We start from the raw sequence: 144,179 nt of genomic DNA, 5'->3' as shown, positions 1-144,179 counted from the left end.
CCCCAATCCCCCCCCCATTTTTCTATTTCTGTGCCTGGATTCTGCTAATTACACCTTTTCCTCCCAATTCCTCCCCTTCCCCTCATTTTTCCATTTCTGTGCCTGGATTCTGCTTCTGCAAGAGAAGGCTCCGATGTTAACTTGGGTGGTGGAGGGAAACTCAAAGCATTGGGGGCTTCAGAAGGGCAGAATGTGCTTCAAAATGTGCAGTTCCTGGCTCTGACTGATGTCAAGATGGCCACACCCACCCGGTCACATGACCACCAGCCCATCAAGCCATACCCACAGAACCAGTAGCAAACATTTTTACATTTCACCCCTGGCCAGGCTGGGTGTGGCCAGCTCGACATCACTAATGTCGGGAGCGCCTTTGGTGGCCCAAGCACTCTGCCACCAAAAATGGAGCTAGGGAGGGCCATTCTTCTGAACTCTGTTTTTACTGGCAGAGGGTTGCAGGAGGCCATCGCAGCTGAAAACGGAGCTCAGGAGAGCTCTGTTTTCGCTGACAGAGGCACGGAGAACAGTGGCCTTGAATTTGACACCCCTGTTCTAAAGTTCTAAGGTTTATTGAATGACTTTTGGCCAGTCATTCTCTCTCAGCCTAATCCACTTCATAGGATTGTTGTTGTGGGGAAAATAGGAGGAGGAAAATGTGCTGCCTATGTTTGCTGCGTTGAGTTATTTGCAAAAACAATAAAGACAGGATATTAATAAAAAGAAAAATGTCTGCAAACATAGTTCAATTAAATTTTGAAGCAATCACAATTAACAGAAAAGAATCAAATAAATGGATATTTACTTCTGACATCTACAATATATTATTAGTCAATTAAAATTTTTCACAGTTGATCATATTACATTATACTCAAGAGAATTCTAAGAGGAATTCCCAATTAAGGTGGTTCTATCTGGTTCAGGCGAACCAGTAGTGACGGCTGTGGGAGGCACCGCCCACCCACCCGGACGTCATCACGCCCTGTTTTTGATGCTCTGCACATGCGTAAAGGTGTCGCACGTGCGTGCGAAGAGAGTGAGCACACTCACATTTGCGAACCAGTAGCGAAGGTAAGTAAATACCACCCCTGATTGAGACATCATTGCAAGGCAGATTGTGCCCCTTCTTTATAAGAATACATGTACAAAAGGGGCACAGCTTTGTATTCTTAATATCCCAAACTCAGTTTTACAACAGCTTGCCAATCAAGATCAAAAACCATCTAAGTAAAACTATATTGCAATAAATTCCAGAGCAAAAGGGAAATGCTATTCACAAATGCATTATGGAAGGAAATAAAGCTGACATATAATTAGAAACAGAAATGTAAAAGGCGCTAAGAAATCTAGAGAAATATAAACTCATCAGCTAAAAGATTTGCCTCAAATTGTTTTGCAGACAATTGTTTTGCTTTATGGGATGATCGCCTGGAGTGCTATGAAAAGAAGGGACACTGCATGCAAACTTTTAAACTGCATTTGGCCATTTTCATTAGAAAAACATGAATGTTCTGTCTTAAATACAAATTTTATTTATTTAATTTGTATACTAACTCCCAACAGTTCTGGTGTCCCAAGTAAAATGCCACTCCGCACTCAAAACAAACACAATAGGAAAAACAAGAACAAAACATTGATTTTTCTGAGCAATTTTCTTCCCGTAGGCTGTAGCAAATTGTGCATTTGTGTGATAGGCTGAAAACTGATGAATATTTCTGGAGTAGTTGGGATTGTATGGAGGTGCAGCAGCAAGACACACACAAACAGAGAAACCAACCATCATTGTTATTCTGATTGATCCCACTTTCAAAACAGAACACAAAGTGGATACAGAGAAGCCCTAAAATTGGACTCTTTCACTATTCAAGGAAGTAAAGCTGTGGAGATGTACCTGTAACACAGTGGTGGCAGACTGATCCCATCCATTAGGAGAATATACATATCATCTATGTTATAGTTGATGAAGATTTTATCTTCAGAAAAAATAAAAGAACTACGGTACTTCAATACCAGTATCATTCAGAGTAACTTAAGGTTGCCTTAGGCATGAATTAAGGGGCAGATGAAGGCAACATCATGACAATATGGTAGAGAAAAGAGATCGCCACATAATGGTAGCTAGTGAAGTTTTACATTGATACATTTACATTTAGTTTGAGGGATTTTTTTTACAACAAACATTATTTGTGTGTGGGGGGGGAGGGGATTTGAATATTTTTTACAGTCACTCTTGAGAAGCCCTTTATGATTCAAAAAGTAATGAATATACATAATTTAGTAACAAGCTGATACCCTCTTAACCTCACTGCCCAACTGATCTAATTCATTTTTGCAATCGTGATTCATGAAATCTTAAAGTAGTTTTAATACTCAGAAATGTATACAAATGTTACTTTTTACCAAACTGAATTAAAGACAAATTTGAATCTACAGAGCCAGACCTTGTTCTACCTAGAAACAGCAAATCAAAAGTAGGAGGGAAATAATTTAATCTTTACAACAGTGCCTCCTCTGGGCCAAAAATGTCAGCTAATCTCTGTGTGGGCCCAGTTCATTCAGAACACCTGCAGGAAAGGTCAAATTAGCAATCATGATCAAAGCATCACTGCTTCGCTAGCTGCGCAGAAACATATAAAAAGAGGCCTTGGCTTCACATTGTAATCTTTCTTGCAGGCACACCTGGTCTCACAGCGGCTAGTTAGTTAACAAATAAGTGGTGTAGGAAATCTTGGAAACAGCTTTGAAATGATCAGGCTGTCAGAATCCGGAGACGCTTTTGTTATATCTGATGATGAAGGCAAGTATTACAGGCTAAGATTAGTTTAAGAAGAGGGAACTAAAAATATGGAAAACGTGGCAGACTTGCAGTGTTGTTACTATACAGTTGCCTATTTCAATACAATATATTGCTACTCATCCCATGGAGTCAGCTTCCTGGTTTGGTTTACCTTGCAGGTCTGACAAGTTGTAATTAAGCCAAGAGGTTCGCCCCATCCTACATTATTAACTAACATGGTTTATTTTTAGCTGAACATTTCTCTTGGTAGTCAAATGCCAACTGCAGTGCTTCCAGGGATCTTTTCTATTTAACTGGGATCAAGGCCCATCTCATTTTCTCCCAAAGGTTGTTTACCAAACTGGACTATGTTGGCTTGTTCTTTGAAAATGTTTCTCATTCAAGAAGTTTCTTCAGTTCAGAACTGAAGAAGCTTCTTGGATGAGAAGTGATGGGTTTTCAAGGAAAAAACCAATAAAGTTCAGTTGCCTGGAAAAGCACCTTTGGGACAACCATAACTTGGATGACTGAGAACCTCCATAGGTATCTCGGTTTCTTGGTACTATACAGAGAAGAGCAGAAGGCTTTCTGCCAATACTTGCAGGAAATCCTAATATAGGTTTAACCAGACATTGAGAAGCTGGAATTAACTTGAGTCTTGGAAATATAATTTTGTTGTTAGTTGCGAAGTCGTGTCCGACCCATCGTGACCCCGTGGAAAACGTTCCTCCAGTCCTTCCTGTCCTCTACCATCCCCTGGAGTCCATTTAATTTCATGCCGGCTGCTTCAGGGGTCCCGATGGGTCGAGGACACGACTTCGCGATTAACAACAACAAACTGGAATTGGAAATGATGAAAAGATTGTAGATCGCAGAAAACCTGGGTTTGAAACAAAAAGTAATTGCAATCAGAATATTGAGGTTTGTTTCACACTGGGGAAGATTTCTTTATTTCACACGCTGACTTTATCGACCGGAATAAATATTTTGTAAAAGGGGAAGAAATGCGATGTGCTTAACAGTGCTGTTAGAAACGGGGGTAAAAACAGAATGGTGACCGCGGTCCATTTTATCCAAGCTTGTTTGTTACCGGCGAAGCGGCAGCCTACTTCAAAGGGAGAATCTGAGCATGCTCCCTATTATCTATAACTGAACCTGTTTCTCATCGTTACAGCTTTGTCGCTCACGCTTCACATTACCTTGCAACTTTTCTCTCCCCAAGCATAAACCATGTTTTGATGTAAAATAGTAAATGGCACAACCCAGGACCATCTCGGCCCTTCTTGTTTTACTGTATTTACATTTGTTTCACATCCGTCTGCAAGAAAAAAGGACCCCAAGTAAGGGCAAAAAAAAGGTGTAGGGCTTCAAAATCTGCCACCGCGCATGCTCGCTCCTATCTGCCTGGTGAAACTTGATGGGGAGCTGTTTGTGAGCCCCGAGCTCAGGAAACCTGCGGAGCGAAAATAGTAATAATAATAACCTTGGGCGCTTGGAAATACGGTGGAAGCGTGTTGCTTTGACGCGCTGCTGGTAAGGTCTTATTTTGCTGTGGCGACGTGTTGCTCAGGGCGGAATCACGAGCCTGGTTTGCGATAGTGGGGGTGGGGGTGGGAATTGGATGCCAGCGCACAGGCGCGCGCGCCATGGTGGCGATTGGGGGAAAAGCTGCGCGACATCGGGAGAGAACCTAGTTTAGGTACGTGCGGAGAGAAACCGCGGTCCAGGTGAACGTGGTTTGCTGGACAAGGGTGAAAGCAGCCCGTTTGGCACATAATACAAATAAAATGGCTGTGCGCTGGGGTGGGAAGTCTTAAAAACACCTTGGCGATTTGAGCTTGCGTGCCCCAAGCACCTTGGGGAATAATCCTCTGTGAATGCAACAAGAGTGGCTTCTGAGTCATCGCGCAAAAAAGCATCGGAGGAGACATCTGCTGCCATTTTCCTCCTATGGTGATTTAATTCTGGAGGCGATGGCTTGGCTTTGAGAAAGGGCCCTTGTTGTTTGATTCCCCGGCTCCTGTTCCTTGAATTCCCTCTCCCAGCAGTCCATCTTAATATTGTTTACTTGTAATGCGAGTTTCTTGCTCGACTTTAGGGCTGAAAGAAGCTCTGTCATCCGAAGAAGTTTTTTTGTAGCAAAGAAACGATTTACTCCGGGGAAGGGGGGGCGGGTTTAAGACTGAGGTTTATATAGTTCTAATTTTAGTTTATTTAGAAATCTGCTGATCTTAGTAGACTGGGTTATGAAATCATGGTTCCTGTAGTCTTCCTTCTCTCTTTTACTGGGTATAATTCCCCAAACCTAAAATTATTTCATAAAGATTATAAACCACAAGGGAGTTCTGGGTTTGCGAAGTGGACTCATAGTGATTATAGCATTATTGCTTTCCATTAGTTAAAATGCATAGTTAAGAAGATAATTCTGTCAGAATTTATCTACTTCAATGGGACAAAGAGAGGGAAGTCATTTTTAGGTTTCCTCAGTTACTTGGAGGCCTTGTATGTTTCAGATATGATCTTGATTTTATGGCTTTTGTTAACTTTTTATATTTTTATAGCTAAGGCATACTTTGAAATGACCTTTGGTTCAGAAATGATCACTGCACTGCCTCTTCCTTTGCTTCTTTAAATCAGAGTTAGTGCTTTCCCCTCAGAACATAAAAGTAGAAGGAAAAAAATCCTCACAATTGCAAGACATCAGGAGATAATGTTTTTCTGCTTACTTAGTTCTGAATCTACTTTAGCTACACATTTACTTCATACATCAATGTGGACAATATCATTATCTCCTAGTAATTGATGGCTGGAAAGAGAGGAAAGGAAGGGACAAGAAGAAAAACTCTTTTGCTGCTAGAGTGCAAACCTACCTCCCCAGTTATGAAAGATGGATTGGTTATATAATGAGTGGATAGTGCATATGGTCTCCTCCCCTTTTCAAGAAGAATACCATTTCCCAATGCTTAGATAATGTAGGTTATCTGAACCCGGTAGTCTATGTGGGTATTGGGAATTAGGATCTTTCCATACCTTAATCTGCATTTGAAGGTGATATTATAAGGCTGAGCTTCCACAGGTGGCAGCATGATAACCTTATTTTATTTTAGCAGTTAGGAGGCCACCCAATTCTGATGACTCCTGGTGGTCACAATTTAAAAATTGAGAACAGTATTAAAAAGAAAAAAATTATAAGCAGTCTTAAGGCAGACATATAAAGAAAATAGCTCAACATACAAGATTGTTGGGGTGTGTGTGTGAAGAAATAGGAAGAAGTATTAGGCATGTTCACTACGTTGAGTTAATTATAAACATAATAAAGATACGATATAAAATAACAATAAAAGCTGGAAAGGTTGGGGACCGCTGTCCTCCAGCGTAGAAAATATGCTTATCTTCAGTACATGGGTTTTAACTGTATCAACTGTAACATTGTTGCTTTCACTTCGATTAGCATGCAGCAGGGATCTAGCAGTTCTTTGGGTCATACTTTTGTGTTACAACACAAAGCAATTTGTTTGGTTTCTGTTGACAATGTTGTGTGAATCCAATTATAGTGATTTATTAAACATGGTTTGTGGCAAATGATGACAGTTTATTTAGTAAAATATATTAAAGGAAATTATGGCATAGCCCTTCCTTTTATAGGGTTATTGAGTGTTTTCTATGAACTACCACTGGATAGCATATATGCTGTTAAAATAAATCCATAGAATGTAAAGTACAGTCCTTAGGATATTTATTCAGAAGAAAGTTTCATCAAATTTAGTATATGCGTGGGATTTTAAACTAGTTTTTTGAAACTAAACTTGTATTAGTGGTAATTGATACCAGTATAAATAGACCAGGTAAAAGTATAGGAGAGTAGCATCAATAACAATTTACCACAATAGATAGGGATATTTGTTTTCTCTACCAACTGCATATTTTACATGCACTTATTCTCAGAGGACATAGTTTTGAGTGACTAATGCCTAGGACTGTGCTGTCTAATCTTATAGCATTACTCTGTGAAATTGTGATCCTATGAGGGAAGGTAAACCAATTTCATATTGCAGCTGAAGCGGTATAAAGCAAACTTCTATCTAGAATTATCAATCTTTGGAACAAGCCAACTCTGTGGCTTCCATAGCCAAATCTTTGATGCCAATAAATATCTTTAATATAGTACTTGTATATTAGTGTTCTTGAATACCTAAATATAGTATAAGCGTAATATAAATTACTCATACGATATATACACTTCATAAATAAATAAAACCGGCTGCTTCAGACTTGTGCAAAGTCTTTAGTAATTTTTTTTCTTTGTCTTTATTAGGTGAATCTGGGGGAGACTCCAGCCCAAGCAGGCTCTTGAGATCAGTAGCGATAGGTGAGAAATTCTGGGTAAAAAGGGAACAAAGAAATAAATGCAGGGTATAAATGAAAATTTGAAGCTTATAATTTTGTGGGCTAACATCCGTGTAATGCCATAAATGTATTGTTCATTTCCTTTAATGCCACTAGATTGTCTTGTAGGAAAAACACGCTGAGAAAAGTACAAAACATCAGGTTATTATAAGTAATAAATACTAGGTTTGTCATGTCATAATTTTTTCCTGTTCTTTCTTGAGTGCTATTTCAGAGCAGACTATATCATTTTTCATACCATACAAATAACTTTGAAGGAGCTTTTCCAAGTCAAACAGGTAACTTGTATTTAGGCCCTTATGAAATCTCTTAATGCTCATATTTATACTCAGACTATTAAAGATGTCTGCCTACTTCTATAGGGGATTTGGGAATTGTGTAACCTTGAAATTTACTGCACTACTAGTGAAGAATTCAGGGAAGTATGCCAGTTAATGTTTCTGTGAAAGATTGCCAAATAGTGATAATCACTTTTTAATTTGAAGTATTTTCCAAATATAAACTATTTTTCTCAGTAGAGCTACAGGAAACAATCCCAGTTGTCTAAAAATGCATGCTTGACACTATTGTGAACCACGGTTGATTCACAATATTTTCTGGAACTTGAGAATGGAGAATTCATTATGGGAAAATTGTGATTAATTTATTTGAGACATAACTCCAGAAACATAGCTAGACCATAGTACAGAATTGTATTTTAATTGTGGTGGCTTCTACATTTTGCTATGTTCTATTTTTAAATACTAATGAGAGATACTGTAGAGGTGCACCTGAAACTTAAAGAGTTCTCATTTGGAAATCCACCATAAATTAATACTGTTTTTTTCAACTGTGTACTTAAAATTTCAGACTTTGTTGCAGCTTATAACCACATAATTAGTTATTTGTTGTTGCTGTTAAATGTATTTAAAACACAAGTTTGAAAATATAGAAGCAAACATAACCCAAGTTGAGCAAATGATTTTTGATAATGTTGTGTTCTTTACAAGGGAATAGTTTTGCAATCCCAGGAATATTTCAAATAAATAGATTTTATGAGGTCTGTCATAATATTGAACCTAATCAGCTGTAAGTCATAGGCTACCTGTGTAGAAAACTTGTGTTTTTTGTTTGTTTGTTTGTATTGTTTTATGAACAATACTTAATACAGCCTACAATAGTGAAAAAAATTATATCATAGAAAATAGCAATAGCACTTAGACTTATATATTGCTTCACAATGTTTTACAGTCCTCTCTAAGCGGTTTTCAGAGTCAGCATATTGCCCACAACAATTTGGGTCCTCATTTTACCCACCTCGGAAGGAGGGAAGGCTGAGCCTGGTGAGATTTGTATTGCCAAATTGCAGGCAGCTGGCAGTCAGCAGAAGTAGCCTGTAGTACTGCATTCTAACCACTGCGCCACTGCAATTCATGGTATTATTTATAAATTTGCTTGGTCACAACCTGTTGCTATTTCACAAACGAGTCTGAATTTTTTAATTTGTTTTTGACTTGGTGGAAATTCTCTTTCTGCAAGAGTTGTCAAAAATTCTATCAATATTTCTCAAAATAAATCCTGCTGCAATAAATGGATTTAGAGTCTAGGGTTTGCTTTTATTAACTTTTTTCTGTCAACAGACATGGGGAAATCTCTTTCCATGCCTTTATCTGGTTTGAAAGATGATGGCGCTTCAACCTCTGATAACATGAAAAGTGGATTAATGCACTCAGACTCTCATAGTGAAGATGGAAAAAATGGAGATGTATCACAGTTTCCATATGTTGAATTTACAGGACGAGATAGTGTCACATGTCCCACTTGTCAGGGCACTGGGAGAATACCACGTGGTACGTGTAAAGTTGGAAGCAATTTCTGTGATGGCTACAGTTGTAAATACATCTTGCTTTCATTTGCAAATCTTTATATTGTTTTCTTAAGATAGCTTATCCTTGTATATAATAATATTAGTATAAAATTTACTAGATTTGCTTTTGCTTTTTTTATTTTGTATTCTATGATACAAACAATATAAAATCACAAGTTATACAATCACATTCATTATAAAATTTCCAGATAATATAACTATTTTAGAAAATTAAAATATTCCAGAAGATTCAATTTTAGTATTAGTTTTTACTGAGCACAAACTTGATTGACTTTAGAACCTGAATTTGGCTTATTTCTATGTACATAATGTTCTTAGTCAGCTATACTAGAACAAGAAGCAGAAAAAAAATAGAAATTATATTGTACATTAAGGGTTGCTTTAAACATATTCTCTGCTTAATCTGTACTCTTATTGTTTTGTGGCAATAATGAAATCAGCAACTGAAGTGTTAAGCAACATATTGGTTAAGTAAGACATGTGATTGCTACTTGCAATATTATGCTAGCTTCTCCATTGACTCTGCTTGTCGGAAGCCAGCTGTGAAATGCCCAAATGGCGATCACATGATCATGGAATACTATAATGATCATAAAGATACTTTTTCAGCACCATCATAACATCTAATGTTACTAAACATTAAGTGAAGTCTACCTATACTAATGTGTACTAACCTCCATATAATATGCATTGATTAACAAGAACTTTCAGCAATTATCAAAATTACAGTATTTTAGTGGTGCTGAAAGAGGATGTAGCTGTTGAGCAAACCTTTGAAAGGCAGTGATTTAGAAGATGTAGTTTCATAGCTTGTTATAAAAAAAACTGTTTCTCCTAAAATATTTTATGTGACAGTTTCTTTTAAAATACCTGCCTTTCGATTATATTGTTTTTGAAAAACATTGTTTTTTTAATTTAGTCTGTGGTAGATGTGTATGTTATGCAGACCTTTGTTACAGAAATTTCAGCTTCATCAGCATATCATGTGGCATGTTTTACTGGCTTTATAACAGCAGCAATTGGGTGTAGAAATGACAGGATGCTGGATTATATTCCAGGACAGGAAAATCAGCTTGTTGCCCTGATTCCCTATAGTGATCAGAGACTGAGGCCAAGAAGAACGTAAGTTACAATAGTAATGACTGTATGTGATATTGGTAAATTCCTTTAAAGCTAAGCTTTGACTAAACAAATCTACTATCAGAAGGTTTAAATTAATACTTTTATGCTTGCCTCTTAGCTTTGGAAAATATTGCTCTATACTAATAATCAAAATGCTTTGTGTTAACATAGCCTACAAAACGGGTTGGGCTGCATTGCTTGAGCTGCTGATGCTTGTTATTAGCAGAAATTCCTATTAGGTTTGGAGCTTTGCCATGTTGCACTGATTTGGTTTGAGGTGGGAGGGTTACCATGGGTTACAGCATTCTAGAATTCCACCTTTTCTATCTTTGTTAATCCATACTCATGCCTTCATTCTCCAAATATTAAAAACCAAGAGATTGCTGGGAAAATCGTAGATGCTGTAGGGAAAGAATGCACTATGTTAATATTGATTGTGCCTGCTTATTGCTTTTTGCCTTGGCAACTTTGCTTTGTTCTTATTAATTCCCTGGAGATTAAGCAGAATGAGGAATGCATGCATGCCCATGTACATGTGTCTGCAGGCAGATTTCAAAAAATTGCAATTAATCTTAGAATGGGCACTGGAAATACATATTGATTGGAGCATGTCCAATAACTAAAAATTTATGCAATGGAAAGGAAAGGTATAAAGATAACACTGAAACTTTAAAAGAGCCTCCCTTTTTTCTGCAGAAAACTTTATGTGACTGCTTCTGTAATTGGATGCTTACTACTTTCTGGGCTGGCAGTATTTTTCTTATTTCCTCGATCTGTCGATGTACAATATGCTGGAGTCAAATCAGTATATGTCGATTATGAAGCACAGAGACGCATAATATACTTAAATATTACGGTAAGATCTTAGCTGAAAACCTTTCACTTCCTTCAATGGTTGATAATTTATATTGATGTTTAAGATTGTGTTAAAGCATCATTTAATCTAGAGTCCTGGATTATTTCTTTTGCAGAATACATTGAACATAACCAATAACAATTATTATTCTGTTGAAGTTGATAACATTACTGCCCAAGTACAGTTTGCAAAGACGGTGATTGGAAAGGCACGAGTGAACAATAATACCCACATTGGACCACTGGATATGAAACAGGTAAGAATTACTGGGAATCATATAGCATATCACAATTATAGGTAGTTTACAGATAGTAAACTACAACAATTAGGATTCAGAATTTCCATTGCTAAGCAACATGATAGTAAAGTGCGATGCCATGCATTGCTTAATGCCAGCAATTCCAGCACTTTCCAGTTACCATCATTAAACAAGGTCATTAAGCAAGGACATCACATGATTGTCATTTGTAGAAATACTGCTAGCTTTCCCATTGACTTTGTAGGAAGTCAGCAAATAAGGGGGCAAATGATGATTGGGGCATTGCAATAACTTAATCGTGATCCAAGCATCCAGATTGTAGTTGTGACTGTGTGAATGCTGCTCCCCTCAGAAATCTGAAGACAGGTCATATATGCCATTAGTTCAATGCCATCGTGAGTTTGAATGGTTGCTGAATGAATGGTTATTAAGCAAGGATCACATATATTTGATAGCAGTTTTCTAGATATTTATGTTCTGACTGTTTCTGCTCTTGTTTTTCCTTTCAGATTGATTATATGGTACCCACTGTAATACAAGATGAAATGAGTTACATGTAGTAAGTATCCTGTGCTTTCAGTTTCAATGTATGTTTTAATATTGTAAACTATCCAGAGTTATCTTGCAGTAAGATGAGCAGCCAATAAATTTAATATATAAAATATGGGTACAAGATGAGAATATCACATCAAACATCTCTTTTTTGAATAAAAGGATTACAGTAGCCTGGAACACAGTTTTTTCTAAATGCTACTTTCTTATCTTTCTTGGTTCTGTGTGCCCCTAAAGGATTCAAGTTCTGGCTAGTAGAACTGCATTGACATACTGTATTGATATTTGAAAGATTGGGATTGATATAGCACAGAGAATTTTTTTAAAAAATGTTTCTCACTTTTTTCTTTTGGGGGTGGGGAGGAAGGGCATAGGTAGAACCCTAAACTTTGGTTAATGAATGTCTGTTTTCCCTCTTTAAGGCACCTGCAAGGAACATGTTTTGTGTTTTGGGTTTTTTGTAATAATAAATGCAGGTTAGGATTGTGTCTTAATCTGGACAATGTAATTTAGACTACAGTATTAGATATGGATTATTGAAACAGATCAACTTTCAAACTGTTGCAGTTGGGTTTGTTTATTTATTTATTTATTGGTTCGATTTCTATGCCACCCTTTTCCGGAGACTCAGGACGGCTTACAATGCGTTAAGCAATAGCCTTCATACTTTTGTTTATACCTGCTTAGTAGGGCTTTCCCCCCCCCACAAGTGGTGTTCTTTTTTATACAAAGTCAGGTTAAATACCCCCACAAACCGGGTCCTCATTTTACCTACCTCGAAAGAATGGAAGGCTGAATCAACCTTGAGCCTGGTGAGATTTGAACTTGCAGTAATTGCAGGCAGCTGGTGTTACTTAACAGTGCTTTAGTCTGCTGTGCCACCAAGGCTCATTGCTTCGCTAAACGGTTAAGTTAATCACCTTGGCCTTTTGGGTAAGATCAAGTGTGTGTATATGTATAAATTTAAGGAAGTTCATTTGAAATTGATTTCAGGAAAGCTTTCATACATGTAATTACTATACTGTACACTAATATGTTTTTCTTACAGCGATTTCTGTACTTTAATCTCTATCAAAGTGCATAATATAGTTGTCATGATGCAGTAAGTATGTATAATATTTTCATTTATGGGAAAAGTTAACTTCCAAAACACTTGTATTACTACAGAATATTTTTAACAGTCTAGCAGTTAAGATTCTTTTCTTATTCTGTTTTCATGAAGAGAAATAAGATCTATGCATGAGTATTTTCATAGTTCCTTTGAACTAGTAACAAGAAGCAAGTTAAATGACTATAATGAAATCCTTTTTAAATTTTCAGTATGATTTCTTAACCTGTCATATAACAACAAATGTGCTGAATGAAATTGAGGACAAGCCAAAGACAGCTACATCAAATTGAAGAAACTGTTTTTCTCACTTAATGAAATTAATGGTAACTCAGTGGTAACAACAACAAAAAAGACCCATGTGTTACACATGTGTCTTTTGGGGTTTAGCACTTATAAAATAGTAAAAAAAAAAAAAAAGATGCTTCACAGCATCTAATAATGGGAATGAAGCATCTGTCTCTCTTTAAATCATTAAGCCACATATATTAAAGGTTCATGCAGCCATTGAACTCTTCCTGTTTCTCTGTACTCTAGTATTGTATTATACATGAAACAATTGGGAACTAGGTTAATCTGAAGGATTAATGGCAGGCTGAATGTAATTCAGAAGTTCTGAATTAGCCACTAACATTGCAAATCCTCTGAATTAACAGTTATTCTAAGTTATATTATTCATCTATTCATCTCATAATTTTTTCTTTCTTCTGAGCAGAAAGTTTTAGAGATGACATAAATATGGCATTTTGGAGCACCAGAATTGAGAAAATAATCTTTTATTTCTTAATCTTTCTTATCTGCTAATATTCCTAAACTTTTGTTTACAATTCAGTTTCTCCCCATATCATTAAACAAACACAAAAGTCTTGCTCTGTTCAATAGAGCAAGATCTGTTTCACTATACTGAGGTTATAAAAGAGAGTTAATGTCAGCTTTTGTATATTTGTGGTATTAACTATTATTTTTGTATGAGTAAATATTTAAAGTTAGCAATTGTGGACTTTTACTTTTAAAAATATACATGTTCTTCTAAAATCTTTCCTGATGTATAATATATGTACATATCTCTCCCTTTCTATTTTGTTATAAAGAGTGACTGTGACCACTTCCTACTTTGGCCATTCGGAACAAATATCTCAGGAACGATACCAATATGTAGACTGTGGTGGAAATACAACTTATCAACTGGGACAGACTGAATATCTAAATGTTCTTCAGCCTTTTCAGTAAAAGGACCAGAAATTGAATGTGCAGAAAGAAAAAAAACCCACGACTATTGTTTTTTTCATTTCTCATCCAAGTTGAAATTTTAACTATACATGATACTGCTTAGAGGTTGATGTACATAAAGTAGCAGGTTGGAAGGTTTCCTTATTTTTTGTGATGTAAACAAAAAAAAAAGGACAAACTGTATATATCCATACTTAATAACTTGCACCTTTCTACTCTAACTGTGAAAGTACTGTGTCAATCCATTAAACCGAGGGTAGCAGGAAAGATAGAGAACAACATCTTATATCCATTAATTTTTGCCTATATGCAAACAAGGATATGTTACTCTCCCAGCACATGTTTTTGTATTTCTTAGACTAATGATAAAGTAATTTCAGAACTTGATTGTTTTAACTGAAGTCTAATCTGAATATTCATTGTATAGAAATAATTTGCGCCCCATTGTAGCATCAGATGACACATGCTTGTGTAATAACCTTAGGACAGATCAATGTTTACATTGTTGGCATTTTGTTTGTTGAAAATTGTTTTTCAGGTGAAAGGTTTTTCATTTTTCACAAGGTCCAACAATTTGCTTGAAAACTTGGATGGAATTGGAGAAATAGCACTTGACTTAGACACATTTGGTGTGTGCTGCTGAATAAAAAGAAAAAAAATTAAAAATGTCTTTTAAAAACACAAAAAAAGCTATTAAAAACTATTGAAAATGCACATGTCTCAAAGACTGACTCTATGAAAATATTTTAATGTTTTTGGTTACCTTTAAACACTTAACATAGATCTATCCTTTTTTTGGCTTACATCATAGGTACCTCTCACTGAAACATATAAAAAGTCCCTGAAAATACAAAGTAGCCAAGCATATGTTTTAGATAGGAATAATAATTGATAAGAGCTATGCTGGAAAGAATCTCACATGGGTTTAATCTGATTTTTTATTATTATGCATTTTTCCTAAAAGGTATGTCACCTGTGTTTGATGTGATATTGAGTGGCATAATTTTGAATCCCATTTAGCAATTGTTAATGGGAAATGTCACAATAATAGCTATATTTTTTGCAATTCATTCATTAACTAGCTTTCGCTGGTATGAGATAAATACAAGCTAATGGTTTGAACTTTAAAATTAACTTCACTAATCAGTGCTGTTATAGTTACAGAATATTGACTCCTCTAATGGAAAAAGTTATTAAACTTAAGTTTGAAGGAAAACCTTACTAATAACGAACATATTTTCCATTTGTTTGATTCTTGAATTTTCATCACCATTACTACCATTTTTAAATTAACACAGAAAATAGCATTCTGTTAATTACACAAATAAGTATAAAATGTAGTCAGAAAATAAACAGGTAACTTCAAGACTTACACATCACTATGTTAACTAAAGGTTTCATTGGATTTATGTTCTACTTCGCAAGCCACAAATGTTTAGGAGGGAAGATGAGGGTAGATGGATAGCAGTAAATGGTTTTTATCATTTTAATGGAGCAGAGTAATTATTTTGGATTATTTGGATTAAAAGGACTGGTGCAGAAATTCTTCCAATTGTGGATTTTTACAAATCTTCAATTTGGTTAGAATGTTTGATAGCATTACCTGGAAACGGTTTCACAATTTTAATACATCACATTTTGGTAGAATGGAAAATGAACTAAAATAAAATATCCACTGAATTGATTAATTGTATCAAAATCCAATTCCATTATTTGAAATTGTCTAGTACACATTCTAAAATTGAGACACAGTATTTAAGTAACATCTGTTTTTCTAAAATAACAGTCCAAGAACTGTCTTGTGATTACATTTAAATGTATGCCTGGACTTAAAACATTAATTTTATTGATACAAATTGGGGCAAAATTAATATATCACAGCCAGAAAACAAGTGACTGAAATATAGTAGTGTTTGCACTTCTTAATGGTGCATATTAGCTAGAGGCTTATTTCAGAAAATAACATTTTATGAATGAATTTTTATATTACTTACATCATGACACTTCTGCATTTTTAAACTTCTATGATTTATGTGAAATACACATTGCTATATTATCCTGTAATTGTACATTATTCAAGCAAATATGTTTGATTAAATCCATGCACTCGAAACAAAGAACAGCTTTTTATTTTTTACATACAAGGATGTGGCAAAGTTTAGGATTTGCATATGCCTATTCCATAAAAATAAGCCATTCGTTCTAGCCCAGTATTCTCTATTTTTGTGGTCTTCAATTCCCAGAATTTTCAGCAATGGTCATCCTGGCCATGTTAGGAAAAGTTCATAACTTGCAGTCCCAAAGGTGCTTTTTCAGGAGGCAACTGGACTTTCTTGTTTTTTCTTTGAAGATGTTTCACTTCTTATCCAAGAAGCTTCTTCAGCTCTGATGGGAAGTTGACTGAAGAAGCTTCTTGGATGAGAAGCAAAACATCTTCAAAGAAAAAACAAGAAAGCCCAGTTGCCTCCTGAAAAAGAAACTTTTGGACAACTATGACCTGGATGACTGAGAATCTCTATAGACTTCATAACTGGCAGGTCCTCAATTGAATGAAGTTACATTGAGCCATAATTTAGCTTCATATTTGATACAGAAAATTTTCAGACTCTTCAGAAATGAAATTGAGAGTGTGAATAATATACTTGGAGAAAACAAGTAATTATGAAGGTTATACAACTAGCATTAATCCCTTGCTGAAGAAAAAAGTTATTTATTGTAATCTTATTTGTATCTTGAATGTCTTGGTTCTAAAGTTATATTTAGATTCGAAATGTTACCATAACCCACCCTAACTCCTATGGAAAAGAAATGCATTTACAAAATTATAATTACAATATTTTTTAGCATTACAACTTGTTTCAAAGAAATAACTGTGGCAATTACTGTTTTATCATCTGCTTAGTTGATAAAAATTAGGACAGTCTTATAATTTTTATTAGAACAAATTAACTTATTGAATTGACTTCATTTTTAAAATCCTCACTAATTAACCACTAGTGCTCGTTGTATAAAATGTATATAATTAATGTCTAGAAATGCTAAAAGGTGGTAACTATTTTTGTAATGATGAGAATTGTTCTTGGTTCTGTAACTGTGGCAGAGTGTGAAGTATTTGGCAGCATGAAAAATAAAATATCTATATGCTATTGTCAGTTTTGGACCTAACTTTAGAGACTCCAGAATGGCTAAACTAGTATCATTTAAAAGCTGTATTGTATAATTGTCTTAGAACTGAATCAATTAAATCAGAAATAAACATTTTTAAGGATATATATCTTATTAGACTGCTTTCTATCTGGAGCATAAAGGAATATATTTTATACACTCTTTAATTATAGGAATTATATTCGCCTATATTCTCTTGGTCCCATTAGAACCATTCTAAAAATCTTCCGCTGATGGATTGATTGTGTTAGTAAGCCATCAGAGGTGACTGTTTTAGACATTGCAGAGGAATAAATTTTATAGATCAGAGAGTGTACAATGTCTCAATTTCAGAGAAAAGATTGCCTTAAATTGAAGAGGCAATCCAAGAGTTTAAGAGAGGGTACTTGGAATTTCTTCCAGCTTCTCCTTGCAAACAAAAATCTGAAATAAGTTGGGCTGAAAGATAACTGGCCCAAAGTCACTCCGTGATCTTTCATATCTGAAAGCAAATTTGATCCTGCATATTCCCATTTCTAACTCAGCAATTATAATACGGTTGGTTCTTAAGAATTGTTTTGTAGTGTGTGCAGGGTGAGAACAGGAGAAAGGTATGTGATACAATGTAGAAAAGAAGTTGGAAAAGAAGTCACAGGCAATTTCATTTGTCAAAATATATTATGCCTTATTCTAATTGAATTCTCTACCAGTTTTCAAAGGTGGCTGGGTAACTGAGCCAGTCACACAAACACAACACAACTCATTTCACAATCTGGTTGTTGGGAACAAAAGGAGCAGGAAATATTAGATATATTAGGTGTCTTGTGTTATTTATAGAAATGATAGTGTAACATTTAAAGAAAATCAGCCTCTTTTAGATTGCCAAAACAAAGATGAATCCTCACATGAAACTCTGTGGCTCTGGCTTTAGATTCCCCTCTTCAATTGCCCTACTAGCTGATGTTTGTGGAAGTTACAGTCCTAAACATCTAAAGAACCTCAATTTCCTTACCTCATTATATAGCACGACTACCATATTCCAGTGTTTATATAGTATTTATGTATTATACAGGCTGATTTTTACAGTAGCTGCTTGGATATGCTGTTTGTTTTGGCAAAAATATTCAGTAGCATATTGGTTCTCAACTACTTTGAAACTCATCACATTTTGATGTGAAAACTATGTCCTGGTACTCATTGTTTGTTTGGTACTCAATGCACAAGCTAGAACTTGTTGATGTCGGCTGCCTTGTGTTTCACTACATTATTCCTTATGGAGAAAATTTGTTCAGTAGTCATCATTTTTGGTATTCATTGTGCCTCCCGGAACCAATTAATGATGAGTACCAAGGCACTAGTGTATTTATCTTAAGAAGCAGTATTATATTTTGGCAAAGATTTCGCCCCCACTCCCCAAAAGGCTTTAAGCATTTTAATAAGAGTTTTTTTTAAATCTTAAATTGTGGCATTATTTTAGGATAAGCTTCATAACTGAATACTAATATTTAACATATAAAAATGTTGCACTCCTCTTAAATATATTTAAAGGAATTAATTTCAATGGTTTTATTTAAATCATATATCCTAAAACACATTAAAGAACATTATAACTGGTGCAGGTTCCCTAGTGCTCTTTCTAAAAGCAGATGCTGTGTGATGAATTTTTATATATACAGTAAAATTACTCTTAAATAATGTGTATTTTTGATCATCCAAAAGGTGTCTTATTGTACATAATAGTGATGTGCACCTTACTGAAAACCTGCAAAGACAGAATTTAATTTATTAATTTATTACTATAAATTTATTTATTTATTTAATGTTTAGTGCTACAAAAATAAATGTATTTATTTCTGAAACCATTAGAACAAATAAAGGAGTATAATGTAAAAAATGGAGAACTTTCTGGCAAAACTCTTGTATTTTTAAAATTGTGACTAAATTAAGGCATATTATATGTAATAGCATATTTTGAACTATGTATTTGCACAATTTTTATAAAACCATTCCTTGCCAAATCCTAATTACAGCAAGTGGTGGCATCTATCTGATCTTTGCAGATGTTTAAAAAAATTAAGCTGAGTTTGATTTGGTTAATACTTGGATGGAAAATCACAAGGAAATTCTGAGACTAGAAAAAATGTAGAAGTAAACAAGACAAAATCCCAACGCATCCCAAAAGAAGAAAATGGCAAAGCACTTCTGCAACAATGTTGAAAAAATTGCATGACTGTCTCTCAGTAGTCATTGGGAACTAAACCCACTCACAGAAGATTTTAAAGACTTATTTTAGAACTGACAGTAGAATGCTATTTTATTCCATGTCTATGCTGTGTTTGGGTTTAAGTTCATCATACCATTACTACTATGCCTCTTTTCAACTGATTAATCAATTAAATGTCATCTAGTTATTGCCAACTCTTAGCAACCACATAAATGTTCCTCATGTTGATTTGTCTTAACCTAGTCCTAGCAATTCCAATGGTTTACTTACTGCTACTGCAACAGAATCTATCCATCTGGCTGCAGGTGATCCTCTTCTATTTCTTCCTGTACTTCCCAGCATTAGAACCATCTTCAGAGTTCCTTTCTTCAAAATAAAGTCTATTTAGCTGGTGTACAACAAATTATATATTCGATCTGCTAGAAAAAATGGCCAGAATCAAAAAGTCGGAGAGATACATATTTATGGACCTACGCAAATTAAACAGCTTATCCAATTCCATCATATCAAATTGACCTCCCATTCCATCCCCAACACAGCTGCCCTTGGGGAGGATCCCTTTAAAAAAAGCGAGGAAGGAATCCTGGAAACCTACTCATGCTGGGTTTACCTCACAATTAAACTCCCATCTTTGCCAGGAAACCATATTCATATCTGCTCTGGACAACTGCTTGTGAAATTTAGGAGCCTATCCTATCCCATGATCAAATGTGTATTGTACTGGTAAATTGAAAACATTAAAGGAAGTGTGTGTTGGGGGGGGTGTATGCCATGAGACTTTGACTGTATACAGGAGGCACACTAGGCAATTGAACCACTTCCACAAGACCTGCCTCCACAGACTTCTGAGGATCCGATAGCAGGACATGGTGCCAGACACAGAAGTCCTCTCCAGAGCAGGCCTGCCATCAGTTCGCACCCTGCTGATGAAAGCCCAGACAAGCTGGGAAGGCCATGTTGCAAGGATTCCAGACCATTGCATCCCTAAACAGCTCCTTTGTGGTGAGCTGTCTCAAGGAAAGAGATCGCACAGGGGACAAAGGAAGCAATACAAAGACACATTGAAAGCCTGCTTCAAGTCTCTGGCTATTGACACCATCCCCTGGGAAACCCTGGTACAAGATGGATCGACATGGCACATGCTAATCCACCAAGACTACCAGACATTTGAAGACAGAAGAAATACCATAGCACAAAAGAAGCAAACACTCCTCAAAGCCAGAGCTGCAAATGCTGCAACAATGGTGACCACACATGTCTGCCCGACATGTGGCAGAACATTCTGTGTGATACAGACATACCCTGGACAGCCCATAGGCTGTTAAATGTCAAGATCCTCTTCAAACACGATGGACGAACATCATCATCGTCATGTGTGGTGTTTAGTGTGTATGTATAGTGACTAATGTAGAGAAACTAACATTGCTCAAGAAATGAAAATTGCAATGTGATAAATAGGCTCTAGAATACATTATGTAAACTTTATTTCCATCAAAAACAAAAGATCCTTGCTAGATCAGCTTATAAAACAACAACAAAAAACATATAGTGACATTGCACTATAATAGCCATCTTGACTTCTTCCTTTTTACCACAATCTTCAGATCTCCCTGAATTTACTCCAATGTCTTCTTCCCAAGTTAGTGGGAAGGAACAAATGGACAACTGCAGTTTTCTGTGTCCCCCAATACTAACTTAAGTTCTTTACCTAACTATGAGATTCAAGCATTTCCAGATGTAGTTAAAGATGCTGGCTATTACCTATAAAGTACTACATGGCACAGGGACAAGATAATTGAGAGAATCATCTTTAGGGAACATAGGGAATTATCTTATAGGACAGAAAGAAGAAAACCAATATCAAAACCACCATGAGCCATGGTGGCGCAGTGGTTAGATTGCAGTACTGCACCTAATTCTGCTGACTGCCAGCTGCCAGCTGTTTGGCAGTCCGAGTCTCACCGGCTCAAGGTTGACTCAGCTTTCCATCCTACCAAGGTCAGTAAAATGAGGACCCAGATTGTTACAGAGAGCAATATGCTGACTCTGTAAACCGCATAGAGAAGGCTGTAAAGCACTGTGAAGCACTATATACTGTAAATCTAGGTGCTATTGCTATCAAGGCAAGAGTTGGGTAAGTGGGCTTGAGCTTGTGCCAAGAGTCTAATTTTTTTAAAAAAATCTCAGACAATCCCTTCCCTAGTTCACATAAAGATAATATTAGGCAAGGAGGAAGCACATTCAGATTTGCAAGGTTTTACTACTATAGCTGTTACAATAAAACGAAGCTGATATATACACGGTATTGATTTCTTAATCTACTTTATAGGTCTGACATTGCCTATTCCCATTCTTTCTACCTATCCCATTGGATTGTGGTGGTGCAGAGGTTAGAGTGCAGTACTGCAGGCTACTTCTGCTGACTGCTGGCTGCCAGCAGTTTGGCAGTTCGATTCTCACCAGCTCAAAGTTGACCCAGCCGTCCATTCTTCCGAGGTCAGTAAAATGAGGATCCAGATTGTTGTGGGCAATATGCTAATCGGGTGAGTTCTACTTACCTTTACTACCAGTTCTCAGAAGCTTCTACGCATGTGCAGAAGCGTTTTGATGACGTTGGGGTTGGTGGTCGGAGCCTCCCACTTGTTTTACTACCGGTTCTATAGAACCAGTGTGAACCGGGGGCAACCCACCACTGATGCTACTTCTGTAAACTGCTTTGAGAGGGCTATAAACCACTGTGAAGTGGTATATAAGTCTAAATGCTATTGCTATTGTGGAGAAGGGGTATGCTCTAGGTACCAACTATTAACGATTGTCATCTAGCAAACCCATAAGGCTTTTCCATAGCTGTATCTGCCTTCTGGAACACCATAAACTTATGTTTATCTGGACCCAGTTCTGCTTACCTTTCAGAAGGCCTTGAAGACTATTTATTTTCACAGGCATTGGGTCAGGAGAACAATCAAAGCCACACTATTGGTTAGTGGTATTTTTGGGAGTCACTTTCTATTAGTTTACTGGATTGTATTTATAGTGGGGTTTTTAAAATTCTTGTTAGTTGCCCGGAGTTGCAACTATCTAATATACTCCAAATTTTAAGTATATGCTGCATTCATTTTCAATAAAGTCAGGCCTATTTTTAGAAGAGACCCTTTGAATTAACCCATAAATATGATCCAATCAAGATACAGCCTTATAATACTTATAAAGACAAGGATATTCTGTATGCATTTTTAATATCTAGGTTAGAATAACCACTTTATTTTACAGATTATGGATTCTTTCTTTCTCCCTCCTGCCCCAAATATGAAAAAAGACTGTGTGTAAGTTTTTCTTGCTAATGAAATCTTTGGTCTTTCTTTACCAATTTAATAATTTATTAAAATTATGTGATCAATCATTTTGCAAAATTGAAGGCCTTCATAATGAAATCTAATGTGTGTTCTGAATAAGATATATAGTCACTAAAAGCAAGAGGGAAGATAAAAGTAAGATAATTTTAATAGAATTTTAAATAATTGAACTTAAAGACATGTTTATGAAAAGAATGATTTATACTGGCAACAGATTATAACTTTATTCTCCTTGGAAAATAGAGAAATTAGTTTTCTGAAATACATATTAGAAGAGACATACACTTTCCTCATTTCAGTGAAAAAAATTATGTTTCAAGACAAATTGAAATGAATACAAAATATTTATTTTTGCTTTAAATCTTGCAGATTATATCAATATTTTATATAAATTGTGCTAGGGAAAGTGGATGTTAATGAATGGTTTACTCAGAAACAGTAGAATAAAGGTTTGCAAAGTAGACCAAAATTGATCTGAAAAGCTCTCCCTTACTCTATAACAAGCCTCCAACTTTTGAGAATAGGGGTGGTATGGAAAGGAATAAATCACTTAATATATTAAGTTGTTTTGTAAATCAAAGCATGTATGTAAAGAAATTTTAACAGTGTTTTTAAAAAGATAATAAATGTGCCTTTGAATTGAATATGAATATTTTTTCAGTCTCTGTGTAATGTGAAAATCATTCATCATGTATCATCAATACAAAAATCCAGTGATCTAAATTAAAAAAAAAAAGCAAACAAAAATTTAATATTCCTTTAGATTCTCGAGTATCTTTTACTAGCTGACAGCTTTCTTAGCCCATGGAAGATTTATATCTGATTGACTCTGATTTGTCCTTAGGCAGAGAGGTCATTCATCTGTGCAAACTCATGAACACCAGTTTACACAGACTTAAAATGTGTTTTTGATCCATTTGTGGGAGTTGAGAGCCAAACTTTTTCATTTGTCAGCAACTAACAGCTCCACAGTCAAAACCATTCATAATTATGACAAAAAGGAAGATACAACCACAGGTCAAAGATCTGCATTTACCTTGTACACACATATATAAGGTGGGACTTTGATCCACACCTGTTCCCACTATTTTGCTCCATTTGCCTCCCTACACCTTACAGACACAACTATGCCCACTTTCAAGGATGAAAATGTGAAGGAAAAAAATTCATGCAATCACATGATGATGTGGTTGAGAAGAGGAAAAAAGCTCTAGAATTGTTGTAGTGATTAAAATCACCAGGTGAGACACTGGAATGCTATGAATACTTAGGCACAAAGCCATTTGTGTAACTTTGAACTAGTCACCCTCTCTCAGTAGGTAAAGGCAAACCACTTCCAAAAATGTTGCCAAAAGAACTGTAGGAACTAGTCCAGATAATTGCCAGGAGTTAAGATGATTCAAAGGTGTCTGCATAGACATACACACAAAAATGAATAAAAATTGACTGCATCTTCATATTAGGTGACTTTGGCCAGTCACTCTTTCTCAGCCCAATCCATGTCATAGAAGGGTTTTTTTTAAAAATAAACAATATGTAGTGTAGCACAGTGTAGCAACCCATGACACACTTGAGAGTTTTCATCTGAATATAAATCTAAAAGTTTGAAGGTATCTGGGAACTACTCTTTAATTCTGTCAATAAGCCTGGCACCACTACATTTTGTACATTACTATCTGATTAAGTACCATCAAGTTGTTTTCAACTCATTCAAGATTTTCTCCATTTCTATCTATCCCTAACCTGTTCATTTAAGTCTCCCATTGGAACACTGATCATCACCATAACTGGTTTATATATTGTCTTCCTTCCATTACTGAATTCAGTTTTTCCAGGGAAATTGCATGATACATGTTCAAATTTTGGAGGCAGCTGGAAAAATGAATAGACAGTAGACAGCAAGGTCACATAATTTTTCTGTATCATAGGACCTATTGTGACTTTTTCTTGATAAAAAGAAAGCTGCTGTAAGTGTTAACATTTTAATTGTCTGTGTTCAATCATTTAACCAGAACTGAAAAATTGCTTAATTGCTAGTTTCTTACATTGTACAATATTGAAGTATTCATTTCTTGATAAATTCATGCATAACTTGCAAGAAGGAAATTATATTTAAAAATTACTATGGTCTTCTGTGGTTTATTTTTTTCTTTGCAGCATCTTATACTATATAGCTCTCAGTCCCAAGATTATGCAGTATGATTTTTCTGTTTACTTTTTTATTTGAAATGTGGAGCATTTTTCCCCCCCGTGTCCAGTAGAAAAATGGTATGTCCCATATTTCCTGTATTAAGTTCTGGTATTTAAATTATTTGGACATAGAAGAAGAGGAATACTTTAGTGAAAACATGCAATATTGATACTTTGCTGTCCACTGATACAAACCTGCCATCAAAATTTAGTTGACGACAAGCACTTCCATAACCATTAGTTCTAATTTAGCATTTTTCCAGTATAATTGTTTTCTATTTGCAATAGTGCTTGGAGCTTTCACCTCATGAGATAATTTCATTTTGTGAAATTCTATTTTCCAGGCTCAATGAAAACCAGATAAGTGAATTATTTAGAAGCAGCAAAGCTCTGTGTCTGCATTTTTGCTGCTGAATTCTCTCCTTGTTAGTGTAGTTCAACTCTATTGAGTTGAAGTATATCATAATCAGCATCATAATTTTCTTGATCACATAGCATAAAGGATCTAAGATGTAGCAAACAGCAATGAGTTTAATTTATTTTATTTTTGCTTCTATCTAGAGAAAGTTAATTATTACTTTCCAAATTTATATAGCATCTGGTTTAATGTGCACCTAAACTATGTTATAGTTGTATTTTTGCAAGTCAGGCTTTTTATCCATCTAAATGAAATACCCAGATCCGATTGCTAAGATCTATGATAAATCATAGTGTCACTAAATCAGTGTCAGACAGAGAATACTAAAATTAATCCTTAAAGACTAACTCATAAGCCTCTACGGATTGCTTCCAGTTTCACCTTCTCCCTGCCAGTTTAATTTCTACAGAACATATGGTGTCCCTGTTTGCTTAATTTAGACTCAATTGAGACTTGCACTTCACATTAACCATTTCCTTCAGTGGTAAGAGATTGCAGTAACAAGATGTTTTGGATTGTCTTCCTCTGAAAATGTTTTTTTGAAAACACACACACACAAACACACAACTTTTGCTTTAATTTTAATATAAAAGCTTTTTTAATAAAAAAGCAACGGCCAATCACTTTCCTTACTACATATTGTAATAGTAAGGAAAGTGATTGGCCGTTGCTTTTTTGTGACAGAAAGTTGGGCAGCTACAACAGCAAAAAATAAAGTCCGATGGAAGGGTATTGTAGCTTACAACACAGACCAACGTTTTCAAGATATTGCTAAACTGTTTTTGTAAGACTTTGATGAGCCCAAGATGTAGGAAGATTACAAGTACACTACAGTGTGGATCAGCTCAGGGTGTGAGCAATAGCAATAGCACTTAAACCAGGGGTGAATGCTCCCGATCCGGTAGCGATGGTGGGTCATGGTTTGGAGATACGGTAGCAAAAATCCCTGCACCCCCCACCATGCCCAGCTGAGCCGCACGATCATCAGAGGCTTTTTTAAAAAAACCTTTAAAAGCATTTTTTCTACACCCTCTTCCGACGAAAAAATGTTTTTAAAAGTAAAAAAAAAAAAGCCTCTGATGATCGCTCGGCTCAACTGGGATTGTCAAAGGCTTTTCAAAGCATTTTTTCTGTAACCTCTTGGCTGAAAAAGTGGTAAAAAAATGCTTTGAAAACTCTCTGACGATCCCAGGTGAGTTGCCTGATCGGCAGAGAGGTATTTTTTAAAAAGCCTCTCTGATGATCCCAGCTGAGTTGCCTGATTGTCAGAGAGGCATTTTTTAAAAAGCCTCTCTGACGATCCCAGCTGAGTTGCCTGATTGGCAGAGGCTTTTCAAAGCATTAGAAAAAATACTTTGAAAAGTTTTTTTTTAAAAAAAGTTGGCCACACCCACCCAGTCACATCCCCCCCCCACCAAGCCACGGCCAGAGAACCGGTAGTAACAAATTTTACATTTCACCCCGACTTAAACTTATATACCGCTTCACAGTGCTTTTACAGTCCTCTCTAGCCAGTTTACAGAGTGAGCATATTGCCCCCAACAATCTGGGTCCTCATTTTACTGGCCTCAGAAGGATGGAAGGCTGAGTCAACCTTGAGCCTGGTGACATTTGATCTGCAAATTGCAGTCAGACAGCAGTCAGCAGAAGTAGCCTGCAGTACTGCATTCTAACCACTGTGCCACCACAGCTCTGAGAATAGGAGGGTTAACCTTTTTCCCCTAGTTATTGTCTCTAGCACAGAACAGTCAGAATGTCTCCCCTACCCATCTGAGAACATTTATTCTGAGCCTAAGTGCTGCTTGGGAGGTAGGACTAAGGACCGGATGCTGTAGAATTTTCATCTTCTGCGTTGGAAGATATGTTTGTCCCAGTCCCATTCTCTGCAGAAATTAATACTGTAATCTTCACAGTTTCCTATCCCATTATATTTCCATCAAGCTTCTTATTTTGTCATGAAATTCAAGCTGAGATATTGCCTGGTTCTTCCTGAAACAGCTGCACTACTGCTGTAAAACAGGACCTGGGTAAAATCATTTAGGCTTGTTTCTCCACCAATTTGTGAGGGTCTCTTGGAGAGAAAGGCGCTGTGATGTTGCAACAATGACAATGAGTGTATTATCTTGCTAACTTTCCAATGTAATGCACTCCAGTGTCTATTACTACTTCATGTTGATGTGCTGCATGAAGGCTGATGGAATTTCATAGCTCTCTTTATTCCTTTCTGTATCTGACTCCTCTTATCCTCTGCTGTCCTTCTTCTTTAGATAAAGTCAAAAACACACTTGCACTTATTTTGCAAGACAGCAATTTTTGCCCACTCCTTACCAACTCAGCTGGGATCATCAGAGAGGCTTTTAAAAAAATGCCTCTCTGCTATCAGGCAACTCAGCTGGGATTGTCAGAGACTTTTCAAAGCATTTTCTTTACCATCTCTTCGGCCAAGAGGTTGCAGAAAAAAATGCTTTGAAAAGCCTCTGACGTGAGTAATCATCAGAGGCTTTTGTTTTTTTACTTTTAAAAGCATTTTTTCGTCAGAAGAGGGTGTAGAAAAAATGCTTTTAAAAGTAAAAAAAAAAAGCCTCTGATGATCGTACGGCTCAGCTGGGCATGGTGAGGAGGGGCTGCAGGGTTCTCCAAACTACCCGTCGCCATCGCTACCGGATCGGGTGATCCGGTCCGAACCGGGAGCATTTCACCCCTGGTTTAAGTGCTATTGCTATTGCTCAGACCCTGAGCTGATCCACACTGTAGTGTACTTGTAATCTTCCTACATCTTGGGCTCATCAAAGTCTTACAAAAACAGTTTAGCAACATCTTGAAAATGTTGGTCTGTGTTGTAAGCTACAATACCCTTCCATCGGACTTTATTTTTTGCTGTTGTAGCTGCCCAACTTTCTGTCACAAAAAAGTAACGGCCAATCACTTTCCTTACTATTTCAATATGTTTTATATTAAAATTAAAGATAATAGCTAAGAGTACATGACTGAGTCCCTGAACCTACAGGATGGAAGGGTTAATAGCAAGGTGTATAAAAAGGGGCAGGGACTCAGTCATGTACTCATAGCTATTATCTTGCCTTTTTTGACTGCCCATAGGGACTTGAATATTTTTTTTTCCTGTCAAGGGCTGTATTTCTGTAGGTAAATGATTAAAGGCTGCCTGATAATCATGAATACCTCAGCAACAGGCATAACACAGAACCAGAAGATAAGAGTTAGGGTTTTTTCTCTGTTATTTTCACTTTTGGCTCTTGTTTTTCTTGCTCCAATTAAACTGATTTCTGGCAAAGGGGATGGAAATTAAGCTGATAACTTGCCTGCCAAGACTGCTTGTTGCTTTATCAAAACTAAAGAAAAGGGTTTTCTTAAAAAAAAAAAAAAACATGGAAACCAGTGTTGGTTTGCTTCCAGTTTGGTCTGGTTCTTGAGAACTGGTAGCAATGGTGGCGGGAGGCTCTGCCCACTCACCCTATTGTCATCACTGACAATCTGTGCATGCGCAGAGGCCATTGCAAACTGGTAGTAAAGGTAAGTGGAACCCACCCCTGATGGAAACTTTTTTTAACTGATCAATATGAAAGAGCTTATTCCCCCACCATAATATGATAAGTTCAGCATAATATGTTAAGTTCAGATAAATTCAGTACTTCTTGTTTGACTATGTCTCTGAATTTAAATTTCTCAGTCTTATCTTAAACTGATATTTGAAAAAAACTTGAAGCGGTCTAGCTATCTCAGGTATGGATTAGCTAATTTAAATTTACCTCCATGGAAATTATTTCAAACCGATAAAATTCACATTAAGTCTTGTTTATCCATACTGACTTATCTCTGTTTAAGGTTTAAAAATAAATATAAAATAAGTGTGTATAGACTGGGAAATGCATCAAATGGCACCTTTTGGGAAGTCTTAGTGGTTGCTTAACGTGCTATGCAATATATCCATTTGTCTTCAACACATTCTAAAGTTATTCCATCCTTAGAGCTGTTAATCTAAAAAGTAAATTAAACTATTTATACCTGCTATCAGGAATGAACAAAATATACTGTAGACAGATTCATCATAGTGGTATTCATATGATTTTACTGCTTTTGCCCATGTGTATAAAGTTGTGGCATGCACAGAAAAGGGACAGGGCCTGCATTGCAACATCACAATACTGCTTTCATCAACCTAGCTCTCCTACAAGCATTCATATAGACACAGAGGCCATTCATCCTTCATTTTCATCGAGAGACGAAAATGTGCAGAGTACTGAATTCAGTCAAAGGTTCCTTAGAAATGTGCCCATTTAAAGAATGCCAAGAATCAAGCAAGAATGATTTGCATGATTGATTCATTTCTGAAACAAGAATTAAATATTCTCCTTTTGTTTCAGGCTGGCTCAGTCCCTTAGCTGAAATTTAATTAGGAATTTATTCCAAGTAGCTTTCTAATTTATCATAAGCTCAAAAGTCTATTGTCCACATTGCTTCTCCATTGGTTTTCTATAAAGCTCTGTAAGTAATTACTAGTCTTAATGGATAGTCACTTTATGCTGAGAGAGAAGAGATTAAGAATTATTTATAAAAGATACAGTGGCTACGAAAACACTGACTGGTTTGTAGCCTTGATATTCCATGACATCATCAAAAAAATTACCCTATTTCCCCAAAAATAAGACCTCCCTGGATAATAAGCCCAATCAGGCTTTTGAGCGCATGTGCTAAAATAAGCTCTTCCCCTAAAATAAGCCCTCCCCGAAAATATCTAAACGCATGCGCAGCTGGACCCCACCATCTCCTCTGGTTGCTTGCCACGCAAACACACAAAGTGAGGAGGCGAGGCCAGAGGGGGGAGACGGGAACATGCCCCACACACCCCACATGCCCTTACCTAGGCCACTCCTGCAACCCTAGCCACTGCACCCCTTCTGTCACACTAATGGTCACTGCAAAAGCCATTAGCAAAGAACAGGGAGGCGATGGTGGCAATAGGACATCCAGTCGCAGCAGTATGGCCGGGGTTAAGGCATGGTGCAGAGTCCTGTGAAGCATGGCTGGAAGCGTGTGCACAGCCTCAGGAGTGAACAGCTGATGAGTGGCTGTGTCAGCAGCAGCTATGAGGTGACCATGTTCATCGCCTTCTGCATCTCAAAAATAATAAGACCTCCCCGAAAATAAGGCCAAGTGCTTATTTTGGGGGTCAAAAGAAAACAAGATCCTGCCTTATTTTCAGGGAAACATGGTACAAAAGTATGTCAATCAGGAAAGATTCTGAAAAATGGCCACAGAAAGTATAAATCTAGGTTTGTGGGTTGTAACAGTCTCCAAACTAATTATATCTATTGAGATTTTCTATAAATCTGCTTCTGATTCATCTACTTCACATGTCAATTTATTGCTTATGTATAAATCTTCAACCTCCAGATAAATATGGGCATTTTCAAAAATAAAGGAGAAGAATAGAAGAATAGAAGAAGCTTTCAATCTGTAATTTGGTTGGAGGTGATATTTTCAGGGAAGTCTATGAACTGCTTGGGTAACTACTACCATCATGTGTTTGTATGGGAAGACTGAAAGCACATATTATGTTTATTTTGTGCACTTATACAAATACTGTTTATATGTAAATTAAATCATATGGCTTATGTATAAAATTTAGTGTGGAATCCTATCAACATTATCTAAACGTGGGGGATGGGCAGTTCTTGAAGGAATCAGGCTGACAAAAATACAGGATCAAGGTTCTAGTTCTCTCCATTTCTACATGAACTGTGATGTCATAGACATGCCCCCCCCCAAAGTAAAGCTCACAGCATGATACTGCTCTTGTCAATATAATAACAACAATATCCCACCGATACTTCTGGTATCTACGTATATTTACTCCTGCCTGCTTTTGTACCTGTTATAATTTAAATTGTTTGCTTGATAGGTTTATATACTGGAGGATAAAGGAAACTTGGAAGTCTTGGGGAAAGGAAGATAAATCTTTTTTTCCCCAGGCCTTTTCCTCTTCATTGTACTTGTACAGTTATTGTTCTTCTTAGCATTTGTCCCATATGTTTGCATGGTCAGCTTGTTGATAGTAAAACCAACATTGCATATAATAAGGCAAGAGGTTTTGTTCATCCTCCAGGTTATCCCACAACCTTATGGTGATTAGAGAATCACTGGTCAAAGACAACCAGGAGGCAAAAGGTACCAGAATCCAGATCTAACATCTTAAGCACTACAGTATGCTAGTGTTTCCAGCACCATGTTCACAAATATACATGTGAAATTTCCCAGACTAGATTGCAAGCAATTTATTATCTGATTCCTCTTGCCCCCCAAGTTGTATTGAACTGCAAGGCAATGTGAGATATTTCTTCTGAAAGAATCTTATATAGCATTGCTTTTCCTTTTCTGTTGAATGTTGTCCCTCTCACCTATGGAACGATATACCCTTTTCCATATATTGCACCATCCAGCAATATACTGACCATAGTGATTAAGGTTTTCAGGCATTACCAGTGTTTCTCTATTCATGCTGCCTGAGGAATCCTAGCAGTTGAAGTGCACACAATTGTGAAGGGTTAAGAAACACTGCATTATAGAGCAATATTACATTGTGTGAAAAGAGATGGGAACTTTTCAGAAACACGTACACGGTCTTTTCTAAAGTGCTGGTGTTTATTGTTAGAGTATTTTCAAGTAAATTAGTTGTACTATTTCTAGTATATATATTAGCTTTAGCGTAACAAACTTTACATACATGTCTGTACTGTGCTTTTGACAGTTTCTTCATTGTCTCATTTCTACCTCCTTCATTCACACAGGTGTTTCTTATCACAGCTCTGATATGCTCACTTTCATCAAGACTTTCTGTATTTCACAGCCTTGATTTTTTAGCCTAAAGAAGAAAAAGGAAAGAAGATAAACAAGCAAGCAAACGAACAAACAATGAACCTGTTGGAATTCCAGCACCAGAGATGTCTACATATTAAATATGGTGACCAGGATAGTGCCATAGAAGCTTTACCCATAAAAAATATAGACAGAGCTTCAGCTGTACCATTGGGACGATGATCCTGACTTTTTTTTTTTACTACAACCTTGCTGACATCTGATCTGCCCTTCTAATCAATTGAGCAATCAGTTTGCTCTGCAGATCTTTTTCTGATCCTGCTGGGTCCATGGCTGAAAATTCTTCTACTGCTGCCTATATTCATATAGCATGTCCACTCCACAAAGCACAGATACCACACTAACCATATCTAATTGTTATTATCCTCTGATGCCTAAGAGATTTTCCCTGTACATATTTTGACCAAAAGGAAGACTTACCTGCTTGTACTAGTTTTTATTTGGCAAGAAACTTCTGGTGTCCAAATGATGTTTTGCATGGTTTTGACAAATAGGGGGGGGGGGGGGAGCCTTTAATTCTGAGACCATTTTTAGCTGTGTCCCAATAAAGGGATTTCAGCTTGCCATACAGTCCAAAACATCTAGAAAGCACCAAGTTTCTTGAGTTTCAAGAACTTTGGCCTAATTTTTTCTAATTAAAAATGCTTTGGTTTTCTTTCATATCTTCATTGATGGGTTTGCAACAACAATAACAAAAAGTTGTTTTAATTATTATCATAATTTCTTACTGGCTCTGAATGTGAAAGAATTGATATAGACATTGCTTGCTAAACATATTTGCAGCTCTTCTGTAGGACATGCCTTTGATTTTAGATGATATCCCTGTTTTATGCATATGCATAAAACATATGTATATACTGTATACATATGTATGTATACTGTATACTGTATGTATTCTGAAAATAGAAGAGAACGATATGCATAATTCAATGAGACTATTATGCTAGCTTTTATTATTTCATTCATTCCTCTCTCATAGCAAAAGAGACATTACTAAGGCCTTGAGGTTGGTAAAAGCATTTCTTCTCTTCCTATATGATGTGCTTTTCAAACATGTTGTGGTAATAAATTAAAATTTATTTTGAACATGCTTTATATGTTGTTATCTTGAAATGGAATATTCTGAAAGTAGTAATAAAATATATGAAGAGAAATATTCCACATGTTCAAAGTAAAATGTATGTACATGTATGTATGTACAACTTCTGGGAATTAATCAAAGAAAAGTCACTGATAAAAATCTAATTTGCATCACATCAACAATATATTTTGGACTATAATTCTATCCTCAGCCTATTTATTACCCAAGTAACTTATTAAACTAAAATTGCACTTATTACAATGAAGAGTGAGGTTTCAGAACCTATTGGTAAACATGAGCATTTTTGCAGTTTAACACCTTCTATAATATACATCTGTCATACTGATCTGCTGTTAAACCTTTATTTTAGGTTTGGTGGGATAGGAACCTGAAGTTCATGAGATTTCATTTGCTTTTTTCATTTGCTATAGTTATTAATTTCCCTTTGAAATGTGCTAATGAGTTTCTGACCTAGATACTGCCAATACATATTAGCAAAATATGTAGTGTGTATGAGAAACCAATATAATATCAAAATAGTTCCTTCAGATGGGCCAAAGAAATTACTTATAGATCTGACAATGAACTACATTATATAAAATGTTTTGATATTAAAATGCCGCCTAAATCCCTATCGATATTCCCCAATATTCAGATACAAGAGTAAATACATCACCAGTATTTACAACCAATTGGGCTTTGCCAACAAATACTACAAAATAGATCTTTTGGATACCATATATAAACAGCTTTAATTTCTTTGAAAGATGAGCTGAGTATGAATATTAAATAGTGCTGTGCAAAATAAATCTATTAAATATCAGCTTTTCCACTTTCTACCCTTATCCATAATTCTAAGATTAACCTAATATGAAGGAAGTCAAGTTTAATTAAGTGGTAAAATTAATACTAGAAATACAGGAAGCCACTGCTAACAGATAAATGCACAAAAGCATAATATATGATATCAGATCTCTAGACATGGGGGAGGGAGGCATTTGAGACATAGGAAATGAGTACCTGTGTTAATACCCTTTGTTTTATGGATTCTTGTATTGAGCAAAGACAGCACAGCAATGAGAGCACAGCTGTAAATCAAGTAATATTAACCATGCCAATGAATAAGTACTGCAGAATTCAGTGGTTTTCAGATTAAGCATAATAGTTGCTTTCATATTTTGATATAGTGAATATTTTCAGATTTGGAAAATGTGAATTACAGTGCTCAGACTATATAGAATATCTTTTTAAAGAAAACTATAGCAGAAATGTAAGCTTTAGTCCTGGTATACTTTGATATGTGGAAAAGCATACCATATACCATGTTTCCCCCAAAATAAGACAGGGTCTTATATTTTTTTGACCGCTGAAATATGGCCTTGGCCTTATTATTAGGGGGTCTTATCCCTAAATCTCGGCCCCGAAGTGCCAATCAGCTGCTTCACTGGTGCCACTCAGGCCGCTGTCTCCAGCAATCGTGGCAGCTTTTTCATTGCTTCCCATGCAAACAGCACGAGACGAGGAGGCGAGGTGAAGAGGAAAGGGGGAAACGTGCCCCATACTCACCTGCCATCCACGCAGATGTTCTTCTTCTCCTGGTCGGTGGCAGTGCATTCAGCTCCCCAAATCTGACTTACCAATCTCGGCTGGCAAAGGGGAGTGGCAGGTGGGGAGGGGTGGGGAAGGAAGGAAATGGAATGGTCTGTTTTGGCACTCCTCTTTCCACCTACAGTCCGACGAAGTATGCGAGCAGGTTAGTGCGTCTTCAGGAGGATTCTACTTTTTTTCTTTTTTCTTTTCATATAAAGCATACTGTGAACAGAACATGGTCAGACTGCTCTCCCCATCTTAACTTTGGCTGCCTCTGCCATTGGCAGAGGAACATGTCGAATTTGTCTTCTCACTGAAAGACCCAGACTTTTCTTTGTGCAAAGGGAACTCTGTTCTTGCAAAGATGCCATGACTTTAACTCTTGAAGCCCCTCGCCGGAAATGTTTTCTTGGATTGCATGAGCCCCTGTCTCTGCAGCAGGCTTTCACTGTGGCCCTTGGACCTGCAACTCTGATTGGGAGCACCTGGCCCATCTCTCTCTCACATTGCCTTTCCAGGAAACGGGCCTCCATCCTGGACCACCATGCCTTCCAAGTGGGCCCTTCGTCCTCGTGCAGGCTGCGAGCTGCTGGGGGGCTGTATGGAGACATGTGAATGGGGGTTCAGACTGCTCTCCCCTGTCTTAACTTTGGCTGCCTCTGCCATGCACAGGCCCAATTTCAAGGACCTGGCGTCTTTATTTCAGGATCATCTGGAACCTCAACCAATTCCCATCAGCCCAATGGAAGGGGAAGGGAGCAACGCTTCAATGGGGTGAGGAAAATTGGCACGCTCCTGAGCAGAAACCTCCGAGTGGGATGCCCATCCCAATGGCTGGTCCACGAAGTGTGGCTCCATGAGAAAAGAAGAGCCCCCCACTCATGCATCTCCACACAGCCCCCCAGCAACTCGCAGCCTGCATGGGGACAAAGGGCCCACTTGGCAGGCATGGCGGTCCGGGATGGAGGCCCATTTAGGTCTGAGATCAGCAAGCCAGATCTTTTCTCCCAAGTGGCAGCAGTGCATCCGGCTCACCGTAAAGGCTGTTCTGCATAGATGGCAGGTGTGTGTGGGGCATGTAGGGCATGTTCCCCCCCTTTCCCCCCCTCACCTCTTCACATCGTGTTGTTTGTGCAGCAGCTGTGCATGCATCTAAATATTGGGGGGAGGTATTTTTGAGGGGGGGCTTATTTTACCGAATGCGCTTGAAAGCCTAATTGGGCTTATTATTCGGAAATATCTTAGTTTCGGGGAAACATGGTAGAATATAGATTATGGAAAATTCTAGGAATGATAAGGGTGGGGAAGAAAATGAAAGTTGGACTAGGTACGGTAGGACACCAAATCAGAACTTCAAAACATGACAGTTTGGGAACAATGAAAGTTTACAATGAGAGGCATGGAGGGTCCAGGCTATTCAAGACTGAAAATGTCAAAAGAAAGAAAAATTTGAAATTGTGTTGTAGCAGTGAATACTAAAGAACTAAGCCCATAAATGAATAATTTAGATTGTTTTAGCAGTGTGTTCTTGTTTGAATTCTAGCAATACTAAATATAGCTTTTCATACCCTTTAAGAGCTTGCAATTCTCTTTCTCTTGCCCTAAGCCGATTTAAACTGCTGAACAGTATTTACAGTTCTTCCTAAGAAAGGGCAACATTTATGCTGAGTGCAGCTACTCTTCTGTGCTTTATACACTGAATATGATTACCTGTTTGGAGAGTTGCTAAATCATCCTCCATTCCCCAGATAATCCTTTTAATGCAAATCCCATTTATTTATTTCTCTACACCTTACCATAACTGGAAAAATACAACTGCACAGAATCTTCCATAAATATATGTATATACTAGCCACCATGACACGTCAAGCATATAATGCAGAAGTTACCAATAGCTATTGTTATTGAGAGCTATCAGATCTGGCCTATAAAAATTGGGAAGACTTCAATGTAGAAGACTAGTTTTTGCTGATAAGGAGCAATCCCGGGGATTTACAGCTCAAATTTGGTTGCATTTCCTGTTTTATAATCTTATTTTCTGAGCAGTCGGATTAGACATTTGGCCTTTCAAAATCCTCATTTCTCTTCTACCTGCGAGGAGAAAATAGTTAAAAAGGTAGCAACAACCATGACCTGGGTTTGGATCCTGGTTATAAAACAGGCATAGCCATACAGTTTTTATTAAAATAATATAGGAGTTAGTTGCTTTCTTCCAGGACATTTTTCCACTTTCCATTTTAACCATTTAACCAGTCCTGAGATTTTTTGGCAGTTTCCATCCAGGTGTGACCCATACTGGAACCTCTTTAGCATTTCTTCTTTAATTAGTGAAAGCCACCTGCTATGACAAACATATAAATACTTCACTATCTTCTGAGAAAAACAGATCATCCAGTACATATGTTCTCTTCCTATCTGTTTGAGCTAATCAAAAGCATAAAGAGCAGCAATTAGGTTATATTTACAGTGTACACACATACAAATACACAGGCAAACACATACACACTTATTATTACAATACTCTGTTTCTCCCCTGATAATAAGCTCAATCGGGCTTTTGAGCACATGGCAATAAGGCGAAGCACTTATTTCAGGATTCAAAAATAAATAAAAAAACAAGACAGGGTCTTATTTTCAGGGAAACACAGTATAGATGACTGTTATTACTATTCTAAATCAAGCAACTATAGGATGAAGTCACCTTCATTGAAAGTTTTGGCTCATAATTCCTCAAGATGATCCTGTACAGATTAGTAGATACAAGTAGTCCTCGAGTTACAACAATTCACTTAGTGATCATTCAAAGTTACAGCAGCACTAAAAAAAGTGACTTATGACCATTTTTCACACTTATGATCCTTGTAGCATTTCCAGGGTCATGTGATCAAAATTCAGATGCTTGCCAACTGACTCATATTTATGATGGTTGCAGTGTCTTGGGGTCATGTGATCACCTATTGTGACCTAACAAGCAAAGTCAATGGAGAAGTCAAATCCACTTAACAACTGGAAGCCAGATACACTTAACAACTTAACGACTGCAATGCTTCACGTAACAGCTGTGGCAAGATAAGCTGCAAACTGGGGCAAAATTCATTTAACAAATGTCTCACTTAGCAACAGAAATCCTGGGTTAAATTGTGGTCATAAATTGAGGACTACCTATAGATATTCTTCTGCTTCCAGGTTGAGAGTGAGTGACTAGCCCAAAGTCACTCAACCAACCTCTGTGCCTAAAGGACATGAACCTACTGTATACCATTGTATCTCTCTCCCTCCTTCTCCCTCTCCCTTCTCTAGCAGAGAGTCAGTAGTGATGGAGGGCTTATCATTTAGCCGAAGTTTATTGTCAGATTTTTCAAGGCCAAAGAGAAAAGTTTTTAAAACAGTGTAAGATTTAAAATTTGTAGGATATAGCAAGAAAGTCAAGATGGCAATAACACTGCCATTGAAGTTCTATCCCCAACAAACATAAAAAAGAACCAGGCAGAAATTCAACAGCATTGTTATGACTATTATGTTGACTTTTAACTATACACTGCAGATACTTCTGAATATTTGACTGCAAGCATTAAACATAAAGGTTTCCTTTTTAAGTGTGACTAGAATTGTTTCTGAAGAAGAAAATTTTGCAAGGACTTCTCTACAGGAATTAGCAAAGAATTCTTCAGAAAATGTGCTATTATTTTTAAATGTTTTTACCTTGCCTTTCTAATTGTCACTTGTCCTCAACTTTTACTATTTTATAAATCCTTATCTTTTTTTTCAAATTTTTTTTATTTTAAAACAAAAACAAAACATAAAACCATCATCATTCATACAATTACAGACAGTGTGTCGATCAGTAAACATTCTTTTGTGCTTAAACTCATTTCCAATGTACCAATTTATAACAAAAGCTTATTTCTCATAAGAAAGAGCTTCACATATTTTATCTTTACATCAACCTCATCTTTCATCTTTCATCTCTATGTTTTATTATCTATCCATTGATAAAACAAATCCTACATCAAGTAATATTGTTTATCTTCCTGTTCTCTAATTTCAAATGTCAATTTACTCATTTCAGCACATTCCATAATTTTCTTAATAACTTCATCATCAGTAAGTAACTTCTCTCCTTTCCAATTTTTTGCAAATACTAGCGACTGTTAAGACATTTACAATTAAATATTGCAAATCTCTGTTGTTTATTTCTGGTAAAATCCCTAATAAAAATATTTCTGGTTTAAAGTCAATATGTTTCTTTATCATTTTTTCCAGCCATGTGTGTAACTTAGTCCAATATCTCTTAGCTTCTTCACATGTCCACCACATATTGTAGTATGATCCTGGAGTTTGATGACATTTCCAGCATTTCTCCGATTTATTCTTGAACATTCTGGCTATCCTCGTCGGGGGTAAATGTCACCTGTAAAACATCTTATACAAATTCTCCTTATATGCTGTAGACATTGTCATTTTATAATTTTATGACCACAATTTTTGCCATTTCTCTTAAGTCAATACCGTAGCCAAAGTTTTTCCCCCATGTTATCATTGATTCTTTAACTTGTTCTTCTTCCAGTTTTACCTCTAACAGATATCCATATAATTTTTTAATTACATAGTCATCAGAACCCATTAAAATCTTAGCTAAATTAGTCATAACATTATAAAAAACCTTCTTGTTTTAAATCTTCATATCTAGAATGTATTTGCCAATATGAAAACCAATCCATCTTGAAACCCTGTTCTTCTAATTCTTGCTTCAATTTAAGTTCACCCTTTTCATTCATTGATTCAATATATCTAATAATTTGTTCTCTTCTGAATACTACTGAATATGAAAAGGTTTCAATCGTTGATACCCAGACTGGGATTTTCAAATAATGTTATTTTTTAGACTTCTCCCAATTCAATAACAAAGCCTCACGTATATGATGTCTCCTAAAGTACCCCTGTATTTTTGTTCCTTTGTACCATAGAAAAGCATGCCACCCCATCAACAAATCATGTCCTTCTAAATTCAATAATCTGATATTTCTTAAAGTTATCCACTCTTTAATCACATCAAACTTGTTGCTTGATAATAAAGTTCCCATTTTAGCTTCTTGTAACAATTTAAATTTCATCCTCGCCTTCTTTCCCTACCAAATATATTTCAATACCATTTTATTCAAATCTTCAAAAAATTCTTTCCCCAGTCTAATTGGAATTGTCTGAAATAAGTACAAAATTCTAGGCAAAATATTCATTTTGATAGTTGATATCCTACCAATCAGAGAAAGCTGCAAATTTCCCCATTTCACCAAGTCTGGCCCTATCTGTTGTTTAAGCTTATTATAATTATTTTCTTTAAGTGAGCTACACCTTGCTGTTAAGTATATCCCCAAATATTTTACCTTATTCATGACCTACATTTTTGATATCTCCATCCATTCTTCTTTTTGTTTTAACATATTTTTAGTCAAAATCTTAGTTTTGTCTTTATTAATTTTCAAGCCAGCCACATTCCCAAACTCTCCAATATTCTCTATCAGTTTATTTATTGATGTTAAAGGTTCCTCAATGATAAAGATCAGATCATCAGCAAATGCTTGCAACTTATATTCTTCTTTTTGAATTTTCATGCCTTTTATATCTTTTTCTTCTCTGATATTTCTATTTAAGACTTTAAACAACAATGGGGACAGTGGGCATCCTTGTCTCATACTTTTTCTAACTCTATCGGTTCAGTCAATTCTCCATTTATCATTACTTTCTCCGTTTATTTATCATATATAGCTTCTATTGCCTGAATAAATTTTCTACCAAAGTCCATCTGTTCCATTTGAATCAACATAAATTGCCAATTTATGTTATCAAATGCTTTTTGTGTGTCTAAGAATATCAAGGCCATCTACTTTTCAGGGTGCGCTTCATAATATTCTAAAGTATCCAAAATTATTCTAGTATTGTCTCTAATCTGTCTCTTTGGAAGAAATCCATTTTGATCTGGATGGATAAAGTATCTCTTAAGTCTTTCTGCCAATATTGAAGCAATACTGTTTTGGGGTATATTAACAGAATTGTTAATGTAAGTTTCTCTCTTTTTCATGTTATATTAAACAAACTCAAGTTGAGTTTCTTTCCTTTTCTGGATTATGTAATTTCTTCTCTAAGCCAATCTTTAATGGCTTGCTCAAACCTGCTCACGATCAGTTCTAAATTTCTTTATAAGAACTTGGAAATATTATCTATGCTTTTTTTAATTGTCCAAAGTCCACATTTTCAATTGATTTATTTAGAAAGAATGCATCTAGAAGGACTTTTGAGGAGTTTGATATTTGACTTGGTAATTTAATACTTGAGGGGTCCTTGGTGCTGTTTTAATTTAATTCTTATTAGGATTTTCTTTCATGTGCATTCTTGGTAGACAAATTATGTACCATCTTTCTTTTCTCTTAGCAATTACATAGATAGATTTTTTTCCATGTCAACCTAACATGTTTTTTCAAGTCTCCCAATGATACTCTCATTGTCACTGTAATGGAGTATATCCATCTTGCTGCTGGTTGTCCTCTTCTTTTCTTTTCTTATACTTTCCCAGCACATCATAGCGAGTTAATATCTTTTCCAAGGTCTTCATGGTTGTTCTACTAAATGCTTAGTGTGCAACATATTTTTTTTAGAATTTACATTTTTTCATATGCCTTCTTCCATTTATAAAATGATGAAATTTCTAGCAATGTGTAAGCTTTTATACTATATATCATTGATCTGATTAATTGGATCACTTTTTTGGACTCCTTTGGCTACTAGTTAATTTCTCTTATTTTTATACATCTGAATGCAATACACAATTATATTTCAAGTGCTTTAATCTTTTTCAAAGCATATTTCCTCCACAAAATCATTTCAGCGATGGAAATAGCTGTGCCAGAGATACATCTTGCAAGATCTTAAACAAGGCTACTTGCTCCCTTTCTTATGATTTTTGCTTTTCTATTATCTTTATTTGTCTTGCTTGAAATAAATTGCTCTAGAAATTGTAATCCAAAATATTTAAACTTGACTTTAAAAAAGGCTGTTCCTTATATGTTTGATGTATATTCTGTCCTATAAGCTGTCAAGATCCATCCTTTAGAAATATACAAAACTTCCAGTAATGGTTTAGACTAATTTATACTTAATAATGTTTATTTTAATGACTTTCATGTGATAATGCTACTTTTAATTATGTGTCTGTTTTAACAATGATTAGTTCCCTATCCAGTAATGAACAGTTTTTGCTTTAGATTTTAAGCATTTTAGTTTAATGTTACCAAATGTTTCTGAAAGATAAGAGCAAAATAAAATTTATAGCATGAATGTTGAATCCCTTGACTTCGATTTAATGTCTGCACTAATCTTTTTATAATCAAAGTAAATCAATAGGTCAATGCAACTGCAATTTTTTTTTCATTTGCAAAAATGTTCCAGCAGTCATGAAATTTTGCCCTTAAAAGGCAAAGTAATCTGAAAAGCCACAAAAATTGTTCTCTCCTATTCTTCATAACTTCTTGGCAAAATTTAATTATGAACATGAATAGAGATAATACCAGATTCTGGATCTGAGTAACCACCAGATTTTATTTTACCATGTACAGCAAGATCCACCTAAACATCCTCACGTTTTTTGATTAATGGTATTGCATTTTTCCATTTCTTTTGCTTGATATTTAGGATGGAAAATGATAGAACAATGACTGTTTTTATTGTATTAATTCCTTGATTTTGCTTTTCTTGATAACATATTATAAATGATTTGACCGATTTTAACAAATTTTTTTGTGTTTAATTTACTGTAGGTGCGTTGTTGGAGACTACAATTTTCATTCTTTTAGAATTTTTTTTTTAAGTTATGTAATTTCTGTCTGTTGAAGCAATATGTTTTTATTTAGCAAATACACATGTACACACACACACACAGAGAGACACACACACAGAATGCATGGAAGTTAATCATATGGTTTAACAAACATGACAGAGTTCTACTTCTGAAGGTAAGCATGAGAATGAGAAAGAAGCTGGATGGTAGTAGATGTAAATTTTACTTATTGCATAATGCAAATTCTGCTCTTGTTCAATATAATTATTTTTGTTCTATTTCAACAAACACCTGTTTTCTTTCTGTAACAAATAACCTCTCTGTAACAATTAACCTCCCCACCCCACTCCCAGAATTAGCACTTTTGTTCAGCTTTTTCTTAGAAGCTCGAACATATAGACTGCTCCCATTCATGCCTTCAAAAGCTTGACCTTGTAGACTGCTCTCAGTTGTGACCTTTTACTGTGGTACTCAAATACAAATACAGTATTATGAAAGAGATTTAGCTAGTCTTGGGTAAATGACAATAATAAAAGGTTTGAGCCAAATGAAAGCATTAAATGTACTTTAATGTATACTTTCTTAATATTTATATCTGGTTAAATGTTTGGTTGATAAAAGAGATTTTACTGAAGAATCAGTATGCAATTAATTGCTTCCAGGTGTTATTTGAATTGTAGTTATCACTTGTAAATCCTTCACAGAATAAAGTCTGGTTATCTGAGCCATAACCAGACATTTTCCATAATGTCCACATACTGTATAAATAGTCAGCATGACTTGAAATATACTGGATCCTTTCAAAAGACTAGAATTAGTACCCAGCCCTTTGTAAGATGATTAGGCGGGTATTGTTGTTTTTCTTTTAGGTTATGTATGCTGTTGTTTCATCTTATTTCCATCACAGGATTATGATGCAGTAGGTTGGCTTTTAAATCAAATGAATAAATAAACAATTTAATAATAGTTGGATTTTATTTAAAACAGCTACTTTTGAGACCTGGATTATGAATTGGTTGTAGATTGATGCAGCAAGCTATACAATACCTTTAAAGTTTATGTATTTAATTAATTGTATTTGTATGTTGCATGCTCAGCGTCTGAGCCTGCACAGCAAGTTAAAAACAGGAAAGCATCAATCAAAACTGAAACACGTCACACTTATGGCAGCACATCTCCACATCTTTATGGATTCAACTGGCTTTCTGGATGTCCTTTTTTAGTACCTTATTAAAAGTAATCAGGATCAGAAATTTGGGGGTATTCACTTCCACATGGAATTTCAGTGTGTGTGTGTGTGTATACAAACATACACATATGTGCATGTATATGCTGAAGAACCTTTGAGATTTTGTTGGATTCCAACACTTATCAGCAATAGCCAGAATGCCCAGAGGTTAGAGATAATAGGGGTTGTAGTTCAATAACATCTGAAGGACTTCAATGGAGTGTAAAGGACTTTACACTCTTTTAAAACATATGAAGGCATAAAAAGGTGCAGATTCTAGGTTCCATCAGATGAAATTGTTTAATCAAAAGTATGCCTGTCCTGCTGGGTCTCAAGGGAAACAGGAGGTCCTGCAAATAACCCTGTCTGAGCCATAAATCTATATTGGCTATATTGGCATCAAAACACAAACAAAAAAAAACAACTGATTTTCTATATGTTGTAGAAAATGGCCAGATGTGTGTTTAAACATGCATTCATAATATGTTACCATTTAGGCGCTTTCAAGAAAGAATGACAACAGTAGTTGCCCAATATATTTCAAGCCATATTGTGCAAATGGATTACAAGATAGATCAGTTGTCCTGTGTGAACTGAAGTCAGCTGCTGCCCTAAACTGTCATTATCTCCAAACTATGATATATGTTTAGGCTAAGGAAAAAGTGGCTTGATCAATGCTGGTAATCTATGGTGTCATTTTTCATAGACTTGTATAATAAATCCTTAACAGGATGACGATCAAGTGGTATGCTGCTAACCATTCAATAAGACCTTGCATGACAAAGAGTCTCATTGCTTTTTTAAAGAATCTGCTAGAATTGCATCGAAATTATGCTCTAGCATCTCGGTGCAGTCCAATTGGCAGTTTGCTGACATGATGAAGACTAGCTTTTGTGTGTTGTAGTTAAGAGGTGCAAAGCTCCGAGCCCTTCAGATGTTATTGAACTAGAGTTCCTATTATCTCTAACCTCTGGGCATGCTGGCCAGAGCTGATAAGAGCTGGAATCCAACAGCATTAGAAGAATCAGATGGTCTCCATTCCTATTTACTACATATTTGCTGAAATGGAGTGAAAATGAGTGAAATAACCTTCAACCCTGGCATAATAGGAAACAATCAACTATTGCATGGCTTTGCTTTTTTCTGTAGAGACAGCCAGGAGTTTGCCCTATTAGAGGAAATGTACAAAACTACTCCTATAACCTTTCTATCCTTGAGCAATATTTTAGGCTAATACTACCAGAGACAGAGTGACAATGTTTGGCCTGACAATCAATTACCACTTGTGAGGGAACACATTGTTCTGCCTAGTGTTTGCATGATGTTTTGATATTTTGTTTTGTTTTGTTCTGAAGATGCCCTCAAGTCATGCTTAGCTCCTAATGATTGTTTGTATGCATTTTTCTTAGCAATATTACACAAATCATGATCGTTACCTGCTTCTGGGATTATTCTTTTAAACTTCCTAATAGTAAACCACACCATGTTTTCTGCTGGGATAAATAAAGTCAAAATAATGGCCACAATCGTGTAATCAAAGCCCTGCTCATATAAAAAAGAGATGAGGCTCAGTCACAGGATGCGGCTGCCATCTTGACTTTTGGCCTCTCTTCAGATACTCTTGCACATTTTCTGTTCAGCAACCAGCAAATTTAATTTTAATGTTTGGAATTCAGTAATAACCATTTTCTTGCAATGTTTAGTTTGCCAGCTAAATATCTCCACTCTGTACCTTTTTTATTACATTTCTAATAATATTGCTAAAGGATAAAATACCTATTGAAGCCACAAATATTTCTTTGGTAAATGAAGCACAAATTGCTTGACATGTTGTTTAAAAATGCTTATTACCAGACTGTTAAACCTAAAATGAATTTAGGCACACAAAAAGGTAGGATAACCCTAATCCCTACTATTGGAAATAATGTTTATACAAATGTAATAGGAAGACAGCTGAACAAGCTAATTTAATTTGCCCCTGAATCAAATTAGCTCTATTAATTGGCCAGTTACTATATATTAAACACTAATTCTTTCTTCCTCTTTATTTTAATCTTTCTAGAGTATTAAATCAAGTGTAAATGAAAATATATATTTTTGAAAAAAGATCATTAATTAATTTTTGGATATCTGCTTATGGATGATATGAAGTAGATCCTAACTTATTAAAGTGTGGATATTATGTCAATTCTAGGAGAAGGAAGGTGGGTTGGACATGTTCACTGCTTGATTTATTTGTAAAAATAATAAAGGCGGGATATAAATAAACAAATAAAAATAAAAACAAAATAAAAATAAAATAATACAATGTCTCTGGGTGACTTACAATGTAATAAAAAGCTAAAAAGTATTAGAAACCCATTAAAATTAGAATAAAAAGATTAAAAAGTAAAAAACACTTTTTTGGGGGAGTGGATTTGTCTAAATGTAATCCTTGACTAAAGAGCGTAATTGAGGCTGGTTTATGGTTGCAAATCGTGGTTGTTTTTAAACAAGCCACCATGTGACCATGCCCAATTTTACAACTTTTTTGTGGTAGTCATTAAGCGAACACCATGTTGTTAAGCAAATGCTGCAGTTGTTAAATTGTTATATGAACCTATTTTCACCAATCATGTGGTTGTAGGATACTGCAAACAGCCATAAATGAAAGCCAAGTGCCAAAAAATGCAATTATGTGACTGCTGTGTGTGTGTTTGCAGCTGACTCAAAAATAGGTTGCTATCAGCCCTGGGAAGACCTGTTATAACTTTGAATGGTTGCTAATTGACCTGCCTGAACGAAACTACCTGTACTCATTTGCAAATCTATTTCTATCTATCTGTAAACAAATAGACAGACAAAAGCTCTCAACAGTATATAATTTCAATGAGAATTTTGAACAGAACTACATTATAAATGTTTTAAAGAAGAATCTAGTTGAAAACAGTTTTTAAAAAATGTTAGCATAATAATGTATATATGGTAGAAGTGTGTTACATAGCCACCAATATTTATAAGTAACATTCATTTCATCAGTTGAATTGTCATCAGATTCTTTTTTTAAAAAAATGTCATGATCCTTTATTCAAATGAATCTTGTTTCCACATGAGCTTTTGAAGGGTGATTGTTCTTCATGTGATAGAGACTGGTGTTTGACATTCACTATTTTTATGCAATGCACTCATCGTTCTACCTTAAAATATTTCATTTGTGAATTCAGGGAGCAGAATTATCACTGTGCATTGAAGAGTGCAGCCAGTGAAATTGTGATCACCTGCTTCTCGGGATAATCCATAACATTGTTGGATAATAAATCCAACCCTCCAACTGAAAATTGTCTGAAGATAGCAAACACATGGAACTCAGGACTGGTTAATGAAATATGCATGAGCAAACAACCAGCTAAACCTGTCAGATAATTTGTGCAAAATCATCTTAGCAACTGTACTTCAAAATGGGCCGTTTTTCAGCTATTTCTTTGCTAGATGGGCACATCATTTAACTGTCAGTCACAAAAGAATCTTAAAAAATAGTGTTCTCAGCATATTTTCACTATAGCTCATGTTTAGTATGCGTGAAAATTACTGTTTGTTCAAGTAAAAGCTGGAGACTGAACTTCATTTGCCCCTAGATGGTTTTCATAAAAGGAATAATGATAGAAAAGTGTTGACTGAGAATGTAATTTGATTCCTTGTATAAAATGTTGCAGTTCCAGCATATAAAATCCTAAAATCTCAGACTATTATGTAAATTATAGTACCGTATTTTCCGGCGTATAAGACCACTGGGCGTACAAGACGACCCCCGAATTTTCCTGTTAAAATATAGGGTTTGGGCTATACTCACCGTATAAGACTTCCAACACACACCAAATAAAAATTAAAAAAACATCAACTGGCTCACCCACAATGTAAAAGCAGCTGTGCTAGACCCAAAATGACCCCTGAAACAAGCAGGAACCTCACACAGCCACAAAAAGCCCAAAAACCCAACTTTCACACTTTACACACACAAAATTCCACATACAGCTTTGTGAGATTTTGTGTGTTTGTGTAGTTAGAGTGAAACACTACAAAAACACACTAAATCTCAGAAAACTGCACAAATATTATTTTATTTTATTTTTATTTTTATATGAAAGCTAAATTTTAAACTTCCTAAACTTTAAATGGCTAGATCTAAAAAAGAACAACTAAAAAAAAATCCCAATTAACTATTTTTTTTAAACATCCCAAAGGGGAAAAAAACTTACCCAATAGAACAGGGGTCTCCAACCTTGGCAACTTTAAGACTTGTAGACTTCAACTCCCAGAATTCCTCAGCCAGCTTTGTTTTGCTGGCTGAGGAATTCTGGGAGTTGAAGTCCACAACTCCCTGCCTGCTTGATTGCAGGCAGGGAGTTGCTTGCTGATGGAATAGATTCAGGCAAGCGAAGCAAGGCAAGCGAAGCAAGGCAAGCAGCTAAGGCAGTGGTTCTCAACCTTCCTAATGCCGCGACCCTTTAATACAGTTCCTCATGTTGTGATGACCCCCAACGATAAAGTTATTCCTAAAACCATCAAAAATATGTGTTTTCCGATGGTCTTTGTCAGATGTAAATGCCTTATTCTCCAATGTGTAAATAATGTATATATGGAACATCAGAGGTTAACTTATTCTTTGGACTTTAATGTATTCATAACTTACCACTCCCATTCCTAGCTCCACCCCTTGTATATATAAGGAGCCACCCTCACCATTCTCGTTGCTTCTACCTTGAATATTCAGTGAATATAGAATGCCTATCATAATTAAAAAGAAATATATTTAAAGCTTTAACTTCTATTATCTTTATTGAGTCTGATCCTGGAAATATTGCAACAAGCTGGTAGCAGAGGATGGTTAATTGACTCAATAAGTAATTAAAAATGTCCAAGAAAGATAGGCCCAACACCAGGGCCTACAGCAAAGAAATAGAAACTGATCAAGAGATGATCAACGAATCCACCAATGCGATTTCGAGAGAATCCGAAGAATACACCACTGAAGAAGAAGAACTAATGAGTGAAAATAATGACCAGAAAGAAATCGAAATAGAAAATAACGAACTCAGGTCAGAGATATTAAAGATACTAAAAAGCCAAAAGAATGATGAAAGTCTCATCGCGGACCTCCAGGAGATGCTGAAGAACAGCGGAGCAGCGAGAGAGAAAAACGTCATTAAAGAAAAACCCAAAGATCAAAAAATCGTAAGTGAGATGACTACTGAGAAAATAGTTGTTAAAAAGAAAAGAAGTGATCCCGCGCGAAATTTTGAATGGCAGCCATCTTGGTTTCAACGAACTTCAAAAGAGAATGGAGCAGAGCCAATCAAAACGCTCAGTTCAAAATTTCTGGCGCGAAAAACACTATCAGACGAAGAAAGTGAGAAAGAAGTCTCAAACTCTTCAGATGATCCAAAATCAGAAAGTGAAGACGATTTAACAAAATCTCAAGTAAAATCAGCAATGAAAACGCTTTTTGCTGCTTTTGGGCCAAGACTGAAAATTACCAAGACATCTACGAAGAAGCAAGAAATCAAACCGGCGACTCAAGACCTGCACGCTCCCATCCTGACTTCGAAAGTGACGACGCCCGAGCCCAGAGAGCCATGCCGATTTCGCCCTACACCACAGACAAAATCGAATACCAACGCACACAAAAAGAAGAAAAGAACCGTCACCACCACCAGAACCCCAAAAACCGAGCCAGAGACCGACTCATCTGAGGAGGAGCGGATCGAGAGAGCTGAAAGGGAGAGAACCTTCCACGACGCCACCAAAGAAGAAATGAACAACGCGCATGTGCGAAACTACGTAGACGACCCAGAAGGACTTGAACTGGCCAGAGAACCGCGCAGACTCATTGCAAGCATCCCAATGCCGTTCTGTAATTTCCTGCACTTGAGAGATCACGGACTGCCCCAGGTTGTAAGTAATGGACAGAATAATGTAGGTAACTTACCCAGTGACTTCCCAAAACTTAGAATTGATGGCATTAATTTACAAGAGTGGTATCAACAGCTTCAGGTTATTTTCATGAAAGAAAATTTACTATTCTTTATAACTAGCCCTCCAAGAAGACCTTGGACTTTAAAAATAGATTGTTTACATCATAGAGCATTTTTCATAATAATATCTAGCGTGTCTCCTGCAATGTATCATAGCATCAAACCAAACCTAACTGTATCAGAAATAATTCAATGCATGTTTAATCTATTTCACAGCGATAGCGTAGCTACAACCACAAGAATGTCTAAGGATTTCTTTTCCTCTAGAGTAAAACCAGGGGTTTCTATAAGTGAGCATTTGATAAATCTAAACAAAATAAGAGCTGAGCTACAATTGAGGGGGGAAGTGATTTCAGATCAAACAATGAAAAGTGTTATTATCAATTCACTTGATCCATCATGGGATAGCTTTATGTCACACTTAGATACCATTAATTTGGGATATTTATCCATAGAAAGTCTATCTAACAAATTGATAGCAGAAGACAATTCAAGAAAAAATCGATCCAGTAACCAAACAGACCACAAACCTTTTAGGAAAGTAGTCTTTCAAGATAAACATAATGAGGCCTTTAGATGCTACAATTGTGGATCCAGGGAACATAGTAGAAGAGACTGCCCCAAAGTCTCAAGAGAGAGACATAGACCAGAATATAGGAGCAAATATAATTACAGACAATCTTCCACAGATAGACACAAATATAGAAGCCCACCAAATTACAAAGAAGGTAGAGGGGGTAGAGAAAATTCAAAAGAGAGGAAATCTGGGTCACTGAATGGGCTAAATAAACAAGACAGCACCAGAACACAGCAGGATGAGAATAACAATTGGCTTATTGATTCTGGTGCAACAAATCACACCACCAACAACAAAAGTATATTATCTTCATTTATAGAAGATAAGTTTGTGATAAAGGTAGCTAATCAAGAAAAGGTTCAAGTACTAGGCAAAGGAAATGTGACCTTGCCTGGTCTAGGGAAAATAGAGGGGGTATTATTAATCCCAGAAATACCTCACAACATACTAAGTGCCATAAAATTAAGCAGAGAATCTGATATCAATATAGTTTTCTCAAAGGGGAAAGCAACTATAGAAAAGAACAAAACAAATGTAGGTACTGTAATGATAAAAGGAGGTCTACCCTATCTGATAACTAAAGAAAGATGTTTACATAACATTGATTCAAATATGGAAGATTGTATTGAAGCAGATGATGAAAATGTCAGTAACAGTGACAATGATGAGTGTAGAATAACTCATGATCACAAAAACACATACAAGGAAAAGAAACCAAAAATAGGTAAACCAATTCATGATGAGTGTGCTCACATCTTACACAGGAAGTTAGGACATGCAAGCTTTCCTGTAGTACAAAAAATGACTGAACACGCAGAAGGTGTCAAAATAAAAAATTGTGAAAATTATTTGGAATGCTCAGTATGTAAGTCCACCAAACTAAAAACCAGTCCCAGACCAAAAAAATCTAACAGATCAACTAACAATATTTTTGATTTGGTACATATGGACTTAGTTGGTCCATTAAGTCCCTCAATTACCTATAGAAAACGTTACTTCCTAACAATAGTGGATGACTACAGCCGATATGGTTTTGTTTACACATTAAAGCACAAGGATGAAACATTTCAGAAATTTAAGGAATTCTACAAACGTATAGAAACACAACATAATATCAGAATAAAGCAAATTATGACAGATAGGGGATGTGAGTTCATGTCTAAAGAATTCTCCCAATGGTTAAAGGATAGAGGAATGTTACATTTCACGTCCAATCCTTTTTCTGCATTTCAAAATGGAGTTGCAGAGAGGAAAAATTCCACACTACAAACCATGATTAGGTGCACATTAGAGGATGCTGGTTTAGGCAAACAATTTTGGTCAGAGGCATTACATTATTCGAATTACACTCAAAATAGAACCTGGTCCAGTATTGTGAATAAGACACCATATGAGGTGATGTACAATAGAAAACCCAAATTATCACACATGCACATATTTGGAGTCACTGCAGACGTACACATACCTAAACAATTGAGGAGAAAGGGAGAAAACGTATCCAGGAGATTAAGATTCATGGGATACGAAACTGGAACCAAAGGGTACAGATTTATTGATAGTAATAACAAATTTATAGTATCCAGAACAGCTGTGTTCCATGAACAGGCCAATTGGTCAAAATTGCACCTTAATGAAATATTTCCTAATAAATGTAAAGATAAGATATCTTGCGAGGAAGGAACAACAGAAAATCAAAATATTAACAAAAGTAAGAACAAAACCAAAACTTGGACTAATAGTCAGCATAAAATAAAGACAGACACATTAACAAAAAAGGAAGCTAGATATTTGCATGATAACCATAGCAAGCCTGAAAGAACTATTAGAAACAATAGAAACCAAATACCAAATAAATACAAAGATTACATAATGCATATGAATGGAGAACAAATAACACCTAATACATATGAAGAAGTATTGAAACTTCCACATGAAGAAAGAGAAAAATGGGAACTAGCTATGGAAAAAGAGATGGAAAGTTTACAAGGATTAAATGTATTCACACCTGCGATCGCACCTAAGGATAAAACAATTATAGGTACCAGGTGGATTTATAAAATTAAGAACTTAGAAGGAGGCAATACCTTATACAAGGCTAGACTAGTTGCACAAGGCTATGCACAAAAATATCCAGAAGACTATACTGATACATATTCACCCACAGTGAGAACAGAGAGTATCAAAACAGCCCTTGTAGTAGCATCTGCACTCAATCTGGACGTATTCCAATATGACATACAGACCGCATACTTACATGCAAAATTAGATAAGGAAATATATGTAAGAGCACCACACAGTCAATACACTAATAAGAACGAAATTTGGTTATTAAATAAGAGTCTGTACGGATTAAAGCAATCCGGCAAAAGATGGTACGATTGCTTGGTAAAAGTACTTAAGACCATGGATTTCAACGCCACCACTGCTGATAACTGTTTCTTTGTAAAAAAGAGTAATGATCATATTGAATTTGTATTAATTTACGTGGACGATATTTTATACATTGGAAAGCATAAAGAGAGCAGGGAAATCTTTGTAAATAAGTTAAATGAACACTTCTCACTGAAATCTCTGGGTAAAGTGAATAAATACCTTGGTGTGCAAATTAACAAAACTAAAAGGGGATTCAAACTTACACAGAAAGATAAAATCATCGAACTCCTAAACAAATGTAACTTAAATAATGCTAAAACCTGTGACACCCCTATGCAAACTGATTTTCTTAGAAACACTGATGAATCTTCCCCTGAGTTTAAAGACAACACATTTTACAGATCAGTTATAGGTTCACTCCTTTATATATCTAATTGGACTAGGCCAGATATTGCATTACCTCTCAATCTATTGTCAAGATATGTTAGTAAACCAACCTTGTATCATTGGGAAGCTGTCAAAAGAATTCTAAGATATCTGAAGGGTACATTAGATTTTTGTTTAATGTTGGAACCCAATAATGACAGAGAACCAAAAATTACTTGTTATGCTGATGCAGATTGGGCTGGTGATACATCATGCAGAAAGAGTACTTCTGGTTATGTTTTTCTATTGAATGAATGTCCAGTTTACTGGTATACTGGTAAACAAGAACTAGTAGCCACTTCTACTACAGAAGCGGAATATGTTTGTTTGTCCAAAGCTGCAAATAACCTTGTATGGTTCAATGATCTGATCACTGATGTTTGGAAGAAACCCACCTTACCATTTATTATGCATGAAGACAATAAAGCGGCCATTGAAATATCCAGATCCGATGCAATTGGACAAAGGTCCAGGCATATTGATATAAAGTTTAAGCATGTGAGACAACTGTCTCAAGACGGATTCATTAAAGCAATACATTGCGATACTTCTGAACAATTAGCTGACATATTAACAAAACCCTTACCTTCTAAACAACACAAATATTTAACTTCTAAATTATATGTATTATATTGTCCTGAATCAGAATGTAATTGGTGTTGTGTAACGAACCGGCATTTAGAGGGGGATTTGTCAGATGTAAATGCCTTATTCTCCAATGTGTAAATAATGTATATATGGAACATCAGAGGTTAACTTATTCTTTGGACTTTAATGTATTCATAACTTACCACTCCCATTCCTAGCTCCACCCCTTGTATATATAAGGAGCCACCCTCACCATTCTCGTTGCTTCTACCTTGAATATTCAGTGAATATAGAATGCCTATCATAATTAAAAAGAAATATATTTAAAGCTTTAACTTCTATTATCTTTATTGAGTCTGATCCTGGAAATATTGCAACAGTCTTAGGCCAGGGATCCCCAACCTTTTGGACCTCAGGGACCACCAACTTCATAATTTTAAATTTCGCAGACCACTAATACGAATCCAGTGCACCGCTTGCTGAAGCACCTGGACTCCCAGTACGGGATGGGGTCCTTCAGGCATTCTCCTTCCTCTCTGTCTCTCTCTCTCTCTCTCTCTCTCTCTCTCTCTCTCTCTCTGTCTCATTCTCTCTTTCTTTCTCTCTCATTTTCGCTCTCTCTCTCTCTCTCCCTCTCTTTCTTTCTCTCCCACTCTTTCTCATTCTCTCTTTCTCTCTCCCCCCTCTCTCTCTCCCCCATTCTCTCATTCTCTCTTTCTCTCTCTCCCACTCTTTCTCTCATTCTTTCTCCACCTTCTTTCTCTCTCTCTTTCTCTCACTCTCTCTTTCTCTCTTTCTCTCTCCCCTTCTCTCTCCCCCACTCTCTCATTTTCTCTTTCTCTCTGTCCCCCTTTCTCTCTCCCCCATACTTTCTCTCTCTCATTCTGATTCTCTTTCATTTTGTCTCTCTCTCTCTCATTCTCTCTCTGATTCTCTTTCATTCTCTGTCTCTTTCTTTGTCTCTCATTCTCTCTCTCACATACTCTCTCTCTGATTCTCTCTGTCTCTTTCTCTCATTCTTTTTCATTCTGTCTTTCTCTCTCTTTCATTCTTTGTCTCTTTCTCTCTCTGTCTCATTCTGATTCTCTCTCTTTCTCTCTCATTCTCTCTCTCTCTTATCTCATGGGACAGCCAGTGTCTTGGGGCTGAGAGGAAGTCAAGCATCTCCCTGAGAGACTGAGGGCCGGAAGAAGTGTGGGAGCGAAGCACTACTTGAACTTGTGCGGCATGAGCATTCACCTTGGTATATTTGCGCCAGCCGATGGTCAAGGCAGTCCTCATCTCTCTGCTGAAAGTGCAGCATCAGGATTCTGCCTTGGTATATTTGCGGCGCAAGGCAGCCTTCATTTCCTGCTGCTTGGGACTCAGAGCAGTAAATGGTGACTGGTCCAGGGAGTAGCTGGATTTTGCTCTCCATTGTGGACGCCAGATCAGCCCCCTGCAAGATCTCATCTTTCAAGGAACGCTCCCTGAAGTGGCACTGGAAACTTTGGTCGGGCTCCTCCAGAGACAAGAGCTTGCAGGGGGCCGATCTGGTGTCTGCAATGGAAAGCAAAATCCAGCTTCTTCTCTCTGCTGTGAAGCTCTGCGCAGCAACCAGCTGGGTCCAGCATTGAGCAGCATGCAGCCTTGACGAGATTGGCATAGCTTCCCGAATCTGAGTTGCTGGCGCTGACTGATGATGCTACGGGCGCGCCGACAACATTGACAGGAAGCTGTGCCGATCTTGTCAAGGCTGCATGCTGCTCAATGCTGGAACCAGCTGGTTGCTGCGCGGAGCTTCACCCAGTCCCAGCTGGGGCTCGCCATCACTGGGGGTCATCTGGGGAAGTCGGAGCGTCGGTAATATCCCCCTGGATGCCTGGGTGAAGCTCCGTGCAGCAACCATCTGGTTCCAGCATTGAGCAGCATGCAGCCTTGACGAGATCAGCACAGCTTCCTGTCAATGTTATCGGCGCTCCCATAGCGTCATCAGTCAGCGCCAGCAACTCAGATTCTGGAAGCTGTGCCGATCTCATCAAGGCTGCATGCCGCTCAATGCTGGAACCAGCTGGTTGCTGCGCAGAGCTTCACCCAGGCATCCAGGGTGATATTACCGATGCTCCGACTTCCTCAGACATGTGGGGTTCGCCATCACTGGGGGTCAGCTGGGGAAGTTGGAGCATCGGTAATATCCCCCTGGATGCCTGGGACAGCAGGGGAAGCTCCATGTAGCAACCAGCTGGGTCCAGCATTAAGCGGCATGCAGCCTTGACAAGATCGGCACAGCTTCCCCTCAATATTGTCGGCATTCCCGTAGCGTCATCGGTCAGTGCCAGCAACTCAGATTCGGGTACCCGGCGTATAAGACGATCCCCGACTTTTGAGATGATATTCCTGTGTTAAAAAGTCGTCTTATTCGCCGGAAAATACGGTAGTTGTCAAATTATTCTTTATAAACAAGCTATCTGGAAAAATAGGGATACAACAAATGACTATACTTACTGTATAGTATCAGGAACATTCTTTCCCATTCTAGATGCTATCCAGAAGTGTGAACTTTTACTATCAGAATTATTATTAATGGCCAAACTAGATAGAGAATTCTGGAAATTAAAGTCCATACATCTGGACAACATCCCAAACTCTTATTATTTTATCTTTTTAAAAATCTTTTTTGGTTTCAACTAAAAATATTAAACATGTTTTTGCAAGGCAGTTTTGCATTTTAAATGAGAAAATACTTGTAAAAGAAAATGTGCCACTAGCAGCAGCTTTCATAAACTAAATTATTAATGATCACCAAATGATAAATTGCCAATTCAGGCTGGGAAAAAATGATTTTCAAGCAAAAGAAGAAGGGGGAAAGAGGATAAGGGGGAAAAGTCAATTTTCATTGGATAAAGTACTTTATTCTATCACATATATTCCATATCAAGTGCTTCAAATTGCCTGTTTCATAGCCTGGCTCCTATCTGTATTCTCTGAACAAGTGAGATAGAAATAATGTATTAAAGCATTTCGATGTCCATATTCTTTGCCATAATGTTGCATTTGTGAAGCTAGATCTTGATGAATAGAGTGAAATGAGACAGTCTGAAGCTTCTCCACCTTCCACAAATCTCCTTTTTTAATCACATTTGAAGAACCACAAATTACTGTATACTCCTTGTTTAATTCTGGCTTCGTGGCTCCTTGCTGATATTTTCCTATTCAAGAATTACTTCACTGACTTATTTCACTGTTTAATTCAAAAATCCTAGATAGTTAAAACAATTATTGGAGCAGTTTATATATTGCAGCTAAACTTTTTTACTCCACTTGATAGCTTTGTATTTGAAGGCAATCTTCATAATCACCACTTCCAAAAACAAATTAGCAAACACTTTTTGCCACTACTGAAGGTACATCATGAATCATATAATTGAAACCCAATTCCGGATGAAAAGGCAAATATATAATTGCACTGATAGGCTATTCAAAGACCACAACTTTTAAAATATATTCATCCTGTACATCCTTTGCCCCTCTTTTTTGCTATACAAAGTATATAAAAAAGGGAAGTGTCTTCAACCTGGAAAATGCAGGTGTTAGTGTAGGTAAGGAGAAAGATATTATCATAACAATTTATTAACTTTACATAATTTATAAATTGGTGAAGAAATTATGGAGGACTAGGACTGAAGCATAATAGAAAATGTTACTCTTTATGGATTATGGCTCGTGTTTTTAAACCATTCACTACTTGTACTCTAAGTGCATCTTCTGTTTGGCTCATTGTAATGTGCTTACTTTTTAAAATTTGTACCATTCTTTTCAGATGGAAAGACATAGAGACTAGCTTCCACACAATAATAAAAGTAGGTGTTTTGAGGACTGCAGGATTGATTTTTCCCAGTTTGGTGCCTTTTATAGTTGGAATAGACAATTGTGAATTACATGAGCAAACAGACTGATGGGACCAAAGGATTTCTTATGTTCAATAGGACAGCTCTATAAAGTTAAATGTGAATCCTATAAAGGTAACTGTGGTGTGCATGATTTTCTTAGGCCCAAGAAACACATCAACATGTGAGGCTGACTATTTAATTGCAATTCTGCATATACAGGATTTATGTACACATTTTCCCAGATTACTTGCCCTTTCTTGATAACAGATAGATAAGGTTCTATGGAGCTTAAGAGAGGGTGGGATCAGTCCTGGATTTCTTGCGGTTGTGCAGTGATTCAAGGCTAACTCCCCACTTGATTCCTCCTCCTTGCCTAGCTGGATTATTTCTTAATAGATTTTAATGTTTTACAAGCATTTACTTGTAAAACTACAAACTGTTGCAGACTCATTGTGGAAGAATCTTATTTAACCATTTGTTCTTGAAATGTAATAGATATCCAATAGCAAAAAGATCTTACATGATATACATAAAAACACAACTATCACTCAAATAAAATAATAACAAATGAAAGAGGCAATTAAAGAGCATTGCTTTGTGACAATAATTATTTTCCTCTTCTGAGGTCAAAGAAATCTAATCCCCATAAGAAAGTTTTTTGAATTCTACCTTCCACTGCAGTGGTGGGTTGGTACTGGTTCGCCCCAGATCCGGTGAACCAGTAGCGGTGATGGTGGGTGGCTCCGCCGACCCGCCTGGATGCTTCTGCGCATGCAAAGCATCACGTGCGCGTGCTGATGAACAAACTGGTAGTGATGGGTTTTGAAACCCGCTTCTGTTCCACTGCCCTCAAAACTGATCTCTTTCTGATACAGGAACAATACAAATGCAGGTATTTAAAGTATTCCAAGTCATCAATCTTTTGTCATAAGTATGCCACAGGGCTTGATGCCACAGGCTGGCCGATATAAAGCATTTTTGGTGTATTACTTGCAATTAATGGAAAATAAAATTATAGATCTGGAAAAATTAGAGAAAGATAGGGAGGTCTGTTTTGCTGAATTGAAGTTAGCAGGATAGTATATGCATCTGTTTAGTGCATGGGCCCCCAACCCCTGGGCCACAGACCAGTACTGATCCAGGGCCTATTAAGAACTGCAAATTACAAATGGGTGAATGAAACTGAAACCATCCCCTAGATGCCAAACAGTCTGTGGAAAAATTGTCTTCCATGAAACCAGTACCTGGTTCCAGAAGGTTTGGGGCAGTAGTGAAATCCAATTTTTTTTACTACTGGTTCTGTGGGTGTGGCTTGGTGGGCATGCTGTGGCTTGGTGGCGTGGCTTGGTGGCATGGCAGGGGAAGGATACTGCAAAATCTTCATTCCCACCCCACTCTGGGGCTAGCCAGAGGTGGTATTTGCCAATTCTCTGAACTGCTCAAAATTTCCGCTACCAGTTCTCCAGAACCTGTCAGAACCTGCTGGATTTCACCCCTGAGTTGGGGCCTATTGGTTTAGTGTATCTTTAAAAATTTTTTTGAAAAGAATATTATCCAGTTATGCATAGCATATGTAGATAATTAATTGCTTCTCGGTTTTACAAAATACTGTTTGGGGATGTGTTTGACAGTTAGATATTGAAAGAGATAAATGTTTGGAATAATTCATCATTCTACATTGCTGCTCTGAAGAAGCTTTGCCTTCATTATTTTTGTCCAGTGAGCTCTGAGGGAGGATGTCATAATGATGGGAAATGCATCTTCATCATTGGAATGAGGTCTTTGTACTTCAGGTACACAGCTTTGGGATGTCAAGAGGATAATTATCTTGAATCCCATTTTTAAAGGAGTTGAACATATCAGTCATAATGCTCAATAATAACACTGCTTCTATCATTTAGCATTATTTCTAGCTGTGTCAGACAGAAATGTTTGCTTGTTAATAGAGATTTTGAACCTAGAGAATCCATTCCAAATTCATCATTATGCACTGTTTTGGGTATTGGAAAATAGCTTTACCTCTTCCAATTTGTTGGCCACTGTGTTATTTTCCAGATTTGTTGGCATAGTTTGGTTACAATATTTACTGATTTTTATGTTGCCTACTATATTTCTGTGGATATCCCATCAGTTCCTGAAGTCTTCCAATTTGGTAAAGACCAGAATACAAGAGCATAAGAATTTATTTTAAGGTATCTTGGATGTTGACATCTCTACAATACATATTTCATTATATTCCTTCTGTTTTGTTTGATCTCAGTTACTGTCTGTCCATTGGCACTTTTAATTGATCAGTTCAGTTCTTTCTTCGCAGTTCAGAGATCTTTGCTGTCTAGAGGTGTAATACAGCTTTTTGTCTCTTCTAACAGTTTTCTGAAGCAATTTTTAAAGTTCCATCCTGATATTTTTTCTTTCTTTCTTTCTCAGCTTTGACTTTTCTTCCCTTTTTGGCAATTTTCAAATTTCCATTTGTCCTGACACCCAGGTTGCTTTCTTCTGCTCCTTTACCTCTGACAGTGTCTCTTCACATTCATCTTCAATCCCTTTTCATTCCACAATAACTGTGGTTCCTTATTAGCGAGGTTCAGACATTTAAAGTGATACTTGACATTCACTTTGAAAATTGTGGGGGTATGATCAGATATCACAGTGTGGAAACTGGCTGGGTTTTTTTCTCCTTTAGCTTAACTTGGAACTGGTCCATGACAGTTCATGATCTGTTGTGCAATCAGCACCTGACTATGTCTTTGATGCTGTAATTGATCTTTTCCACCTCCTTTTAGCAATAATTTGATTTCTATATATTCCATCTAACAATGGAGCACAATTGGTATATAAGATGAACCTGATCAAAGAACCTCCTAGTCATAGCTATAACCTTATCTTTAAACAGAAACTGTGAATCTAGATAGACATTCAAATTGCCAGAATTACCAATTCTGATTGGGATAGTAGTCTCCCATACAGAGTTAAAGATAGACAATTATCAAATCTACAGGGCCCCAAAACCCACACTTAAGCCAAAACCTGTTCTCCCCATAGAAATCTCTACAGGGCAAGAACCTTAGCAGCAGCATCTGGTCAACCCAAGTCCTTCTCATACCTGAAAAGAAATGAAGTTTCCTTTAGTGTTACTATAGTGTTACATCCAATATCTGCCAGGTCTAAAGATTTTTTGAGATGCTATCTCAATTCTATATTATTATTATTTAGTGCATGGCATATCACACATGGACTAACAATATATATTAGCATTTCATCTAGATTAGTGAACACAATAAAATATAAATGTTAAAAAAATCTATGTTCAAATACCCATGTCTAGACCATCTAACTATTGAAGCACAGCATTGTTTATATTTAAAAAAACCCAGATATTGGACCGGTAAATGTTCTCAGCTTACAGTTGATAACTACAGTTTGATCTGGGGTAAAATGCTACTGGTTCGCCCTGGTTAGAGTGAACCAGTAGTAATAAAAGCTACTGGTTCAGGTGAACCAGTAGTAAAAAAATGCTACCGGTTCGTCTGAACCGGTGTTTCTGACGATCAGCTCTGCTGCATGATTTATATTCCTGATTTCTAGCGAATCTAAATCATGCGGCACAGCTGTTCCTCCCCTCACTGTTCTATTTACCTCCTTTTTCCATGTGAAGTGCATGTGTTGTGGCCCGCCAGGGGCCTGCACGGATCGTGGCTGATCCCGACGATGAGGAGGCTAGTGTGGTGTCATGCCAGCCTGCACAGACGGTGCTCGTGTCGGACAGCGAGGAGGCTGAAGAGGATGTGGTGCCAGAGACAGAGACTCAGCCAGGGCCTTCAGAACCTCCAGAGGCTCCTTCAAGTGGAGAGAGCAAAGTGAAGGAGCCTCTCCTCAATGCTCGAGCACGCAGGGCTACCAAAAGGCAGGAGTGGCTACTCAGGAGGAGGAGGTCTCCTCGAGAGTAAGGCTTAAGGATAATTGGCCACTCCCTTAGCCTATTTAAGTCACACGCCGTTAGTAAGTTTCTTGCAGGAAACAACTTGTAATTATCATCAGAGCATTTTTGGAAAAGTCTTATCGTATCTTGTTTTCTGGGCTGGCCAACCTTTGCTGGACTTTGGTTTATTCTTGCTACTTAATAAATTCAATAAGGACCATTAGTGTGTGTCAATATCCTTGGGAATCCGGAGCTGGGGCAGAACAGCATGTTTGGTGCGCACTGCGCATATGCACACAGCGTGCTTTTGGCATGCACTGCACATGCGCGGGCAGCGAACTGGTGGCAACCCACAGAAGATTTCACCACTGGTTTGATCTGGGACCCTGCAGTCACATTGGGGGGGGGATACTATGTCCCCTTTATACAGAGAGTCCTGGCAGATGCCCTGCGAGATGTGACTCCTATTCAGGATTGTCCATTGCTGATGTGGTAGTTCAAAGCCTGGCACCTTTTTTGTCATTTATATGTCTTCCTATGTATGGACATTCAGCAACCCATTTGGCTTTCCATTGGAAATTGCTGTTAACGTTGTTGGGCAGATGTTGTGTAAGTGCCAATGGGAGTTTCCTGGATTTGAGTCTTCCAGCTGATAAATGAGGTTGACATGCACTGGTAAGAGTAAATTGTTCATAATTTTTCTGTATTGTCTCACTAGTGCATCTTGCCTTCATAAACCTGTTGGTGCTATATGGCTTATATAGGAAGCTAGCAAGTCAGAATGGTTTCAGTACATCCACTTATAAACTTCATGGTGTCCTTGAGTCTGATATCTAACTTATTAGTGTAGTAGATGTTAATAATAAAGGGGCAAGTATTTTGCTGCAGAGTAGACCAACCTACTGCTGAAGATCTGAGGAAGGCAGTTGAAGCTCCCCATTTAGTTTCACATAATTTTTGGAGTATGTTGTTCCTAGTATTGATTTTTGCAGCCATATTCTCTAGATCTATTTTGTAGAGAGAGTTCATTCCAATGTTACTCCAAGGTACTTTGGATGGGGATCATAGGAAAGTAAGTAGCTATTTAAGTAGACTTCGGGAGTTTCACATGCTCGTTTGCTGTTAAGGTGGAAGCCCATAGTTACTGTTTTGCTGGTGCTATGCAGTAAGCCTCTAGTAAGTGAAGAATTTCCCTGAGATTTTAAGATCTTTGGACCGGAGGCTGTCAGCTATCTGTGTGTGGGGGGTGGGGGGGTGGTTGAATTGCTATGGCCAATCATCCGCATATATATAATCAGCTCCAAACTCGATTGCAGAAAATATGACTTCAGTAACAGAGTGGTCAATGCCTGGAATGCATTACCTGACTCTGGGGTTTCTTCTCCAAACTCCCAAAACTTTAACCTTAAAACTATCTACTATTGACCTCACCCCATTCCTAAGAAGTCTGTAAGGGGCGTGCATAAGTGCACCAGTGTGCCTACCGTCCCTGTCCTAATATTCCTTTTTACTCTTACTCTTTTCATGTATTCAAATTATGTTTATACTTTTACCTGTTATCTTATATATGCTTGACAAATAAATAAATAAAATATAGGAATTTGCATCCCTTTGTCAGTGGCGTTTCTGATATATATAAGTTGAATAGTGTAGATGCTTTTACAGAGCTTTGAGGGAGGATGTTGTTTAATCTTATTATATCAAAGATTTATCCCCCAGCATGTTATTAATTACTAAATAGAGATTTTTGCAGGCACAGTTTGTATAATAACCCATTCTTCCAAATTATGTCATATCTCACAGTTAGGTCTGTGAACATGGCTGTGGTTTTGAGGCCTCATTGGAATCCTGCTTCAAAACAGCCTGTTAGACTTAGCACCTAGTCTACACAGCTCTGTATATGATTCACTTTTGTAGAAAGGGTTGAAAAGGACCTTGGCAATATTCTAGTCCACCCACCCCCACCCTGCTCAGGGCAGAAACCCTCAGACCAATCAAATGCCTGTCAGACTTTTACTTTAAAACCTCAAATCCCCCCTAAAGTCACCCCAAACACCAAGATCGGTGTTATGTAAATTTAATAAATAAATAAATAAAAGGAAAGGGACTCACAAAGCACTAGGGGATAGGTTGTTCTGTTGTTTAATAGCTGTCACAGTTAGGAAATTCTTCCACCAAGAAGATAATAATTCTTCTTATTATCTCCTTCTGTAAATCTTCCACCATGGAGGATAAATCTACTTGTACTCTCTTGCCAGTGACAGTCCCTCAAGTACTGGCAGTCATGTCTCGCCTCGCTCATAACCTCTTGAGGCTAAATATGCCCTGTTTCTACAACTGATCTTCATAGAATTTACTTCCAAGAACCTTGCTATCTTCATCATTCTTCTCTTCATTTTTATTTCTTGTTCTTGCTGTCAGAAATCATGTAGCTGTATCCTTTATCTGAGAAAGGGTTCCTCAAACAATGTTGCATTCAGTTGCAGCATTGGGCATTATGGTAATTAGGGTTGCCAGGTGTCCACTATTTGAGCGGACAGTCCACTTTTTTCACATTATGTTCACTATTTTTTTTCACAAAATAGTGGACATTTTTTTAATTCAAAAGCTTTATGATGAAATGGTACGTAATCTAAAGCTGTACAGTCCAAGAGAATAAGAATAGGAGAATCGCGTTTTGTCTTTTTTTTTTCATAAGTTAGAATGAGTCAAAGATAGAATGCTCATTGCAATAATCACATTTTACACAACAGCACAAAAAATGCATTAAAGCAGTTATCTTTTGATACTGAAAATGTAGCGCTGAAGGTTTTTGCCAAATTTTCGAATTCTGCGAAGAAACGAGAAGAGTTGAAATCATTTTTTGAGTTTTGCGAGTCAGAATTCCATGAAGTTTTGCACCATGTTCCAACACATTGGTTAAGTTTGTTTAAAGTGGGCGAAAGACTTCTTTTAAACTGGATACCTCTAAAATCGTATTTTATTTCTCTTGGATCTGATGAGTGCCATAAGGTTATTTGGAAGCTTATTTCGGATCAGGAAAATGAACTCGTAAAGGATGATGAACCAACAATTTCAGAATTGTATTTATATTTCATGCACTTCTTCATGTCAATAATGCAAGACACCCGACAGAAGCTGGAAAGCAAGAAAATTCTTGCATGTGATCTTCACATTATCATGTGTAAGCTGCGTGATTCTTTGCAAAAAAAATACGATGAGCAGTTTTTTGGAATGAAAGTTTTATTTGCCTTACGTAAAAAACATTTGCCTGAGAATGCCGTGCAAAAGTTCAAGAAAGAAGCCATCAATGTGTATCAAAGAGCCATTGCATACCTAGAAAAGTGGTATAATTTCACCGATTCAGTATATGAGACTCTAAGTTGTTTCAATCTAATTGATCGCAATAATCCTCCAACTTTAGAAGAAATGATGAACATCTGGTTATTATCACCATGGCGAGAAGAACTTCACCCAACACTCTCTTCGATGAAATTTCTGCCTTAGAAGAAGTTTATGTTCATCTGCAGGGCAATTCATCCCTTGATAAGTGGACGTACTTTTTCAAGAAAGAGCCAGCTCCGAGTTTACTGAAACTGTTCCAGTATTGTGCATCAATTCTGGTATCAAATGCAAATGTTGAACGAATTTTCAGCATCATGGGAAATTTGTGGACTGACGAATGTAACCGACTGCTTGTATCAGTTCGAAGTGAACTTTGTATATTTTTTAATATTTCTCAACGTTGTACTGAAATTAAAGAATTATTCCTTAAACACAAAGAATTGATCAAAGCTGCGCAGTCAAATAAAAAATACACATGACAGCAAAGTAAAATGTAATTTAATATTTTACATATTATTATAATATATTTGATGTTTTGAATTTTAAGTAAAGTTTTGAAGTGATTATTTTAATACGTGTTAAAATGTTTGTAAGAAAATATATAATTTAATTGTAAATTTTTTTTAATTTTTTTACTACTTAACACCCCCCCCCCTTGTCCGCTATTTTTTGGAAGCAGACCTGGCAACCTATCCTTCTTGGACAGAAAATCTCATGCATATGCTGTGTTTATTTTAAATTTTGTTTAATCTTTAAAAATCATCTCTGCAGAATCAAGGTGACTCACACATGAACAATATACAGCTGATTGCTTATTAGAATTCCAAGTACTGGACTGTTTATGTTCTATTCTTTAATATAATTCTGATTTACAATATACAAAGGTTGCTTTCCCTCAATGCGGCTGTCTTAAATTTTCTTGGTGAATCTTATATTCAGTATGTTTTTATAATACAGACCAATTACCAATAATTTTGGAATTGCAAAGCCTAAACTTCTATTAGCAATATTTAGAATTAGCCTCACAGTTGAAGCTGCAACTGCCAATCTGTTCATTTTATACAAAGGCACTTTTAATAGTCCACTATTTTGTAGCGTTCATTTGGAAAAAGCTATCTTTTTTGTTTCAGCTTACTTTCTTTAAAAAAGCACTTTATAGAATCACGATAATATAGAGAGAACCAGGCAGTTTAGTTGTTTTATTGTCCTGATGCCGCAGTTGACATGTCCTTAGGGATACTAGAATATAGTAGTTCCAGTGAATCCTGGAATCTGATACTGTGCAGTGGATGGGTTTATGGGCTCTGTCATTTCAATGATTTTTTGGGGGGGGGGGTATGCATGTATAGGTATATTCATATGCAGATAACCACGATGGTTCGTTAAAAAAAGAGACACCCAACTATGAATCTTAGAATTTTTTTTAAAATACAAACTTTCTTCCTAAACATAACATGGTACACATCACCAAGCTGTGGTTTATTTAAAAATAATTTACTGAAGGGCTGGATTTCCACAACTCATAAAGTTAAATATTATTAGTATAAAGTATGTGAGCAATTGGGTGCTTTCAGACAAAGTATACAATTGTTCTGCCTGGTGGCATTTTTTAGTAGTATGAGTTTTGAGATGTTCCCATCCAGTGTTTTTGCACTGCTTCTACTGCTTTTCTACGGCTTTCAGTCCAACAGAATGTTGGAATTAATTATGTAAAAGATCTCAATATTTTATCTGTCCATCTGAAGGACAGCTCTAGTAAACTAGAATAGAATTGGACCAAATTTGGTGAGGCAGGAGAAACCAGCAGAAATCCGAACAAATCAAAACAAAAAAGCTGAGTTTGAAAATGCACAAGATCTAGGTAAATATTGCAAAACAGCATACCACAAATCTTTCCCAACACATCCCTTAAATTGGAGACAATTGGGCAGTGACTTAGTGACCTCTTCCTCCTCCCATTCACTTGAACCAGAGCAGAGTGTATACAGCCAGCACCGTGCTTTTCGTATACATACATGTGGATGTCACATGAAAGAAAATCATAATCACATTCAGACACATTACACATACACAAGGCAGTTCCTGGGAAGAAAGGGCATATATGTAACATATTATTTCAATAATCTGAAGAAAATCTAGGCACCTCCAATGGCAACTGTTGGTAAAGAGATTGGAAAGAATTCAAGTAGTCATATTCTGCAGGGCTTTCCTCATCATATTTTTTGTCCCCAAAATGCCTCTAGGGAAGAAAGGAAGAGTTTTACAATGTCTTTGTGCTAGAAGCCTTGTGCACAGGTTTCATGATTTTCAATGTCTCCCCAGTTACAAAAAGAAGTATTTCTAAGTGAAATAACAGAAGCAACTAACCCCTTTCATAATTAACTGGCATATCTTATGTATGTACTGATCACTATTGCTCTAACTGCTTAAACTTACATGGTTGGCAATGTATTAATTGTACATGATCATTACAGAAGTGGCTTCTACAAAAAGATCAGTGGGAATTAATGACAAGAGTGGGGCAGCGGCATGCAGCTGACTTGCTTATTTATACCCTGAGGCTGTAGGAAATGAATTTTGAGGTGACCTTGGAAAAAATATGTAGTAACATTGAGTGTCTTGAAGAAAGGATTACACAGCTAAGAGACTGAAGCAAGCATGAGAAAGAAATCCAAAAATATCTTCCCTATCACTCACGTGATTGTATTTAGTATAAGATGTGACAGGAAGAAACTGGGACAGAGTCTTCAAGATTCTGGACAGGCTCTCTAATAATAAAGCAGTATTCCTCAGATCCCTGCAGTGTCTGTTGAATAGGTTTTTAAAACTGCCCACCCCCCAGTTCCTTGGAGGCAACCACAAATAGGGTCTTTGTAACCCCACCCCCAAGAGCATTTTGTAGAGTCAAAACATTTGATGATAGGAATCAAATAGATGGGTCATCAGATGAGTAGTAAATGCCAGAGATAGAGAAGCTTAAATGAGAAAGAGTATTTAATAATTTATAGTAACTTATAGGGAGGCAGTGTGAGCTTGAGGACTCTAATCCTCTTATACTGATTTTTCCTCTAGCTCTCAAATAGGCCAGTGAGCTTTATTGGGTCATTGTCTTATTGTACTACCCAGCTACTTGCAATACTGAATGCTTTAGAACAGTGTTTTTCATATTTGGCAACTTTAAGATATGTGGACTTCAACTCCCAGCATTTCCTGACAAAGATTGCGTTAGAACAATCTAAGTGCCTTGCTTTTTAGATTGTGCTTAAACTACATATCCTGTGAAAAAGTACCATCCTAAATCTCATTTTTTAAAACTGAATTGACATTTTTAAAAAATTAATTGATTTCATGAGGTTATTGTTTTGGTTGAACTGGTAATTCATTAATCACAATGTACCAAATGAACACTGGTTTCTCGGATTTCCAATTAAAAACATGGTTTGTTAATTGCAACTGAATATTAGAATCTGTCACGATTCTATAGATTTTTGTCCTTTACTTTGGCAGAAAACAAAAAAACAAAAACAAAAAACCTGTATGGATCCAGCGCCATCTGCTGGCTGTTAAAGATTTTGCCTTTGCCACAAACAATTTCATCTATCCTTTTGTTCTTCCTGCTGAACTTTAATTCTCTTATGTCCAGTCAATGACATAAGTTCTGAAATGTTTCTCAGATTAATGCTGTAGTGTATTAAGAATAAAATATTTTGTTAGACTCAAATTAAAATAATGTGTGTGTGTGTGTGTAAAAATGGATTCTGCGTTTATGTAGCTGAATAGATGTGCACACTTCATTTTGTAGAGTACCAACATTTCTGCCAAATTTGTCATTAATATATACATGTTGCCTTATAGTGCCAGAACTGAGAAAAAACAGCTCAAAGCTGGTTACAAACTGTGTAATGACCTATGTAGACAAGCATCAGCAATCCTCCTGTAAGCCATGAGCTAATTCAATCCTGACCCCCCTACATATCCTGAAAAGCTCAATTTTTATCAGGACTATATCAGCAGAAGACAACAATCTGTTTGTCCATGACAGAAAAACTGTAAATGGAGGAATAGCAGAAGGATTATGGGGTTTGCCAACTATGAACCTCTGGTCTTTAGAAGCATAAGTCTCTGAAGGACATAAGCATGACTGATTGATTTCTCCTTTCTGTGAACCTTGCTTTTTTTTAACCTCAGTATTGACTTATCAGGGAAAGTTAAACTTTCATCTGTTTGTAGGAATAATGGAGGTTTATGGAGGTCACGAGAAGAAATTCACAATGCATCATGCAAAATCTTAATCTTCAAACACTCATAAAGACTTAGACTGAAATTGATTTAGGGGCTTGCAGGTCTATTGCAAGAAGATAGGCAGATACTTAAGGCCATAGGTAACAGTGAAGGCATACCCTGCTCAATTCTTAAAACTGAACAATCGGTGATTATTGATATTAATTGGTTTGTGAACATGAGCCCAAAGCAGTGATAGGCAAGATATTTCTGCAGATCCATTCCCTGTGCTTGCTTGCTTTCTGTTCTCTGGAATATCTTTCCAGATCAATATTTGATAGCTTCTGTCCATTGTCATTAAGAAGATCTATAGCCTCCAGAGTCCTATCAAAGTTGAGGGTTCCATTTTCCATCCCACAAACCATAAGATCAGACTAAGAAGGATCAAAAGGATATGTAAATCTTCAGTCTGGGGAGGATAGAGCTGAAGGACTATGCTTTACATTTGAAGTCTCCAACAATTCAAAACTTGTTTAGTTCATGCAATATCACATTATTCATCTCTACTGCAAGCAGTATATATTCCAAATTTTAATCAATTTTACTGGCACTATTTCAAAGAAAGAGAATAGAGAGGAAGCCCAGTTTTAATTATCCTTTTATTGTTTTTAAATTATAACAAAATTACATTTTTTTTTAGTAAGCACCAAAAATCTCACTTGGATAATGACAAGTATTTGGCTTAATACAAAATGCCCATGAGATATGGTAGGTTGCTTATTGCTACACAAGATGTTAAGTGGAAATATATTCAATCAAGAGTCATGATTTCATTTTGCTTCATGCAATGCTCTTTTAAACTCAGTGCTATAACAGCAGAATAATTGAAGTATAATTTACTTTCAATTATTATTTGGAATTATTTGACACAACAAATGAAAATAAGCTATGTCCCTTTGCAAAATTTGCTCCTTTAAATATGTGTCACTTAGCAATCCCTTAGTACCTAGAATTGGAAGTATGATTAACATACAAACAGCTTTCTTGTCTAGAACCAAATACATGACTAATTTTTTTTTTTTAAATTGATTTATATGCCACCCTTCTCCGGAGACTCAGGGTGGCTTACAATGCGTTAAGCAATAGCCTTCATACTTTTGTATATTTATACAAAGTCAGCTTATTGCCCCCACAAACTGGGTCCTCAATTTACCTACCTTAGAAAGGATGGAAGGCTGAGTCAACCTTGAGCCTGGTGAGATTCGAACTTACAGTAATTGCAGACAGTTGTTGTTAATCACAATGTTATCAGTCTGCTGAGCCACCAGGCATTCTTGGAGGTACTATATCTAAATTGAATTTAAAATTGGGTGAGGCTAAAAAAAACACATTGATAAGGCAATTATAGTTTATCTGGGGTTCATAGATGTGGTAAAACATTTGCTTCATAATTTCAAGGTAAAAGTAATTTGACCTTGAAGTCAATCATACAAATGATTTAAGAAAATGATGTCATGCCTTATGAAAATATAAGGTGACTTCCTTCACCTTATGTGATTTATTTTTGAATTCTTATACTTCAGAGTTGATGAATTAAAATATAACCATTTGAGATTTAAAAATTGTTGACCTTGTCTCTCCAGAATGTATAGTACCTGTACTATATCTGATCCATAGCAATTATCTGCACTGGCAAACACCTGGACTTATATAATTGATGCTTCCTGTAGCAAAAAAAAAAAAAAGGAAAAACTATTAAATATTAATAGGGAAAAGAGGATTAATAAGTGTGTCTCAGATGGTGCTGCCACACATATCAATTTTTTTATCAGAGCCAACATATAATAAAACTGCTATAATATTTTATAGAAATGTTTTATAATTGTACTACTACAACTCTTACAGAAAGAGAATTTCCACCAAGTCGAAAACAAATTAAAAAGTTTAGACTCGTTTGTGAAATTGCAATAGGTTGTGACCCGGAAATCTAACCAAGCAAATCTATAACTAAGACCTTGAGCTGCAGTGGCGCAGTGGTTAGAGTGCAGTACTACAGGCTATTTCTGCTGACTGCCAGCTGCCTGCAATTTGGCAGTTCGAATCTCACCAGGCTCAAGGTTGACTCAGCCTTTCCTCCTTCCAAGTGGGTAAAATGAGGACCCAGATTGTTGGGGGCAATAGCTGACTCTGTAAACTGCTTAGAGAGAGGGCTATAAAGCACTGCAAAGCAGTATATAAGTCTAAGTGCTACTGCTATTGCTACATATGTATTCTTTTTCAGCTGTAACCTAAAGATATTTGTTTGAAATTAGAACTACATCAACAATAATAACAGGTAACAGATTAGTCTATTTTTTGGGTTTAAAAAGGTTGAAAATAATGTTTCCTAGATCCTAAAACACAAAAGTTTTTCAGTTTTCTATAGGTACATCAACCAGTATCCTTCACTGATTTTATTTACAGGGACTTAATTATTTACTTGTTTCATATCATGAACTCACAAACCCATATGGACAACTACAAATGTTTTTAATCAGATATATCCCATTTATCCATTGGCCATGTGGGTCAATTTGATACTGCAAACCAAAAATATTGTCAGGAAGTTAGCTTGGAAGAACTAATTAAAATAAGACAATTAGATTTGGCCGGGAGAATAAACATTCAGACTACAAAAAAAGTGAGATATCTAGGAATTCAAATGACGGCAAGATGTGTTACACTCAAAGAAGACAACTATGATAAATTAATTGATCAAATTAAAGTAGAGCTAGATAGGAGGAAAAATTTGCAACTGTCCTTTATGGGAAGAATTGCAACAATAAAGATGAATGTACTACCTAAATTACTTTTTTTATTTCAATGTATACCGATCAGAAAAGGACTTTTTTGGAAATTTAAACAAAATTATATCAAAATTTATTTGGCAAGGTAGAAAACTAAGAATTAAACTAAAACGTTTACAGGATTCTAAGGAAAGAGGGGGATTTGGCCTTCCAGACTGGGAAAAATACTATCCAGCAGCAATACTTGCATGGGTGAGAGATTGGATATATCTAAAAAATAGGAGGCTGTTAATGCTGGAAGGCCATGACATGCAGATAGGGTGGCATGCTATCCTCTGGGATGAGAAATATAAGGCTCACCAGTACTTCCAGAAGCATTTTATCAGACAGGCGCTTTTAGATGTTTGGGTTAAAACTAAGCAACATAACTATGGAAATTCGAAATTGGCTATCAACATTGGAGATGTTCACACACCCAAATTTTATTAAATTAGGAAGAGTAATTACATAAAGATATATTAAATGAAAGAGGAGAATTGACAACTAGGAAAAACCTGCACAAGGAAGGAATAGAACTTGAATGGTGGGCATATCTCCAAATCCAATCAAAATACATGAGAGACAAAAAGGAATGGGGCATAAAAACAGAATGAACAGATTCAGATAAAATTTTATTAGTAACAGAGGAGAAGGTGATTAGAAAATTATACCAATATTTACTGGAACAAGCTATGTTTGAAGAACAAGTGAAAGAAACCATGTTAATTTGAAGTAAAAACTGTGGTTATAGCATCGATTTAGACAATTGGCAGGATTTATGGGAAAGAAAAAGAAAATTTACTTTAGCTACCACGTATAAAGAAAATCTATACAAGATGTTCTATAGGTGGCATCTCCCACCTTGGAAAGCAGATCAAATTTCTCAAAAGAAGACTCTATTTTCTTCATAACTGTCTAACGGATTTAAAAATTTGTCACTACTTTTTCCTCATCAATCTTTCTTTGTTAGCAACGGTCCACTGATCATTTATGCTTACCAGGTTTTGTTTCTCTGTGGTTTTCTTAGGAAAGAAAGTGTTAATCCTAACAGACCTACCTAATGCAGAGTTTGCTGTTAAATCTTTCCCTGCGGTGTCAGAATTAATGTTTACAATAGTGATTCCTAATACAGAATTCGGATATCCACGATTAACAGGCTTGGCAAAAGCTATTTTATGTGAAATTCATGCATCTGAAGATAAAGGTGGTTGAGCTGCAGAAATTAATGAAGTGCTCTTGGCTGGGTGAGTGACATTTTGGGAAACATCTGTAAGATTAAAAAGAAAGAGTGATATCTTTGGAATCCTAGCAGTTTATTGCTACAAAGAGTGAGAAAGAAGAAACATCAGCATTATTGTAAGACTTATATTTAAAAGGTTATATTCCTAGAGACTTACCAAAATAATTCATTTAATATTTGCTATAAAATATTTAGCACTATGAATATACATAAAACAAAATTCTACAGGCTATGTTCCTGAGTTATTTCAATAAATGAGAAAAAAAATAGAAAAAAATTAATAAAATAAGAAAAATCCAAGTCTTAAATATTTTTAGAATTTACAATCAAATGCAAAATGGAGTACAAGTCCTTTCCACTCCAGTACCGAATCAAGACTTCAGATCTGAAAATAATCTTAATGTTCACTTTTCTCTCCTTAAGTGATGGAAGAATAGCATCACGAGTGTGCATGTGGATATACATAGACCAAAATGAAATAATATAACTTTGAAATACCTATTATTCTGAAAATATCCTGACTCAATGCACTTACCTCTGAGAAGACATGCATATGACTATCTTCAACTTGCTTTTTTTCTCATTATTTTGCATTCATAAGCTTAAAGCCAAACTCTGACATCTTTGACCTCTGGCTTATTGCTCAGAGGATATGAAAATTTAATTCAGAAAGCAATTGTCATAAATATTTGTTCTACCTAATTATATATGACAGTAGCTGAACCCTGAAGTTATGCAAATAATTGAGTTATTGCTACATAAATTCAAAGTAAGCGACAATCACCTAGCAGCCAGGTATACATCCAAAGTGGAAGCTATTTATTCCATGAAGACATCTACAAAGACTATAGGGGCCAGATGCACAGTCATCAAGGTTCACTTGACAAAGGTCACCTTCAGATCTGGACAAGCAAACACACAGGTATTTCCTGTTCCCAGGGGGGAAATTGGCATTTGTCACACATTTAAACAATCATGAGGTTTCACATTGACCTACAAAAGACATCAGTAAACAGAAGGTTATTCTTCTCAAAGTAAACCTTCTATTTATAATGGTCTTTCCTGTCACAGAAGTGACAAATAATGTTGAGTATTTGTTCCTTGGAGCATTATCTCCACTACTTTTTTGATTCTTTCAGTACCATAGCCATCCGTCATGGGAAAGGAAAGGTTGTGAACATTTTTATGAACACTTTTTACATTAGGATTCCGGGAAGAGAATGCTTGGAATCTGGAGGGTCAGAAATCAACAAAAAAGCAACAGGATTTATTGCTGTGAAGTGATACAAAAAATTCTTCCCCAAAATGCCAGTAGCCTTTCTTGTATACTTTGAAAAATAGGAGACTATCTGAAATGAAGAATTGTGATGCAAGAAAAGTAAAAGATGTCTGCAAACAGGAAAATTATTGAATTGTTCCTTGTTGCTGATTCTTTCTAGGTTCTTGCAGTTCACCAGTAGTGATATGTCCAAATACATATCTAATATAGCTTTTTTGTTGACAGTGAAATAAAATTACAACCTTATTTGTGGCATGTATTGTAATTTCCCATACTAAATGTTCCGCTCACTACTTGTACTATCAAACCTTACAATGATGGTCTTTTCCTAACAAAGGAACACAAACCTTTATTGTTCAGCCTTCCTGCCTAAATAAGAGAACTTCAATATTCAGAATTTTCCAGAAAGAACAACCCTTATCCAAAACTTCCTGGAATCCTGATATGGAAATTGTTCTTTAAAAAGCACACAACCTTACCTTGTTGTGGTGGATGACTGTGGTACTGAAACCACAGTAATGGAGATAATGTCTTGAAATCCATAAACTAAAGGTTGCCAAATTTCACCCCAAGGCATTCCTTTCTGATAAACATGTTAACATTCAGAACAGAAAAAAGAAGAAGAAAATAGAACAAAAAGAGATACCGATATATGTTCCTCTACACATTCATAGATTCACTTAACTGAGCATTTATATGTTGCTTACTATATACCTATATATATTTCCAATCCTCTGGAAATGCACCTATCTTTCACATACTTTGATATTTACACTGAAAGTAGGAAACAATGTTTGTACTATATCTTCTGAAAATATAATCTTACGTTGGGTTTCAATGTTTGAATACTAGAGTAGTATTCAAATTAGAATTTCATAAATATATGAATGTATGTTATAGGTATTACATTTCCCCCATCCCATTTAAATTTAACACATATCACAAATAATTGCAAAAAGCAAAGTCTCAAGTGCAAAATTTGCTAAAAAATAAAATGCATAAAACCAGGCCAAAGAATAGCTACATTAACTTTCTTAATATAGCATTTTTAAAAATATCTAATGGCAACTTCCCTAATTGTCTGGGAATTATGGGGCTTGTGGTGTTAATATCAGGACTGAATTGGGGCCTTGTAGCTAAGTCTGGCATTGTAATGCTCATTCCAGCTGATACTCAGGAAAATCCTTTAGATATACATAATGTGATTTGAAGTACTTTTTATGAAACACCAATTTTGTTATTCCAGTTTTTGCTCTTGTAGAAGCTCCATAAAAGCAGCCAAAATCTACGTGAATAGTGTAATAAAGCATTACAATAAACATTGCTCTATGGTGGATTGTGAATTTAAAATGCAATTCCTGGTACATTTACACAGGAACAATCAGCTGAGTGCGATTAGTTTTCGGTTATATAAGGACATTCTCATCAATTTTAAAAAAATACTACTGATGAATTTGTCTAAATTTAAAAACAGCGCCAGTTATTTAAAAAGTCAATAGATATAATATAAATATAGTATATAACATTTCTTAAGAAATTACTATTCTATTTTTATTCAACTATGTTGACCGAAATATATATACGTATAGGCATTTGCTCATAGAAAATATTTCTAGCTCAAAAAATGTATGTCAATATATATAGGTTAGTAATTGTTTTTGTTAATTGTTATTGCTCAAGATGCCTGAAAACAGTTACCTATGATATACAAATTTAAGATAATAGACAAATCAACTGTTTACTCCATAAAATAAACTTGAGATTTATTTAATAAATTGACAACTGTTCCACATTTATTTTCTTGTCTCAGGTTGTAAACATTTCAAGGAAAAGAAAAATATTTAACATATGCAGCATAGTATCTGAATGTGAATCACATACTGTACCAAACACTAACAAATTAAAGTTACAATTTCTATGAGTAGCACAAAACTCCCTTCAAGTATATTTCAGAAAGTTATCAGGAATTAATCAGAAAGATAATCAATTGATAGCACCATATTCCATTAAAATAGGGTGAGGGATCCAAACTCTGTTGCATACTATCACACAGGTAATCCTTAGTTGACATTCAGAAGTTTAATAAATGTTCAAAGTTATAATGGCCTCAGAAAATATTTTGTGGCTTATAAAGCATTTCCAGCTGTAATGAAACACTATACCCTTTCTCCCACAATTAGATGACTGCATTTTAGATGCTTGGCAACTAGCTGGAATTTATGAATGGTTGCAGAGACCTGCAGTCACGTGACCATGATTTGTGAAGTATTTTTGCCAGTTTCCAGCACTTTTTCTGATTTCCTTCAAAAAACATCCATTTGGGAGAGTGGATTTGGATTTAGGATTGTATGATTCACTTAACAATCATGTTATTCACATAACCAATGCCATAAAAAAAGGTGAAAATTCAGGTCCCATTACATGGTTCCTCAACTTATAACCACAATGACTTACAACCAAAATTGCAGTACTAATTGCAGTCATAGGTCAAGGACTGTCCTTATACTGTATAAAAAAATAGGGAGCAAATCCCACACTCAGTAGCATTGATTTTGTTACTTATTTGGATAATGAAACATCTGCAAACAAACAAACAAGCTGCAAGAGCACTAAGGACTCCACAGATTCTAAACAAACAAAACTTATTTTGGCTAAAATTGTATTAGGGAAAAGCCCCCCCTTTTTTTGAGAAAAGGGGCTGAAACATAACACTAATGACTGTATAATAAATTTATTACATGACATGATGCAACTCTAAAAGCAGAAGCCTTCAAAACAAAAACAGCCTCTTTCAAAATAATACTCTCTTGCTATAGTGCTAACAGCACATCTACAATTAAATCTTCCTTTTCTTTTTTGCTGTGATTGAATTTTTCCAAATCTACTCTAACATTCATTTTCTAAAAAGCCAAGGTTGATTTTGCCCAGCTGATGTCATCCTTCAGTTATAAATCCCTCAGCCATACTTTTACTGAATGCCTGTGGAGATTCTCAGTCATTTAGGGGTGGGTTCTACTTACCTTTTCTACCGGTTTGCAACGGGGCCACATGCACGTGTGAGCAAAGCGAGCACACGCACACGCTCTTATGCGCATGTACAGAAGCATTCTGATAATGTCGGGGTTGGTGAGCGGAGCCTCCGGCCGGTTTTACTACCGGTTCTATAGAACCGGAGCGAACCAGGGCCAACCCACCACTGATCCAGTTGTCTCAAAGGTGCTTTTCTTCAAAAGGCAACTGCATTGTTTTTTTCTTTGAGGGAAAAGAAGGAAACGTTTCACTTCTCATCCAAGAAGCTTCATCGGTTCTGATCGAGGGTGGGTGGTTGGGTGGTTGTAGGGGGATGATGGCCACACAGGAAAATGGTAGGGTCTTATTTAATCCATTAACCACCTCCAGAATGACCCACCCACATTGGGGCCCTAGGTCAGTTGGCAGAGCTAGGTCTTTAGGCCCTTTTAAGAAGGCCAAAAAGGTGGGTGCAGATCTGACTTTGGGAAGCACAATATTCCATAGGGCAGAAGCCATGGCAGAAAAGGCCTTTGTGTAGGACCTTGACAGCATGGCATTCCTTGTCTGACGGTATCTGTAGCATATCCCTTCTGCCAGCACAGATGGCATTGGGAAATCTCTTTGGGATAAGACAGTTCCTCAGATAAGACTTCATTCCAGATTCTAAATTAAGCTGAAAAGATACAGTTATCATTAACAATTGTTAAAGCATTTTACCATTTTTATTTGTTCTACACAATATGCTCTAGGTGATTTTGGCTGAAAATCATCTTATCCAAAGAAAAAAGATTGAAGTACACATGGCTAGGAATATACTGTACATTGAGAAACCTATATCCAAATTCAGTCATCTTCCCAGTGTGCTACAATTACCATTTTCAATAAATAATAACTTATTACGGATCCCCTGGCATATAAGAGGAATTTAAATTCAAACATTATCCATAGCATCCTTTTTAATAAATAATGACTAATCTTTAGGAAAGAAAATAACCTTGATTGGCCTCATAAAATTATGATTGCCTCCATTCACTAATGAAAGACAGAAGGCCTTTAATTCCCTCTGTGAATTTAGTTCCCATTCATATGATATCATATCATGACAATCATTCTTTGCAATGCCATCAAGTATTCCACAATGTCCCAGTGTGTATTTATAATCTGAATTGGAAGCTCTGAGTGTTGGATTCATTTCTTATTCACTCACATCAGCAAAAATGAATGCTCAGGAAGTAAACAAAATCTATAAATAAAATGCTATCACAAGGGTATCACAAAAACCTTTTTGGAAAAAATTGACTCCAGACAAATTTAAAGTTGAATTAATTCTTCAGTTTAATGCTCTTCAGATGTTGGATTAAAATCCCCAGTTGTTCCTAATTGGCATTATCATTGTCATGTAGGAATATAGCTAGATGTAGCTCAGAAAATTGGAAAGCATCAGGGTGAAGATGACTGAATTACTTACTGAACTATTCCATTTTATTCCTCATTAGTTCTAGATATATATTCAAAAGTCACATTGAGGAAAACTATCTTTGTCAATAATTCCACTTATTATACTACTGATGGCTGTTTTACTCAGATACAAGGAGCTAGAAGATTATGATCAAACAATCACAAAGGTTATCTACAAATACTACTAAGTTTTATTGATGCAGTGGACAGAAGGAGGTATGTTTCTCCTTCGTCTTTACATCCCTTTTAAATTCCTGGATTATAAATTCTCCTACCATTTTCAGTCCAAATGAATTGTACAGAGCGTAACTATAGTTCAAGGATATACAATCTCGAACATGAAGGGCTGCATTTCACATTTGGAGAAAAAATACTATATTGAGTAGATCCATGTATATGGTTCCTTTGGTATCTCAGAAGAATGTGTATATTTCATTTATTTTCAAACTGTATTATGCCTTCAAATTCCTTATTTTATATTGAACTCTTTTTGGGTGTTTGTGTCTAAAATGGCATTAAACTCTGCCACCAATTTCCAACACTTCTAATGAACAGAAGGAGTTGCAAACAAGAGTTATGTGCCCACATCTTCTCACTGATCACTGCTTTTGAAGACAATACCATTTGAATAATTTTTAAAGTTGTAAAATGATACATGAGTCAGATTTTGTTACTGCTGCCAAAAGTAATGAAGATGAGAATGTAACCATATTCAGATGCAGCTGTGGTTTATAGTTAGGGAAACAAACCTAAGGCTAATGCACTCCCTCTTGATGTACTGGCTCGGTTACAAGGAGATTGACAGTTTTTGAGCTTCTGTTTTTAAAGTATATTATCACATTTTACTGTTGTGTCTGACCTTTACTTTGATTAATGTTAGATAGGTTTTAGTGTTGAGGTTTTAAAACTGTTATTCAGAGCCATAACTCTCCTAATCCATCACCAATGACAGTGTTAACTGGAATTTATGAAATCCTAAACATCTGGAAGCTACACTGAGTTTACTACAGAAAATCAAAATCAACATTGAACAGAAGCAATCAGTTTAAAAAGGTAATGAGGACTTTTGCAATGCCAACAGAAGAAAACATATATAATTCAGGGTTGAACTATAGAATCCTAAATAGTCTTCATATAGATAGAAGCCTGAAGCAACCACAACTGGGACCAGCAACTTGGTTGTTAAGTGAAAGGATTGGTAAGTGAAACTGATTCTACTTATTTATTTTTTTAAATTTGATTTATATGCCGCCCTTCTCTGGAGACTCAGGGCGGCTTACAATGCGTTAAGCAATAGCCTTCATACTTTTGTATATTTATACAAAGCCAGCTTATTGCCCCCACAAACTGGGTCCTCATTTCACCTACCTTAGAAAGAATGGAAGGCTGAGTCAACTTTGAGCCTGGCAAGATTTGAACTTTATTTATTTATTTATTTATTTATTTATGTATTTATTTATTTATTTATTTATTTATTCATCCATCCATTCATTCATTCATTCATTCATTCATTCATTCATTCAATTTCTATACCGCCCTTCTCCTGAAGGACTCAGGGCGGTGAACAGTTAAAATAACATACATATAAAATGTGAATATAAGATGATTAAGCCAATTTGGTTCATCGGTTAAGAATTTTCAGCATAAAGATTTAGAAAAATTAGAATAGATTTATGCCAGCCCGGCTTGGTGAAATAGAAAGATCTTAAGTAATTTAACTTTAATTGCAGACAGCTGGTGTTAAATTACAGTGCTTAGTCTGCAGAGCTATCCAGGCTCCTATGATCTCAATCCAGCTTTCCTTTGCTTTACAGACTGGCAAATATCATAAATGTGAGGATTGTCACGTATATTTTTGTCACCATCATAACTATAAATGGTTGCTGTCCAAGGCAGTTATTAAACAATGACTACATGTACTACCAAAAGTCTACTCTAACTTCAAAAACTTGTAAAATTGAAATGTAGACTTTATAAAGAAGAAACAAAGCATTCTCCCATAGAAGGGTTCAAACATTCTTTCCAATACAAGCAACCTTGCAGTAAACACATAACAAAGTAATCAGGTATACTTGTAGGAAATATAAGATTTAATAATATATAATGAAGTATAGTAAAATATTATAAGCTAAAATGAGAGTTTAAGTCATAAGATTTCTTTCATTCGACTATGAATAATTTTCCTAATGGGTGCCTTATATTTTCACCAGATGTGAAGGAATGATTCTAGTTGCTAACTACATTACCAGAAATTTTTAGAAAACAATCCATTTTAGCAATCAAAACTCAGAATTAGTAACTTGTCATTTTAGTAGTCAACAATAACATCTTATACAAAGTTTATCTAATATAACATTAGGTCTGAATTTAATATTGTTTATCCACTTAAATTCCCACTGTTGCATATAATAGGACCAGAAATCCTATTACCTTTAAAAAATAGAAATTGAAATTGGATTCTACTCTCTTACTTTCCAGCCAGTTTCCATGGTTGGAGTATCCCACCCTTGGACTCTCTAAAAAGACATCATGTACTCTAAGCAAGGTAAGAAAGATTCAACATTTTGAAAGATTCAAAATTTCAAAATTTACTTTTTCCCAGTGGTGGAATTCAATTTTTTTTTACTAACCAGTTCTGTGGACATCGTGTGGCTTGGTGGGCATGGCTTGATAGGCGTGGCAGGGGAAGGATACTGCAAAATTCCCATTCCCTCCCCACTCCTGGGGGAAGGATATTACAAAATCTCTGCAGAACCTGTCAGAACCTGCTGAAATTCACCCCTGCTTTTTCCCAATTGTGCCATGCCAACTCAGAGAGAAATTTAGAATATGTACCTTTATTCTTTCACATTTTAAAATTGGCAGTGCATTTAGGAATTAGAGAGACCCAGTTTGGTTTAGTTAAGGCACTGGGCTAAAAAGCAAGAGACCATGAGTTCAAGAGCTGCCTTGGCCATGAAAGTCAGCTGACCTTGGGCCAGCACTTTTTCTCAGTCCAACTGACATCACAGGGTTGTTGTTGTAGGGAAAATAGGAGGAGGAAGATATGTTGGATGTGTTCGCCACCTTGAGTTATTTTTAAAGTAATAAAGATGGGATACAAACAAATAAACAAATAAATGTGTGTTGTAAGGCTAGAATGCTCTGACCAACAAAAATTGACATGCTTTGCTTACTTTCAAGCTTCTATCTATTTACTAGATTGCAGTGAATGAATTAAGACACTGTACCTGAATACCAATGAATACTATATTGCTTCTTCTACTGAATGAGCCAGCAGTGTTTACTTGCAGATATGTATAAAATTGTACCCTACGTGGAATTCTACATGGCGTGTTGCTAATTACAAAGTTCCATATGGGCAATTAAATAATTCATGATTTGCATCACCACAGCAACTGACAGGACATCCACTGGATTCTTCCTTCCCTTTCTAATAGATGGACACAGTTACTCTGCAATCTATAAGAGCAATTAATTTTTAAATGTGCTTTAGGCTGACTTGGGAATAGTGTAGTAGATTACAAAGTTTCAATAATGTATGATCACCATGTGGTATGATGTCACTCAAATTGACATTTTGTAGAACCTCCTGGGGATTTTTTTAAATATTTGAATTGGTCCTCAGAGAAGTCTGAATAAAAAAGAAAAAGAAAAGGGAAATCGTTTTTTTTTTTAGAATTGGTTTCAGTATGCCAATGGCATAATGATGTACAATTAACTTTTACATCTCTGATGACATTAAATGCAATATGATTATAAGCAGTGATATACATATTTATTATAAAACTTATAATAATATTTGTAATAATTACACTGAATCATTAAGTGTAATTATTACATACATTAAAAGATTGTTGAGATTCCTATCAGCTTCCAGGTGCAAAAGCTCATTTTGTCTTGCATGTTTTCTGGACAAAAACATTGCCCATTCTTATTGCATATGTAGGCCAAACCTAAGAATTTATTTATTTATTCAATTACTCATTCACCTTTTAATACATATATTCCACCATTCTTCCAGAAGCTTCAAAAAAGGTTTTTTTTGGTGAAGTTGAGGAAAAAAATAGACATAACATTTATTTATTTATTTATTTAATATAATTTGTATGCCGCCCTATCTCCGTAGGACTCAGGGTGGCTCAAACATTGAGGTAGCAATGCATATTTGTTCATTTTCAGATTTTTTTTTTTATTGAAAACTTTTACAGAAAAAAAGATTTCCCCCCCCATATTCCCCCCACCCTTTTCCCCTCTCCCCCACCACCCCACACCCCTTCCCCGCATCCCCCCTCCCCCCAGACTTCCCAGAACAAAATACAGGGTATTTCAGTTAACAATCATAAACTAAATTAACCTATCTATCCTTAGACAAAATCCCCCCCTGAAAACTTAACTCCACTATAAATAACGTAATACTTCTAAAACTTAACATTCATTCATAAGCTATTTGATATTTTCTTGTCTGATACTTATTTTGAATATAATCAATCCATCTTCTCCATTCCGATACATATCTTTCTTGTGTATAATCCTTCAAATACGCTGAAATTTTCGCCATTTCTGCTAAGTTCGTTACTTTCAGTGTCCACTCTTCAATAGTAGGCAAAAAGTCCTTCTTCCAATATTGCGCTACCAACAGCCTAGCTGCTATTAAATTTAAAATCAGTTTAGTGATGCTGTGCAATTCGTAATTATACCCAATAAAAACAACTGCGGAGTAAATTTCAACCTTTTTTTCAAGATGTTCTGCATCACCCACCAAATTTTTATCCAAAATGCTTTGATTTTCTTACAAGTCCACCATATATGATAATAAGTTGCATCGTCACATTCACATCTCCAACATTTAGCTTGCAAGTTTGGATACATACATGATAATTTTTTAGGATCTAAATGCCATCTGTAAAACATTTTACAAAAATTTTCTCTTAGGTTTTGTGCTTGCGTAAATTTAACATTTCTAATTTTGATGCAGTTTCAATGCAATTTAACATTTTCAGAATTTTGATGCAGTTTCAACAAAATAATAAGGAAATCTCTCAGCTGCAACAAAACCCCAATAATAGACAATACCGTATAATACTAGCTTATACTAATAACACAGAACATACTTATAATACAGATAACCTCAGAAAGGAGGTGGCATGTAACACCATTGTCTCAGGGTTCAAAATTACCCAATGGCAATGCTTACAATACTTACTTACAACCAGTGGTGAAATGTAAAATTTGTTACTACCGGTTCTGTGGGCATGGCTTGGTGGGGTGGTGGTGGTGGTGGTGGTAATGTGACCGAGTGGGCGTGGCCAATTTTTTTTAAAAAAAATTTTTAAAACCATTTTTTCTACAATCTCTTCGGCTGAAGGGGTTTTAAAAATAATGCTTTTAAAAGCCTCTGATGATCAGGCAACTCAGCTGGGATCATCAGAGACTTTTAAAAGCATTGTTTCTACAACCTCTTCAGCTGAAGAGGTTGTAGAAACAATGCCATGACATACAGTCACGTGATGGGACAGCCATTGGGACTTAGGAACTGGGCCATAAGTGCCCCCAGGGAGCTCTGTTATAACTTCAAATAGTCTCTAAGCAACTGGTTGTGAGCCGAGGACAACCTCTACTCTGTTGCATAGCCTAAAGATGAGAGAATTCAAGCAAAATGGCTCAAAAAGCATTGAATAAATATTGTTAGACCACAGGATCAAAACCATTTACCTTTAAGATCTCAGTCAGTCATGAAGCTCTGAGTAACCTGAAGAGTACTCATTATCTCGACTGTGTTAGAACAACATGGTAACAGCCATGTATATTTATGTTAAAAAGAATAGTTAGGGACAACTGTGGTACAGAACTGGAAATATTGAAAGGAAATGCCTTCTGCTGGGCAATTTTGGGGATAATGAAAGAGCAACATATATATTGGTATTACTGCATTTTTACTTCAGGAAGGGATTTGTAACTTTTATTTTGTTTTAAGCAAAAAAAAAAAAAGGCAATCTAAATGAAATAACTTTGTTGTTTTGCCCTTTCATTTGATTAATGAAAGGGAGAAGTGACATTTGTTGTAATTATTGTTTTTGTTTTAATATTAATATCCCACAGATCATGGTCCTCAATTATTGTCAATCAACCTAAAATTAGACTAAACTAAATTTCAGTGAATGATTTTATTTTCTTGGTCACCAAAGGGCATTTTCTCCCCCAACCTTTTCAGGACACATTTTTAATACCTTGGATCTCTAATAGAGAAGATGGTATATTAGTAAGATCTCCACATGAAAGAGGAGTTTATATTTCAAATATAACCGTTTTCTCAGTGGTAGTCATCATTAGTCGTTCTTACAATTGATTAAGTATTAGCAATACTGGTGATTGAAGTACTACTTTTATTATTGAACTCTTGTCAGTCTTATTTCCCCTCCCAGCCTCAAAGTGATTTACAATGGGCCTCAGACTTGTTCAAAAAATAAAACTTTTTCTTAGAAACTCATTAGACAAAACAATCACCCAGCCTCAGCCTCCAGTCTCTTCCCTTCCCTAGACCTCTTTCTTCCTCTTACCTCGTTGGCGGTACGTGGCCTCAACGCCCATTACTGCCACCCAAAGAGAGACCAGAGGAAGCAGCGGGCATCCAGAGAGCTGTAAAACGAGGTGGAGCAGGCAAACCCACACACGGCGGGATGGGAAAGTAGACTGGCTTTCGATTCATCCCATTCGAACTTCTCCCGCGCTGTTTCCTTTCGGACAGAAGGAAGCTTGGCTAAAAGGGTCTTCTGGCGCGCCGTGTCCCTGCAGGCCAGTTACCCTGGAAAGAAAGGGAAAACGGCGACAGAGCAGAAAGAATAAAAGCAGCAGCAATAGCAGCAGCAGAATTAGGAGGGAGCAGCAGGTTAGCCGCAGCGGAGCCTCTTTACGTGCCCCCCTAACTCCATCTGTCCAAGTTGGCAGAACCTGATGGAAAAATCTCTAGCGAGCGGGCGGGATCAGCAACTCGTGGAAGCGCAGAGCCCTTTGGGTTAACTCGAAGTGCTGCTGCTTGATTCCATGGCATACATTTGCCAAGTCTTCTCCAGGATGCCTTCATTTCCAGCACAGGGGTGCTAGAAGCGACCATCCATGAAAAATGAGTAGAAATGAAGTGTTTCCCAGACCGGCTAGGAGGAGAATCGTGGTAACTACAATACTAGAAGTGAGTTGGATGTTCTATTAGGACTAGGGACATAAACATGATTCATTTCCCTTTCTACTAAGAAAGCTATGGGATGTGCAGTTTGGGATCCTGGTGTGCTTCCATGCCAAACCTCATCTCCCAAGACTATTGCTCTGGACATAACAGAGAAAGTCCCAGGATATCTGCAACCCCTAGAAAGAAAAGGAGGAAGTAACCAAATTAATATCAGTTATACAAAATAAACTTTCTCCCAGGATTAATTGTTTTCCCCAACTATCCTCCAGATCCACCCAACTTCTCTGTCCCCCAGTATCTGTCCTGGATCAGCCTCTCCTTCAGAAAGTCATGCAGCCTTTAACCTAGTGGTGGGATTCAGCCAGTTCGCACCACTTTGGGAAAACCGGTTGTTAACTTTCTGAGCAGTTTGGCAAACTGGTTGTTGGAAGAAATCATTAGGGCAGAAAACTGGTTGTTAAATTACTTGAATCCCACCACTGCTTTAACCCCATTTAAAAAGCCCTAAATGTGGTGATTAGGCAAACCTAATGGGATGTTTTGAGTTCCTTGGGTGTTTTATTGTAATAATTATTTTCAAATTAAGATGAACTAAGAATAAAACAGCATTCCTCTTGGCTAAGTAAAATACTGATTGCTGTTTCAGAGTAACTTGCCAGCAAGCACTGAGATATAGTTTTCTTCTAAATAACTTTGGCATTAGTCTATATATTCAGCATTCCTAATACTTAAGTAATTCTCTCCTTCCTTTTTTCAGAAGGAAGACAGATTGGATGGATAGGAACAATGAAGTTTTATTTGCATACAAAGGTAACATTTAGCATATTTTTATTCTTTTACGCTGAGCCTCATTTCACCAGCTGTGAAACATTCTGTTTTGTAAGAAACTATAAACAACATATGTGAGCTATTGTATGCATGTTTATCCAGAGACAAGCACAACAATGTTGTTTTGATTCTTCAAGATAAATATATATAAATATGTAAGTTAATATTCCCTCAGGCATGTTGATGTACAGGTAGCTCTTGTTATAAAGCACTGAAAAAAGGATCTTACAACTGTTGCAATGTCCCTGTGCACACTTGATTGTAATTTGGGAATTTGGCAACCAGCACATATTTATGATAGTTATAGTATCCGAGGATCATCCCAGGTTCATGTGATTTCCATTTCAGATCTCCCCAACTGACTTCCGAGAAGTAAAGTCAAGTTAAATGAAGTTGAATTAATTTAAGAACTGCATGATTCACTTAACGACCAACTTTACTTTAAAATCATGAAAAGTAGAATTTGTCTCCAAATTGCCCACCTTTGCTTTTCAGTTAGTCTCATTCTGAATATTTAAAACCTGGAATCACGATTAGTAGGAGCTGCAAGGTGTTTTGCTATTTCATCAGATTGTCCTGCAAAGCATTGCTCAGCTGTTAGGATCTTTCTGAACCATTAACTTAAAACATGTGTGCAAAATCTGTGGCAAATATAGAATTTTCAAATCCCCCTCCCTAACCTCGGTCAATGGTAAGGAGAAAAATGCAACTGTTGGGGGGGGGGAAGGAAAAAGAAAGGATCCCATTTTGAAAACAGTCATGTTTTTTATTAGATAAGGCACATGCAAGTCTTCAGATAATAACCCTTTTTTGGGGGGGGGGAAATTAATCTTCAAAGTAATCAGTTCCTATATACACATCTCTTAGTAATCTGTCAATCATTGTTACATTTTTGCAAAAAAAAAAGTTTTTTATTTATTAGATTTGTATTGCTGGCCAGCTTAAATAACTCTGAGCAGCTCACAACCCAGAATTAGTTCTTAATTTGGTCCCTTAGAAGGTCATGGTGCACTCCCACCTCAAGAGCCAACATTGGACCCTGTGGTAGATAATGTTAATCTAGTCTCAAGTGATATGCTTTGATCCTAAGCTGACCAGGTGGTAAAGATTTTGTGCCAGTGCATGGAAATTGTGCAAGTTTTGTATCACAGCGTCAGCAAAGAAAAACCTGCTAGACAAAATATGGGCATGATGATGCTGGGTAGGGGAACAGGAAAGATTCCTTGGTCAAAATGAAGAAACAATGGGAAGTACAGGAGAAGGTGGGTACAGGATGGTTGGTGCATAGCAATTGAAGCAGAGCTTTACAACTCTGCTTATAAGGTACTATGAAAGTTGTCTGGAGAAATGGCAGCAGATAGGAGGCAGGGGAAGCAAAAAAACAGCGGGGAAGATGGAGGAAGAACATGTATGTGCACAGTAGCAGACTAAAGGCTGACATAATCTGATTCAGACTTCTGTAATCAGAAACCCTTAATGTGTGAAAAAGCACTGAGGGAAGAGCTCTAGACTTTGTCAGGAATGTGCTAAGGTCAAAAACATAGCCAGAGTCAAGAGCAAAAATACACAAAGTCATTTGCCAAGGTTGCTTCCAACAATGGAAGGCAGTTTTTGCACAGTTTAAATCTTCTTCCCAAGGATACATAGCTGAGACTTACTTGAGTCATTAGCCTTACTTTCAGAGACAGCATCATGCTGTTTGCTTATGAGGTGCTTACTTTTAGCAGGGTGCAGGATTCATGGGCTAAAGGAATTTTGCCCTGCTTCGTGGCAACCATGTTGGCTAAAGAAGAATCAATACTGGCTGAGGAGAGATGTGAGTGTTTGTGATTGTGAACACCATTTGTTCAGTGCTGTTGTAAATTCAACTGGGGGCTGAACAAGTGGTTGTTAAGTAAGGGTTACTTGCATTCTTTCATCTTGTGCTGTTTTTTTTGGGGGGGGGTTGTATTATCCTTTGTTTTAACAATTGACAACCATCCAGAATTGTTAGGTGGCATATACTGTATATTTAACAAAAAAATAATAAATTATTATTATACAGTTAGGTTGAGAAATCAGTACAATGGATATTATTTAACACTGTAAAATTCAGAGTTCATCTTTTAGTTCAGTAAGCACTCATTGCATCCTAGGTATTATTCCTAAGTACTCTTAGTTTTTAGAGAAAATTCAGTCTTTTTTTTTTATGCCCATGAAAGACATAACAGGATATGATCCTGGTAAATTATATAGCAATTTATGGATCAGTTTTATGGTAAAAAAAAATAGAAAACATGGTAAAAATCTGAGAAAATTTGAAAACTTTCTGATAATAGGTTAAAATTTTATTCCTAGAAGTTTTACAATGAAATTGAAAAGTCCCTGTTGGAAACTATTAGATAAACTAATCTAATGCCAGGAATTTTGACTGTACTTCTTGCTCATTGAAAACTGAGGAGGTTTTTTTTTTATCATTTTTATCTTAACATTAAATGCTGTTAGACTTCTGTATATGAATTGTGAGAATTTAAAGAAGTCCCCTGGGCAATTATGAAACCCCCTCCTCCTTTTCTTCATTACAGTTAAGTGATGGAATCTGAATACTTTATTTTTTACTGACAGCAAAGTAGTCATACAATGTAATATACATCAGTGCTATACTATCAGGCATAATAATTTATTGCTAAATAGTCTTCTCAGAGGATCTACAGCTCTGCAGTTTTTGCACAAGGGAACAATTTGGTATCTTCCCCTAATGGACATATATAGTATAAGGAAGCTATAGAATATACTTTTTATTTTGTCTGCTTTTATGTTTGTTTGAGATTAACTGTTAAAATCTCAAAATAGTTTCTTTGCAACCTGGCAGGTTACTCATAGCTTTTATAGAGAAGAGAATGAACCTTTTTAAGACAACTGAGTTGCTTCTTATTTTTGGTGGATTGTTAGATGAAAAAATAATCTCCAAAGAGAAAACTACTCAAAAATCTAGAGAAGTAAAGAATTAATGGGTTTTCTAAATCTATGGATAAAAGATGAATACTTCAGGAATTCTATTAGGGACTCTAAGAGATTGTGATCTCTAGAGATTGTGATCTTTGATGTAATATTATTTGATGTAATCCTAGTATGCTTTATGTGCAAAAAGCTGTAGTCTGGTTCACAGAAGGATTGTTTTTAATAATAATAATAATAATAATAATAATAATAATAATAATAATATCAAAAAACAACCTGTATGAAGTTGTATTTTTATACCAAAGATCTCCAAAGTCACCGCTGCAGTTAACCTCATAAAAACATAAGATATGATGAAAACTTAAAAGCAGAGACAAAATAAAATGGACATGTCAAGTATTTGGAAGCCATTGGCACATGTGTCATATAGACACCAGTGGAGGCAGAGAGTGTCTCCACCCCTATGTGGAAAGGAGGGGCTTACCCTGAGTATAAAACCCCCTCCAACCTTTTCCACCTTGCTCTCTCCATCACTCTCTTTTCATGTTCGTTCCTCATGAGACTTGATCTCTGTTGTACATAGTTAATATGATTTATCATATGAATAAATATGTTTAAGACATTTATTTATGCATCTGCCTCTGAACTCTCCTATGCTCCTGGGTGTTTTCTACAGATCCCAATTCCACAGAATGGTAGCAGAGGAAAGGGTGGCAGAACTCCAGTCCAGGAGCTGTTGAAAAGGCAAGATGCCCTCCAAAATAATCTGTGAGAGAAGCTACCCTGTTGTGACCAGAGGCCTTCAATGGAGGAGAACTTCACATCAGCCCCAGTCTGAATCGCATATGGAAAACATCAAAGGGGATTTCCATCCAGCTACAACCTGGTAGCCAGAGGCCACCCAGATGCCGCAAGAGTTCCCAGGGGCTGAGGCAAGCGATGCTGGAGAAGGCTTCTTCAGCACTGACGACGAGGGGGCAGAAGGACAAGATGAAAGCCTGGAGAGGCAAGTGGCTGAGATGTCAGAAGAGGAGTGCCGAGCAGCGCTTGCCTCCCTCCTTAAGACAAGGGCAGCAGCCAGAAAGAGGCCTGTGGAGGCAGGACCACAGATGCCTGCCATCCCGGTAAGGACTCCCCTGCCTGATCTCTCCAAGATGGCGACTGCCGCCAGAGACACTCTCCCCTCACACAGTTTCCTGCCAAACAAAATGGCCACCAGCTCCCTTCTGGAGCCAACTTCCCCCAAGATGGCGGCTCCCCTGGGCACTTTGCCAGAACCACGAGCCAGGCCTACCCCAGCTCCATGGTCCAGGCCTACAATGCCAGCCAGTCAGTTCAGCATTCCAGTGGCCCAGAGGACCACTCCAAACCTACAAGCCCCTTGCCAGGCCACGCCTACCACGGCAAGCATCAAAGAAACCATAGAGACCCTGATCACTGCCCTGGAAATTAGGGAGCAACCAGCCACCAGCCACCCCAAGGTCCCAGATCCACCTCATCTGATGTGCCTCCAATCTCCTGAAAGATCTCCAGGCCTTCTTCTAGCTACTCCAAGGTTTCCCTGCCACACAGCTGATTTTCGGGCCTATGCTGAGGCTTCAGCCAGGCCTGACTTCAGAACCCAGAGAGGGAGATCAGAGCTCCAACAAGAAAAGGCTTTAGAGCGTGCTCCATTTCCTGCATGTGCCCAGTTACTTAAACTACAGAAAGACTACAAGAAGGAGCCAGACCTAAGCAGTCGATTCCAGGCTTAGGGATCCCAATGCCATTCACAACAGGCTCTTTTCAGCCCTTTGAACAATTCCCCATGCAGTTTAATGGTAATAGTTTTGTAACTTTGCCAAATAATTTTGAAAAATTACATTTAAGTGGTCAGAATTTTAAAAAATGGTGTAAAGAGATTCAGATAATTCTCTTAAGAGAAAATACCCTGGACATGATCAAAAGACCATCTCCTTTACCTTGGAGCCCTGAAATCGAGTTCCTGCATAAAAGAGCTTACACAACCCTGTTAAGTTCTATAGACACAGCTCTATATGCCAGTCTTTCAGATGGTCTCACAGCTCAGGAAGTTTGGACTGCCCTATATAATTTGTTCCATAGTGACAATATGGCTGCAACCAGCAGATTGTCAAGAATTTTTCACAATTATAAACTCAAACCTGGTGACAAGATGGGGGAACATTTGGCAATGCTTAAAGACATGAGGAATGAGCTTATACAGAGGGGGGAGCCTGTTCCTGAATCCACTTTAATTAGTGTAATGTTGAACTCCCTAGACAAATCCTGGAGTCCCTTCATTATTTCTCTAGAAGGGGTTTCTAGGGAACAAAGAAATATAGAATACTTTTCTGGTCGCTTTATTGAGGAAGATTTAAGGCGCAGAGATGAGGAACAAAAAGAAATGAAGGAGGCATACCACAGGCCTAGGCCTCAGAGGAGGTGCCAGGACACAAGTGAAAGGATTAATACCCTTCCCACCTGCTTTGACTGTGGCATGCAAGGTCACTTTAAAAGGGAGTACCCTCACTCTAGGGCCAACACGGCTGGACATAAGCATAATAAAAATAAAAGAGGCCGTGGAAGAGGGGGAGGTGGTCATAAAGGATACCAATTCTGTAGTGTCACAGGTGACAATCCCACCTCCCAGGTACAGGATGCTGAGGGGCTGTGGCTTCTTGATTCAGGTGCATCAACGCATATAGCGAACAAGAAGCAACCATTTAAGGTTTTACACCCACTCAAGTCCTCAGTAAAAGTTGCCACTGGGGACAAGGCAGAGGTAACTGGGGAAGGCGTGATCAATGTGCCTGGTATAGGAGATGTTACTGGGGCACTGTATGTTCCCTCAATCAAGAACAACCTTTTAAGTATTTTAAAATTGACTGAGGATAAAAATGTAAAACTGGTATTTGAGAAGGGTGGAGGTTATATTTTTGAAAGTGGGGATGTTGTTGGCGATATTGTAAAAATCAACAATTTGCCTTATTTTTCCCCAAAAGCAAAGGTCAAAAGGCACAAGACACCTAATAAGAGGGCACAGGGGGTAGCGCCCAGATAGAGCAGAAAGCTCCTGTGCCAGCCCTCAGGTTCTCCAAACTCAAGGATGCTGGCCCTAATCCCAATGAAGCTCCTAAACCGGTTCCTAGGACATCCAAAGCCATTAAGGCTGAGCCCATTAAGATCACAACTCTTCAGCCAACTCTGAGAAACTCTAAGGTGACCATTAATCCAGTGCCTACTGTCATTACTGCACAGACCAAGACTGGTAATGATAAGATACATAAAGTTGACAAAGTGTGCATGGGTAAACCTTTACATTTGGATTGTGCACATATATTACACCGCAGGCTTGGCCATGCCAGCTTCCCGGTTATTAGGAAAATGCAAGATTTTTCTGATGGCCTTAAGATAAAGAATTGTAATACCTATTTAGAATGTGCCATCTGTAAGGCAGCAAAATCAAATACTGCTGCTATACCTAAGGTCTCTTCCCGACATGCAAGGTACCCTTATTAGTTGGTACACATGGATTTGGTTGGTCCTTTTAGACCCTTCCTTGGCAAGGGGCGTTATTTTTTAATGGTAGTCAATGATTACTCTCGTTATGGCCATGTATTTATTTTAAAGGACAAAACTGAAGTCTTTACCAACTTCAAATATCTTTACAATCAGATCCAAACGCAACACAAGGTGTGCATCGCTCAGGTGCAGAGCGATAGGGGAACTGAGTTTACATCCAGGACTTTTGAAAAGTGGATGAAGGAGAGAGGTATCCTCCATTTTAAATCATTGCCTCAAATGCCTTTGGAGAATGGCATTGTAGAAAGGAGAAATGGCGTGCTGCAGAATATCATGAATTGCTTATTTGCAGATGCCGACATGAGCCAAGGTTTTTGGGCACAAGCGGTCAAAATGGCTAATTATCTAGTCAACAGGACATGGAGTAGTGCCATTAACCAAACACCATACTTCCTGGTCCATGAAAGGAAACCTAGCCTCTTACACCTGAGAATTTTTGGTTCCTATGCCTGGGTCCATATTCCCAAGCACCTCAGAAGAAAGGGGGGCAAGGCATCGAGGAGGCTCAGATTTATAGGTTATGCAACTGGCAGCAAGGCCTCTAGATTTGTAGACAAAAATAACCTTGTCATTGTCTCAAGTGATCTAAGGCACCCTGTTATTAAGCTAGTTATTAAGATCAGCTGCCTGCAGTTACTGCAGGTTCGAATCTCGCCAAGGCTCAAGGTTGACTCAGCCTTCCATCCTTTCTAAGGTAGGTAAATTGAGGACTCAGTTGTGGGGGCAATAAGCTGACTTTGTATAAATATACAAAAGGATGAAGGCTATTGCTGAGCACATTGTAAGCCGCCCTGAGTCTCCGGAGAAGGGCGGCATATAAATCAAATAAAAAAAAAAAAAAAGATCAGCTTCCTTTGAGGAGCGGTCAAATTGGTCAAGAATTCATTCCAATGAACCTTGTTATTCCCCTATTAGAAATGACACTGAACTACCAGCACCACCTAAAGAGGATGAACCAACATACTCCAAACTACAGACCAGCGAAGATCCAGATGGTGATGAATCCCTACCTGACTCTGACAATTTGGACAAGCAATCCCTGGGTGACTTCACATTTCCTGCCTCACCAAAATGTCCATATCTTCGCAGCGCCCGGGACAGAGGCCCGCCTCATTTCGATTGGAAAGATGCATCCGGCAGCTCCAATTCTGACACCGATGCTCCGGATGACAGTGATGATGGTGAGTGGCAATTCCCCAGACGGTCAAAACGCTCCAATAAAGGGGTGCCACCCAAAAGGTTGGACATTGGCTGTGTGGCCTCGGTCAACAGCGTTACCATGGCCCCTAAAACATACACAGATGTCCTCCAGCTTCCCGAGGAAGAACAGCGCAGGTGGAGGGTAATGGAGTGAGAAATGGACAGTCACAAAAAACTGAAATTCTTCATCCCCATGGAAGTCCCCAAACAGAGGAAGGCAATTGGCACCCGTTGGGTCTACAAGGTCAAGCCAATGCCCAATAACAAACTCCTTTATAAGGCCCGGCTAGTAGCACAAGGCTACGCACAGCGCTACTTACAGGACTTTGATGAAACCTACTCACCCACCGTGAGAGCAGAAAGTGTGAGGGCTGCTTTGGTCACCGCAGCAGCACATGGGGAACACATTTTTCAATTCGACATGCAAACTGCTTATTTACACGCACATTTAAAACAAAAAATTTATGTCAGAGGTGCCCCCAGATTCCAGCAGCAGGAAGGCCACACCTGGCTTCTGAAGAAAAGTTTGTACAGCCTCAAACAATCAGGCAGAATGTGGTACAAATGCCTGACTACAACACTCAAATCACTGGGTTTCCATCCATCTCCAGCTGATAAATGTACCTTCACAAGGGATACCAAAGGGGGGGTTGGAGAAAGTCCTAGTGTATGTCGATGACCTTTTATATATAGGGCCTGACAAGGGGGGATGTAATGTATTTGCCAAGACTCTACAAAAAAGGTTCACTCTAAAGTCTTTAGGATATGTGGACAAGTACCTAGGCATACAAATTGTCACTACACCAAAAGGTTTTGCTGTCTCCCAAAAGGAGAAGATAGAGGAACTTTTGGTGAAATGTAAAATGGAAGATAGCAAGCCAACTGCTATCCCAATGCAGACCGACTATTATGGTTTGGCACACAAGCCCAGAGTTCCAAAATAATACTCTATTTAGGTCAGTGGTCGGCTCATTATTATATATAAGTAATTGGAGCCGTCCAGACATTGCCCTGGCCGTGAACCTGCTATCCAGACAAGTGGAACATCCTACCCAGTTCCACTGGTTGGCCATTAAAAAGTTATTAAGGTATCTCAAGACCACAGCAGATTATGTGCTTCGCTTGGAACCTGAGAATAGAGACAAGGCCCAATTAGAATGCTTTGTGGATGAGGACTGGGCCGGAGATACCAAGACACATAGGAGTACTTCGGGCTTCTTGGTACTGTTAAATGGGGCACCCATCCATTGGCATGTGGGGCAACAGAAATTTGTTTCATGCTCCACCGCTGAGGTCGAATTTGCATGCCTATCAGAGGCAGGGAACGATCTGGTATGGTTTGATGCCTTAATCTCTAGCATCTGGACATCATCGACTTTGCCCATCCAAATTATAGAAGACAACACCGGGGCCATAGGCATTGCCAAAGCCTATGCGGTGGGGAAAAGGTCCAGACATATTGATATCTGTTATCAAAATGTTAGACAACTAGTAGAGATGGGTTTTATATCTTTAACACAGTGTCAGACCAAACATCAAACAGCAAACACCAATTAGAATTTTCACAAAACCTCTACCAGCGAATAGGCACAAAGATCTGTGTAGGAAGTTATGTCTCACACAGTAAAATCTGTTGTGCATTGCATTAGTGTGTTTGCATGCCATTGGCTCGCAAGGAGGGGAACTGTCAAGTATTTGCAAGCCATTGGCACATGTGTCATATAGACACCAGTGGAGGCAGAGAGTGTCTCCACCTCTATGTGGAAAGAAGGGGCTTACCCTGAGTATAAAACCCCCTCCAACCTTTTCCACCTTGCTCTATCCATCTCTCTCTTTTCATGTTCGTTCCTCATGAAACTTGATCTCTGTTGTACATAGTTAATATGATTTATCATATGAATAAATACGTTTAAGACATTTATTTATGCACCTGCCTCTGAACTCTTCTATGCTCTTGGGTGTTTTCTATGATCCCAATTCCACAGGACATTCCCAATAAAACAGTAGGAACAATAATGACCATTTGTTCTCCAAATGCTCTCTATGATATCTCAGTCTTTCATAGTTTCAGAGGGCAAAATGGTTGTGCTGATTCAATTTCTAGAAGGAGGCTGTTCAATAACATGGGGGTGCAACTGGAAATCACTGGTTGTGAGCTCTTGCTTTCTTCACTTCACAAACCTAAAAAAAAACATTTAAATATGTATATGGCATGGGTATGGTAGATAAAAAGTACATTGGTGCTAATCTCTCTATGGTTTTATAACTGAAAACCAGTACTTTGAATTATACCCAGAAACCTAATGGTAGGTAGTCCAACAACTCTCAAATAGATATGATATGAGTCTAGCAACTTTGACTTGCTAATATTTTAGCCACTGCATTTTGTAGTGATTTCCGACTCTGATGTTGAGTGGTAACCCAAGCACATGAATGAGTGGCTAGGGCTGCAAGTAGTGCTGTAACTAGTATACCAGTTGTAACTGCACAAAGTCCTCCAGCTATGGCCTCTACCTGCTTATCTAACACAAGAGCTTGTGTACATGCCATACAAGCAGAACCATAAAAATAGCTCTGAAGGCTTTTGCGTTATATTACTAGGACTCTGATTCAGATTCTAAGCAAGTGTTTGAGAACCAGTAACATTGACTGGCCACCATTCTGTGGATCCAACCTCTATTTATGATACAATGTCAGTATCAAGCCAAATAATACCAGGAAAGGAAATCCCGCCTCATCAGGATGTTTTGATATCTTATATGTATTCTGTACAAATTGGAAATAAACTAAACATTTCTGGTATGGCCCAATCATTCAGTCCTTGCATATGTGCAGTGTTATTGCATGTAAAGAATACGTTCTTGAGTTATCACTAAATTATTACACTAATCCGGCATCATAAAAACATTTAAGGCCAGAAAGGAGTATTATAGTCTGAGTCAAATACAAAGAATTCCCTCCATGCTTGATTTCAATTGGTTACATTTCTCTTAAAGCTGGGATGCATATTTGCATCAATGCAGTAATTAAAGAGATGCTGATTTAAAAATGTATTAAGGCAGAATCTAATTCTAAATCAACTCTACCCCGCCCCCCCAAAGATTACAATCAATCAGATTCCAATTCTCTGCAGAACCCTGGCTTTATAGCATTGCAAACTATGATTCTTATTTTCTTTGAGGTTTGCAATCCTACAAGATATTATTTTATACTCTCTTATTAGATATGTTAATTTTGGCCCAAGGGCTAATCAATAAAGTAAAGTAAGATATGTTAATTTAAAATCATGTGAATAATAACAGTTTTAATAACTCAACATGGGTAGCTTGTAAGGGTTAAGCATAATGCATATGAGACTAAACATATAAACATATGTTTAGAAATCTTCGTATTTGCCTGGAAGAACAAAGTAAGAGAATTTATTTGGTCTAACAAACTTGGAAAACAAAAGTTTACTTGTCTTTGAGTGGTAGTATTTATTTCTTTGTAATGTTTCTCAAAAAAGTTATCAAACATCATAAAAAGGTAGATAATATAGAACAGATAGAAAGAATGAAGCAACAAGCTATTAGAAATCTTAATACTCCTCCTTCTAAAATATGGTGAAATAAAAATTGTCCTAAAGCAACTGTCTAAAAAATAAAGAAAAAAAAACCAATACCTTTGTAATGGATGTGCTTTTCAGAATTATAGAAGGGTACAAAGTAATCAGCAGAATTTGAATAGTTTAAACCAGTCAGACAAATAATTACTATTGGAGCCTTTTAAAAAATTTATTGTCTTCTTTCTAGGTTTAGAAGACAGTTAAATGTATTCTTATATGTGATTGTGATTTGTTAATTGGGTTTTATATTATCTTTTTGTTTAATTTGGAGTCTTTTTTTAACTTTTACATTACTCAAAGTCATAGATTATGAATTTGGGCACTTATCTTTCTTAATTTATCCCTTTCTTAACTTACATTAACTGAATGTATTTAATGCTGAGAAATATACCAGTAGCATAGCTCCACATGCAATAAATATGAGCGCTTGAAAGCTACTCAGTTTGCTGTGGGCATTGGGATGATAAAAAAAAATAGAAGAGCATATTTGATTACTGTGCAACCTTTAATTTACAGTATACAATGATAAATTAAGTAATTAACTTTTTTTTTTAAATCTATCTGTGACACCTTAAGCAGCTGATTCAATCTGCCTAATGGTAAAGTCAGTACTGCTCCACTGATATGTGATCTGATGGCTTTGTTTTTGTCTCCTAATTTAGCAGTCCGATTAATTCCAGGTAAGTATCTCCATGTCACTAAGTTGGCAATTTATTATAATTTGAGTAGCATTTTTATGAGGAACTGATAAAACACTATTAAAATACACACCATGGTTTAATATCATCACTTCTCTGTAGACTTAACTACTCAAAATGTGGGTCCAGATCATGGGGAGAAGGAGAAAGAAAGTGGGAGGAAAGGAAGGGAAGGAGGGGGAGGAAGGGAGGGAGTGTGCAGAGGCTAGCATAAGCTGAAGTTTGGCCATAGCCAGCAGGATGACTTCGAGATACTTTTTCTCTCTCAGCCAGAATCACCTCACAGATTGTTGTTGTGGGAAAATAGGAGGAGGAGGAATTATCAGGCATGTTTGCTGCCTTTAGTTACTTATACAGAGTAAAAAGGCAGGGGGAAAAAATCTAACAAATAAATAAAATGTCATCTCTAACTATCTCCTCTTCCAGGACTCCTTTGACTTATTTAGTTCTAAACATTAAGACCACCACCCATTTTAACCTTGAATCCAGTCCTGAATAAACCAGGAAGTAAATCAGCCTTCCATTTGGAACCAGATGTTCATGTGGAAATGTGGCATTCCACTGTGCTATAACTTTTTTTCTGTGATAAGATTTTTGTTTCCCAAAAAGATCCAGAAGCTTTGATTTATCTATGTCTTATCTTATTTTACAGCCTTACTGTAGCCAAGCAAAAATCAAAATGAGTGAAGCAAACATTCAAGCCTAACAATCCAAGAAATATTGGATAAGTGCTTAAGAGACTTGAATTACAGTATGTTGTACTCTACGGTGTTTTTATGTCAAACAAGTGATTATCATGTTGGACTCAAATTGGGTTTCATCTCACCCACTGAGGCCATATCTGGAGATGGACATGATGCTACCTGCAGGACCACATGAAATTTTAGTGTAATATTGATGCAGCTGCTGCAAACTAATTCTATCTACCCCCACTAGTTCTCATCAATCATAGGTATGGCAATAGTAGCCCCTTGAATAGTTCCAATTCTTCATCTGGCTTTCTTATAACTGATCTTTGTGAGGTCATAGATATTCCATCTAGATATTCTTTAGAATTACTTGTCATGGGCTCACTTCCCAGTAGAAGAATTCTGTGTCACTTGAGAATCATCATGATCTGAATGCTGCATTTAGATGTTTCTCCCTTTTCATCGATTGTGCATCATTGCTGTATGCAGGTCACATATTAAGATGACTAATATTTGTGTGTAAGTCTCGCAGTTAATGTTTTTACTTGTATTCTTTAAAATATAGCATAGAATATGCATTTCTCAGATAAATTTAGGCATTACAGAAAAATGTCTTTTCTATTAAGAAGTTTAATAATTATAATAATTTATGGCCCAAAACTTCAAATGAGGTTCTGCTTAATACTGACTGCTTGTCTAAGTTTAAATCCAGATATAGTCTGATACATTTAGCAACTTTGAAATTGGTGTAAATAATCTAATTTCTGTCTCAGCAAATTGATTAGTATATTATTCCATGCACTGGAAGATTATAACAAATAAACAGATCAAAAATATTCCAGATATTTGCTTTCCTTCTCTAATTATATATTTTGAAGACAATTGTATATTTTGAATATATTGATTACATATACAATGCTTTCATATTTTTAAAAAGAATGTATATAGACTATTGCACTAGTGGTTGTTCTTTGTTATATTTGATCCAGACTTTCTTTGCAAGGCAGCAAAATTATCTTGTCCCATTTTTCCCCCACAACAATAATAATGTGAGGTAGAACACACTGACATAGAGAATGACTGACTGAAAGACATCAACTAAAAGCAATGAAATCAGGTTTCCCCCATGCTGGTCCAATAATCAAATACAGTGTTTTTGCAGTGTTTCTTTCATAGCCTGAGATAAAATGGGTTGCTATTTAGTGTAATGATTAAAGCAGCAGGTTACAAACAGGAGACAGCAAGTTTTAGTCCTGTTTTAGGCATAAAGTGACCTTAAGCCAGTCACACTTTCTCAGCCCTAGGCAGGAGGCAATGGCAATGGTACTTCTGAAATCTTGCCAAGAAAACTGCAGGGAATTAGTTATCCAGGCAGTTTCTGCAATTCTTATAAGAAGACATATTTTCTCACAAAAGGATTAATCACAACAATTTTCATTTTCATTTCATTTGATTTCATTTCATTTCATCTCATTTCATTTCATTTATATACTGCCCTACTCCCGAAGGACTCAGGGTGGTGAACAGGCACAAGATAAAACACATAGAATACAAAAATTTAAGAGCAGAAGTAAAATCGAATTAAATCAATTTAGCCCAAGACAAATTTAAAACCCCAGGTTAAGAACAAATTAAAATTTACATTAAAATTTATATTAAAAAGAGAATGGGAGAGGTTAGGCCAGACCAGCCTGGTGAAATAAAAAGGTCTTGAGAGTGCGGCGGAAAGTGCATAGTTCCGGGATCCTCTGTATCTCTGGGGGGAGCTCGTGCCAGATAGTAGGTGCCCCCACAGAGAAGGCTCTCCCCCTGGGGGCCGCCAGCTGACATTGTTTGGCCAACGGCACCCGGAGGAGTCCCTCTCTGTGAGAACGTACTGGCCGGTGGGAGGCTGTTTGCGGCAGCAGGCGGTCCCGTAAATAACCAGGCCCTAAGCCATGGAGCGCTCTAAAGGTGGTAACCAAAACCTTGAAGCGCACCCAGAAGACCACCGGGAGCCAGTGTAGCTCGCGCAGGAGAGGTGTTACATGGGAGCACCACATCGCTCCCATAACCACCTGCACGACCGCACTCTGCGCCAGTTGGAGCCTCTGGGTGCTCCTCAAGGGGAGCCCCATGTAGAGAGTGTTACAGTAGTCCAGGCGGGAAGTGACGAGGGCATGAGTGACCGTGTTTAAGGAGTCCCGTTCCAGAAAGGGACGCAACTGGTGAATCAGGCGGACCTGATGGAAAATCCTCCCGGTCACGGCCGTCAAGTGCTCTTCTAAAGACAGCCGTGAATCCAGGAGGACGCCCTAGTTGCGAGCTCTCTCGGTGGGGGCCAGCGATTCGCCCCCAATAGTCAGCGATGGCGTCAACTGACTATATTGGGACACCGGAAACCACAGCCACTCAGTCTTGCATAGGTTGAGCCTGAGCCTGTTCCTTCCCATCCAGATCCGCACCGCCTCCAGGCACCGGGACATCACTTCAAGGGCATCGTTGGGGTGGTCATTTGACATTAAAATTTCATGTTAAACTGTACTGAAATCTGCAAAACTGACATCTCTCTGAAAGTGTGCAAGGTTGCCTTGACCCATGGCTGAAATTGTCTAGTGATGTAGACATATGTATTATTATTATTATTATTATTATTATTATTATTATTATTATTATTATTATTTATTGTTACTGTTATTGTTATTGTTATTTAGGCAATGTGTCATTGCAGAGAATTCCACAGTTGGGGAAAAATATATTTCTGTAGCAAAATGTGCTGTTAGATGTGAGGTAAATGTACCCTAGAGTAGAGTAGAGTAGAGTAGAGTAGAGTAGAGTAGAGTAGAGTAGAGTAGAGTAGAGTAGAGTAGAGTAGAAAAGAATAGAATAGAATAGAATAGAATAGAATAGAATAGAATAGAATAGAATAGAATAGAATAGAATAGAATAGAATTCTTTATTGGTCAAATGTGATTGCACACACAAGGAATTTGTTTTAGGTGTATATGTTCTCAGTGTACATAAGGAAAATAAATTACATTCATCAAGAATAAAAAGAGACAACACTTAGTGAGTAAAGGTTACTAATAAGCTATCAAATCGTACTAGGAACAAATAAAAACAATATAATTGAAAGATGCAAACAACATGGTTATAGTAATAAGTGGGAAGAGATAGAAGAAATAGTATCCTAGCGCCAATTTGGTGTAGTAATTAAGACATCAAGTTAGAAACTGGGACACCCTGAGTTCTAGTCCCTCCTTAGGCCCAAAGCCAGATGGATGATCTTGAGCTAGTAACTTTCTCTCTTGCCTTAGAAAGGAAACAATGGCAAACCATTTCTGAAAAGCCTTTCCAAGAAAATTGCAAGGACTTGTTCAGGCACTCTCTGTTCTATTGGATATAACTGAATGAAAGGGGGGGAAATATTGTTTTGATTTGCCCAGGCTAAAGTTAGAACCTGTCCTCTTAGCTTTTGAGTAGACTTTACACCTCTTGCTATCTTGTTTTAGCTGTCATCATTTCGTTATTAAGGTTTACTTTTTTAAAAAAAAAACTTTTAAATTTCATTTAAGTGAATGAAAATGCTGTACCTGGAAGGATAGCATTTTGAAGAGAAGACTTTTATATGAAAGAATCACAGGTATAGAACTGATGTTATTTTTCTTTAGAGAATTAGTAGAGAAATCTTTGTGTCGGTCCTGGATCTCTGAAAATGAGATCATAGCAAAACATGCCAGCCCAGTCTTATTATGATGTGAATTTTGAAATTAGCGAAGCCTATTTCACTGCCTCTTCCTGAGATCCATTGCTTTAATTGGATACATAGATTAAATGAGCTACATTTTTCTGAGCAGCCAGTATGCTCCTTAACGCTGGATCTAAATGTCAGATAGCTCAAGCACCGAGTGTGATTGATGGGAGGGGGGAGGAATACCACATTCATATCATTTGGAATACAGATGTCTTCAGCTCACAGCCCTTAGCTGCCTTAACAATCGAGAGTAATTTCCCCTGACAAATAGTCAAAATATAAACTGATCTTGAGAGCATGAAATTCCAGCAAACAGTGACAACATTGGATGCGCTAGAAATTATCCATCCTATGCCTTTTGGCACATAAAGCATCTTCATGAGTCTGCCTGGTGTTTCCTACTGAGTTAGTCTGCCAGTCTGGAAAGCTATATTTCCCAGAAGACTGTCTGATATATTGCAGTTTCAATATGCTAAGCATAAGAGAAGAATTAATGATTTATAGAGAGGCCTCCTGATTTTTGCTATTATCAGATACATTTGGAGTAAAAAATTCAAAAATTTTAGCAAGAGGTTCTCTGCCCAGTTGCTGAGTGGGCGTGGCCATGGTGGGGGTGGCCTAGTCAGCCTCCTGCACCACAGCGGGATGGTGGGGAGCATTTTTGCCCTCCTGGTGCTCCAGAGACTTTCCTTGAGCCTCCATGAGGGCAAAAATGAACTTCCCAGTCTCTGGAGGCCAGAAATGAGCCCATTTCCACCTTCCGGAATTTCCAGTAGGCCCGTTTTTTGCCTTCTCTGAGCCTCTGTGTGCGCCTTGCACTTACCTGCATCCAAAATGGGCCTTGTAGGGACTCCTGGGAGGGGTGGGCGGGGTGGGGCCAGCCAGGAGTGGGAAACAGCACAGAATCCAAACAGCACAGAATCTTAGCTAGAGGTTCTCCCAAACCCCTGCGAACCCCCAGCAGCCCACTCCTGGAGTAAAAATAAGGTCCTCATTTTATAATATTCAAAGATATTTTACTTCCAATCCAGGTCTAATGAAGTTATAGTGTAATTCCAAATTTCAGACTTGGGAATAAGTTATTTCCTATTAGCAGAGTATCATTCTGAAACAATACTATGAAAAGTTGACTAGCATAGGTGATGCTAGTCACCTTTAACAGGTAGGCAAATACAATAGGTGATTAAAAACAGCAATAGTTCTGTTTGCATGATGCTGCTTAAAGCCCAGTGGGATATTTTGGGGCTATTTGAATGTTGCATGTTCACTTCTAGTGAACATGCAACATACCAAGAAACATCTATGATCATTCTTGGATACACAAGGAGCATATCCAAGAATGCAGAAGGAGTGTATCAAGGAGTGTATAGTATAGTTTTATCTGCAAATGACATAAATACCCTTTTATAGGTAATCCTCGAAAAAAGATCTTAAACTAAAAGTCACTTATGACCATCTTTCACATGACTGTTGTTTGCAGCATCCCCATGGTTATGGGATCAAAATTCAGATGCTTGGCAAATGACTCATATTTATGATGATTGCAGTGCCCTATGGTCCTGTGATCACTCTTTGTGACCTTCTGAAAAGCAAAGTCACTGGGGAAGTCAGATCCACTTTATAACCGTGTTACTAACTTAACAACTGCAGTGATTTAGTTAACAATTGTGGCAAGAAAAGTTGTAAAATACAGCAAAACTCACTTAATTGTGGGCTCAATTGTGGTCATAAGTCAAGGACTACCTGTAATTGGAATAAAGTTTCTTCTTCCTGTTGATCCAGCAGATCAACAGGAGTATTAAGTAAAATTTGTATATATGTCTGCTGAAATTGGAGGAAAACTGTAGAGTCAAAAATAAAAGACACAAAATTATAAAAATAAGCAGAGCAAAAAATCAGAAAAATAAGTAATTGGATCTTGAGGAAATAAGCTTCATGTTTTATACTCAGTAAATGATAAAGTTATAAATATACCTCAAAACAGTGGCCTATCCTTTTTATATTCAGGTTTCCATTAATCTACAGCATACAAATGTTCAAAATCATTAAACTCAAACCTTTGGAAATAGAAGGTAATTGATTTAATAGCAAGTAGCCTAGAATTTTATACAATATTAATAACAGTTTAAAGTTGTTCTAGTCATACTATGGCATTGGTTGAGTAGGGCTTTACAAATTGTATTTTATGGCAATCTTTTCCGTCCCCCTCCTCAAAGCACAATCCAATATTCTATAACATTCTACCAATTAATTATGGAAGTTCTGTTTGTGTTGTCACCATTTACTTGATATAGATACGTCTCATTGTGATAATATCTCCCAGAATCTCAGAAATACCAAGATCTGGGAATTTTCTATGTTGCATTGCAAGTTGAAAAAAAAACTCTTGAAAGGAGGCCCAAGCCACTTAGGTAATTTATCCAAGCAAACTGCATGGCTATATGTTGAAAGTCACCAAGAATTAAACTCTAAAAAGAGCTCTTTCTATCTTTAACTGCTGTACACAAATCATTTACTACTCCCTTAACTTCTAATGTAGAACTTTCTTTATTAGCATTTCTGGATTGCTGACTTTGTCTCAAAGCATCAATACAGTAATATCTCAGTAGCCACATGAATGGCAAGAGACTGACATTTATTTATTTATTTATTGAATTCATATTGCCGCCTGTTCGTACATAGAGACTCAAGGTGGCTTACAAAATATAAAACCTCATTTAAAACAATAAAATTAATAAAAAAGAATCAAATAAATCAATATAATATAATAAAATCACCCCTGCTTTCCACCCCGGCAACAGCAGATCATACAAGCCATTTAATGGGCTCCATCCCGCTCTGGGTTCCCAGGCCCGCTGGCAGAACCAGGTCTTCAGCACCTTCTGGAAGAGTATTAGAGTGGGGGCCATTCTAATCTCTGGGGGTAGATGTTCCAAAGAGAGGAAACCACCACGGAGAATGCCCTTCTTTTGGGTCCCGCCAGTTGTATCTCCCACCAGATATATCTGACATGTCAGAAACCATCTATTGGGATTTTTTTAAAAAAAATTCTTTTAATACAGTACATATTTTTTTCAACATATTCTGAAATTCCATACTACTGTGTCTGTGTTCAAATGTATTTTGGAAGACTGCCATGCCATTCCAATTTTTTATTATTAATGTTCTTTTTATAATTTATTTATTTTTCAAATTTATATGACGCTCCATTTCACAAAATAATTGCATTTTTGTAGTAGACTTTTTAATTTTTTTAATCAGGTATACATATTTAAAAAATGCTTAGTAGTGCTTTCTGAATTCTTTTCTTTTTCTTGCTAATATATTGAAGATGACATCTTACGTCTTTTGATTTTTTTAAAAAGAATATCTATGTAGATATAGATGAGAAAATTCAACTATAAGCTTTTTTCTAAAGTTTATGCCACAGTACCATAGCAAGTAATATATTGCCATCTAGTGGCAATTTATCCTAATGTTTAAAAACTGAGTGATAAACATTCATTTTACTGTAATATACACCGAGGAATAAGTTTACAGTTAATATCATGAACACACAAAACAATAATTTGATGCAGCTCTTTATCATTGACTACATTGACAAAGTAGACAATTTAAATAATACAGGAATCATTTAATAATCTATAACAATATAACTAATATAATTTAATAATCTTTATAATAGTAATTATTTAATAGTAGTGAATAGTATAATAACAATTGATAAAATGTCAATAGTAGACACCATTTAATCTATATATTGAATTCAATATAAAAATACACTGATGAAAAACGGATCTTAAAAGATAATTTGGTTATATTAATCATTATATATAACTCTTTTTTTTTTTTTTTGCCTTACAGGGTCTTATATAATCTCAGCAAAGGCAAATGCATGAACCCATTAAATGTATCCTTTTTATTGTTGCTTCGGTGTTAACCTTTTGTGCCTTCTCATAGCCGTTGTTATATATTTTCTTTGCAAACCCCCCCTCCCCCCCGCAATTTCCAGGCATTGTTTGCAATGCACGAACAGGAGGCAAAACATCATAGGCCAAATCTGAAATACTGACTGTTGTGGTCAGAGCTTTAAATATTTTATTCAGGACTGAATAGAATGTTTGTAGGATTTATACATTATAGTGGGACAGCTAAGTTTCCCCTTAAACATCAATGCTAAGTAAACAAATAAAACATTGATTCCTAAAAGAAATTAGATGATCAATTCATATTCAGGGTATGAATGTTAATTAAAAAATATATGTTGTTTTTACTCTGCTTACTATTACTTTAGTATATAAAATAAATAAATAGTATATGAAATAACATTCCTAAATAAGACTTGCACTTTTACTAAACCTATGTTGTGGGGAAAGAAACAATAAATATAACTTTGTTGATCCATGAGGAGAAAAAAGTTGGAAATAGTTTTATATGATTAACCAAAATCTCCCCATCCCCCAAGGAACCAAGTTTTATAATTTCCAGAGCTCTTTAACAGTCTGACTCCTACTAAAAATGTAGAAAGAAGAGAATTTGAGACTCTTTTCTTTCTTGCCATATCTCATACTTTTTTCTTTGCTTAATGTGCCTGACATCAGATTAACAAACCTTAATCCAACTCTTATCTTGATGTCGAGGTCTGGGGACTTGAATGCACACTTGGCTTCATGTAAATTGGAATTTATTTTGGTTGTTCCTGAAAATTTCTACTAATGAAAAATAGCTTCTCTCTTTCATGACTTTTCTTTCTCCTAGCTAAAAAAAAGACAAAAGCAACAGTATGAAAACATTGGGCAGATTACAAATCAAATGCGTCCTATAAAATTCTATAAAAGAATCTGGACAATTTCTAAATAGATTCACATGGAAGCATTCCTTCATATTTTATGTTTGTTAGTCACTTTGTTCAACTGTAAGCAATGACCACAAACATGGGGAAAAAAGAATCCAACAAAAGCTTCAAAAATGAAATAGGAGAACAATTCTATTATATTTCACTGACATTCATTCAGTAGTTGAAGTTTTAAAATATATGATTTTTTTCAATTTATAATTTGAGGGAAATAAATAATCAAAATAATCTCTTATATAGAATTTAAGTAAAAAATTATCATAAGTAGAATAAATAGTATTGTATTATATTGATAGTAGTGTATAAAATATCTAGAAAGGTATAACCTATTTTGCCTTGTAACTTTTTTTGATTATTTAGCAATGTCAAAATATCTAGCAAAAGAACATAGCTAAACATAATTTTGCTGCTTCAAATAACGCACAAGTCCTAATAAACTAGTCCAAGTAGCTGTCATAGTTATGTGATAATATATATTGATTGTTTCATATGTTGTGTTTGGAGTTGTACTGATCTCCATATTGTAAAAATGGATTAGTCTGATGTACTACTATAGATTATAGTAGTGTGGTGTACTACACTAGTATGCAAGAGTGATATAACATATAACAATGTGAGCGAATTTATACTACAGTGTAGTGGTGCTGATGGTAGTGATATATTAGTAACTATAATATTTATTTGGAATCTCATTTTGAAAAATTTTCTTCAATAGTTTTTTTGTTTCTCGTTTTTTATTCCTAGCAGTTAAAATAAAGTCCTTGAATGGGTCTCTCTGTTGCCAAGTTTCATGTTAACTTTATTCCACCGACAGAGACACTATTTTCAGGGGCGTTTAAATGTAAATTGTAAATGGAGTCCTAAGGCAAAATTGTTGTTTCTTAGCAACTCAGATGAGTTGAATACAATTATGCATTTAGGCTTCTTTGTGCCACAAACAGGCATAAATATCTTCCAGAACAAACACTACTGTGAGTTTTTCTCTTTGCTTGATTTGCTCTAACATTTTGAAGCAAAGTCTAATACATCATGAACATTTTGAGAAAGGTGAAGGTGAGTAAAACTATTTAACATGTTTAATTCATTCTACATTTTACCTTTTTAATGTATGTATTTGCTTGTTTCAGAGGAAATAACATGATTGGCCATTACAGTCTATATTCTATATCTCATAGTTTTGTTGAAACGCAGGCTGTCTAGCTTGCAGGCTAACTGGTGATTTCATATATTTATTTGTTACTGATAATTCTCTGCCATTCTTCTCAAAACAGCTATTTTCATAGCACTGAGCTTACTTTATTTCTTTGAGGCTCTGCACAAAAAAAACAAAACAAAACCCCATGAAGTACAACATTTGTTTCTCTTCATGAATTGTGTTCTTTAGTAAGTTTTCACAACTTTGTTAAAAGAGGTTCCTGCTATTTTGCTTGTAATCTTTTTGTTTCTCTACCTAATTCTCACAGCGAGTGCTGTGTTGTATTATAAATTTGAGATGTGCCACAACTCCAGTGTTTTCTATACCTTCTAGTTATTAGTTCTGAGAGTGTTTTATTGAAGGACATTCTTATGTAAATGTAATAATATGCACTGGTGAAAATATTATGAGTGTACATGAAAGTGTACAGGAATTCCTGTAATTTTATATGTTGATATTAGAATAATGCATTTATTCACTGCCGTAGAATACCAAATTAACAACCAATAATAATAAATTTCATTTTTAAAAACTTTTTTCAGACTTAAGGGGAGAAGTACACTATGTTTCCCAGTGCCCTTATCAAGAAGCCATCCATATGTTCTTTTGACTCAAAACAAAAATTTGCTACAAACCTGAAGTTAGCATTAGAACGAAATCAAATCCGTATATCGAAGCAGTGGAAAGCCCCTCCAGAAAGACAAGGGTGGATGTGCCAACCACCAGATTTTAGCTATAAAGTGCATTTATCTTCACATAAGCCAGTTGGAAAGTTCCAAGAGCTGAAAAAAAAGAGAAAAAAGAAGACATTTTTTGAAGACTTACATAGAATAAGATCAGGTTTGATTGTCCCAGAGGACAATCTGAGACAAACAGAAGAGGACAAACAAACAAAGATTGTTACCAAGTTTCCTTATACAAGCTCCTGTGAAGCCAAGTTAATGTTTGTGAAGATGGGAAAATTTACTAGCAACACATACCAAGATCCCAAACCATATGATTATAGACAGGTAAAAGTTCAGTTGAGGCTGAAGCAATAATCTGTATAATTGTTCTATCTGAGACTTATGCTACTTTATACAGGTGATATCAATCCTATTTTGTATGAGCTACAAAACATTAACAAAGATCGGGTATCCTTTGAGAGGCTCAAAAACAACAAGATGGGAGCTATGATCACTCAATCAGAGCCTTACCCACTTTTGAACATGAGTGGCAGACACAACACATAAAAAAGGGGGCAGGACTTTGTCTGAACTGCTATTTTGAACACTCTGTAAGTGTTCTCCAACAAATAAAAAAGATCATTTTCTGCACAGTAGTACACTTGCAGCAAAAGTCTTGGCCAGATGAAGATTGTGGTGTGGATCATATTTAACTGCCCTTTGGGAGGGTTAGTTTATGTGGCTAATAATAGCCTTTGAAAAATTTCTTTGAAGCCTTGGGGATTCTCAGAAAATTCTTGAACTATTGGAATATTTATCTTCAGTCCCTTTGCTCAGTTAGTACCTGGAGAATTTTTGAGTTTTCTTATTAGACTCAAGTACTTTTAAACTAGTTCAACTTAAAATTTATTTCTTCCACTTATGTTCCATTGGTTTTCTCCACTCGTTCACAGCATGAATTAGTTGTAAATTAGCTCCTCTGTGATATTGTTAAATTAGCAATATTATTTTTATTGCTGGGAAGCTTTGAGAACACAGCTGAGACAATAACCTTTTCTAATGTAATGTTTTCATGCAAGAACTGTTTTTGAAATGATTCACATATGGAAATTATTTCACTGATTTTTTTTTATTTATTTTTTTTTTGTATTCCATAATATTTTTCACAGGGAGGTTTCTTTGTAGTTCATTTGTATTGCCTGCACGATTATTACAAAAGATAGAATTTTGAAAAAACATGGTACTTCCCAGGAATGCACCAAATAATTTTGATTAAGGATGTTTTGTCAGTTTCCTTATTGGCTTCTAGACTTACAAGATTGACGTCAGCTCTCATAATCAGATAGGAAACATGACCAGATGCACTAATTCTACTTTATTGTAAGGCTACATTAACAGAATCTTGCAAGTTTGAAGGTATAAACTTCCTGCCATCACTTCTAACTCCTTGACTAATTAGGGTGGGTCTTTCCTAAATTTCTTTCTTTGATCTATAAGCCATTGGAAGGGGGCTCCTCCCTCTCTTGTCTGACTTAGGTAGCATCTCTTCTTATCCTCTCGGTCATCCAGCTATTCCATCATCTATTGTGAACTTAATTTTAAGGGACAAAATAGTTCTATCCAGAATAAGTTGAATAACATCATTTTGAAAAACCCTACTATAGTTTATATTGTCTATCTATCTTACCAGGGTTGAGCACTGTTTTTAAAGCTCATCTCCAATCCAGTTCATTATTGATTTTAGCCATCTAGTCAAATCATTGATCTGTTGTTCAGATTTGAGTGAAAAGGAGAAATAGTTTTATTATCATCAATATGTTTATGAGATTTTATGTATAAAACTTGCTCAAACATCTTCAAATGACTTATTTGTGTAATTGAGATCTTTAAAAGATAAGATGTGCTCTAAGATGATTATAGAGCATTATAGAGCATTACAAGATCAATATTATGGCACTACAAGTCTTCCAGCAATATCTTTTTGAATTAAACTTCTACTTTGGGTTAGAATACAGAATATAGGGAAGTGGGTGGTATGGTGTGTTATGAAATTTACTACAAGCATTTATGTGTGCCAATTATCAAAATACCAGACTAATTGAAAAACTTATTTCTGACTTAAAAGGACCATGTATTATTAACAGATTGTTTTATGATCTTTAGAGCCTCTAAAGAAATGAACATATGGTTTATCACTGAGAATGTAGCAATAATTGAATAGTAATAAATGTCAGTCTTTTTCTGCTCTTTCCTTTTATGCATATGTTCATTGATTAGACTATGATTAAAAAAACCCATAATACATATATTTATAGTACATTACACATCAAGGGTGAAATCCAGCAAGTTCTGACAAGTTCTGGACAACTTATAGTGGAAATTTCGATCAGTTCGGAGAACCGACAGCAGAAATTTTGAGTAGTTCAGAGAACCAGTAAATACCATCTCTGGCTGGCCCCAGAATGGGGTGGGAATGGAGATTTTGTAATATCCTTCTCCCAGGAGTGGGGAGGGAATGGAGATTTTGCAGTATCCTTCCCCTGGAGTGGGGTGGGAATGGAGATTTTTCAGTATCCTTCTCCTGCCATGCCCACCAAGCCACACCATACCCAACAAGCACCCTCACAGAACCGGTAGTAAAAAAAATTGGATTTCACCACTGTTACACATCATTAAATGTTCGTTTTCTTTTGCACTCTAACCCCAAATATACATTTTATTATTATCATATTTCCTGAACTGCAAAGTATGAAAACTGAAAGATAACTTCATTCTAATCTCTGTCTTAGTTTTTGAAAGGGTGATAGCAGATCCTTTCACCTTAAGAGAAAGAACAAATACAATGTTTTCTAGTAGCCCAAAGGAAATTCATTTCAATTCCTGGGTGGATTGATTAATTACATGCCATCAAGTCATTGTCAACTCTTAGTTACCATGTAGATAAATTTTGTCCATGATACTCAACCTCATCTTTCAGATCTCCCAACAGTACATCTATTGCCATTGTAATTGAATTTATCCACTTTGCTGCTAGATGTCCTGTTCTTCTCAAAGGTGCTTTTTCAAAAAGCAACTGGACTGTTTTTTCCTTAAGGAAGAAGAACAAAACATTTTGCTTCTTATCCAAGATGCTCCATCAGTTGTGATGGCAGTTGGGGGAGGGGGGAATGGAAAGATAGGTATTGACAGTTGAGACTGAATGGTGGAAGTTGGAAAGATATATTCTAACCAGATAATATGGGAGGGGAATAGAAGGATTATATTTCTTTACAGTGATCTGGTAGTTAGCATTCTCCCCGAGAGCTCTTGAAGCCACTTGGGGGCTTTATCTTTGCCCTAAGGGTCACATGAATCAGAGTGCAATTGTTTGTGGAATTTTTTTGGAAATGCTGCAAGGGCTAAGTTGTCGACTGAAGATAGGTTGTATCTTATCCGTCTCTTTCTGTTGTGAATGGCCTCTTTTACCTCTTTTTCAAAAGGATAAGTCAGAACCTATCCTTTCACCTCCCACCACAGTCTCAACTGTCAGTCCATCCTCCCCCCCCCACCCCATCACAACTGATGAAGCTTCTTGGATGAGAAGAGAAATGTCTTGTTCTTTTTCCTCAAGAAAAAACAGTCCAGTTGTCTTTTGAAAAAGCATCTTTGAGACAATTATGACCTGGTTGACAGAATCTCCACAGACAATCCTCTTCTTCCCTTTCTTCCACCTTTCCTAGCAGTAGAAGCTTCTCTAGAGAGTTAGATAATGCACATAATATATCCAAAGTAAGATTATTTGACTTTTGTTCCTGAATTGTTTAATATTAATTTGCTTATTTTAGAGTAATTATTCAGAAGATATACCAACAAAGATATGATATTTAAAAAACAGGAAAAAACAGTCTGAATAAATAAATACCAACTAATAAAATTAAAAAGGAAGCAAGAGAGGAGCAGAATAATTTCAATTCAGAATATCATAACAGGAGGTTACAAAAAGAAAAAGCTACTTGTCAGTATGGCAAAATTTTTACTGTCCTAATGAACCATTATGAATGCCTAATTGGAGACAATTCATGAAACACGTCTTTAGAGTTGCTTGCCATCAAAACCATATCTTTCTCCTTTGTTTTTTCCCCCTCCCTTTGTAGTATGACCAAGGAATTCCAGATTTTGTGACAAGTTATGCCAGGGATCCTTTAAATCTAAAGTTCAAATCACAATGCTTAAGCAAAAGTAAGTCTTTGCTGATGTATTAAGGTAAGTATGAAACTTCACATGGATCATATAAACATTACAGTTTAGACCTAATCTTTTCACATTAATAAATATTGGGATGAAGATACTTCAAGAAGTCAAAGAGACGCTTGAAATTTGATATATGACCATTAATTTTCTGGAGTTGAAACATACATTGAGCCCCGTGTAGCTATTTATTTACTTTTTAGAACAAGTACAAGAAAGGTTAGCTGTTAGTGATCGTTAACAAAATATTTGTTATGAGTTCCATTTGACACTCTATGTATAGAATTCATGTGCCAACATTAATCCTTGGAGATGTTTAAAGTTCAGCTAATCTTTATATATTAATAAATATAAAATTCAACGAAGTTGCTCCAGTTTTTCACTTTTAGGACATGACAAATAATCTAAACTATATATTGTGTTCTCCATACTTCACAGATACAAAAATAGCAATGTTAAATGATAGGTTGTGATCCATGAAACTATGCCTTTGGTGGAAAGGAGAATATCTGCTGCAGTTCTTCCAAAATTTCACATAAGATTTAACATAGATTCCCACAGTTAATAGTAACACCACTACATAGAATAGTTTGGGCAGTACTATAGTAATGTGCGACAATTATGTTGGTCAATAAGTTCCAAATGAAGGAATTAATTTTCCTGCTTTCATTCTTATAATGTAAGATAAATTTAAGCCTATAGCTCTTCTTTCTATGAAAGATGGAAAATATAGTCTGATGGTAGCCCATATTAAAAAATAAACACTTCTTCAGATGCACTGAAAATAATTTGGAAAATAAAGAATCATTGTACCAGGTACTCAGTAAAGAAGGTAAAATGGACAGATAACAAATTTATATTCAATTTACGTTTTATTTTACAAAAGTATATGCGCTCCATTAAGAAACTATGAAAAACATAAAACATATAATAATAAGAGTTGGAAGGGATCTTGGATGTCTTCTAGTCCAAATTCATGCTCAAGCAGGAAATCCTATACCATTTCAGACAAATGGTTGTCCAGTCTCTTTTTGAAAACCTCCAGTGATGGAGCACCCACAACTTCTGAAGGCAAGCTGTTCTATTATTGATTACGCTCACCGTTAGGAATTTTCTCCTTAGTTCTAGGTTGCTTATCTCTTTGTTTAGTTACCTTCCATTGTTTCTTTTCAGTTTGAAGACACAAGACATTAACTTGAAATAGATAGGCATTTCCTGACCATGCTCCTGATTTGAATTTAAATCATGGTTTTCAGTCAGGATTCATGTTGAATTAGGCATCCTTGAAGGAGCAGGATAGCACTGCAGTGGAGACCTGAAGCCAAACAGTGAATTCTGACCACTGCAATCTTTCCAGATAAAGGACAAATTGTGAGGTCACCCAATTGGATTCTGAACAGTTGCTCCTTGTTAATAGACTGCAGAACCTGAGGTTTTTGTAGTTGGCTCATGAGCTGAGGGAGAGCAAAGCTACAGGCAGGGCAGGCTTTGGCCTAATTTTCTACCCAGAAACAATTCAGAGGCTTCATTTAGATCTCCCCCCACCCCCACACACAATGCCAGAATCAGCTTTCACACTGCCAGAATCATATCACAAGGGTGCAGGAAGGATCTAAATCTAAACCTATAATTTGTACTCAAATATAAATATTCCCATCAGGATATATTAGCTTTTTGTATGATGCCCAAGTCTGTTTGCCTATTTGACGTTTGAGGTTGATTTCTGTTAAGTATATTCAGCTCTAGGTAATGTCAATTATTAAGAAATAATATCAGTAGTCCTTGACTGACAACCACAATTGAGCCAAAAATTGTTTAATGTTAAGTGCATTTACGACATTTCTTGCCACAGTTAAGTGAATCACTGCAGTTGATAAGTGGATCTTGCTTCCCTATTGACTTTTGCTTGTCAGAAGGTTGCAACTACATGATCTTGGGACACAGCAGCAATCATAAGTATGAAACAGCTGCCAAACATCTGAATTTTGATCACATGATCATGGGGCTACTACAAAGGACATAACTGAAAAATTGTCATAAGTCACTTTTTTCAGTGCTGTTATAACTTTGAATGGTCATTAAATGAACTTTTGTAACTACCTGTATAAGGAAGAAGACATTTTTTGTGGAAAATAGGATCTTGGACTAAGTAGATCTTTAATCTGACCTATAGAATTCCTTTTACTTTTCTTCAGTTCTACTGAATTTTTAAAATTAGTGCCTTGCATATGTCTAATTCTGTCTGTTTCTCTTTTTAATAATGTGTTTTGCTGACCAAAATAAATAGTTATTAAGTTAGAAGAGTATTCATTATTCAGTATTTATTAGGAATACTGTACTTAATGTTTTTAGTAGGCAGTTATTGTTATGTGATTCAATCCACTATCTGCATACTTTGCAAAATGCCCAGTGATACCTGAGGGAGAAGCTGGGTGAGGGTTTTTTTGGTAATCCTATTGCTCAACAAGATTTTTTTCTGGGAACCTTTTAGAGATGCTTTCATGAAAGTTTGCAGGTGAAAACTTGCATTCACATAGTTTTTATTACGGTAGTTTCATTTTAAAAATTGATGTTAAAACAACTTTCAAAGCTTTCTTTTTTTGTAAATAGTCTAGGCATGCTTTAAAATGGTTATTTCTTAATTGGTACAGATAAAGTAGACTGGGAAGTTAAAAAAAATCAAAGAAGGAAAATCCACTACCATCTGATTACCAGAAAATTACTGATGTCCATGGATTAACTTGGATACTTTACATTGTATTTTAAAAATGTCCCTGCCTTTTCTAAAGTAATAAGAATAGCACATACTCTGCCTATTATTAATTTAAATTCTTAGTGTAGACAATTTGCATTCTATTTTCAAGTCTGCTTTGGATTGCAGGCTTAAGTCCTTCTATTGTTAACAATAGCATGGTATGGTTATTAAGCACAAACTATTGTTTTTTTTGTAAATTTGCTTCAGTTTATGGACTGCCTCCTCTGAAAGATGAAAAAAAACAGTCAACCTCGAAAGAAAGATTCATGACCCACAAGCCTCAAGAACTGAAGTGGGATTCAAAGCTATTTCTACCCAAGGAGCCCTGGCCTACAAAAGCTTGTTCCTTTACGGTTAGTATAAATCAGGTTTTGATTCTTCTTTATCTGCCATTTGTCCATAGGTGTTTTGAGCATTGTTAAGGAGAATATTAGTTGCAGGAGTTTTAAAAGCCTCAGTAATTATTGTCATTTGCTGGAGTTTAGCACCTGCTCTACCCCAATATGGGATGGAGCATCTGCTTCCCTTTTGCCTTTCTGGTACTTTGACAGAAAAACACTTAATCTCTCCCCTGGCTCAAGGTGATAAAGGGAGGAGAACTTGTGGCTCAGAGGTTAATACAACTGCCTAATATGCAGGCAGCCCAAGTTTGAATCTGAATAAGGGTATGGCTAGCTGATGAGAGCTAAATAGCTTGAAATAGATCTATAGTAGTCTCCCTTTATTTTTTTATCAGTGAAATATAAATTATATATATATATAAATTTGGTATAAAATGGTTTGTCATGAATCCGACTACTTGAGGGCTCCTGGATTGGAGCTGAAAGTATGCAGTATGCTCTCTGCCACATGCTCCCTCCCACATGTTGGGGTAGACCAGGTGTCTCGATAGAAAACACACACACACACACACGCACATATTCAAAATACATAAGGTTTATTTTCTTTTGTCTTTTAAATTATTTCTGTAAGAAGTTTCCTTATTGTTATGGTTCATTGCACAGTCAGCCAGATGTTTGGATTGGATTTGGCATTTTATCTTTCAAATCTTTATTATTGACATTATTGTTTGCTGTGACTTCCTATTTAGTTAAAAAATAATTTTCTGACTGCAGAAGTATTTAATTGTTCTCCCAAACTGTTTTAATTATTTTATTTTCAGAGGCATAGAAACCATTGGAGTGCACCTATAGATCGTGTAGAAGAAACATTAAGCAAACTGTGGCTGAAAGAGGCAAGCAATTTTTCACTAAGTATTTTTAGTAGCCTACCAAAATATTTTAGTCTGGCTTTCTGAATAGATTAAATAAATATAAAAAAAGTTTAGCTAAACTTTTTTTGCTGTTACTGGGTTGATAAACATGTAAAATATGATTTTGAACTTAGCTATCTCCAATCTTATGTCCCAAAGCTGTTTTTTTTTGAGGGTTTTTTTTCCTTGAAACCTTTCACTTCTCATCCAAGAATCTTCTTCTGAAAAAACACCTTTGGGACAACCATGACCTGGATGATCGAGAATTTCATAGGCTATAATCTTTTTTCCTTGAAATAATTACTTTCATATTTTATGATATGCTGTGTGATATTTTCTGAGTGTATTTCTTCAGGACATAGCTGGAATTTATTTTGGCCTGGAACAAATATGGCTCATTAAAACCATTGTAAAATACTTATTTTGTTTACACAGTTTTGTTATTTGAACTCCTGAGAAGTATCAAACAATATTGAGCCTTGTGTAGCTGCTGAATTTTTAAAAGATGCTAACTGTTATTATGTGATAAAAAGTTGCACAATCAGGCAGCCTGTGTTGCTGTCATTATGGTTACACTATTGGAGAATTGGATTTTTTAAAAAATGATAGACAACAATAAAAAAGAAGAGGCATATAAAATGTTGACTAGTTAGATAAGTGGTGAGGATGAGTGTATTAAATAAGTGAGTTCTAGGAGAAACAAATGCACTTTCTGTGGATTGCAAAGGGCAAAATATAAGTTGCTGGAGATGAGAGAATGAAAGAAAGGAAGTCTGAAATAGCAAGATTAGGATATATGCTCTAGTCTAGGATAATGTGCAAATGGATTATGGCAAATCCTTGGATACTTTCTCTAGGAATCACAGTGAGTGTTCAATTGTTTCATTCTAGGCAATTAAGAATCAGAAAGAAATCAGAAGGAAAACAGTAGAAAATATAAAGCAAAAATTACCAAGTATACCTGTTTCCATTCGAAAGCAACAATTGACTGGAAGGAAGGAAGAAAAAAGCTTACCCAAAACACTCCATTCCCCATCACTATCCTTAGGACATTGTGAATGGTCAATGGCTAAGAATATGAGCCTTGTAAAGCCAGAACCTTTAGGCTTCTTGCTGCCCACAGGTATAGCTCAAACTGTACCGGAGCTGAAATACAAGTAATGAAAATATTTCCAAAAAATTTGCCTAAATGTTACTACTATTGCTTTTTAACATTTAGAATCAATGGTATTCCGGCTAGTATAGAATAATTTATTTCATACCTGTGCGCCCATGCTATTAGTTCAGTGAATGTTAAATTAAAAAGCAAAACACATGTACATACATAATAAATGATCATAAAATGTCCATAAAACTGCTATCAGCACTTTAATTTACTTAAAAAGAAGAAAGATCAAAACTATTATAAATATAATCATATTATATTATAATCATTATATTGTAAAAAGAATAGGTCTACAGAAATACAGGTAGTCCTATTCAGTCAGTGACTGTTCAAAGTTATAATGGCACTTATAATGGGGCGTATGAGAATTTATTACAACCTGTGAGGTTGTGGCCATTGCAGCATAGGGCAGCATAGGGCCTGCTGGCTGCCAGAAGAAAAAAAGCCCAGAATCGAGTGGATGTAACTCCACTCGGGAGTTAGGGCTGTAGAAAGAAAAATCTTGGTTCCGTAGGAGAAACCTGGCTAAAAGAAAAACACACATAAAACCTACGAAAAGGAAGAAAAAAGTAAGAATATATATATATATTGGGATGTCACTTAACTATGGCTATACAAACATCTTGATTTACGTAGAAAAAACCCTGGCTAAAACAGTAATGCACATATAGACCTACGAAAAAATGAACAAAATAAATATTTGACCGTTACAGGGAGGAGTCATAAAATGAGGGTGTGGCTAGCCGATGAAGCCAAATAAGGCAGAAATAGATCTATTCTAGTCTCCCTTAAGTCTTGCAGCAGACAACATAATGCTGCTTAAATGATAATAGTGATTAATAGAAAATAGTGATTTGGGATGTCACTTAACTATGGCTATACAAACATCTTGATTTACGTTTGGTTATTCGGGTCTTCTCCCACGTAAAATTGGAAGTGTCTTGGCGACGTTTCGACGAAGTCTCATTCGTCATCTTCAGGCTAGTGTTCTCGGCTTCGTGCTTCCAGGAGCAATGTGAGATCGCAGCTGTCTCTTCCTTTTAACTGCTAGTGGGGGTGTGAGCTGATTGGGTGGGAACTTGGCTGTGTTCTGATTGGGTGGAGGTGTGTTCTGATTGGTTAGGGGCTTGGCTGTGCTCTGATTGGATGGGGGGTTGGTTGTGCTCTGATTGGCTGGGGGTGTGTTCTGTTTGGGTGGGGGCTTGGTTGTGCTCAGCTTAGTCTGAGTTGCAGGGGGATTTGAGCTGGTGAGCTGCGTTGTTGTTGTTTGGCTTTGTGTTTGTGGCCGTGTGAGCTCTTCATGGTGGGTGTCAGTCTGCTTCATGTATGGATTGGAGGGGTTTAAAGTGGCTAATGATGCAGCTGTGGTCTGGCTTCTGGTCCTTGGTCGTGGCTCATTATCAGTGTGGGTTTGAGTCTGCTTTCTGCGTGGATGTGTGGTGGTGACATCCTGTGTGGCTCTCGTGAGTGTGGGTCTGGTGTCATTCGTCGTGTTAGGGAATCGTTTGTCAATAAGGGCGGGTTTCCAAATGGCTGGTAGGCGGGAGGTATCGTCTCGTTTGTTCATGCTGTGTGGGCGTTTTTCTATCTCGATGGCTTCTCTGATTATTCTGTTGTTAAAGTGTTCAGTTTTGGCGATAGTTCTGGTCTTTTTAAAGTCAATATCATGTCCTGTGGCTTTAAGGTGTTGGACCAGGGAAGAAGTTGGTTCCTCTTTTCTGACTGAGTTCTTGTGTTCTTCTATGCGTGCACTTATTCTATGCGTGCACAAACCAACAGACGAGACGATACCTCCCGCCTACCAGCCATTTGGAAACCCGCCCTTATTGACAAACGAGTCCCTAACACAACGAATGACACCAGACCCACACTCACGAGAGCCACACAGGATGTCACCACCACACATCCACGCAGAAAGCAGACTCAAACCCACACTGATAATGAGCCACGACCAAGGACCAGAAGCCAGACCACAGCTGCATCATTAGCCACTTTAAACCCCTCCAATCCATACATGAAGCAGACTGACACCCACCATGAAGAGCTCACATGGCCACAAACACGAAGCCAAACAACAACGCAGCTCACCAGCTCAAATCCCCCTGCAACTCAGACTAAGCTGAGCACAACCAAGCCCCCACCCAAACAGAACACACCCCCAGCCAATCAGAGCACAACCAACCCCCCATCCAATCAGAGCACAGCCAAGCCCCTAACCAATCAGAACACACCTCCACCCAATCAGAACACAGCCAAGTTCCCACCCAATCAGCTCACACCCCCACTAGCAGTTAAAAGGAAGAGACAGCTGCGATCTCACATTGCTCCTGGAAGCACGAAGCCGAGAACACCAGTCTGAAGATGACGAATGAGACTTCGTCGAAATGTTGCCAAGACACTTCCAATTTTACATGGGAGAAGACCCGAATAACCAAAGACCTATATATATATATACATATACATATACATATACATATACATATACATATACATATACATATACATATACATATACATATACATATATATATATATATATATATATATATATATATATATATACATACATACATACACACACACACACACACACACACACACACACACACACATATATATATACATACACAAAACAAAACAAATAACAAGACATACAAAACATGTAAACAAAAATTCAAATATCCATCTTATTCAATTTGATGCAACTGTACTGTCTGTTCTTATTTTGACTCCTGCTTGTTGGTCTTTCTCTTATATTTGTCTTTATAATTCGCTGTTAACCTGCATTGGTAATGTATGTTCCTATTTTTGTATTGGGTCATTCTTCCTAAACTTTTTTCTCTTTTCTGTCTTCCAACCATGTATACCACTTTTCCCATGTTAAATAGTCATGTTCCTCTCTGTTTTGTAATTCCTTTGTGAGTCTGTCCATTTCTGCACATTCCATGATTTTACTAATTACTCTATCTTCTGTTGGTATGTCACTACTCTTCCAATTTTGTGTGAAAATTATTCTTGCTGCTGTTATTATATGAATTATTAAGTATTTCATTTCCTTTTCATATTGTCCATTTATTATGCCTAGTAGAAAGGTTTCTGGTCTCATTTCTATTCTTTGTTTTGCAATTTCTTCTATTTGTATTCTGATCATTTGCCAGTATTGTTTTGCTTTTGCTCAGGAATTCTAAGAGTTGAAATTCACAAGTCATAAAAGGGACATAGTTCCCCACCCTGCATTAGAAAATTCTAATGTTCCCTACCTGCTTTCCACAAATGAGAAAGCTGTCAGCAAGTTGGAAGTCACTCCCACTCTCATTAATTTCTCACCTGCCTTGGCCCAATAGCACCCTCCTCACAGCACCTCTGCATCTTCCTACCTTGACAGATAATGGGGTCTTGTGAAGGAGGATGTTATTAGACCACAGGCAGTTGAAAAATTGATGAGAGTAGGAGCAACACTGGACTGCCTTGCCTCCTGCAGCACCTACTGGATTGCCTAAGATTCCCATTTTTTGCCACTTAACCCACATGGTCCTGGGATTGTCATTACTAAGCAAAGCAGAAAATGTGATGTCATGTTTTATGATCATATCTCTTAGCAACAGAAATCCCTATCTCAATTGTCATTGTAACCCAAGGAGTATTGTCCTGTATATAGTTGAAGAATAAAATCTTGTTTTTTTTTTTTTTAAGTGCTATCTTTGGAAATAATTTATAAATTCTGGGCAATAACCACTGCAGAATTATTATATGAAAAAATATCTGGAAAAGTCATACATTAAAATCTTAACAGTATCAAAACTGATTTCAATAAAACATATATTGAATACAAATTGAAGAGCGTTTGAAATTGAACTGAATCAGAGAAGCAAATTTAGATACAGATAACAAAAGATTTCCAGCCTCATTTCACAATGTAATCTCAGTATGATAAGCTTCTGAGCAATCTTGCTGATAAATAATGCCTTTTGGAATGAAATAGGAATTATTCATCCAATTTAAGTACATGTCAAGAGAGGATCATTTGTAGTTCATTAGTTTTTAAACATGATTGTATTAATGTTTATTTGTCCACAGACAACTTTGATATGTTGTATAGCATTTAGCAGTATAGTATTAAGGTCTTCAAAATTGATATGTTGCTACCAATTTGTTGCCCTTAGGGATTCACACTGCATAGATTAAATACTAATTAGAACAAAAAGCAAATATCATAACACTATAAATTGAAGACATTTGATGATGAGTTTGAATAATAAAAAATTGAAATCATGCTCTTAAAGGCATTCATTTATATGAAAAGCTATATTAGCAAATGCTGTTTTTGTCTAAATCCAGACGTCCCAGAGTCCATTCAAGTACAATTGTTCAACCAAGAAAATATTCGCCATATAAAATTGTGAAATTCAGATCCTCTATATGGTTGTTTACATTGACTATTCTTCTTATTGGAGCCCATAACATTTTTCCATGTTTCAGCATTTTTATTATGTTGGTTGCATCTCCATATAAGACTACAAAAGCTCAAAAATAAAGACTATTTGGGAAGAATTTCCATAAAACATTATTTAAATATCTGTCATGTGTCCATTGGAGCCTGAAACTGCAGAGAAAGATGAGTCAAAATTGGAGCTTATGAAGATCGAGGGGGTGGCTTCATTGGTTTCAGAGAAATGTGAGGAGGAACATGCTGAGTCAGGCCAGGTCTTTCAGGATTGGGACAGCTTGTAGGCAGGAAGGAAGGGGGGCAGGATGACCAAGAGAGGCTAAGCAGTGAATATGAGAGACAGAGCACAGGCGATGAGCAAGGACCACCCCCTCCTGATCCTCGAACATGGAAAGTGGAGAGAAGACGAGAACAGTGCAGACTGACCGACTACTCAGGAGGAGAGTGCCCCATCCCTCTTCACAAGACATACCTGGGGACTGAGACTTAAGGAGATGCTGTGGGGAGGGGCATTTGTTGGGGACAAATGCTGAATTCCTGGAGTGTTGAGTGCTGTTGCTGACGTTTGAGGTTTCCTGGATTTCCTGCTTTCTTCCTGGCTTCCTGGATTAATTGCCATGCTCTTTTGCTTCCTGGACTCATTGACTTGCCCTGCTGGATTTCTTGCTTTGCAGCCATTGTGCTCACAGCATTGGGCTGGACTACTTGCAGCCAGAGGCTGCTAGAGGTTTGTGTGTGTGTGTGTATGTGTGTGTGTGTGTGTGTGTGTGTATGTTCACTTTGTTCTGGAACTTGTCAGAAACGTGGGAGCAGGGGAAATTTGGAGCAATGAACTTTCAGCTGCCTGTGTTGCCTCTGTGCCATGGCCCGGGTCATAACAATATCTATAAAGCAAAGGTTTGCAATGAATTGGTGACCAGAAACATGATCTTGAAGGCCATTTTGAAGTGCTCATTTCAAAAAATACATTAGATCAGTGGATAGAACTGGGGGGGGGAACCCTAAATATTAGTAATTTGGAAAACTTTGGGGGATGTATATCTCCAAATTTAATAGTCCAAAGAAATGTCATTTGCATTAATAATCTTATTTTTAATCTGAATTTCTTTCTTTCTTTCTTTTTTGTTCTTGAAATAATGAAAATAGTTTATGACTGTTTTCTCAATAACAAAGGGAACTTCTGTTTGGTCTCTGGAGTAAAGGGAAGCCAGAAAAAGATTGGGCATTTTATTCTGTTTTCCAGGAAGTGTACTTATTAATAAACAGAACTGGAATCATCTTATGCTTTGATGTGAAATAGTTGTTCTTTGATCTTGAAAAATGCTTAGCAGTTTTGCATTGGCCTTTTCCTACCAAGGATCTCCCTAAGACTTCACTCACCACTTGAAGTTTTGGGTAAAAAAGAAATACCTTATTTCTATCTATTTTGTAGGAGAGTAGAGTTGATCTCTAAATGACACATGAGTTAATTTGGAATACAAATGGTTTTCTTCCGTCTGATTTTAATCAACCGACTCTTAAACCACCTCCAATTCCTTTGAAATCAGCAAAAAAACCAAGCATTGATCTGAAAGAAATTTGAATCTATCAGTTAATTTCTGGTAGTTTACTGCATAACACTACATTTCCTGACTAATGTCAACAGCAGTATTGATTATGTGCCATCAAGTAATTTTGACTTGATTTTTGAGACTTCCTGTTTGATGTCGCTGCTAGATTGGACATGAGGAGCTGGGCTCTGTGAACTCGTGCTGAATCCTCCTTGTCAATTGACAGACAATTGACAGACTACAGACAGGCTATTGAGCAATATTTGGACCTATCAAAATAAGACAAGATGTTGCATCGGGGGAGATGAGTGGATTTCATAAAGCAATGGCGTTGATGCTCCAAAGTACTTATGATATGTTGATAAAGAACCACAGGGAGATAAAAGATTTAATGCATGACATAGTGGGGAAATCAGAAAATGTTCAACAAGGGACAATGAATAAAGATCATAAAATACAAGAAATAGAGGAGATAATGGAGATAATGGAAAGACCAGAGGAAAAGACATAATAGATAAATCAACAAATAAAACAAGAGAAGAAGGAAAAGAAAATAAAGATTTATGAATCAAATAAGGGACAATATATATTAAGAGATCAAAAAATGGGACTGGATAAAAAGAAATATATTTTTGAAGAGAAGATAGGGGCTTGGGCAGATTCTCCATAAGTACGGCAGCAAAAGATAGTAGAGATGGAAGAAATATTTGGGTTAAATAGGAAAGATGTAGACAGACATCCAAGGGAGGTGTTTGGGAGGCAAGTCAAAAAATAAATAAGAATTGAAATACTAAAGCAGACAAGAGATGATGGTTAGAAAGGGAATGCTGTTTAATATAAGATTGGCTTTTTTGAGAGCTAGAATAGAGGTAGAAACAAGATCAAGGGAGAATATCACTATACATATTTTTATATAATATACTAAAAGTAATAGCTAGATGCAAAGATTAGATGTTGAAAGATGGTATCACTATGTACGTTTAAATAATATTGTGATTGTTATTAGAATGGCGCACAAAAACACCGAATAACTAAACAATGAAGGAACACACTTGAATACAAATTTGTATAATAATACCACAATTACATAAGCATGTTGTAATTAATAATATAACAAATATTATTAATATTATTATTATCTGTATTTAAATGAATGATACCCAGATGCCTTACTGTTCATATAATGATATTGATGTATATCCAAAAAGCCCAAAACAAAACAGCAGTATTGGTTATGTGCTATCAAGTCATTTTTTATTCTTTCTGACCACACAGATATTCACCATGGCCTTTGTATGTTCCACATCTGTCCTTTCAAGTCTCCCAATGGTGTTTCATATCTACTGTAACTGAGCCCATCTACCTTGCTATTGGTCATCCTTTTCTTCTCTTTCCTTCTCCTTTCCCAGCATTAGAGTCTTTTTCAGGGCAATTCAAAATATAGTGTATTCACTAAATTTGGTAAAGACTGTCCAGCATTCTTTATATTGTGTATTAAATAAACGAATAGAGTAACAGACTAACAGAATTGAAAGAGACTTTGGGGGTATTCTAATCCAATCCCCTGCTCCTGCTTGAGACTGCTCAGTCTCTTTTTAAAAGCCTCCCATGATGGAGCATTCACAACTTTTGGAGGCAAGCGGTTCCCCTAGTTAATTTTCTCACTGTTAGGAAATTTCTCCATAGTTCTAGGTTGTTTCTAAGTATTCTAAGCGGTATTCTAAGCAGTAAATAATACTTCATGTGATCTTAATTCTATCCCTCTATTAATGCAACCTAGGATTGCATTGGCTTTTTTGGCTGCTGCTGACCACTGCTTGCTCATATTTTTTAGAACAGAATAACAGAGATGGAAGGAACTTTGGAAGTCTTCTAGTCCAACTCCCTGCTTAGGCAGGAAACCCTACACCACTTCAGACAAATGGTTGTCTAATCTCTTCTTTAAAACTTCCAGTGCGGGAGCATTTACAACTTCTGGAGGCAAGTTGTTCCACTGATTAATTGTTCTAGCTGCCAGGAAATTTCTCCTTAGTTCTAAATTGCTTCTCTCCTTGATTAGTTTCCACCCATTGCTTCTTGTTCTACCCTCAGGTGCTTTGGAGAATAGCTTGACTCCTTCTTTGTGACAACCCCTGAGGTATCAGAACACTGCTATCATGTCACCCCTAGTTCTTCTTTTTATAAGACTAGACATATCCAGTTCCAGCAACCGTTGGATTGTTTACAGTATATGTTTTATCCTCGAGTCCCCTAATCATCTTTGTTGCTCTTCTCTGCACTCTTTCTAGAGTCTCAACATATTTTTTACATCATGGTGACCAAAATTGGATGCAGTATTCCAAGTGTGGCCTTACCAAGGCATTATAAACTGGTATTAACATTTCACGTGATTTTGATTCTATCCCTCTGTTTATGCAACCTAGAACTGTATTGTATTTTTTGGCAACTGCAGCACACTGCTGGCTCATGTACCTATGCATTTTGTTTTTCTTGCCTAAATGTAGAATTTCATTTTGTTAGATAGCGCTCAATGTTCAGGTCTGTCAAGATTCTTCTGTATCTTAGGCCTATCTTCTGGAGTGTTGGCTATTCCTGCTAGCTTGGTGTCATCTGTAAATTTGATGAGTTCCCCATCTATCCACTCATGCATGATCACTCTCCCCCCAAGGTTTCTGTAGCTTTAACACTTTCTATCATTTCATCTCTGTTAGTGAGAATTAAGTCCAATATGGCAGTTCTCCTTGTTCACTTCTCTACTTTTTGAGAAACAAAGTTGTCTGCTAGGTTTGTCAGGAGCCTGTTTGATCTTCCACTTGGTGCAGAGTTTGTCTCCCAGTTGATGTCAGAGTAGTTAAAAATCCCCCATTACTATTATGGTGTGCTTCCTACATACCTTAGTTAACTGACTAGCAAAAAGTTCATCTATTTCATCTGTTTGGTTGGGTGGCCTATCGTTTAGTCCTATGGCAATGTCATTTTTTGCTTCTTTTACATGACCCAAGTGCATTCCAGGCCATTGTTGTGCTCTATTTCTGTGGAGATGTAGTTATTTCTTATATATAGTGCAACTCCACCTCCTCTTTTATTTGGTCTATTTCTTTTAAATAATTTAAATCCCTCTAGCTGTATATTCCATTTGTGGGTTCCATCCCACCAAGTTTCTGTAATGGCAACAATATCATATCTGCCCTCATTTACTTGAATTTCTAATTCACCCTGTTTATTCCTCATACTCTGTTCACTGGTGTATAGACATTTGAGTCCATTTTGACTGACCCTGTATTTACTTTCTACATAACCTGTGTTGTCCCCTACTGCCTTATTACCTGATTAGTGCACATGGTATGGCACTCGCTATTAAATGCTTGCTTTTGCTTGACAGCAAAGTTGATATTCTTACTTGCCTTAACTTCTATAATATGTTACATGCATTGACAACTCTATTAATTTTAGATTGCTGGGGACACAAATGTTCTGTATTAATTAATTCTCTGTCCCCGCTGTTCAGTTTAAATGTTTATCTAGAAAATCTATGAATTTAATGCCAGGTAACTCAGTCCCTTTCTTTGATGGATGCAAACCAACTCTTTTGTACAGTTTTTCAGATGCAGATATCATGACTAATATAATAAAAGCCTTCCCTTTTACATCATTCCTTTAGCCACACATTAAACTCTGCTATATGCTGGCCTTTCCCTTTTTGTTCCTTATATATTGGTAAAACCTCTGAAAAGGTAAGCCTATATTACTAAGTTCGTACCCCAAGCTCTGGAAATCATTCTGCACAGAAAGCACATCTTTTGGGGATAGATCTTTTGTGCCAACATATATAATAGCATCAACATCACAGTTCTTACTGGCATTCTTGACTACCTTAAAGATACACCTCTTGTCTCTGCTGGCAGTAGCACCTGGCAGACACCTGACCTCTTTCAAAACTTTCATATCATTTCCTAAGTTTACATCTCTTACAATTGAATCACCAACCAGAAGGTGGCTTCTCTTTTGGGGTACCTTGCTCTTCTTGCATGACTGATGTGTAATACCTGATTCACACTTTACTCTATCCAAAGCAAGTTCTTCAGCTTGGACAATCTCCTGCTTATTTGAGTTATCATCAACAGAACAACCTTGACCTGTCATTTTAGTGCCCCTTTTAAGGTCATCAAGGACACTGTATCTGTTATGCTGTGACACAGTGAAAGCTTTGTGTTTATGGTTCACAGCTCTCACCCTGCCAGATCCCACAGTGGCCCATACTGTCCTTCTCCTGCAGGATCTTTGTGGTAGAGAGAGCTGATAGTGCGGCAGCTCAATAGAGTAGAATGGCTGAATTGGATGCCTAATTTCTGCTTCAAGAGCAGAGATTAGAGACTGTCCATATAGACCTGTCCATATAGACTAGTAATTTGTTTACAGATTGTTAAATTGGGTGAATGGGGATGCAGCAAGCCAGGCAGTGAGTGACAACAGCTCTTTATTGTAGGGTGAGAACCCATCAACTGACCTGGGGAAACAGCTCCCCTTGTATACCTTGCAGCTGTGGTGGTCAGCCAATCAGCTGATGGTCAGTTAGTTTAAACTTCCCGCCAAGAAAACCTATTTACATAACACTCCTCCCTCCCAGAAGTCATTTTGTTGGTAGTCAGGGAACGGTTTGTTGAAGTTTTCCTCAGCATCTGTGGCTATTTGTCTCCTCAGTTGATCTATGTGTCTGCGCCAAACTCTCCCGTCCCCCATGTCTACTCTGTATGATTTGGGCTCCGTGATTTCAGTGATTGTTCCTGCTTCCCAGAGTGGGCCCTTCCCATAGTTTCTAGCATGGACTGGAGTCCCTATGGTGAACTCCCTGAGTTTCCTCTCCCCCCATCTTGAAAGTTTCGGGGGAGTAGTTGGGATTTAGCCTATCCAGTACCCCTCAGAGCTTCCTTCCCATTAACAGCTCTGCTGGGCTTCGGCCTGTGGCAGTACAAGGTGTGATGTTCTGGGCTGTTAGAAATCGATCTATTCTTTCCTGCCAATCCCTGGGCCTAGGCATGAGAGGGCCTGCTTGGCCGTTCTTACAAATCTCTCAGCCTGAGCATTACTAGCCGGATGGAATGGGGCAGAGAGTACGTGTCTGACCCCCAGGTCCGCTAGGTACCCCTCAAATTGTGTGGCCGTGAATTGGGGCCCGTTGTCTGAAACTAGGATATCTGGTAACCCATGGGTGGCGAACAACTGTCTCAGTTCCTTAATAACTGCGTCAGTGGTAGTGGCCCTCATGAGCTTAATCTCTAGCCACTTTGAAAATGCGTCCACTATGACCATAAAGGTCTGTCCATGAAATGGACCAGCGAAATCTATGTGGATCCTGGACCAGGGCCCCCTGGGTCTTTCCCACCCCCAAACCAGTGCTGTCGGTGAATCTGACCTAGAATCTTGGCAGGGCTGGCATCTCCCCACCCACTCGGTAATGTCTATGTCCATGTTAGGCCACCAGATGTAGCTTCTGGCTAGTCCCTTCATCCAAACAATCCCAGGGTGCCCCTCATGCAATAGTGTTAAAACCTTTTCCCTTAGGCACAAGGGAACATTAACCTGATTGCCCCATAATAGACACCCCCCTTGCATGGTTAGTTCGTCCCGTTTGCTCGTGTACTGTTTAAATTCCCTGCTCTCAGTCTTCTCCGGCCACCCCCTCATCACCCAACTTGTGACCATCCAGATCACGTGGTCCTTGGTTGAGGCTCTCGCTACTTCTGCTGATGTAATGGGTCCTGAGTCCAATACGTCTATCAGCAGGATTGGGATGCCGGGTGTGAGGTCTTCTAGCTGGTCTGGTAGTGGGCATTGGCTGAGTGCATCGGTGTTGCCCATGTCCGCCCCTGGTTGATGTACCAGGCGATAAGAGTAGGCTGCAAGGAAGATGGCCCAGCGTGTCATCTTGGGTGATAGGGCTGCCGGTGTTGGTCGGTCTCCTGTGATGAGACCCAGGAACGGGCGATGGTCGGTGATCAGGTCCAAGTCCCTCCTGCATAGGTATTCGTGGAACTTTTTTACCCCCGCAATGGCGGCGAGGGTCTCTTTGTCAAGCTGACTGTAATTTCTCTCGGCGCTTGACAGAGTTCGGGAGTAGTAGGTGATGGGTGTCTCTAGGCCGTTTGGGAGTCTATAGCTCAGGAAGGTTCCCACAACAAAAGGGGACGCATCACAAGCTAAAACAAGGGGAAGCATAGAGTTGTATTGTATCAAGAAACTCTCGGCTGATGGCAGTTTTTTAATGTTCATGAATGCAGTATCCTTGGCCTTCCCCCATTTCCAAGTAGACTTCTTGGCTAACAGTCTGTGTAGGGATTCAGTCACTATTGCCTTGTCCTTCAGGAAAATCGCGTAGAAATTTAAAAGTCCCAGGAACGCCTGCAGTTCCGCCTTGTCTTTAGGGGTGGGGCCTCCTGGATCGCCCTGATCTTACTCTCGGTAGGGTCTATGCCAGTGCCGTCTACTCGGTACCCCAAGAATTCTACGGAGGGGACCGCGATCATGCACTTGTTGCGTTTGACCCTGAGTCCAGCATTCCTGAATTTTTCTAGGACTTTTCTGAGCCTCCCCCCTAGTTGTTGTTCATCTTCAGTGGTGATGAGTACATCATCAAAATATGGGACCACCCCGGGGATCCCTTGCAACAGCCGCTCCATAGTGCTTTGAAATAGTCCGGGGGCTATGCTAATTCCAAGCTGCAGGCGGGTGCATTTGAAGGCACCTCTGTGAGTTACTATAGTCTGTGCTTCCACAGTAGCGCCATCTACCGGCAGCTGCTGGTCCGCCTGTGCAAGATCAAGTTTAGCGAATATCTTGCTGGGGCCTAGGGAATGCAGTAAATGTGTACAATTGGAACTGGGAAAGCGCTCTGTTGAAGAGCCTTATTAATTGTACACTTATAATCTGCGCATATGCGCACTGACCTTTCCGGCTTTATGGGTGTCACAATTGGGGTCTCCCATCTGGCGTGGTCGACTGGCACAAGCACCCCTTGCTTAATTAATTTGTCTATTTTGGGTTTCAGGGTGAATGGTACCCTCCTTGGCTTCAATCGGATTGGGGCGACATTGTGGTTGAGGTTGAACGAGATAGGGGTCCCCACATACTTGCCGAGCCGCTCATCGAACACGTCCTGGAACTCCTGGATCAGGTCGTCCTTGGGTGCTTTGTATGTTTCGTACTCCGGTGAATCCCATGCCCAGGGCTCGAAACTAGTCCATGCCCAGGAGGCTTGGGAGCTTGCCACTGACGATGGTGAGGGGAAGCTTCTTGCTGAATTCCCCGTATTGCACTTGGAACTCACCTATTCCTTCTACGGGGATGCGGTTCCCTTGGTAGTCCTTCAGTCTGCGCCGCTGTGGTTGGAGCTGCCGCTTGTGTACACTGGGGATGGCTTTCTTTAGGTTGTCCAATGTCCCATGATGGTTATGGGGGATCCTGTGTCGATCTCCATCTGGCACTCACGTCCCTCGATCTCGACCACAGTGTAGGTCTTTTCTCCAGGAGAGGTGCAGGTCTGACCGATTCGGATAGTGTAGGCCTCAACGTCTTCAGATTTCGCGCCCTTCTGGCTTCCGCCATCTTTATTGGGCATCCGGCGCGGCACTGTCTCGGATTGGCCGGATTGGCCTCGTGGTTTGTAGCCCTGCGCCTGCTTGGCCCTGCAGATTTGGGCGATGTGGCCCTTCTTCTCGCAGATGGCATCTCTGAACTTACAGTTCTGTCGGCAGTGGGGTCCTCTGCAGCTGGCACAATCGTCCCTGGGTCCCCGTCGGTCTGGCCTTGACTGCTCAGTGCGGTAGACCTCCTCCTTGGACTCTCCTTCGCTCTCGATGCTTACGGCTTCAAGGTGCACGGTCGTCGACCTCTGTGCTGCCTGGTCATGGATGGTCCCTGCAATCTTTCTGCAGCCTTAACGGAAGACTCTTGGGCTCTTGCTTCGTCTAGTGTGATATGCAGGGTCAGGTTTGATCTTGCGAGTAGTCTCCTCTGTAGCTGGCCGTCCCTCTAATCTGCAAATTAGTTGCTCTAGGAGCATGTCATCCAAGTCTTGGTATTCACACTAGTTTGTGGCCTTATGCAGGGCAGCGATGTACTCGCTGATTGACTCTCTGTCCTGCTGCAGTCTTTGCCAGAACTCGTACCGCTGGACGTACTTCACAGGCGTTGGGGCATAGTGGTCTTTCAGCAGGATCTGCAGCTTTGACCACAATATGGTGTGGACCGAATTCGGCTCCGATAAGGCTTTGGCCATGTCGAACACTCGTGGTCCACAGTGGCTCAGGGACAGGGCCTTCTTCCGAACATCCAGTAGTCCTTGCAGGTCATTGGCCACCATGAAGCACTTGAACCGGGACATGTAGGATCCCCATTTTTCTTCCTTGGGGTTGAAAGGCGCTGGTGGTGTGTAGGCAGACATCGTTTCGTGATTCTCCAGTGCTCCGCTCGCTCGCCTGGCTGGATTCTGGATTCGGGCATTCCGCTTCTGTCTCGGATCATGGCTTCAGTTCTTTTTGTGGCCTCAGCTCTTTCTTGGCTGTGGCTTCTGTCCTCAAATCCCACCCTCGTCGCCAATGTTAAGTTGGGTGAATGAAGACGCAGCAAGCCAGGCAGTGAGTGACAACAGCTCTTTATTGTAGGGTGAGAACCCAGCAACTGACCTGGGGAAACAGCTCCCCTTATATACCTTGCAGCTGTGGTGGTCAGCCAATCAGCTGATGGTCAGTTAGTTTAAACTTCCCGCCAAGAAAACCTATTTACATAACACAAATAGGACAATATCCAAGTTTGAAAAGAGTACTGCGAAAGACAACTGCAAGACAAGTATTGCCCTGAACTAAGCCAGTCATCCTGAAATAAAATACATTCACAATCTCCAGTGCACTTACCCTGAATGTATTATTGCTGTTTTGGATTTTTATATAATTCAGATTGAGAGGGAGTGCATAGGATAAAGGCAAGGTGAACTGCCTCCATTGCATTTCAACTTCCCAGAGGCTGGTGGGAGGAGCTGCTGGTTGTGAGTAGGGAAGTCTGAGAGGGAATGCAGGGTGAGTTGCCTCCATTGCATTTAAGTGATTGTCCACCAGGACTCCAAGATTTATCTCCCAGTTACTGCTTTTCAGCCAGGTTTCACCTAATCTTTACCTGTACATTTGGTTTTTCTTGCATACTGTATATGTAAAACTTACTTGAATTTGATTTGAATTTCATTTTGTTATATAGGGACCAGTGTTCAAGCCTGTCAAGTTCCATCTGGATCTTGAGCCTATCTTCTGGGGTATTGGCCACTCCTGCCAGTTTAGTCTGCAAATTTGATGAGTTCCCCTTCTATTCCCTTATCTAAATTGTTTATGAAGATGTTGAAGAGTACTGGGTATAAAAGAGAACCTTAACTAATCTTAATTCCTTGAATTTATTTCACAAAATATTCCCCAGAGACACAAAATAGCATAGATTATGTACAGTTTATGTGGTTTTACTTCTATATCTGCTGCTAGAGAATTAAATAATAATTACTTTTTTAGTAAGTGGTACATTTTGATACATGAGCAAATGGGCATACTGTTTAGCAAGCTGAGGATTACTTTAGAACTGTTTTCTGTAGACAAAGTTGGTTGAATATCCATTACTAAAACTCCACTATGATCCCAGAGAGTTGGACTGCAGAAAGGGGAAATTATAATTTTATAATATTTATATAAATCAAATGTCTTTCTCACTTACTACAATTTATTTTTGTTTGACCCTGAGTTTTGTATATTGATAAAAATGCTTGATTAGAACACATGATTTCCCAATTTCTAGTGATACTTAGACAAGTAAATCAGTTGGGTGATCTTGGGCCAGTCATTCTTTCTTAGCCCAGCTTACCTCATAGAGTAATTGTTATGGAGAAAATAGAAGGAAAGAGAATTATATATACCATTTTGAATTTTATAAAATAAATCCAGGATATAAATGTAAGAATTAAATGCTTACTACAGTAAGTCATTTATGAAGAATTTTAAATAGAAAGAAGGAGAATTCTATCTATCTATCTATCTATCTATCTATCTATCTATCTATCTATCAATATGAATATGTATATGAATATATGAATGCATGAATATATGAATATAAATGTAATGACTATATATTTCTTACAGTGAATCATATATAAAGGGGTTATTTTTCAGATAATAGCCTCAGAATGGTAAAAATTAAATCAAAGTATTTCTAAATAATTACTAAAATTCATTCCATTTACTCAAATTTAGTTAGTGAAACATAAACTGTGTGGTATAAACAGGATATCGTAAAATAAAGGTGAAAAAACTAACCTCATTAATTCTAGCATATATTTACACTATCAAGGATAAACTGTGGGGAAACAGCCATTATAAATAAAGCAGAGCTATCTGGTTCCTTAAATTCTGGTGTATTTCAAGAAGATTCTTGAGGATTATGGAGGGAAAAAACTTCCTATAGTTTATGTTGTCACATACTGTATATTGTAAATATGTAAAATCAGGTTCTGTTATTACAACATTTTCTCAGAAATGCAGATCAACATTTTAATAATACATACTCTTTCTCAGATTTGACCTATTTCCTGGAACATGTATTTATTATTTGTATATATGTGTGTGTGTGTGTGTGTGTGTGTGTGTGTGTATGTATGTATGTATGTATGTATGTATGTATGTATGTATGTATGTATTTGTTTTCTTCTCTTATCATAGACCCTTTATGTGTATTTCTCCTCAGCCGGGTATTTTCCTACATAAACCAAGATTTTCAAAATGCTGCCATAGCTCAGTGAAATCCCATCCACTAGTTCTAGGCTTTTTCAGACAGCAAGCAAGCAGTTTGCTGCCTTTTGGGAGACTAATATAGATCTATTTTGGACTAATTAGTTCTCATCAGTTAGCCACACCACATGTTAGAAATATGTAAGCCACATGTTAGAAACATGCGATGAGGGTGTGGCTAACTGATGAGGACTAATTAGTAAAAGAAAACAAACCACTGAGGGAAGGAGCCAAAGCTGCCAGTGTTGCAGGCGCCCCCTCCCCCCGCAGCTTGGCTGTTGCGAAGAAGCGGTAGCTCTGGGTGCACCATGCCCACATCTTTCTCTTTGAGAGTCACCGTGCAAACAAGGCAGGAGTGAAATGCTCTCGGTTCGGACCGTATTGCCCAATCCAGTAGCGATGGAGGCAGGTGGTTCGGAGAACCGGTAGCAAAGATCCCTGCCCACCCCCATACTCAGCTGAGCCACACAATCATCAGAGGCTTTTTTTTAATTTTTAAAAGCATTTTTTCTACAGCCTCTTTGGCTAAAAAAAGGCTTTTAAAAGTAAAAAAAAAAGCCTCTGATGCTCGCGCAGCTCAGCTGGGATCCTCAAAGGCTTTAAAAGCCTCTGATGATCCCAGCTGAATTGCCTGATCGGCAGAGGCTTTTTTCTTTTAAATGCCTCTGATGATCCAAGTTGAGTTGCCTGATCGGCAGAGACATTTAAAAGAAAAAAAGCCTCTGCCGATCAGGCAACTCAGCTTGGATCGTCAGAGGCATTTAAAAGAAAAAAAGCCTCTGCCGATCAGGCAACTCAGCTTGGATTGTCAGAGGCATTTAAAAGAAAAAAAGCCTCTGGTGATAAGGCAACTTAGCTTGGATCGTCAGAGGCATTTAAAAGAAAAAAAGCCTCTGTCGATCAGGCAACTCAGCTGGGATTGTCAGAGTCTTTTGAAAGCATTTTTTTACAACCTCTTCGCTGAAGAAGTTGTAGAAAAAATGGTTTTAAAAGTTCTTTTTAAAAAATTGGCCATGCCCACCCAGTCACATTACCCCACCCCCCCACCAAGCCATGCCCACAGAACCGGTAGTAACAAATTTTAGATTTCACCACTGAAACAAGATGCCGCTTCTTCAGCTGAGGATGGAAGAGTTTGCTCAGAAGCGATGCTGGCAAGGAAGGCGGCTGGTTCAGAGGGAGGCATAGCCCGAGCTCTCTGGGACGGGTAAACAAGTGTGGGAAGGCGAAGGCAAGTGGACTTGGCCCCCCGCATGTTGCACCCCACTCCCAGCCTTCATCTGCACCTCCATGCCATCAGCATCTCCCAAAGCTGCTGCCGTTGGAGCCGTGACAGGGATTGGCGCAACCCAGTAGCAGCCATGAGCTGTGCTTTCCTCTAAGTGCAGTGGGCAGCAGAGGGAAACAGGTGCTTCCCTCTGCACAGAGCTTTCCGGATGAAACTTGGAGGAAAGCGCAGCTTATGGCTGCTAAATTTCACTGTGCTGCGCCAAACACTTTCCCATAAGGAGCACAAAGGAGAGAAACAGCTGGTGACCTGGAGAACACGTGGACTGGAGCAGCTCTGTGTGCTCTCCACTGGCTGTTTCTTCCCCTTCGCTAATGCAGCCCAGCGAAATGTAGCAGCCATGACCTGCGCTTTCCTCCAAATCTCATCCAGAAAGCTCTGTGCAGAGAGGAGCACTTGTTTTCCTCTGCCGCCCACAGTGCTTCCTCTAACCGTTGCTGCCCACAGTGCTTCCTCTAAGCGCTGCCACCCACAGCATTTAGAGGAAAGCATGCCTCATGGCTGCTAAACCACCTCAATCAACTACAGCCCAGATGAACTGAGGAACTGCGGGGAGCCTCCCGTGTGTTGCGCCCCTCTCCCAACCTTCGCCCATGCCTCCGTGCCATCAGCGTCTCCCAAAGCTGCCGCAGTTGGAGCCGCGACAGAGATGGGGGCAGCCCAGTAAGCTGGGTGTCCCAAAACGGTGTGGAAGTGTGGGGGAAGCTGGGGTGGGGATGCAACACGCAGGAGGCTCCCCGTAGTTCCTTGGTTCATCTGGGCTACAGCTGAGTCCCTGCCCTGAGCTGGTGGAGTGGGTTGTTCTGGCTGCAACCATGGGGAAGGCCCATCAGAGGCAAGAAGGGGCACTTTTTGGCCAGGAAGGGCAATGGAGGGAAAGCCGAGATGACCACTGCCACCCCACTGCGTTCCGACCTGGATATGGAGCCGGAGTATAAAAAAAAAAGTTTTCAAAAACTTCCAAAAATTTTAGCCACCTTTTTGGTGGGCGTGGCTTGGGGCAGTCATGTGACTGAGTGCATGAGTAATGTCAAATCATGTTGGCCATGCCCAATAAGTCATGCCCCCCCCCCAGTCACATCCACCAAACCGGTAGTAAAAAAATTTAGAACCCACCATTGCTGCAAATGCATTTTGGTTACTTCATTGTAATACAGTATTGAATGTGGCAGACAGTTATTTAATTCACAGCTTTGAATTCTCCTGAATCCTTTATAAATTGTTCTCCCCAACTTATCTATTTTAACAAATCAACACTTATGACAAGACACTTTGGACAACATTTATTGGATTGTGCTAAAAAAAAAAACAACCACCATAAAACCTGAATTTTATAACTATTTCTGAATTTGATGGGGAAAAAATGCTTTCAAAGTTTTTCCATGGAAGAAGGAAATCAAAGTGAAATTTGCATGGCTACTCACAACGAAGGGATGTCTAAATGTATAGTTTTATTGTAAATTGTAACCCGTAAATTATTGTACGGGTTATTTGCACAGCCCGTCTACCTTTCTATAATTCAATTCATTTACAAGGAAAATTGGAAATGGATATGGCTACTTTCTACTGAGGAAACACAGGACACCCAAAAAATTGCAAACTGATGGAAAGATGTCAAACAGAAAGAAACAATAGCAACAGCAACCAATACACCATCATAAAAGGTTCTGAAAATAAGATAGGAATGCAACAGAACTTTTACAGCAGAATAATAATTTTGGGAAACTGGAAGATGGATTTCAGCTCAGAGAACAAAGCTTTTGGAAGCTACAGCTATAATATTCTGCCTTATATGGATTGATGTTCTGTCTTATTTATATTAAAGGTCTACATAACAGGGCATATGATTACACTAGGGACCACATTGTACAAAATGATCCTGTTCAAGCTGTTAAATCTTGCTGATTAAGCAAACCTTCTCTGAAGGAGGCCACATCAGTATGGAACAGTGACGTCCAGGGTGTGTTTCACTTCTTTGATTCTATTATTCCAGAAGATTTTGAAGAATTTTTTGATAGCTTTCAAGGCCTAAATTGATGGTGCCCAAAGAACTGTTTGATTGCCCAATCTTTTTAATTTGATTTTTAACGGGCTACGAGTTGTTTATTCAAATATGCTTTTATTTATCATGTTTTATCATATATTTATTCAGAGTCATTTTAGTAAATGATCTAAAATTTGTGTAGAATAAATGATAAGTAAATTAAATTAGAACTCTTGCATATGTATATACAGTATTTCCCTTTTCTGTTAGAAACAGGAAAGAAAGACACAATTATCTCTGCATCTTTATAATAAGAGTAACTTTTAGATAAAATTAATCAGCCACTGCCTGATAACCTCTTTAAAGTGCTCTGAAGCCTGCAATGGAATTCCTGAGGCTAAACTGAAGACTATTTGACCTGCAATTCAATTAAAAAACACTTAGAAAAATGCATACAAAAGGCAGCTTTTAGCTGTGAGCTAAAAGCCTTTCCAAATTCAAATATAAAGCTAAAGGGAAAGTAGAATCTTAGCCTGGATGTGCACCTAATTTAATATTTGGTAGACACTTAAAAAATTTTTTTTAACCCACTTGGTTTTCATATATGTATAAGCAATCATACCTAATATTCCTTTCTCCTGTTTTTACACAGCAACTCTATGAAATAAATTAGGCTAAGAGAGAATGACTGGCCCAAAGTCACCTAGCCCTTGATTGTGGGGTTGGTTAGAGTTAGAAAGAAATAGGGTTGTCAGGAGACTAGAGTTCCACTTTATATGGTTAATATAGTGCTGTGATCATGTGGTTTGATAGAGCAGTGTTGATTTTCTCAAATAATAAAAAATAATACAATATGATGAAAGTTTCATTTTACAGCTTAATGTATAGTTCACATTTTGGGAGCAATCTCCAATTTGCCATCTGTATAGGTGGTATGATGAATTGTGAAGAAAAATTCTGGCAACTCACTCTCCCATTGTGTTAACACCACAGATCCCAGAATTCCTAGCTGGAATGATTTATGATGGCCAGAATTCTTCGGAAGAAGATAACTTTAAATTGGGAAACACCACCAATTTGAATATTTTAAGTAATTTTGCATATTCATATAGATTAGTCTGAATTTAAAGACCTTTAAAAACTGTGGTGATTATTTATGTAAAAAGTACTTGCAAAGGTGGCTGAGATAACACAATGTTCTCCCTAAGGCGTACTTTCTTGTAAGAACTTGTTCAGATGCTAAGAAAGAAAGTAGGAAACATACAGAATGTCAGTGGCACAATCAGAGATAAATGGCCTAATTAAAATGTAGTTTCTCCTCAAGACCTAAAAATATGTCTCAATTATTGACAATGCAAATGTCAGGTGAAAAAGGAAAAAAAATCCTTAGAAATTTTATATCCCATATATAGAGGGATATAGAGACAGAAATTTGCATTTCCAGTAATTGAGAGATATTTTTAGGTCTTGAGGAGAAACTATATATATATATATATATCCCATCTTTATTACTTTTACAATTATCCAACCACCATCATCATGTCAGGGTGGTGAACATATCTAACATATCTTCCTCCCCTCCTCCTATTTTCTCCACAACAACCACCCTGTGAAGTAGCTGAGGTTGAGAAAGACTAGCCTAAATTCGCTCAGCTGGAAATTTCAAAATAATTTACTAATTGTAAGTTAAAAGAAAAAAAAATAGTACTAAAAAGGTGAATTATTTTTTTAAAAAATCTCTAACAATCACAAAGACAGTTGTTTAAGGAAGATTAGTATCTTCTGAGTAATCTGGATATTTATTTAGGAGTCAGTTACAGTAACTTTAGGCAGCAAACAAGGATTAAATCTGAAACATAACATAGCATAAATACTGCAGTAACCCAAACCAACCGGATAAACATGAAAATCTGAATCTAAAAATATTGCAGTTCTAATCTAAGGAGTGAAACCAAATAGATCAGCTAACAGTGCTCATTTAACCTCCTGGCCTCAAATACTGGGGACCAATCAGGTCTTTGGTGCCTTACAAAAAGCCAAAATAATCAGAGACATCCAGATCTTCAGAAGATGTTGTTCCAGTTGATGTGCAAGACAAGATACCTTGGTAATGATTACAACAGGGAAAACATTTTCATTTATTCCTGTAACATACATGCAGGACCAAGAGAGCAAGAAGATTGATAAAGTACAGTATTTGTATAATTTGTCTAAGGAGAACACATCTTTCTCTTTCTCAGTGTCCTGGCCACTTTTTACAGAGGCACATTTGAGAGTTTTAACAAATTGCATCTGGTTTGATGGTAGGAGTGCCTCAGATAGAAAGTCCATACAGAAAGTGATAAGGACAGCCAAGAAGTTTATAGGAAGCTCGTTCCCTATTATTCAGGATACTGGTTATAAGTGCTACGTGCTTAGTGCTCAAAGCATTGTTAGAGACTCCATACACCCACTTTACGGTCTGTATCTGTTGCTCCCCTCTGGGAGGAGGTTTTGAAGTATTTCTAGCTAGGATTACCTGATTCTGTAACAGCTTTGTTCCCTATGCCATCCGTCTGGTAAATTTACAAGATTCATCTTTCTCGCCATTTATACATCTGAAATAGACTGTGTTGTTGCTCTGTATCATATAATATATGTGGCTATGTGGGTATATGCATATTTTTTATTTATTTAGTCATGTTTATGTAGTGTACATTGGAGGTGACCCTCTGAGACATATAATAAAACTTAATTTTAATGTATGCCAAATGTACGCCAGTACATTTAAAGTGACAATAAAATTATTGTAAGTCTAAGTCTAATTTGATTTTCAATTTCCAATCAGTTTTGGAAATAAAAAGTATTTAGATTATATTCAGCCACCTTTTTACATATGTAGGCCAGGTATTTCTTTCAGAGCTGCATTCTGAGACATTGTAGAACTATAATGAAAGCATCTGTATGAAAACCATATCTGAGCATATTATTTTCTTCATACTGTGGGAACTATTTTAGGTATTTTATCTTCACATCAGATCTCACACTATCTAAAGGGCTGTGGGTTCTAGTTCCGTTCTATGGTTTCCTGTTGTTATCCCTTTTTTTCTGTTGAAAAATAGTGCTGCTGTTTCCTTAAACTAGAAGAAATGGGGAGAGGGAGGGAGGGAAGGAGAGACAGACAGACAGACAGACAGACAGACAGACAGACAGACAGACAGACACACACACACACACACACACACACACACACACAGAAACAGAGAGAGAGAGAAAAAAAAAACACTTCAGTTGAACAGGATTAATGATATTTATCACCAGTCAGAAGAAATGGGTGGTACATAAATATAATAAAATAAATAAATACATAAATAAATAAATATTTAAAATAATGTTAGACCAGGAATATAACCTATATCAGATCTAATAATGACCTTAAAGATTTCCAACTAAAGTAATACTTATTTATTTCTATTTACCGTATTTTTTGGAGTATAAGACACACTTTTTCCACCCTAAAAGTGAGTGGAAATGTTGGTGTGTCTTATACACCAAATACAGCCATTTAATTTGACTCTTGATATTATCAAGCAAAAGAGTCAGTTGTTATAATGGTTAAAACATCAGCCTAGAAAATAGGAGATCATGAGTTCTGGTTCTGACTTAGGCACAAAGCCACATGGCTGACTGTGGACCAGTCATTTTCTCACAGTCCTAGGAAGGATGCAATGGCAAATCACTATTGAAAAACATTGCCAAGAAAACTGCAGAAGCTTGACAGGCAGTCTCTGAGAATTAGACACAATTGAATGAAAGGAGAAAAAAAACTTTATCAAGTGAAGAATTCCATTTGATTCTTAGTAATCAGAACTGATCTTAGTAGTCAGAACTGATCTTTCTGGTCTTATATTTTCAGTACATTTTGGACATCTATCTAGATAACAAAGATTTACTGGGGTAAATAAGATGCTCAGAGAGTTTAAGTTTCTATCTGAAAATTGCACAGTTGTTATTTGTTTTTATAAAAACATTATTTCTATGCAAAAATAGATTTGTTTGACCAGAAAAAAGACTTTTACTGTATCTGTTTCAGAAATATAAACATAAAGTCTCATTTATCTATTTAGGCAGCAAATAAATTCTTTAAAAAAAAGCACTTCCCATGACATCTTAAAGACAAGTCCCTTAACAGCCTAAAGAGAAGCAATTTTATAGTTATTTACAGCAAAATGAACTTTTTCCATGTGATTGTATGCCAAAATCAATATGTTTAATT

General features: G+C 37.2%; 2 protein-coding genes and 2 long non-coding RNA genes across 15 annotated transcripts; 3 read left to right on the top strand and 1 right to left on the bottom strand.

Moving 5' to 3' along the window:
• The first annotated feature begins 4,146 nt into the window (after positions 1-4,146).
• TMEM106B (transmembrane protein 106B) lies at positions 4,147-14,885 on the top strand. 6 transcript variants are annotated; one of them, XM_034402334.3, is made up of 9 exons: positions 4,147-4,303; positions 7,086-7,139; positions 8,797-9,006; positions 10,103-10,166; positions 10,863-11,022; positions 11,138-11,278; positions 11,791-11,840; positions 12,882-12,935; positions 14,033-14,885. In XM_034402334.3, exons 3-9 carry the CDS (start codon positions 8,799-8,801, stop codon positions 14,169-14,171), a joined length of 816 nt encoding a protein of 271 aa, XP_034258225.1. In that variant the 5' UTR covers positions 4,147-4,303; positions 7,086-7,139; positions 8,797-8,798; the 3' UTR covers positions 14,172-14,885. The 6 variants fall into 6 exon arrangements, with proteins under 6 accessions (XP_034258225.1, XP_034258221.1, XP_087748856.1 ...); XM_034402330.3 differs by having other exon boundaries at positions 10,058-10,166; XM_034402331.3 differs by lacking the exon at positions 4,147-4,303 and adding an exon at positions 4,358-4,469 and having other exon boundaries at positions 10,058-10,166.
• A 71,528-nt stretch (positions 14,886-86,413) lies between these two features.
• On the top strand, positions 86,414-91,429 carry LOC117654989 (uncharacterized). The gene is made up of 3 exons (XR_015734347.1): positions 86,414-86,456; positions 87,211-87,263; positions 90,898-91,429. It is a non-coding gene; the product is annotated as an uncharacterized LOC117654989 (long non-coding RNA).
• Positions 91,430-96,907: 5,478 nt separating this feature from the next.
• Positions 96,908-100,166, bottom strand: LOC132710153 (uncharacterized). Its single transcript, XR_009620900.1, has 2 exons — positions 100,132-100,166; positions 96,908-97,184 (listed from the first exon to the last, which is right to left on the bottom strand). It is a non-coding gene; the product is annotated as an uncharacterized LOC132710153 (long non-coding RNA).
• A 217-nt stretch (positions 100,167-100,383) lies between these two features.
• C4H7orf78 (chromosome 4 C7orf78 homolog) lies at positions 100,384-120,030 on the top strand. Of its 7 annotated transcripts, none has more exons than XM_087892722.1 (10): positions 100,384-100,513; positions 103,549-103,616; positions 105,735-105,799; positions 107,592-107,637; positions 109,601-109,635; positions 110,320-110,787; positions 114,576-114,660; positions 117,632-117,777; positions 118,587-118,658; positions 119,568-120,030. In XM_087892722.1, exons 6-10 carry the CDS (start codon positions 110,341-110,343, stop codon positions 119,835-119,837), a joined length of 1,020 nt encoding a protein of 339 aa, XP_087748848.1. In that variant the 5' UTR covers positions 100,384-100,513; positions 103,549-103,616; positions 105,735-105,799; positions 107,592-107,637; positions 109,601-109,635; positions 110,320-110,340; the 3' UTR covers positions 119,838-120,030. The 7 variants fall into 7 exon arrangements, with proteins under 7 accessions (XP_087748848.1, XP_087748850.1, XP_087748849.1 ...); XM_087892724.1 differs by having other exon boundaries at positions 109,596-109,635; XM_087892723.1 differs by lacking the exon at positions 105,735-105,799.
• The last annotated feature ends 24,149 nt before the right edge of the window (positions 120,031-144,179 follow it).

This window comes from Pantherophis guttatus, chromosome 4 (assembly GCF_059756535.1).
Source record: "Pantherophis guttatus breed Tessera chromosome 4, ASM5975653v1, whole genome shotgun sequence".
Classification (NCBI taxonomy): domain Eukaryota; kingdom Metazoa; phylum Chordata; class Lepidosauria; order Squamata; family Colubridae; genus Pantherophis; species Pantherophis guttatus.
Note: the sequence above shows the minus strand (reverse complement) of the source record. Positions and strands in the feature narration are given on the sequence as shown.

What these genes read in the sequence shown, in the direction of transcription:
- TMEM106B (XM_034402330.3), top strand. Translation starts at nt 8,799, where the DNA reads ATGGGGAAATCTCTTTCCATGCCTTTATCTGGTTTGAAAGATGATGGC. An exon ending in GATGAAATGAGTTACATGTA is followed by an intron (nt 11,841 to 12,881) that starts GTAAGTATCCTG and finishes TTTTTCTTACAG; the next exon opens with CGATTTCTGTACTTTAATCT. An exon ending in AATATAGTTGTCATGATGCA is followed by an intron (nt 12,936 to 14,032) that starts GTAAGTATGTAT and finishes TTTGTTATAAAG; the next exon opens with AGTGACTGTGACCACTTCCT.
- C4H7orf78 (XM_087892721.1), top strand. Translation starts at nt 100,440, where the DNA reads ATGTTTCTCCCTTTTCATCGATTGTGCATCATTGCTGTATGCAGGTCA. An exon ending in AAGATGACTAATATTTGTGT is followed by an intron (nt 100,514 to 107,591) that starts GTAAGTCTCGCA and finishes TTTGCCTTACAG; the next exon opens with GGTCTTATATAATCTCAGCA. An exon ending in ATCACAATGCTTAAGCAAAA is followed by an intron (nt 114,661 to 117,631) that starts GTAAGTCTTTGC and finishes AATTTGCTTCAG; the next exon opens with TTTATGGACTGCCTCCTCTG.